Here is a 144,179-nt window from a genome sequence, read left to right on the forward strand (position 1 = left end):
TCAAATAAGTCCCTGGTACAAGGGAGAACATTATTCAATCACGTTATCATATGTTATAAATTAAATCTGATAAACAAGCATTAACAGAATAGACATAATCAGGATTTATAAGTAATCATCGATAAACAACAACTTGTTAGTAAACTTGGAAGCATATTTCTTACATAAAATGGATACAATATTATACATAATGTACACGTAGTAATCCAAACACATACTATTTGTTACATTGAATAAATATCTTGTCTATGATGCAGTTTATGATAAGATGTTGATAAATAAAAAGAATTTGAAAAATCACATACACTTTGCATATGTTAGTGCTTGTATGAAGTTTGACAATGTGCAAGGAATGATGTATAACAGCTTGATACAGAGAGGACAGCCATTGTGGTAGCTTTACTGGATTGCACACTGCTATGATTACAACCCTACACAAACTGGGAGATAGAGACGAGACAGAGACTACACTTCTGTATATAGATCTGAAGCGTACGGCGGATTCCAGTGCTAAACATACAGAGGACCAGGACACATACGATTAGTATAAAACTTACTACTACTAAATTCATCTTCAACAAAATAAAATGTGAATACTGTTATTGTCACTACTATAAATACAGTATATACTACAAGAGGTCATTGGGCCACATCGCTCACCTGAGTTATCATATATTTACACATATGAAATACGGTTTCCCTTATTGTGGCAAAACCTGACACCCCAGGGGCCATGATTTCAACAAACTTGAATTTGAACTATGTCATAAAGCTTCAAACTTGAATCTAAACTATGTCAGGAAACTTCGATGTAAATTTGAACTCTTCCGGCTCAATGGTTCTTGAGAAGAAGATTTTTCCTATATAAATACATATAAAATGTGGTTTCCCCTAATGTGGCCCCACCCGACCCCTGGGGGCTATGATATGAACAAACTTGAATCTGCATTATGTCAGAAAGCTTCCATGTAAATTTGAACTCTTCTGGCTCAATGGTTCTTGAGAAGAAGATTTTTAAAGATTTTTCCTATATAAATACATATAAAATATGGTTTCCCCTATTGTGGCCCCACCCGACCCCTGGGGGCTATGATATGAACAAACTTGAATCTGCATTATGTCAGAAAGCTTCCATGTAAATTTGAACTCTTCTGGCTCAATGGTTCTTGAGAAGAAGATTTTTTAAAGATTTTTCCTATATACACACATATAAAATATGGTTTCCCCTAGTGTGGCCCCACCCGACCCCTGGGGGCCATGATATGAACAAACTTGAATCTGCATTATGTCAGGAAGCTTCCATGTAAATTTGAACTCTTCTGGCTCAATGGTTCTTGAGAAGATTTTAAAAGATTTTTCCTATATAAATACATATAAAATATGGTTTCCCCTAGTGTGGCGCCATCCGACCCCTGGGGGCCATGATATGAACAAACTTGAATCTCCATTATGTCAGCAAACTTCCACATAAATTTCAACTATACTGGTACAGTGGTTCATGAGAAGATTTTTAAATGACCCCACCCTATTTTTACACTTTTGTGATTATCTCCCCTTTGAAGAGAACCTGGCCCTTAATTTGAACAATTTTGAATTCCCTTCAACTAAGGATGATTTGCATTAAGTTTGAATGAAATTGGCTTACTGGTTCTGGAGAAGAAGATTTTTAAAAAATTTCAGTGTATTTTTACTGATTTGCTATTATCTCCCCTTGGATAAGGGGGTTGGCCCTCATTTGAAGAATTTTGAATCCCCTTCACCCAAGGATGATTTGTGCCAACATTGGTTAAAATTGGCCCAATGGTTTTGGAAAAGAAGTTGAAAATGTAAATGTTTAACAGACAGACGGACAGACGACGGACAAAAAGCGATCAGGAAAGCTCACTTGAGCTTTCAGCTCAGGTGAGCTAATAACAAAATAAAATGTGAATACTGTTATTGTCACTATACTATAAACACAGTATACAGACTATTTCCTAATTACATTGTACTTGTAACGTGTTAAAACTACATCTACTATGTTATATGTTGTTAATAATAGCTATTATGAATACAGTATAATGTTTCTTGATATCATGAGTTATATTGATTTTGTTAACTACAATGTCATGTACCTATACATATAGTGATACAATAAATGCAGTAACTTTTTGATAACATTAATCAACAAATTAAGGATCACTCCATAACCCCTGAATACTAAAGGATCACTCCAGAACCCCTGAATACTAACCCTGTGTTTTATATCTCCTATAAGGGTGTTAGCCTCCTCAAGTTTGCGAGTTGTGTCGACTAGCTTCTGCTTTGTGGTGGAGAGGTTGTTCTTTAAGGCGTATGTTTCCTCAGCCTCCTGAGCCCTGGTCACCTGGTACTGAATCAGCCTATCAGCTAACGACGCAGACTCCTATCAAAATCACCATAATTCTTTTAATATGATAAATTTAGTACATGTCAGTTATGGCCTGCATTCAAAAATACAGTGCATATTTTTTGTGGAACTTAAATCCTTGTTGAATAAAATAAGTGAAGGATATAATTTCAATTAAAATTCTGTTTGTTGTTTCATTTTATGACACAATAGTGCGCATAACTTTATAATTGCACTATACGGCACAGTTCCCTGTGTAGAAGGCATGATAATTTAAACTGTGATAGTCCTTAAACATTTTAGATTTGATGTGGCTGCTTGGTAATGAAAATGAGGCATCCCCTCCAGATATCAAAAGTGAGTATCCTATCCATGCTTCACAATTTGAAGGTCCTGGGTTCAATTCCCAGCATCTGCATCAAAGCCAAGATGTTTCAAATTTGTACTGACTGTTCCTTGCTAAGCACCCAGCATTAAAAGTGAAAGTCACAAGTCTTTCAGATGAGATCTTAAAATTAAAGTAAAATAGGAATGTTGTCAAAGGCTTACCTTTTCAAGGGCCTCAATTCGTTGTCTCAGTAGTCTGTTTTCTGTTCGAAGTCTCTGAAATTGGACAAAAATATAAGTGAACATATCTCATGGGAGTAACTCTTGCTTTGATCAAAGGAGAGATATCGTATACAGTAGATTTCCAATATACATGAGGAAATTTATTATCGCACCACTTGCAAAATAAAATTACTCACTTATATTTTTATACTGCTGAAATACATTTAAAACACCACTTGCAAATTCATGTTCTTGCGATCTGACATCTACAAGTAATTTTGCAATACTTTAAAAGTACTCGTGTAAAGCAAGGAATCTATAATCATCTTAGATTCAACCATCTTGTACTTATTGTTTTAAGTCCACTGGTTATAAGTTCCTCTGAGCCCAGGGAACTTCCTTTTATATCCAATGTTTATCTGTCTGTCAAGTTTGTGTGTCTGGCATAGCCTATCATATTTCTGACTTCTCACAAATCACTAATGAATCCTATCTACATAAAACTAGGAATCTTTAGGTGACAGAGAAACAAAGTTATCTCATCAGAAAGTAGCTAGATGCCCCCGAATCTTTGATTCTGAGGGCCTAAAAATGCAAATATGACATACTTATTCAAAACCAAGTCTTAAATATAGAAATATATATAGAGTGAAATCATCAAATTCACAGGGGAACTAATCTTGTGGTCAGTTAAGACTTCAAAGTTTTGGTCAGATGTTATTTTGTGCATATGGATTCTGTATATTGAAACATCACATACACTGTAATTTGTATAATGCATTGGGGTTTTACCACAATATATCGAGATTATCAATACTGGGATTCAGGTACCCAAAAACTGCACTAGAGCTCTGCAAGTTGGGGCATATCCCTCTCGCAATGTCTTTTTTCTATAAAGTCCCATAGCAACCTTGACCCTTTCCCCCAAATCAATATGGTTTCTCCTCTTTTGATGACAAAGGTACACGCAAAGTATGAAATCAATCAAGCAAAGAAATGTGGCCTGTAGTAACCTTGACCTTTGATCGTTTGACCCCAAAAATCGATAGGGTTCTTCCCCTCTTAATAACAAAGATACACATGAAGTATTGTATCAATTGAGAAAAAAATGTGGTCTGTAGAGTGTCTACAAGTTTTTTCTATGAAGTCCTCTAGTGATCTTGACGTTTGACCTATTGACCCCAAAATCCATAAGTTTCTTTCTCTCTTGATAAAAAAGCTACTTGTGAAGTATCAAATCAATCAAGCAAAAAATGTGGCAGGCAGAGTGTCTACAAGCTCAGCATTACAAACACACCCACACAAGAAGGGTCCCATTACTATACCCCTCAATCTCAGCATTAAAAACACATGCTCACCCACACAAGAAAGGCCCTGTTACTATACCCCCTCTTGTAATGAATTGTGTGGGGATAAAAATAATGATTTCATAGTATATAGAAAATATCTCCCAATTTCTTTTCATGAGCAAAAATGCTTCAATTATGCTTCAATTAAGTCACATTTGGAATGGAATCGTGAATTTTAAGAGTCTGTCTGAACTTATGATGGTACCTAAAGGGTTAATCCAAACCAAGAAGTTAAAAGTTTAAGAAAGGTCATCTAACAAGTTTAAGGAGAGATCTGAATTTGTTACAATAAGAGCCCCCATGACTAGGCAAGATGTAGAAAGTCCAGATATATTCCTACCTTGTTATCAGTGTGATGAACTGATCCCGATAGTAAGGGGTCATTGAAACGTTTATAAGACTGGTTTCTCAACAAAAACAAGACAACTAATGAAAACACCGTGATCCGAGACCAAGTCTCATCATGCATTCAAAATTTTACATAATGAATTTACCCGTAATTCTATCTGCTCCTCATTCTCTTTGCTTTTCAGGGCAGTGTATTCCTTCTCTATTCTGAAAAGATCAAATTTTCCCAGTTTTAGGTACATGAAAAATATGTACATGATTGTTAGTACTATATATTACAAGTACATTATATACCATAGTAAAATTCTGGAATACATGTTTTGTTTAACTTAAATATCAGTCAGATATAGATGTAATTGAATATTTGGAAGTTAGAAAACTTGGATTTCTGTGCATAGTTTCACTTTTTGCTGAATTTCTTTATTTCAGAGTTCAGCCAGTGTGACCTGCATCATGTCAGATGGAAACTATATCTGACAGCTTGCTTAACCCACTTACTTCATTTTTTATGAGGTTGGAATTGTGACATGAACAAACTATCTTTCACCTCCAGGCATAACAAGTATGTAAAACACATTTATGAAATGTGTGTGCCTCTACTTATTGGGAACATAAAGCAAAAAAGTCAACTTGTTCCCCTCCCATCTCTTCATTTATATAACTAGGAGTGAACCACGGACATTCCTCACTCCATTTAAATGTACAAGTTTAAGTTCCATCACCTGAACCTGGTCTTTGTTACACACACATTTCAGCATGTAGAAATGTTCTGTTCACTTGTACTCCCAGAGTTGTCAGTTTAACCAAAATTTGTTACCATGGAAACCAGCATCATTAGTTATAGTAATATCAAGTCTTTATTCATTTACATATTTTTCAACTACCTAGTTACAAATTCAATTGTGCTGATTGATGTAACTACCTCAGTGCCACTAACTGAGAAAATTCAATTGGTATGATCTAAATATCAGCTCACATTACCCAAAGGCTGTCACAGGTATGTAAAGATTACCAAGATAAAATGTTTTCTGTTACAAAATGCAGAGACACCCCAAAAACTTATGACATGTCAGGTAAATGGTGTAACATGAGCTTGACAAATGGGAATACAGTACGTATTCCATTTCATCTCTATATGGTATTAACACACACACACAACATATATATATATATATATATATATATATAGAGAGAGAGAGAGAGAGAGAGAGAGAGAGAGAGAGAGAGATCAGTCTCTTTTTTTCAGGAGTAAATTTTTAAAAAACAACTGGAAACACTTTCTAGAAATATTTTGACCGTACACGTTACCAGTCTTCCTCTGTAGTGTTTTCTTGAAAGTGTTTAGAGTTTTTATATACATATATATATATTTCAATACTGTTTTCTTATTTTTCACAACCTTCTTTCTCTTTATACTCCTTCAATCACAACAGTAAATAACAGATTTTTCCCTTGGAATTAGGAACAATCGATTATTAGGGAAAATCTTCAGGAACAGACGAACCATTTTATATTAATGGTTAACATGCATATCATCTAGTATTTGCTAGACTGATGATACAGTTAATCTGATTGGTTGAAACATTTCTTGAAACAACAGATTGTACTGACATCAATGACCATGCTATAAAAAGCAATTTTAACAGGGACTCCAATGATAAGAAATGACTCCATTTTTTTTTTTATCAAATGACACATACACCTGAATTTCCACTTTGAAACTGACCACTAAATTATCTAAATACTAAGACAGATTGTATTTTACAGATCAAGGTGTACATTGAAAAAAAACCCCAACTTGACAGTAAATGTTAATTAGCATCAACATGTGTTTTACTTTACTCCTTCAAGAGCCTGGTTAACATCCCCACACTCATTTAATATACCTTGTTTATGCAGTAATAAAAAAAATAAATAAATGAAATGAAATACATAAAAATAAAATGATAGTAATGAAAATAAATAAGGAAAATATATATACATGATCACATAGAATAAGAGTGTCGTTCCTGAATCTCCAGCTGGCTGGAGTAGTTTTACTTTGAAATGTGATATCTCTCTTAAAGAAACAGTTTTCCATATGCTTTACATAAAAAAAACATTAGAAATTTATCAAAGACTAAACATATGGGTAAAAACTATTGGGGTCTAAAGGAAATGCTAGACCTTCAAGATGCCAAATACAACACCACTTCAGGGCTCAAGGACTATGGCAGGCAAAAATATATCTTTGGAAGATTAGTCTTTATTTTATAATGTCCATGTTTAAGGATCTGATCATCACAACAAACCCAGAGGTATTATAGAGAAATCATTAAAAATCTCCATAGTAAATAAATCTTTATTAGGCTACTCTCCCTCCAGTCATAGAGCACAGAAAACATACACAGGGAGAATGGAAACTGAAAGATGAGATCTCCCATTAAAGACAGCTTTAATGGGTGATTAATTCACAACACAGATCCTTGTCCAATCCACTGACAATGTATGGCGAGGAACTGCTCAAAAGGTCATTTCCCCATAATGCCCTGTTAAGATGGCGATACTACCCCTTTGAATACGATTTCACCAACAGACCTGCATTATAATGTCTCAAATCATCCTCGAACTTATTTACTTAAGAATAAAATCTAATTTTTGAAGCATTTAAATTTTTTGCTATACATCGTATATGAAAACTGCAGTAAATATAACAGCAGACTTAAGAATGGACATTATATGACTGTGAATTTAAAACTGTGAAACAAACTCTGACAAATTAACAGTCCAGTCAATTGTCCATTCTGTACGTGGTTAAACTGTTTTCATACTTGTTCAGAATAAGCTATCATCATTGTAGTAGGATTCAATTTAACGCTGACAAATGTAAACATGATTAAAAACTTCTCAAGAGGAAAGACATATGGTCAAAGTAGGTTCTAAATCAGAACCTCTCATTTCTAATAAAGTGAGAGAGTTGTCCTTATATTTCCATCCTTTTAATCAATGTACCTACCCTGATTCTGAGAAACAGCTTTCTCCATAATCATCATCTCCATAGTCCACAAAATCCATTTGTAAGTGTTACATAGTGCAGACACTGCAGCCATTGGCTGTGTCAAGCCACTGGTGCAATTCTACACATCTCAAGTCAATATCCAAAATAAAAATTTAATAAGCTGCTGCATGTACACATGTATAACATAATCCCCACACCATTACACTGTTCACACTGCTCTGCTACGCACTTATATTGACATTTTGTGTCATAGTCAACAAAATATTATCAAGTTTCCTTGAAGTTTGCTCTGAAACAAGAAAGACTGCATTAAAAATCTGTCCTATAAACTCCAAATTCCACAGAAACATGTCCTCCCCCTAACAGGTGTTAATTGGGATTTTACACTTTACACTTCCTCAACATTGAGACTGAATATGAGACCTTTAACACTGCATAACCACCCATCTATGACCTTCACGGTGACAAAGTAAGATGCTCCATTATCATCTGGTATCATACAATCTGCTCAAATTACACACCATTCAATCGCATCACACAAAGATCCCTTGAAATATGTATGAAACTTTTTCTGCAGGTAAAATTGACTTATTTCCCAGCTAACACAATGAGTTATTCAATCTTGTGTCACCTCCAACACCCCTGTAACTAAGCCCATACTAAGACTCTGTTTTTTAATGTCAAGAGTTTCACTAACCTCTCATAAAATCTTGACATTATTTTTTTCATCTAGCTGATACCAATATTTCATCCATTTTAACATATTTGCTTCAAGGTAGTAATATCTCTCGTTTCATCTTTTTTTTCCAAACAAAATTTTCATTACAAAGCAATTGGGCAATATATACACAAACTTAGAGCCCTTTTTTTCCTTTTACCTGTAAACCGACTAGTATACATGTACAATACACAGATTACAAACATAAGTAAAATTCCAACAGCCCTTAAAGATAAATTGTTTACCTGAACTTTCTATGTCATGTATTCAAAAGGATGTTGTTCATCTAACAAATCTTTGTGAAAAATCTACCTGAATTATATATCACTTTTTACAATCATTCCATCTGTCACAATTTTTAAAACTTTTAAACTATGTCTCCCCAAACCTCACAGTTTAGATCACTTGCAATCCAACATTTTCAAAAATCCTTCAATGAAGCATTTAACAAGAAAATCAGACACCACCCTGTAGATTTCACATTGTTAGTTACCAAGGCATCAAAGGCACACAAAAATTGAGTGACTTAAATGAGGTCACAAAAGGTCAGGCCAAAGCCAGCTACGGTACTCATTTGTAATTCTATTCACTGTACCTTTTCCTGAGGGGTAAAACAAAACATGAATCATTAATTCAGGTGTGTATTTGTATGCACTGGGTCTATACAGTTGCAGAGGCTATATTTTCTTTTTCAATTACAGAATACATGAATTTAACCTGCAAACATTTCAAACTGTGGGGGTAATCTTCAAAGAGTTTTTCTCTGTTAATCAAATTTCTGAATTGATCCAGACAAAAAAAAAAAAAACCCTTTCACTGCTGACCTGCGTCCCTAGGCATAAGCCATAGCAAAAGGGAGTTTAAGACTTTACAAAAATACAATGGTGTAAAATAAATAACAAGACAAATATATATTATTTGAACATGTATAATAGGTTAAACTTGAAACACAAATTAACTCTGCAAGGTTTCTTCTATTTTAAAGTTACATTGTACAGATCAATTCTATAGTGCATTAAAATCTTCCAGAAAGGATACCATGATTATAAAATTCATTATAATTGTGAGGTTCGATTTCCATGGACCAAAAAAGATTTCATAGTTTCATTAGGATGTACTGAAATTCACTAGGACTGTAGTTTCTGATTTTCATGGACAGAAAAGATTTCATAGTTTCAGTAGGATGTACTTTCATGAGTACAGTTTCTGCTCATTGAAGCATTATATGAATTGTGTGCTTTGTAAAAAATTTACACTCATGGGATAAAGGCACCTATGAAATCCATGAAAAATGACCCCCCCCCCCCTCCCAATAGAATGATTTAAGAGTATGTTGTGCTGAAAGGAAATTCAACTCAAAGCTGTAGATGATATGAAGAATAGGAGCAAATGCATGCTGAAGTCACACAAAATCTAAGTTTTGTCAGAAGACATTATGGAACTGCTTTTAATTGCTTTGAGCCGCGGGTCCTATTGAATTAGCTACCAGTAAGCAACAACACACATTGCTCTTTAGAATATGACCACTAGCCTATGATAATACTTGTAGAAACCAACAAATAGTCCATCTGTACCCCTAACAACAGCTTAGCTGGCAATCTCTTGATAGTGTGACAGTTGTTAAATATAAAATCAGTCTGTTGCCTTAGGCATTCAACTACAGCAGCTCTTCAACTGAAAACCCCACAAAATGAGTAGATTTGCACAATGAGATCAATATCATTCATTGAATACATCTGACCATAAAACCATCTTAGAAACATAATAATTACACGAAATCAAAAGAATTAAGGAACATGACTCATTCATTCACAAAAATGTAATTTTTTTAAAAACATGAAACAATCACTAAAAGATAAAGTAGTTTCTCAAAATGAAGATTACAACTGTTCTTAGACTATACTGAGTAAAGCTTCACAACAATCGGACAATTCTTGTAAAAAATGAATGAAGATTTCATCCATTAACAGAGATTGAGTCACAATCTGCAAACACATTCTCTTCATGCCAAATATCGATCCTGACACACAACCATGAAGATGATCTCAATTGCAAATTCCACCAGACAGAAAAAATTCACCCAACAAGCCACACAGGATGGGACACATTCCTTCAAAGAATCAATAGCTTTTTTTAAATTAGCACAAATTTAGTTTCATTCTACTTCCATTTTTGAGTTCAAATTATCTTTATAACATCTGCTTTAATGACAAAAGAACAAACACATAAATCTAAAATTCTCCAACACAGCAGAAATTTGATTGAATATTTCATAAGTCTTATAGTAATTAATTTATCCCAAATTTTCATTGGAGTAATTTTGAATCCTTATATTTTCACCAGTTAAAAGAATCACATTGAAAGCACGCAATACAAAGTTTAAAACGACACCATCTTCTGTATCAGACACTTGAGCCATTGAAATGGACGTGTCACCTAGCACAGACCACCTGTCTCATTGTCTGACCCACAGGAGGAGTAGGTCTAGGTGAACTTTATGGTAAATAAATAAAACATAATCCCAGAAAACAAACAAGTCACTGTTGAATCCTATCAGGCCCATTGTCTGCTTAATGGACCTAAAACTAAGGGAGATAACTTTCACAGTTAACACTGAGGCCCAAGTGGGACACCTTATTTAAATAAAATCTAATTTCAAATTCCTTACAGATGCATGCTTGATTTCTGTGTAAAATGCTAGGTGTATCCTTTGAAATGGTATCTTTAAAGTCCCTGAAGATAATTTTCTCTACAATTCTACCTGAGGATGACTTTGGGAGAGTTCGGGAGGAATAAATTACATGCTTACAAGGTGTCAAATTCCCCATCTTTTGATTAAATTTTATGTCATCCTTCTGTAAACATTGAAAACACATAATTGCATATCTGAAATAACAGTCACACAGAGATTAAATAGCTAAAGAAACTTTAATAATCTAAACTTTTCTACATCTCAATTTCACTGAGTTATGATATATTTTGCAGTATTATTATCTTTCATTGCCATTTACATAGTTGTACTAATGTATATACATGTATGTGTGTCAAAAAAAAAAGAAGCAACATTGCTTTGGCATACAGTTGTGTCTTTTCTGGAACATTTAATGTAAACCTTAAAGTATTACATGTATTGCTACCAAACTTATGACTTGGTTATAATAAAAGTTGTCATAACATTTCATTGCTTACAGTGCAGGTAGATCAACTGCCAACAGTTTTAGAATTAAATCGATATGAGGGAGGAGGGGGGGGGGGGGCAGATAATTTCAGTCATTTAACAGCAAAAGGATATTTAGTAAAATCAATTCAAAGAATGAAAAAAAGAAATACCTTGGCTGAATTTTCATTATCACACCAAGCAGTTCATCTAAAGACTCCACTAATGTCATCGTTTTTCTTGGGTAAAGTTCCTCTCTCTCTTAATCAACAAGATCCAAGCAATTTTTCACAGTCACATGGATTTTATTGCAGCTCTTTACATATCCTAATACACAGTGAATACCCTTTTATGAACCCTGTTAATCCCCTAAATCTACTGGAAACGACAATAGTTCATCCAGATTACGTGACTGTCCATTAATTATTACATAACATCAGTAATCTACAGCATCACACCCAGTTCCCCTCGATGACTACCCCAGAGTCAACAAAGTGGCCGGGGACATACTGTACAGAGTTTTAAAGTAGACATGCTAGTCGCCAACCAGCACAGCAATCTTTTGATCTTTTAATCAAGATCCAAGAATTAAATAGCGAAACAGAACCTTAATTTTCTGTCAATAAAAATGTTTAAAAGGTGGAGAGGAAGGGTACAGGTGGATTAAAAGGACGTTATCCAACATAGGATTATTTCTTGTTGAAATATGAAAGACTTGAGACCTCATGTAGGTCACTCTGACAGAGATAATCCTATGTGGTGTTAATCTACTAACTAATCATTGATTAATGAGATTTTGGATCTGCATCTTTTAAAAGAGTTAAATTCTAAAGTTTTCTTAATTTTTTTCTGGTCAAATTTTAAAGGATAAAACTTATTCCTGTGAAGTTAACACCAAATCTAGACAGTCGTTGCCCATCTGCTAGTACCAAGGAGAATTCTTGATTCATTATCAATACATTATCTATATGTAATTACAGTCTGCAAAATGCATGACTAATCTGAATGAAATCTGGATAAGCTTGCTCATTATGAAAATACATAATTTCAAAGCCTACTGGATAATTATGATATTGAACATGTCACAAGAAAGAAAAACTATCGTTTCATTTGTAACCTGTACCGGGGGAGGGTGGGGTGTTTTAATTTGGACTCACTTTTTCATCTTTTTGGCACTGTATTTCACAGCAAAAGCAGTGTTAAACAGCCTATCTGGATTGCCCTCATACTGACTGAACATGGTCTTTGGGAAATGCTGGAAATAATAATAAAACTTGTCATAAAACCCTTCCCATGGATCAACAAAGCAACTTTCTGCTTTGTATTTGATGGTTCTATAATCGCTCCAATAAAAGCATCAGAAGGTAATTATTGTGACGATCCTGCATTGTAAAATTTACAGTAAAACACTGTAGTCGAGATGTATCGATTAATAGTGCTCTTGATCAAATCTCTCAATAAATGTTAATCTTGAGTATTTTTTGCTATTTTCAATATTTTTCTGGAGTTTCTCTGAGAATGGCATCGACTGAAATTCACCTTACAAGAAACTCTTCCAAGCGTTAGTCTCTCAATATATGTTAATCTTGAGTATTTTTTGCTATTTTCAATATTTTTCTGGAGTACCTCTGTGAATGGCATTGACTGAAATTCACCTTACAAGAAACTCTTCCATGGGTTACACCCACTGAAATTAACACTTCCATGGGTTTATACTTTTGCACACAGAATTTTAGGACCAGGGATTTCTGTAAATGACCTGTTTTGTATTTAATATACGAAGTAAGAAATGTGTTAGAAACAATTATATATATTCCTCCCATGTAGCAATATTTAAAAGGATCAACTTTAAATTTAAAAGATCTGTAATGACAGTGAAAAATGTGGGTTATGTACTAGTCTGGAACAACCACAATGCTAAGTTTAATCTCTCAAGATACTGAGCAGACTGAGACATTTCTAGATAACCAGTCAACTGAGTCATGACCTTGTGTCTTGAAACCAATGGGGTCATCAACTCTTTATAGGGTACCAGTGTACCAAATTTGATTTCATCAAAGGTTCAGTAAATATTGAGAAGACAAAATTCTTTTTTGTCCAGAGTAGTTTGACCCTTAGCCTTGTAACCTCAATATCAATAGGGGTCATATACTCCTTAGGATGTACCAGTGTCCCAAGTTTGATGTCTGTCAAGCAAAGAGTTCTCGAGGTATTTTAAAAGCAGATAATATATTGCAATGTCCAGTTTGATCCTTGACCTTTGAACTTGTGACTTCAAAATTAATAAGGGATATTTACTTCTTAAGATGTGTAAGCCTACCACTTTTGATGTCTGTTTAGAAAAAGATTCTCCAGATATTGTGCAGACATTATCTTACTATGTCCAGAGTAGTTTAACCCTTGACCTACTCCTTATGTAAAAGTAGTGCACCAAGTTTAATGTCTTTCATCAAATGGTTCTCAACATATTGAGCATACAACATCTTCTATGTCCAGTTTGACACTTGACCTTGTGACCTCAAAATCAATAGGGGTATCAGTGTACAAAGTTTGATGTCTGTCAATCAAAGGGTTCTCAAGATATTGATTAGGTGTTAGCTTTCTATGTCAAGTTTGGCCCTTGACCTTGAACCCTCAAAATCAATAGTGGACATTTATTTCTTAGGAAAAGCCAGAGTACCAAGTCTGATATCTGTCAAGCAAAAGGTTCTCTTGATATTGAGTAGACAACTTGTGTACATTGACCCTTGACCTTGAGACCTTAAAATCAATCATAGTCATCTACTCTTTAGTTTCATGTATGGCAAGCAAAGGTTTCTTATGATATTGTGCAGACAGTACTTGGTCTATAGACCAACCAACAAGTGCAAACCAATATAATAGGGGGAGGGGGGCATTACAAACATCGAACTATGTGAATTTTTGTCTGATTTTACCTGTAGCATCCCCTCCATATCCATAGACAGAATCTCCTCTTGACTAGTTTGTAATATTGCAATTCCCAAACGAAATATCACATCCATACCCTATAAAATAATTCATCAAGTTTCATATAACTATCTGCTGCTTTAGAATGACCTACAAAAGATTATTTACTTACACCAAATATTTCAGTATAATACAACAATTTTTACCTCTTGAAGCAAATCACGTGCAGTAATGTAATTTTCTTCTGAATTCAAATTTTTTTGTTTGGCCAAATATGAAATTGTGCAAACACCTAGAAGCAATGTCATAAGAGTTATTTCCCTTTAAAGAGCAAATCTTGGTCTTGGCTTACCTCAGATATAAATAAATCCATCACACGACATGAAAGAGACAGTGAAAACGAGGTGGCAAACAGAGTTAAGAACCATGATGAGGCATACATAGAGGTGTGAAAGCCCTGGGACTGGAAGTGAAGATACATGTCCGGCAACAGCTCCTGTGGAAGGGGAAATACTTCAACATTAATTTTCATGGAGGCATCATTTTTGTTGTTTTCAATATACACACATATCAACGAATTTAAATCTTGCATGAACACAAGAGATGCTGAACTTACAAAGAATAACAACATTGTTAAGAACTGTTGATTCAATTAAATTTGTGGGGGTCAATTTACGTGGATTTTCGAGATTTTACAGTTTCCCTGGAATGTAATTTACGTAGGTTGTGGAGATTCTACAGTTTCGCTGGAATGCAATTTACGTGGATTGTTGAGATTTTACAGTTTTGCTGGGATGTAATTTCGTGGGTTGTGGAGATTTTACAGATTCGCTGGGATGAAATTTCATGGGTTGTGGAGATTTTACAGTTTCGCTGGGATGTAATCTCATGGGTTGTGGAGATTTTACAGTTTCCCTGGGATGTAATTTACATGGGTTGTGGAGATTTTACAGTTTCGCTGGGATGTAATTTCGTGGATTGTTGAGATGTTACAGTTTTGCTGGGAAGTAATTTCGTGGATTGTTGAGATTTAAAGTTTCGCTGGGATGTAATTTCGTGGGTTGTGGAGATTTTACAGTTTCGATGGGATGTAATTTCGTGGGTTGTGGAGATTTTACAGTTTCCCTGGGATTTCGTGGATTGTTGAGATTTTACAGTTTCACTGGGATGCAATTTTGTGGGTTGTGGAGATTTTACAGTTTCCCTGGGATGTAATTTTGAGGGTTGTTGAGATTTTACAGTTTCCCTGGGATGTAATTTCGTGGGTTGTGGAGATTTTACAGTTTCCCTGGGATGTAATTTCGAGGGTTGTTGAGATTTTACAGTTTCACTGGGATGTAATTTATGTGGATTGTCAAGATTTGACAGTTTCCCTGGGATGTAATTTCGAGGGTTGTGGAGATTTTACAGTTTCATTGGGATGTAATTTCGAGGGTTGTTGAGATTTTACAGTTTCACTGGGATGTAATTTATGTGGATTGTCAAGATTTGACAGTTTCCCTGGGATGTAATTTCGAGGGTTGTGGAGATTTGACAGTTTCACTGAGATGTAATTTCGTGGGTTATCGAGATTATACAGTTTCGCTGGGATGTAATTTCATTGATATGGTTTCTGTATATCAAAATATTTTATAAATTACTTTTATGTATTTCATTATGGTTTGAAATTTGTAGGATAGGAGTATCAATGAAATAAATGAAAATTGATCTAGGCCCCAAAGAAAATCTAATGATGCCACAGTATGAAAGTGAGCCCCCTGAACACGACTTTTTCCCCTCAAACTACGAAGACTTGACCCCACAAAAAATATGTGATTATACAGTACCCGGTCAGCATTCTCTGCAGAAAATGAATGTGAATGTATTTGAGACAATTTTTTTGTTCACAAAGACTCTGACCTACATAGTTAATCACATCAAAATCTTAAAACCTTGTTGAAAATTTTTTCTTGTAAACAGTTTATTTCTCTATTTCAATTTAAACTATTACTAAAAAGGAAAGGCAAGACCTGTAATGAGTAGCATAAAACTTTCAAGCACCTAAAAAAAATTTATTAGTGCATGAATACATTAACTTACAATTTTCAATTCTACACAATCAACAAGAGTCTAATTTAGATAACTGTTTTCATGGCTAACTTTAGGAGCTATTTGAACCTAAACAAATTTCACTGTGAAACTTTCATGCAACTCTGATAATGATGAAGGCAATGTATAAATCTTCAATAGCTCCCCCCCCCCCCCCCCCATAAATCTCTAAATGATTTCTGCAGTACTTTTCTCTTATGATTACCTGAATGAGACACTCCAGTTTATACATGCACAAGCCTAGCTCAGCCATACTGGGTTTAAATAGTTCTCGGAGACGATAGTCCTGCATCAGCTTAACAAGGACAGCAAAAGCTTCTTCTTCAGGCATCTGGAAATCAAAAATGAATACATATGTGAAATATGAAAGCCATATTACCATCAAATTTTATTCAAAAGTTATGGTCAAGGTTAAAGTTTTTGCAGATAAACAGAGAGACCAAACACTATATGCACCCGAATCTTTGATAATGGGGCATAAAAATCATATATAAGAAAACACTTCAGGTAAACATCCATACCATGTAAAATAATGTAAGAGACACTCTTCAAGCCCACAACAAAATGTACATTTCTTGTGTGATACATGCACTGACAGTAACACTTTTGTTTTATTTTCCTATCAATTCATTTATGCAGGAAAAAGAAATGATTTTGCCATGACCTTGAATTATACACACAATCTAAACATCCTAGAGGGGGAATTTGGAAAGATACACAGACCCACATACATACACCATTGACAAGGCAATATAATGACATTTTTCTATTTAACCGAAAACATATACACAGTGATACCCCTTTATAACACCAATATTTGTATTGTAAGGGGAGTGGCATTATATCTGGAAGGGGTATGTGTATGGCTGTAAAATGGAATATTAAAATATCTTATTTACATTGTACTATTTCCAAGACTTTAATCAAATGATTTTTGATGAAACAAGATGTACTGTGAGCAATGCTCACTAAGAATACCTCCTGCTTACCCCAATCTCCCAAAGGGTGTTGTTAATAGGTAAAACTTCAGTATTATGATCCAAAAGGTATCTAGGAACACGGCATCTCCATGCGATGAAAAAAGCTGTTAAAGAATTTAAATGGAAACCATATTGCTACTTCGATGTCCAGTGCACGTGATCTTTGACCTTTTGACCCCAAAATCGATAGGGAACATTTTCATCCCATGGGTAGTCCATATATATGATATGGTGACTGTAGGTGGAAAGGATAACGCTTTAAAGCCCGGAAACCATATTGCTACTTCAATGTCCAGTGCGCTTGACCTTTGACCCCAAAATCGATAGGGAACATCTTCATTCCATGGGTAGTCCATACGTATGATATGGTAACGGTAGGTGGAAAGGATAACGCTTTAAAGCCCGGAAACCATATTGCTACTTCAATGTCCAGTGCGCTTGACCTTTGAACTTTTGACCCCAAAATCGATAGGGAACATCTTCATCCCATGGGTAGTCCATATGTATGATATGGTGACTGTAGGTGGAAAGGATAACGCTTTAAAGCCCGGAAACCATATTGCTACTTCAATGTCCAGTGCACTTGACCTTTGGACCCCAAAATCGATAGGGAACATCTTCATCCCATGGGTAGTCCATATATATGATATGGTGACGGTAGGTGGAAAGGATAAACCCGATTCCAGTATACCCCCCCCCCCCCCCCCCCCCCCCCCCCCCCCCACACACACAACTTGTTGCGGGGGATATAATAAACAAATGTTACTGACATCATCATACTCATTTTCGATTATCAAGCTCACAATCAGTTATTAGCATAGTTTTACTTGAAATAATTGCTAATTGATATTCAGACACAACTGTAGCATCACAATGAAAGAAAAAGAAAAAAAAAGATTCTGAATGCTATTATATTTACATTTATTGAATCTTTTCTCATATCTTTCTTTTGAAATTGACATTGCTTTCATCAACGACAATGAATGCATTTTTGTTGCAAACTAGATCGGTCCAGTTATTTAGTACCACCTGTCCGCGTAATCATGACCAAATATGGAGCGTCATCAAGGTCAAAGGGAACATTGACTGTTCCGTTTGAAGTGACATAGTAGTCTACGATATTGTATTTCAGTCCTTCAATGTAATTTTTTTTAAAAATGCACAATATAAATATAAACAATAAAATGTCACTCTTTGTTGTTTTATTGGAGGTGAAGGTAGCAATCGTTGCAAAAATAAATTTCATAACCTGCTTATGGGGGATATGAATTTTTTCTGCAATGCTAACTACCTTCATTGCCCAATAAAACAACAACAACAAAAAAAGCATTTTATGGTTTAAATAAAGACACATAACAACTTCCTGATAAGTCTTTTTGCGATATATGTGTTTATATGGTGACTATTTTACTGACCTGCATGAGTACAGATACATGTATTTATATGGTGACTATTTACTGACCTGCATGAGTACAGATACATGTATTTATATGATGACTATTTTACTGACCTGCATGAGTACAGATACATGTATTTATATGATGACTATTTTACTGACGTGCATGAGTACAGATACATGTATTTATATGATGACTATTTTACTGACCTGCATGAGTACAGATACATGTATTTATATGGTGACTATTTTACTGACCTGCATGAGTACAGATACATGTATTTATATGACTATTTACTGACCTGCATGAGTACAGATACATGTGTTTATATGATGACTATTTTACTGACCTGCATGTATTTATATGGTGACTATTTTACTGACCTGCATGTATTTATATGATGACTATTTTACTGACCTGCATGTATTTATATGGTGACTATTTTACTGACCTGCATGAGTACAGATACATGTATTTATATGGTGACTATTTACTGACCTGCATGAGTACAGATACATGTGTTTATATGATGACTATTTTACTGACCTGTATGTATTTATATGATGACTATTTACTGACCTGCATGAGTACAGATACATGTATTTATATGGTGACTATTTTACTGACCTGTATGAGTACAGATACATGTATTTATATGACTATTTACTGACCTGCATGAGTACAGATACATGTATTTATATGGTGACTATTTTACTGACCTGCATGAGTACAGATACATGTGTTTATATGACTATTTACTGACCTGCATGAGTACAGATACATGTATTTATATGATGACTATTTTACTGACCTGCATGAGTACAGATACATGTATTTATATGGTGACTATTTTACTGACCTGCATGAGTAGATACATGTATTTATATGATGACTATTTTACTGACCTGCATGAGTACAGATACATGTGTTTATATGATGACTATTTTACTGACCTGCATGTATTTATATGGTGACTATTTTACTGACCTGCATGAGTACAGATACATGTATTTATATGATGACTATTTTACTGACCTGTATGTATTTATATGGTGACTATTTTACTGACCTGCATGAGTACAGATACATGTATTTATATGATGACTATTTTACTGACCTGCATGAGTACAGATACATGTGTTTATATGGTGACTATTTTACTGACCTGTATGTATTTATATGGTGACTATTTTACTGACCTGCATGAGTACAGATACATGTATTTATATGATGACTATTTTACTGACCTGCATGAGTACAGATACATGTGTTTATATGATGACTATTTTACTGACCTGCATGAGTACAGATACATGTGTCTATATGACTATTTTACTGACCTGCATGAGTACAGATACATGTGTTTATATGATGACTATTTTACTGACCTGCATGAGTACAGATACATGTGTCTATATGACTATTTTACTGACCTGCATGAGTACAGATACATGTGTTTATATGATGACTATTTTACTAACCTGTATGTATTTATATGGTGACTATTTTACTGACCTGCATGAGTACAGATACATGTATTTATATGATGACTATTTTACTGACCTGTATGAGTACAGATACATGTATTTATATGACTATTTACTGACCTGCATGAGTACAGATACATGTATTTATATGGTGACTATTTTACTGACCTGCATGAGTACAGATACATGTATTTATATGATGACTATTTTACTGACCTGCATGAGTACAGATACATGTATTTATATGATGACTATTTTACTGACCTGCATGAGTACAGATACATGTGTTTATATGATGACTATTTTACTGACCTGTATGTATTTATATGGTGACTATTTTACTGACCTGCATGAGTACAGATACATGTATTTATATGATGACTATTTTACTGACCTGCATGAATACAGATACATGTGTTTATATGGTGACTATTTTACTGACCTGCATGAGTAGAAGACCGACAATGAATCCACTTCCCTGGCAATAACCAACTTCTCTGTCATGGAGGGAATATGCCTAAAATTTACATAGAGGAGCATGCACTAAATCAAAAAATAAAAACAATCTCTTTAATAATTATTGATATGAATTGCACCAACGGTATGAAAAGGTCACTAATCAAAAGGTAATTATGGAAGAAATATTTGAGTTTACATGTATCATTTTTCATTCAGACATCTGCATATAGTAATTGACCTGTGCAATCATTGTATAAATTATAAGTACAAAGTAATATTTTAACTATCATCATTAATCATAGTAGGTGACATACAATTTATGGGCCATTATTTAGATAAAACAGATGAAACTTTAGTTGGATTTGTGGATCCATATTTACACCTGCATGTGCATCATTAGATCTGCATCCAAAATCATACAAAATGGCAAAATTGTCATCTCAAATTTTTCTACATTTAGCAGACTTCATAATATTTCTAACTCTTTTGGTGACCTTGACATTGGCCAAATGACCTTGGTTCAGATTCATCTAACTTTTTCTTGTCACAGGCAGCCTTTGTGCCAAGTATTAGTTTCTAATATGCCTCTCCATTGCTGATTTGTAGATTTGCCTGGAGAGAGAGTAAGATGAGAGGACAGAATATGGGCGGTGAGATATACAGACATGATGATTCCAGAATACCAAATCAACTTTTGTCTGCAGTACTTTTCAAAGAAATAAAGTATTTTCATTATATGAATCAAAGAATCCCATCTTAGACAAGAAACCCTGACCCACAGGCCATGAATTTCAAGATTCAGGTAAAAGCTTCTCTCCTCAATCTCTGCTAGAAGGAAGGACAAACATTCTTAAACATGGCATCATAATTTTTTGAAGATTTGGTCTACATGTGGTTAGAGGTCAATGAAATTACAATTCTTGCCCCTTACTCATTGATGCTACATAAAATTTTTAGATAAAAATTTGCCAAGGAGAATCTCAGAAGTTGAAAAATTCATGACGACGGACAAAAATGGACTGCAATAAGTCACCTGAGTGACCTAAAAATTCAGTGTAATACGCAAATAGATGGACACTGCCATACCAACATCTTATGAGAAAAAGGAAATTAAAATGATCAGCATCTATTGTGAAATGGAAATAAAACTTTCATGTGAAGATATGCTGAAATGGTTGATGTTGATCCATGATCTAGCCAAATTGAGCTCACCTTCATAACATTAAATAAACTTTCTTGTCCTAGTCCGTCCTTCTCTTTGAAGAAGTCATGGTCAGGGAAGGTGCGCGCTATGTCCCTTCGAATCAGCTTCTCACTTGGAGAAGTCTGTTTTAAGTACTCTACATACAGCTGTTTATGGGGGGAGTCATGAACTCCGAGTAACAACTGCCAGGCCAGGCCTCGAAAATGATGCGGAATCCCCCTCCTCACCAGCTCCTGGGAACGGAAAGAACGAGGTCCCAATAAATGTACCACTCAGACAGGTCACTTTCAACTTTAAATGTGACCTTATAGATTTAAAGAAGTTGAATTATAAAGTTTTCTTGAATCTTTTTAACATTTCTATGGAAATTATCACTAAATCTGTAAAACAATTTTTAAAAATTCATATGACACTATATTGTATAAAGGACACATATTTTAACTTTTTTAGTTTTGTCAGATTAATGACAGGAAAAAATCTGTTTCCCATTGTTCCAGGAAAAATTTGTCTTTCATCTATATATAGTAATAATTCTAAGTGAAATACCACAACGTAGAGCGATAGGATTCACTGACATTCATTTTCAGAAAGATATTTTTTCCAATGATATTTTTCATGGAATTTTCAGTACATCAAGTGGACAAAAATGTCATAACAGTAGTAGAAACATAATTTGTCAATGTGTGTTATCCTCTCTACTAAATAAATGATCATGTGTTGTCCGTGTTCTACAGCTGGGGGCACTGCATGACCATTATCATTTGCTGAGGCGTTCCGTCAACTATGATCTACTTGTACAGTTTGCGGTAATCATCCCCACCACATTTGGCATAATGAATTGTATGTGCACAAGTTTTGTAGTTTTTAGTTCCGTCCATCATGCTCAATTTGCACAACAAAAATTGCAGTTCTAAATTTGTTAACACTATCATCTGTTTTGAATTGCTTGCACTTTATGTCAGGATTTTCTATAGTGTCCTGGTGTTGTGTTTTTAGCAAATGTATCAATGTTCTAAAATGTAGAGCTTGCTCAATGATTTCAAGTACAGCCACAATACCTGCCCCGTCATTCTGACAAATGGACTTCAATCGGGCTGTGACAAATTAATTAACATACAGAGTTCTCTGTCCTATATACCTTGATGAGCGACGTTTTCTTCTTGGCATTATCCCAGTCGTTGACCAGTTTTCCCCAAATTTCCCAAACATTTCCTGTCGCTGTGTCTACAAAACATTATAGAAAGAAGTGTGAAGTAAATATCTAACAACGATAAGATAGACACAATCATTTCCTCATGATTATATATAAGTTGTATACATTGCTATGCTGAGGGGAAAATGTGTTGTATGCTGTGAGTATACATGTGTATTTTGGTGGATGCTGTGAGTATACATGTGTATTTTGGTGGATGCATTTGGGAGGTCACATCCTGTACATTTAGGGTTGGTGGTTGGGTGGAGATTACATGGGCCACGGGCAAATATAACATACGCTGAATTACCTGGAGAAGATTTTCGTAACCTTTCTGGTCCATCTGCTTGAACCACTGTGAGAGAATTTGAAACAGGTATAAAAGAAGCTAACTCGCATATACAAGTAGCAATTGCAAATCACCACATGAGAGATGCTCTTTAGCACCTAAAACGTCTTAGACACATGTACATCCACCTGTAACTATTGAATTTTTTCACCTATGCCAGATTTCTGCCATTTTAACACATAGGGTTTATAACAGAGATGTATAGCATCCACATAGTCACATAGTTGACTAAGCTTGCAAGATGTTCATGGAAGTTTTCCCATCCATTGCTGTACGTAGACCACGATGCTACCTAGTAACGAAAATGCATTGGATCCTTGCGGTCTCTGTGTAATTCAATATGAACCACAACACAGTCAGATGGATGAGATGAACCTATGGTTTTGTTAACATCACATAGGGTTGGTGTGGGATTTGCATATTGTAAAATACCCATACTTTAGTCTTGCAAAATACCATGGATGTCCTAAAATTTGAGAAGTCTGAAATTCTCTTCCAAAATTGTACAGCATCCCTATATGTATGCTACAGGGGGTTGCACTGAGCCTGTGTTGTCTATGATGTGGCCTGTAAAATCTAAACGACACAACAGGAGATCTTTTTCTTCTTGCCGAAACCTCCTGATCCACAGCAAGGAAAGAATACCAAGATGTCACCCACTATAGGTGAATGTAACAATAATTGTCCTATTGGACACCCCTACTCACAATGTAAACCTGGGTTTACGAAAATGTTACATGGACACCATCCTTCAGTTCATGATACACATATTTTTTATCCAGTGCATACAGTGTTGTGTGCAATCCAATAATATGAAACATCCAATGGGCAAATAGAGCAAACCAACTGATTGGCTCTGCGAACATTTGACCTACAAAAGCAACATTCTTTTCGTCTTACCTATTCCAGAACACTCCCCGTTTTCTTCAGGAATAATGCCTGTAGGTGCCAAGTTATTGAACAGTTTCTCAAGTGAAATTTTGCGTTTTGCTTTAAATCTATGCATAATCCAAACAATAGTGTTTTTCCCAAAAGTCACATTACAAAAGGGTCAATTTTTGCCTTTTTAAGGTTACATAATGAAAAATCTGAACCTGACAAAAATTCTTCCTGCAGATCGATAGGTTATCATATACTTCCCTCTCTAACTTCCTGAGCACGGGATATAAAATGTATGTAAATAAAGCCACACAAAAACTTTTAAATGTTTCATCAATTAAATCTGAAGGAAATATCCACTTCAGGAATAGGACATTATTTGCATAAATTTGATCTTTACACATCACTTCTATATATCAAGCAATTTTACTTATATTTCATTGGCCAAATCCATACTTTGCTAAACCATAAGCCAGTGACTGCAGCTGCACATGTCCAACTAAGTTTTATGAAGTCAATTTCATGTTCTTATAATCTTTTGTTACACTTAATCTTTAATTACACTTACTTTTTATTTCTATCACTAATTCACAAGTTCTTTAATCCTAAATTTGATAATGCACTTGTCTTCCGCATAAACTGCACACCAGTCTATCCCAAGTAAACATGGATTAATTCACAGAACATTCCACTTGTGACCTTGATCTTGGATGTGACCTTGAAATTCTGTAGTTAATATTTCAATGAAGATTGACCTAAATCTGACATGCCATGAGAGAGTTTTCATTTCGTATTTGTAAGAGTATGATACCATTTATTAAATGAAGTGCGACTACATCCAGATGGAGAGATTTTTATGCCCATGATGCATTGCAAATGACGAACACAAACTTCCACTTGCATTTTATGCAACAATTATCATCATCATCATACATACAACATATCTTTTCTCAAATCCACTCTATGACTTAAACACTTGTTATCTTAATATTCTCCAGAATTCAAGTCCCTAAAGATGGATTCTGATAGCATGCAGCAGTATATCATATCTATGAATCTTTAACTATCCCCTTGTATGCCATATATATTTGAATAGGTATGTTTGTGTGCTATATACCATCAATATTCAGAACCTCTACCCCCAGGATCATGAAATTGACATTTTTGACAGATGTGCGGTTATAGAGAACAAGGTTTTTGAAAATTGAGTAGATTTTTGGCAGTTTTTGTCCCACCAGTAAGGACCCAGGGATGGAGAAGTCCTGAAATTTCCAAATTATGTCCTCCTTGCCCCAAAAATGCTTCATACCAACTCTGAAAATAATTGGAAGTAAAGCTATCAAGAAGTTAAAAATGTTCAATTGTTAACGCACGACAGGCAACAAACGACGAGGGAAACAGGCCAATAGCAATACGTCACCTGAGTGACTCGGGCGACTAAAACTGTCAATCTTTCTTCCAAGATGTCATCTGTCTACTGTAAACTGTTTAAATGTTTAGTTTCTTGAAACCTTGAGAAACATCTCATTGGTATGGTACAGTTATATAATAATCCAGTAAGAACACACTAGTGAGTGTAATAATGTGAAAATACTCATGTGACCAAATATGGAGGATGGACAAACATAATAACTTTATAAGTTTCTTGGGCAGCTTCAGTAACAATCTTCTCTGTCTTGACATATCATTGGGCTTTCTCTGGACAAAAACACACTTCATTAAAATACTGGTTGAATGAAGTCCATACATGCATCTCACCATTTACCAGCTTAACCTACCTGATACACTTCTAAAGATGATACAAGATGGTTAGTTAAAAACATTCTTTGCATTTTGATTTGCATAGTATGAATATAATTTGTTTTTGTTGAAAACGAATAGTCTCCCCACCTCCCAAAATTGAAAGTGATTCAAATTGCACCCCCCTCCCCTTAATGTACTGCATGAGGAGGAGAAAGCATGAGCAGGTATATAGACATTATGAACTGCACTTTGTTCAACATCAATGTGACCAATGCCATTGTTGTATATGATACATGTACAAATTAAAATGATGACTGCTATGCTAAAGTACCGGTAGGAAAGTGAACATACCCTTGTACATGAAAAAAAACTATAAAACACTCCTCTTTGATCCACTGTAAATTGTAGGGAAATATTAGATCCCTGGGTCAGAACAATGTGAACATCATTAAATGATAATATCATAAATAAATTTCAAGACTATCCGATAAGCCATATAGGAGAAGTGTACACAAGCTATTTTACATCCTTTGCCCCTCTTAGATCCACTATAACTTTAAGGATAACAATTGGATCCTCCTGTAGCAACAATATGCACATTTGCAAATGTCAATACAGTATTGTACAAAGTCTATCAAATAAGCAATATAGGAGAAGTGTTCACAAGCTATTTTACATCCCCCACCCCTCTTAGATCCACTAAACATTTAGAAAAATAATTGGATTCTCACGTCCCGACAATATACACATATATAAATGGCAATAGTTTCTAGTCTATCCAATAATCCGTACAGGAGGAGATGTGTTCACAAGATTTTGTGACAGACAGACAGACTGACAGACTTGACAGAAAGTACAAAAACAATGTTTCCCCCTGGAAGAGGGGAAACCTAACTATCCCAGTTTGATGCAGTGTGTACTATTTCTGTAATGACTAAGTACAGTGTATGTACATACTACTGTCTGCTTCCTCTGTAGACTGCTGGTTACTGTAATGGCTGTTAGAGGAGGTGGTGGACACCACGCTGGACCCTGACCCCTTCCTGGAGTGACTAGGAGTCGGGGAGGGGGCCACATTGAGGCTAACCAAGGACTTCTCATCTGCCTCCAACAATCTGAAACAGACAATAAGATACACATCATTTCATGTATTTAGTGCGTAGACTAGAAGGATTATCTTCTCTTGAATTGTGTCCTGCAAGTCATTTATATGTTAATTATGTTTGCCTAGGAGGTTATGTTTCAAGTGCTGCATGCATATTTACCTGTTTGTACAAGATTACATAACCTCTGTGGCTTGGATTTCTCAAAATCTTAACTAAAGCAAAGTTTGATAATTGGTAAGAAGTTTGGGAGCAATTTATGGATGAGATTTGTGTTAATTAGATGTTTTCCCTTAGTTGTTGATAAGCCAGTCTATAAAACAGTGGCAGGCAAAAAGAGATAATTCTTACAGAGCAATGAAAAACTTGGGAGTGATGGATTTATAAACCTGTGTTGGTGGAAGGAAGTCTGATCACTCTTGTGGTTTTAGTTACATTAGGTATTCTAGGATTCATCATGAAATATCAATAAATCACAAATGCATCTACACAAAATGCATGTTAAATGTAAATATGAGCTTCCCCTAATTGCTTGTACCACTATTAATTGCTGCACTGTTTTATTACCATTAACAATCTACAAAACATGAATAGAATGACTCTCCATTCCATATTTCACTCATTAAGATCTTCATATTGGCTAAAATTATTACACTGAGACAAAGAGACCACATCTATAAGCAGTGGATGACTTATGGGTTGATGACAGCTTAACAATCTATATGGCTTACCTGTTCCTCAATAAAACCCACAATTCATTTCCCACATGCAAAAACCAATATCTTTTGCCTTAACGACAATCCCCCATGTTTACATGAATGAAAGCAAACTGATTGATAATCAAGGCTTCTCTATAACCACAAACTGTTCTGCACGGAATTCAATTTGCATTCAAAGAAAAAATATGACAATAAACATCCGAGATGGTTGGAAAAATAATGGTATGATATATGAGAACGAAAGAAAAGGTTTACATGCAGTAAACTGAAGTACAGATTTGTGCTGAAACCCATTCCAACTTCTAGTTCTAACTCTACATCTTCTGAAAAGTGTTCCCCATTCTGTTTAGTACTAAAGATTAATTATAAAAATATTACAAGACCACGAAAGAAATACAGTAACTGTCCCTGTCAGTAACTGTTCCTGTCAGTCACTGTCCCTGTCAGTCACTGTCCCTGTCAGTAACTGTCCCTTCCCTGTCAGTAACTGTCCCTGTCTTATACTGTCCAAATATTCATCATTCTTCCATATTGGGCCATTGGGTAGGTTTCTAGAATGAATTCTGCACTTTTGGTAAACCATGCATGTAAGCTTTTCGAAAATTGGCCAGTTCACATATTCTGTGTATAGATCTTTGACTACTCCTCCCTTTAAAAGTTTTGGTTAGTACTGACAAAGCTCATAACATGTCTTTTCATTATTCATATGAATGGTAGTTGGATACACACTAAAGAGATATTTCATCTAGTTAGTTTTAAAATCACTTATTTGTTTTTTCTCTCCCTTTTTATGCAACTGTGTTTTACTGCATATATATATTTTACATCTAACATAAAACGTAGAAATAAGGCCAATTCAACTTAATTGATAGATTATCATCCCTGCTTGTCCCTAAAAAATTGGCCCGCCCTGAATTTTTTTATTTTGCGAAAACTTGCAATTTCTGGAAAATTTTCATGACTGACTCCGGTATTTACACTTGTTTAAATTTCCAGTATAGCAACGTGAAAAGTCACGTGAAGAAAATAGATATGGTTTTCCTAATTTCTCATGTTCTTACAGGCGTAAATCTTGAAGAAGTTTGGTATCTTTCTGTGTTTGAATTTAATGCTTAACCTGGAATTTGTCTGTGAAATAAGCATAGATTGATATCCATCTGGCATTTAAATGATGCACTTCTGTTGACAAAATTTCTCAGAAAATAGAATTAAAAAATAAATCCTCCCACCCGCCCCATACTTTTTGGTGACCCTGGATGATAATCTACTAATTAAGTTGAATTGGCCTAATAACAGTTGGCCTAGTCATGTTCATTGTTTTGCTGTATCTGTTCACTTGTAAATAGTATGTCAGCATGTTAAGACAACACATCAAAGCAACTCTAAATTTTGCTGTAGGACATGGACTTTTCTGGAAAAAACAACTTTGGGTAGAAACCCCGTAATAACTTCTTCCAAAAATTAAAAAATAAAAATTCAACACCACATCATGTCCACTGTATACACTTTAAATGAAAAAAAATCAGACATAGCTATAGCATACCTCACGACCAGAAGTTAAAATTTGTACCTTGTACCAAACACATTGCGACTTCCTCTGACAACATCGTCCAGAAACTTGTTCACATTCTCATTCCATTGCCACTTGTTCTGCAATTTGTTCACAACTTTGGGGAACATGACAAGAGATAATTGCCAACCCAAAGAAGCTCTGATAGGAAATGCAACAGGAACTAAGATAAGCTGTTAACATCCGGGAAAATGGGGCTGGTCTACTACTGAATGAATACTCATTATATCAGTGATTTTCAAGTGTTTACACCTCTTATTTTACAAGTTGTCGCATAAATGCATAAATAAGCATTTTAATGAGTAGAGGTTTCTAACTTGAGAGACAATGAACGGAGTTTTCTCACCAAAGCTTGCTTAGTTTGTACATAGTCATAGCAAATAAATTATGTCCCACCTCTACACCCACTGCTTTCAAACTGTTTTGAATCAGTGTTTAGCTCAGTGGGTGAATGGCAAAAGCTCTCTATTCAAAGAGTGGGCGGTTCTAATCTGTTGTTGTCTCATTTTAGTCTCAAAGTTATGTTTTTGTAAATGACTTGAAAAGAGTACAATGTACTGATTGTGCATGGGTTAAGTCACGTTTGACCAGTCAATTGAAACAACATATCAAATCACAAATCATTCATGATAAAATATGACCATAACCTTGAACTATATAATCATACTAGAAATGGCTGCAGAGATGATATAGATGTAAATGAGTCATAAAGAGACCTTCCAATTTCTCTTGTCTCTTTCATTTGCATACATCAAGGTCTCCGCACAGAAAAAATACTCTAGACTTGTTATATTCTGGCCAAATCAAAGGTCTTTATATATTAAAAATGAATAACTCTTAGTCTCTTATACCCCCCACACCCACCCACCGCCAACCCCAGAAAAGTAGTAACTACGATAAATGGGTCAAGTTTTCTTTTTTTGCCAATAAATCTTCACATATATGTACGTATTGCAGAATAATACAACTCATCACTATATTCAGAGTCCTAATGTTAACAAATTGAAGGCCTTTGATAAGTAAACATACTCCTGACTTTTCTAAAGTTTCAATGTTAAAGCTCAGATTGATGGCTTGACATCCAGACCCCATTCACCTATTAGGTTCCACTTCATCGCCATTTAGCTAAAAACAAATGTAACCATCTCTTTTTCCAAAAATCAATAGTATGTCACTTATACCCTTACTTATTTGCCTCCTCTAGTCTGGCCAGCAGTTCAGCGGTCTCATCCTTGTTCTGGTTATCCTCCCTCTCCAGCTTTGGGGGCACCTGCTGAGTTTCAGGGGAATCAGTCTGGGAAGGAACTGGTGCATCAGGAACCTCAGATATTGAGGACACCGGGACCTCAGTATTGGACATTGAGAAAAATGCTAGCCTCTGTGTCTTCTCATTCTGTGATCACTACTCCTGCAATCTGCAAAAACAAGAAGGACATTTCATGTGGGATAATGTCCCTTGCACATGTAAACATTACATTCCCACATTTAATTAATGGTGATCAATAATCAAACTATGAAACTGTCATCTAGCAATAGTGTAACAGCTCATGCTTCAGTGCAGAACTTAATGGAAATTGGACAGAGAATAAGGACTGAATTCCTGAGAGTGTGAACTTTTAAATAATATATATTGTGGATTGTCAGGCAAAGCTCACATGGATGTCTGGACATCCGGACGATATATGCACCAGTTGTGGTAATTCAACACATCCTATATCTAGGTATAGTCTTCACCAAATAAAAAATCCACTTAAAATCATGTACCCTCAAACTGCATATTTAATGCAAAATGCAAAACATAAGATAGAATTCCACACGTGCACAAAAATTCAATTAACTTCCAACCTACCAAAATTATTGGCCATAATCACAGTGCATGTACTTATACGCAATTCATGAATAATTTGTTTCTGGACATATTGGGTCAAACTGTTGTCCAAGGTTTTGTGTGTGAACATACTGGAGGGCAGTTGGACTCTGTTACTGGTACTGCCACGAAAACTACTCATAAAAACGCAGCCTTATCTCCAGTGACATTTCTTCATCCTTATCATGTCTGCTTTATCCATGAATCATCAGACACCAAAACATTATTTTGTTTGTGCTGTAGCTAGAAACTCCACATAATTACAGCGTAATGTGGGCAGTCTGTCCCTCTTTAGAGATGAACTTATAAGTTTACATAATGTACGAATACCCATCAATTAAATACAAAATAACGATCAATGAAAGTAGAACACACAGCGCTACCTACCTATTAATGCACATGCATCTTTCTAACTGACTTAATATGCTGTGACTTCCGTCATTATCAACCTCAAACTGCACTTCACACACCTCCAGCATATAGTGCTCTGTGCCTATCAAATCATTTCTGAATCACTAGGCTTATTTATTCTTAATAATAGTAATAACCATAACTTACACTTCTCTCAAATCCGACAAGTTGCACATCTGTACCGAACACAACACAAGATCTTGCAGAAAATGAAATAAATCCTTTGAAATTTAAAAAAACACTTGCACTGCCCATTCAGTTTGAGTCAGTTGGCACTTTTTCAGTATTTTTTCTAAATTTCTCATTCATCTACATGAGATCACACCAGGATGAGGTAAGTAATCTTAGTGCGACTTGTCAATTTCTCATGGCCCCTAGCTAGTTATCACAACAGCCACTCATGCATTGGTTTCACCTATAGAGTGTCATAGGTTTTTTCTTTCTCTCTGTGTGTATATATCTCATAAATGTTCCTTTTCTTTCATTGAATATTGTTGGAAAACAATTAATCTATTTAAGGAAGTATTACCTTTCAGTGACAACATTTTCTTTTCTTATTTCAATTTATTCTCTTCACGATAAGCATAACAAGGACATATGTGACGTTTCTCGACATTTTACAATTTTTTGTGACATTTCGCGTACAATTTACCTACATGTTACCTTGTTTTTACAATTTTTTTTTTTTGAAAATGGGTATTTTACCATGTCTATTATAGAGATAGCATCGTTTCGTGACATTCGGGTACAATTCACTTGCAATTCCTATCTCAATGTACCCACAAAAAAAAAAGGGGGGGGGGTATTTTACCATGTTTGGTTTAGATTTAGCATCTTCTGATTGTAGCAAGTAAAAATTTGAAGTCAGTTTTTATGTATTACAAAAGGTTGTATATAAGGACATTACTAAGTTATTGTAGTGAAGAAGGGGAGAAAAATCTTTGGATCAATCAGGGATCAAACCCGGGACCCTATAGCATCACTAGTTAGGTGATCTAACCAGGCCGACATACGAAGTCTGGTAATATCACTACACTATAAAATTTAAACCCATTTCAGAAATCATACAAGAACTCTTCATACTGAGGAGATGAAAATATGATTTTAGAAAAAAAGCTTGTGACTGACTTTTAGATTCAGAGACTTGGGATATTTAACTGAGAATCTGAAGATTTTGACAGATATGATTAAAACTGATTCAACTTCATCATAATAACAAGGCTTTGTGTTTCTCTTTCCTTCCTCTATCATTATTACTGTTCAAATCCTGCAACGGTTATTCTAATACAGAACTAAATGCAAATTAGCCACTGGCTATAACTGCTCTGATCTATCAAAACAGATCCACATTTTTTAACTTCCCTAGACCATTCATCATTTCCTTTTTTGAAAATATTCTTAATATTGACAATATTTTCAATGTTTGCTAGCATGGTTAATAACAATTAGCTGCAGAACTGTAGCTCTCTGAGAAATTATTGGGACAGATCTTTGTCCCAATATTTTCTTAGAGAGCTACAGCGAGCATAAAATATTCAAGAAAACAGGTTGTTAATCACTGACCCAAACTTCACAATTGACCTATCTCACCTTAGACTAACAACAATAAAAATTCTTGATATCCCATTAATTATGTACTATTTACACAGTGTATGATCCTTCCCTGTACAATAAACACTCTTTTTTACATGGAAAAAATTTGAAAAGACTAGCAAAAACATGAATAATGTTGTAATTAACTAATGACACATATCTCAAATGAAGTAATTAAAAGGTCAACAAAAAATGATGTAATGAAGGTAGTAATTATGGTACATAGGAAGTGAACATCCTTTACTGATGTGATAACAATCATATTTAATATTAATATAATATTTATATCTATATTAAGGGACCATAAGCACAATAATCACCTAGTGACATTTCACATGTTCGTGTCACTTCATAAACTTCAGGTTAAATACAGTACCTACCATCAATAGGTTTAAAATATTAAAAATCTAGATCTATATTATGTAACCCTACGTCTCCAGATCATAATTCTGAAATCTATATTTTCTGCATTCATAACAAATGAAATATTGACATATGATGAACAACAGATTTAATAAAAATCTATATGTTATATCCATACAGCTAGCACAGAAACCTACTAGTATATTAGGGAGGGAGAAAATGGATTGGATCAGTCTGGGATTCGAACCCAGGCCCCAGGATTCTCTAGTCATTTACCAACCGGGCTATCTGGCACTGGTGATTGAACCTGTCTGACCGTCTCACTATTTGTAAACAAAATGTTTGTCAAGTACATAACAAATAAACAATATCAAATATTACAAATTAAAATCTCTTTATCTACATTTGTTGTTTCTTCCACCCCCACCCCCCTCCCATGATTGGTAACCACAGAGTTCAGAAATGGTAGAGCATCTGAGCAAAGACCTGGGGTTCTCGAGATTCAAATCCTGGGTCTGGACCATTGCATTGTCTCCCTTCCCATTACATATGGTGCCCTGAAATGCCCCTGGAACTGACAGGGGAAACTGCTAGGAGAAAGCCTGGTTGTTTTCGGGAGTGAAAACATTTAGAGGAGAGAAATGTAAAAGTTCGACCACTTTGATTGCCAATGACCAGGTAGATCAACTGGTAGAGTACCTTACCTTTTGAATTAGAAAACAAGCATTCTGTGAGTATTGTATGGCAATACATGTACATAGTCCCCTACAGGTCGCAAAAGTTACCGGACTGCAATTCCTTCTGTATAAGTTATGGTAAAGGGGAAAATTGGGGAACAAGGATAGGAATGGTTGGAAATCAACTTCTACTCAGGTACAAAGACTAGACCAGGAAAAAAGACAAATTTATAATTAGGTTTAGGTCTTTAATCAAGTCAATGAACTGTGAAATGTAGGTGATAATGAATAATTTAGCTATAATGTTGTATTACTATTCTAAAAGTTTAAATGAGTGTAGTACTCTTATCTACAGAAATAAGAAACTTGGATGTGAACTAAGCTGGTGTGGATATGACTCCACTAGTTCTTATCAACTTAGTAGGGGCAAACGAAAAATGTACCAATTATCAAATGAGTATCTGCAAGCACAAGAAAACAAAAAGTCAGAAAAACTTATTAATTCACACTAGTTTTTGAAGTCCAAGGGCCGTAACTCAACGAAAAATCACAATTGTAACATGTTATGGCAAAGCAATGTATCAAATATCAAACCTACAAACACAACAAAACAAGTCCGGAATCTGATCATTGACGCTATTTTTCTAAGTCCAAGGGCCATAACTTATTGAAAAATCAATGGACCAAAACCAAATTTGAACTTGATCTGTAACTTTTTATGGCAAAGCAAAGTACCAAATATCAAATGAATATCTGCAAGCATAGCAAAAACAGTGTAAAAAACTGATAATTCATGCAATTTTTGTAAGTCCAAGGGCCATAACTTAGAGAAAAATCAACAGACCAAAACTAAATTCGAACATGATGTGTAACTTGTTATGGCAAAGCAATGTACCAAATATCAAATAAATATCTGCAAGCAACAACAACAAAAAAAAGGTGCAGAAAACAGATAATTCATGTAATTTTTCCAAGTACTTAATTAAAAAAATCAATGGACTGAAACCAAATTTGAACCCAATATGAAATATATATCTGCAAGAACAGAGAAAAAAAAGTGTGGAAAACTGACTTGCAGGACTGACGGACAGACAGACAGACGGACAAAGCACAAACCTAAAGTACCCTTCGACTTCGTCGGTAGGGGAATATAATAACTTTCATTCTGTCTACAATAAGGCCAATTCAACTTAATTGATAGATTATCATCCCCGCCCACCCCTAAAAAATTGGCCCTCCCCGAATTTTTTTATTTTGAGAAACTTGCGATTTCCGGAATATTTTCATGTCCGACTCCGGTATTTACACTTCTTGTTTACATTTCCGGAATAGGAACGTAAAAAGTCACATGAAGAAAATAGATTTATATGGTTTTCTTAATTTCTCCCGTTCTTACAGACGTAAATCTTGAAGAAGTTGGGTATATTTCTATTATATTCTTATATTAAAGCTTAACCTGGAATTAGTGTATGAAAATAGCATAGATTGATATCCATCTGCCATTAAATGATGCGGATCTGTTGGGAAAAAAACTGGTTTGTCTTTAATATTTTTCTCAGAAAATAAAAATTAAAAAATAAAATCCTCCCACCCGCCCCATACTTTTTGTTGACCCTAGATGATAATCTACCAATTAAGTTGAATTGGCCTAATGTAGTGATGCTTAACCTTTCAGCTGAACATGTTAAAAAAGAATTTCAATTACTTGGTCTGATTAAAATGCTGGTAGAAAAAATAGAAATACAGTGGAACCCCGTTATTACGTTCCCCCTTTAATACGTTAGTCCGCATATTACGTTGGAATTTCAAAGCACAAAACCATTTCTTAACAAACCTATATAAAATAGACCTCGTTATTACGTTGTCCTAAGATGCCGGGACTCGGTATTACGTTGTAAAAATTCCGACGAAAACGTAATAAACCCCTAATTATTCAATAGTGATTCTCAAAATAATAAGCCATTCACACCTTGACTGCCTGAGGCAGTCACCACGTAAATTTCCTGGTCTGTTTGGGGATTAGAGACGCTTGACTGATCACGCTTCGATAGATCTAGCGACATCAATACAGGTGAATACCCCGTATCGAAGCCAGTGATAAACAATTAAATAATGTTTATTTAGAAATTGTACTCTATGAAAGTTACTTCATTTTTCATATTTTGATAATCAAAGAAATAATTTCTCAACTACCTGCGTGTTCAGCATTGTGTGATTACCTTCGCTATTAAAACTCTATTTACGGACAGCTTTGGTACCAAACATGAAAGACAAGATTTATCGTAGCAATGTTAAAACCGCTTGGGTAACTTCTTGGACATAGGTGACTAAAGGAAGTGTTCAATTAAAAAATTGTCCGTAGTTTGGACATGCAGCTTAGGTGTTCGTAAATCTCGTCCATACATACACCGACCAAACTGTCTTATGTTATCGGCCGATTCGTGCACGGCATTTACCTCTGTGAATATTCTAAAATCCCCTGATGCGTACGTGATTTTAGTGCCATCATTTAGCGTTGTAAATGAAATCTTCGTGCATCATTATATTTTTTTTATGTGGATTGCGCTTAAATTGTTCTCCGTGTTTATCATTGGTGAGAAAAGTGTGTAAGTGTTGGGTATCGTGTGCGTTTTGTGTCTATAGTTTTGTTGTTTTTTGGATGGGATTTTTTTTTATTGCGTTGTGTATTGTGTAATTCGCGAACTTAATAAAAACAATGTTTTGTTATTTTTTTTAATACGAATGTTGAATACGAACCGGAACGAGTTATTGAGAGAAAGTTACATGAACGCATTGTTTTAAAGTTGAACAAAATGGCGGTCCAAACGAATGCAGAAAAGCAACGTTTATCAAAACATCCTTATGAATCCTACACCAGAAATAAAGAAAAGGGATAAGAACATGAAGAATTACGGACATTAAAGATAAGATGTAAATAAAACAAAGTATCATAGTCTTTTAAACAAAGAAACAGTAAACATATATTCACACACCCCTTCACGGAGCACCAACGGACGATATACAATTTCCAAATGATATTTTTAATGGATTTCACTGGGAACGTTTATTACGTTGCCCCCGTTATTACGTTATTTTATCGTGACAAAATGGAAAACGTAATAACGGGGTTCCACTGTAGAACTTTACACTTTACTCTCATTCCTTGACTTAAAGAGAACATATATATCAGACATTTACCATCTGCTGAAACATTGATTTTTTAAATTGATGTGTGCAGTATATATATAGAAATTTAAAAGATCAATCAAATAAATTGTTACTTTTAACACTAGTACACCAATAGGTTGAGACTGAAAGCTTGGAAAGACATCATATGCTCCAAAGAGCATGCTAGTTAAAACAAGAGGTACTGTGAGCAATGCTCACTAAGAATACCCCCTGCTTACCCCAATCTCCCAAAGGGTGTTGGTAGTAAGAAAAACTTCAGTATTATGATCCAAAAGGTATCTAGGAACACAGTATCTCCATGCGATGAAGAAAGCCATTAAAGAATTTAAATGGAAACCATATTGCTACTTCGATGTCCAGTGCGCGTGACCTTTGACCTTTTGACCCCAAAATCGATAGGGAACATCTTCATCCCATGGGTAGTCCATATGTATGATATGGTGACTGTAGGTGGAAAGAATAACGCTTTAGAGCCCGAAAACCATATTGCTACTTCAATGTCCAGTGCGCTTGACCTTTGACCTTTTGACCCCAAAATCGATAGGGAACATCTTCATCCCATGGGTAGTCCATATATATGATATGGTGACGGTAGGTGGAAAGAATAATGCTTTAGAGCCTGGAAACCATTGCGTCTACAGACGGACGGACAGACAGACGGACAACCCGATTCCAGTAATCCCCCCCCCCCCCACAACTTGTTGCGGGGGGTATAAAAAGAAAAACTAAAGGTGCTGCAAAGATTTCCAAAAATGTTATGATCTTTATTCCAGATTAATCAAAATGTAATTCTGTCCTCAATCCCTTCTGGTAAAAATGTGTCCCAAAAGAAGAAGTATAAGTCTGAATATTTACATGGGGAATACTTATTTATCATATAATACAGTGCTCCCTCGATATATTGCCCCCCCCCCCCCCCCTCCCCTGTTATAATGCCACCCAGCCCTATTGCCTGAAAATCATATAAAAGAACAGATTTCTCCCCCATGTTAACAACCCTGTTATAATGACAACCCAGCATAATGCCATATGCCACTGATTTTCACACACAATTGGTCAAATTTTATAGGGTTTACCCTGGATAACAATGCCAATTACCCAACACCCCTCAGTATCACCTGTACTTTGAGAGCAGTGCAGTGAAGTGTGACCGGTTGAACAAGATATTCAGGTGGTAGGGTCATTAATTGCTGATTATCTAGAACACTGATGTCCCTGGATAACAATAAAGTGGAACCACATCAAAGGTCAATGTTAAGGTAACAAGGTCAAAGATTTTGGTGTCAATGGAAAGGTCTTACCACAAGAAATACAAATACCAAATATGAAAGCTCTACCACTTATGGTGTAAAAGATATGACCAAGGTTCAAGTTTTTTGCCACAGACAGACAGACACATAGATAGGCCAAAAACTATATGCCTATATATATATCTTCGATTCCGGGGGCATAAATATCACAGGTGTCTGGTCATAGTGCTTGACCATATTTCCAAAGTATCGTTTTGATTATTCATTGAAATAAATCATATCAAGATTTCATTGCTATATTTGGTCTCAAATACAGAAAAATTCAAGTAATTTGGACACTTTTTTCCTACCTTCATATTTTAACTGCATAACTGTAGAAGGGCAACATTGAAAAGTAGTCATAAGAATGTTTTGTTTGGAGTAAAAGAGAGCACAGATTGTGTCAATCAGTTCTGATCTATTTTCTGTATTGTATTTTTTTTATGAATGACTACAAAGTCTCTCACTATCTGTTACATAAATAGTTTTCTAAAGTCTGGACAGCAGAGGAAGCCTTTACTTTAGCATGTTGAATGTCTGGTCATTTAGCGTGTGAAGATTATCGTGTCTGGTGAACACTGCCGGGGAATTAATGTGACGAGTGTAACCAGCCAATGGACGGTGAGTTAGCAACTGTTACAATGGACTCTGCGTACTTACAGTTGGCACCCTAAAATGGCTTTCAATTTTTTAAAAGCAAAGTTGACCTTATTTACACAATAGGTGTATGCAGTTTTCTGATAGACACCTGATGCTATACCATACTGTATTATGCTGCCTGTAGCTGAATACAACATCTCGTATTTCCTACCTGGGGGTGTAATTTCTACAAAAGGGCATGTTTTAGCAAGACTCACAATCTATCCAAAATAAATATTAAATATTCAATGTCTTGAGTTTATGGGCAAAATATTTCACATTTAAGCATAAACGAAAAAGTGAAGATGATGAACAGTGATCAATCTCATAACTCGTATAAAAAATACAACATTAAGAGTAGGGCAAACATGGACTCCTGGACATACCAGAGGTGGGGTCAGGTGCCTAGGAGGAGTAAGTATTCCCTTTTCACCAGTCACACCTGCCATGAGCCCTATATTTTGATCAGGTAAATGGAATAATCTGTAACCAAAATCAGTGTGTAAAGAATGGTCTAACAATTGGTATGAAACACGTCAGACAGCATTTGTCCCAATGACAGGTTGTATTGGTAAAATAGATGGTTAAATTTGCAAAATGCTGACTTTAAAAATGACTGTTGAAACCCCATCAACTTATTTGTCAGTAGCCTGCCTCCATTTAAAAACTGATCATACGCAGAACAAGCTCTTGTGTATCGAATCAGTTGAAAGACATAAACACCATATGCAGGTGATAATGGAATATTGCTACAGAAGTATGGGGAGTTGAAGATGGAGAAGTTTATCATACAGTGACTGCATTCAATGAAAGTGAATTTCAACAAGAGGCCCATGGGCCACATTGCTCACCAGAGTCACCATGGCCCATATTAAAAAATTTCCCCTGTATATTCGCATGTAAAACTTTGATCTCTATTGTGGCCCCAACCTTCCCCCGGAGGCCATGATTTTTACAAACTTAAATGTGCAGTATGACAAGAATTTTCATGTAAATTTGTACTTTCCTGGCCCAGTGGATCTTGTTGAGAAGATTTTAAAAGATTTTCCCTATAAATTTGTATGTAACACTTTGATCCCCTGTTGTGGCCCCACCCTACCCCCGGGGGTCATGCTTTCATCTCAGGCGAGCTAAAAAGTGTAGATTAATGTAGTTGTAGCATAAAATTATACATTGTGGAGACTATTATTAGACAGCCTGCAGATAAAATTCTACATTGTGGAGACTATTATTAGACAGCCTGCAGATAATATTCTACATCATGGAGACTATTATTAGACAGCCTGCAGATTGAGGATATGATGAACTTCAAGTTTGCTTGTGGGAAATTGGATTCTAGGAAAGTGAGACATAAGAAGCAGGTCATTTACAGAAATAGTTACTTGAAACTACACCTGTAATTAAGTGTCTTAAGAAGTTCATTCATGCAGACCTTTAAAGTAAATTATGATTTAAGAAAATCAATAAGAATCTGTGCACCAAAACCTTTGGATAGATTGGTTACCGATTCTTGGGATTAGAGTGTCTTTGCGCTGTAACCTTCACACAGCGGTTAGAGGTCAAGAAAATCAATAAGAATCTTTGCATACATGTAGATTGTTTGACAAGTGGTGCATTCTATAATTAGAAGTCATGTCATCAAGCTATGCACTGGAAGCATGTGGACTGGACACATGGTGATTGGAAAAGCGCTGTTTATGACAGATTTTAAATGCAATAGTTTTGCAATATTCATAACATGTTGAAAATGGAACATTATTTTATTGAGAGTCATAAAACGTTTTTCAAAATTTAATCTTGAAATTGAAAAGGGTGGTTGTGTATTTCGATATAAGAAAATTGTTGAAAAGTGTGTTTTTTGCAAGTAAATCAAAGCCGATTTCCCCTGCGTAAACAAATTCACCTATGTGTGTATTTGGATGGGGTTTATTAGAACATCATTTAGGCTAGTCTTTACTTTTATCCCTTTTTCTTTCTTTATTATGTTTAACTCTCTCTCCTTTGGGGAAATGGATTTGAAATAAAGATTAAAATCTTTTTTGAACGGATAGGAGGGGTCGGATGTGAGATAGAACATGCCGTTATCACAGATACTGTATACGTAGAATTTTTTGCGAGACACAAATTCAGTCCAATAAAAATTAGTATACAATATTTAGAGAGAGCTTATTTTAGCGAATTTATACTTCAAAGAAAAATAACTATTACCTATGATATGGAATAAATTGTTAGCGATATTCAATTTTAGCGATCTTGGCACCCTCACTAATAATGCCAAAATTAAATCCTCACTAAAAATTCTGCTTATAAATAAATAAAAGTATTGCTATCATCAAAGGAAAAACATAATAATAATAATAATAAAATTTATATAGCGCCTTATATAAAACAAATTACTATAAGGCGCTTTGCAGGGTAAGAACTAAGAAGAGGAATGCAACAATAATTATACACAATTAAATGAAATTAAATGACAGAGGAGTATGAAATAAGATCTTATATCTGTTAAATCATCAAAATAAAACACTGTAATTAAGATTGATAGCTAAATTAAAGTAATTAAGATCGATAGCTAAAGGTTTTTTGTTTTTGTTCTAACTTGTTGATTCCAAACAGAAGAGAGTTCGCATAATCAAGTTTTGATGTAACAAGTGCATTGACAAGCATCTTGCATGCTTCTGTATTATGAAATGGCAAATTCGACCAATATTGCTTATATGAAAGTGGCATGCTTTCACAACAGATGTCACATGCAGACCTGTTTACCCAGTCTGACTGATGTCAGTATTCTAGAACCAAGTTGTCAGTATTTTGAGCACTTTTGTCAGCATGAAAGCTGAATATAACAAAAAGTGCTATGCGGGTTGTTAAACCCTTATTTATTTGAATAACTTCTTGTTGTCATGTGACATGGTTATCAAAAGTGAGATAGGGATTGAAGTGCACACCAAGATTTTTGACACACAATGCAGTAGATATGTTGTTTTCTCCAACTTTAAGGTGTTGTAATGGAATTTTTGCTGCATTATGATTTAAAAATAAAATGACCAGCTCCATTTTGTCCTGGTTCAGTTTCAACAAGTTTGTAGCCATCCATGAACTAATATCTGCTATAAAAGCTTCTAATCATTCCATCCTTGCATTGGTCGTATTACAAGGTAAATTTGAGATTCGTCCGCATAACTGTGGTAGTTCATTCCGGATTTCTAGTCAACTCGTACCCTGACCGACTCCTACCCAGGTCAACTCGTACCCCATAGGTCAACTCGTACCCAAAAGGCAAAAGTCATCTCGTACCCAAGAATCTGCCCATAATGCAAAATATGTATGCGCATATAAGTGATATATCGCTTAGGTACGAGTTGTCATCAATTGAAGAGGAGGAGTCAACTCGTAACCAGATTCTTGGGTATGAGTTGACTTTTACTTTTTGGGTACGAGTTGACCTATTTGGTACGAGTTGACCTATTTGGTACGAGTTGACCTGGGTACGAGTCGGTCAGGGTACGAGTTGACTTGACTCCTCATTCCGTGTTGTTGACAGATTGTTCTGATTGGTTTGGAAAACAGGCAGTAAAGTTTAGGCCAAAGAACAGACCCTTGAGGGATGCCAAAAGAAAGAACTCGCTCAGTGGATTTGAAAGAGTTAATAGATACAGATTGACGTCACTCTTTCAAGTAAGAATGGATCCATTTTAAGGGACCACTTGTTATTCCATAAGCTGTATTGAGTCTATCAAGTAAAATGTGATGGTCATGAATGACATCAAATGCAGCAGACAGATCCAGAAGCACGAGGACAACTGATGACCCGTTATTTAATGCCTGTGTAAGGTCATGATGGACTTTAAGCCTTCAGGCGGTTTCTGTAGAATGCTGCTTTTTGTATGCTAACTTTATTGTGTCACAGAGACAATTCAAATCAAGATGACCGTTCAATCTCTTGGCCATCACCTTTTCAAGAATTTTAGAGATGAATGGTAGAATGCTGACAGGTCTGTAATTTGAAAGATTTATCCTATTTAGTCCTGATTTTTAAAGCAGCGGTGTTATAACTGCCTTCTTGAAGCTGGAAGGAACTGAATTTTCTGATAGGGATGTGTTAATTATAGATGTTATTCCAGGAAGAAGAGAGTCTAAGCATCGTTTTATCAGATAGGTGCATGAGGAGCGAATCCAGCTCACAAGACTAGTCTGCCGACGTTTTGATGACTGACTCAACTTCGTCTACAGTCGTAAAATAAAAGGAAGTTAAATGTTCCACAGTGAATTTCCCATCCATTATAAGAGGGCTGACTGATCAGTTTGGCTTTATTGAAGACAAACTTGGATCAAAATTCCATAGATTATCCTTGCTATGGTGATGTTTCGAATGATTTTCTTCCAGATTTTCTTCACACATCACAACAATAATACAAATTGTCATTGTCTTTCTTTCAAGCATGAACGTAAAATGGTTTGCAGACTACAAGATGCAATGAAGAATCTTCTGTGTTTTCAATCTATTTTTACTTAACAATTAACAATGACAGGTAGGGGATATGTCAACACTGTTTGCAAAAAATAATCAATGAAAAACTGAATAATAATTTTAAAAAAATACTTTCCATTTGACGTCAAAATCCCATAGATTATCCTTGCTATGACGATGTTTCGAATAATTTTCTTCCAGATTTTATTCACATATTATCAATGAGATTGGGTAAATTCCAGACAGAGAGCGGTAAATTCCAGACAGGTCATATTTTACACAATTTCTGGTCAATCATACATGGTAAATTCATGCTATTTTCAGCATGTATTTTAAAATTGTTTGAACAATCAAGGAAATTGTTTCTACAATTCCATAAATAATTTTTTAAAAATATAATCGTGTGTACGATTTACTAAATCATTTTAAACATTACACGAAACATATTTAGAACAGCGTACAAATGATTTCCTTAATCGTACAAAACATATAAAGATACCCTGATATCCCCTAAGACTATGTTATATATTGCCAAGAGTACTAAGGATAAACTGGGGTGGGGACTTGGTTTGTTTCACTACCTGTGGAGTTCCCCGTCCCCACTTTTTCCTGTGAATGCTCTTTTCATATAAAAAAAATGTAGTTTTCTTATGAGATGCCTCTTCACTTCACTTTTTCTAACAGGAGCAAGATTTTTGTTAGTGGAAAAGTTTATGGAGACCGATACTGTACCCTCTCCCCACTTGGAATATGATACCAAATAAATATATCTATTATAGGCCTAATCTAAATGTGATTTTACAGAATATATGCAAGTGAACTTTAAACTTTGTTTTTAATAATGGAAATACCAATGACTATATCTCTAAGCTTTTTTCAAAAGAAAATGTGTAGAATTATTTTGCCTGTGAAACGAAATGTAGTCTATTGTTAAAAAGTCTGACACCAAGAAGTAGACGATATATTTCAAACCCTCTGAATAAACCAAACAAAAAACAAAAACAAAACTCACACACAAACAACTTACAACATTTGCAGTATGATGAGTAGATCTATCTCCTCTGGCTGTGGCTACTGTCATGATCTCATTTCACAGGAAGTCAACTAAACGCCCTTTGACCCTAACCGCAAGTGTAAACAAAAATAAACAATTTCCAACAACGAATTTTTTTTGCATACAATAGTTAAAGAAATGGAATAATTACTTTATTTAAAAGTTTTCCTGTGTTTTCTTATATTTTTTTTAAAAAAGCTAAATATGTGTTTTTACTCTCCCTCATCAAAACGATTTAATTTTTTCTCTGACTCTTCAAAGTTTTGTAAGCTTCAGATTGACGCAGATTGTAAGTGGAAAAAGCATGGCGGACGATCTACCAGAAGGGTGGGAAAAGAGAATGAGCCGGTCTGCCGGTAACCAGTTTTATCAGTTTACCCATTCAGAAATAGAAATAAGATTATTTTGAAATGATTGATCACTTTCTTCTCTGGTTGTCAGTAAATATCTCGCCCCTGAATTGCACGTCTTGTTTCTCTCATTATCATAATTCTACACTCGGTGACTGATTTTAGACTTAGTGTTAATGTATACTATTTAGACGTGGTAATGAGCATGTGGCGGTAATTTTGAAAATATAGTGTTGATTTAATGCAACCTGGCCTCTTATTTTAGTATTTCTGAATCATTTACTTAAAGATGGAATAATTAACAGGTAGGGAACACTTCCCCATTAGCGAGATATTCTCGCTAAAACACGATTATCCCTCTTTAGCGAGAAATAAACATTACCATAAACAGGTGTTTTCAGTGTCTTTATTGAAAATAATGGCAAATTCTGTGCATTGCTGAATGAGTGCGACACACACTCAACATGTCAGACGCAAATTGTTTCTATGAAATTGACAACATAGTCAAGAAATTGCATACCAAAGTTGCTGCGTAAAAGGGAAGCAGTCTGAAATCCAATACACATCGTGAGTGTTTTTGTTTTGATTAATATATTTGCAGAAGTATCAGACATTTCAGCACTTTTTCTTTTCACGTGAAACACGAAGCGATGTACTCCACATGTGTTTTTCTCGGTTGTACGGGGTATATTTACTCTCGCTAGAGAGGGATAATCGCATTTTAGCGAGAATATCTCACTATAGGGGAAGTGTTCCCAACCTGATTAATTTACATGTATAATAATAAATCTTGTTTGAAAAGGAGTTGTAGAAGAAAGATTTTTGTTTTTAAGTAAGTCCCTATTACCACCACAAATATATTCTTGTTGCACATGACACAATGCACTAAGCACGAGCAAAAAATGATTTGGCTACTGCAAAGTAGTTCTGGGAACCAGGATGTTTTTGTTTTGTTGAAAAAAAAAATTTTAAACACCCATTTGGCCTCCTTAATGAAAAACATTGATGAAAAATGTTGTACATCTACAAGACGCCACCAATCATGATTCAGATACTGTGTAAATTGTAAACATTGTTTTTCGACCCTCATTTGGGCCCCACGATGAAAACGAAAATTCTGAAACCTTCTTGCATATCCCCTGAAGTGACAGGACACCACAAATCATCTTCCCAAAAGATGATTTGGCTACTGCGTAAAATGTGAGGAGTTTTGTGAACCATGTTTTGTAGAAAAACATTTTCTACCTCCATTTTGCCCCCAGAGTGAAAATTCCGAAACGTTATAAATTGCACCTCTACAGGACACCACCAATCATTTTTCAGAGGATAATTTGGCTATTGTATAAAATGTATGCAGAGTTCTGGGAAGCAGATTTTTATCTTTTACCCCCAGGGTAAAATTGAAAATTCTGATACCTTTTTGCACATCTATTCTACAGGACATCATCTATTATACTCCAAAAGATTAATACGGGACTTTCGAGATACGGATCCACTGTGACTTTTATTGCGCGTGGAACGTAATTTGTATGGCATGTCACTTCCTGATTAAAATAACTAAGTAAACAAGTATGGAATTCTTCTATCTTGCTATCAAATTCCTGCATTTGAATGCTATCTTTGAAAGAAAGGAATCACCACAGCCATTATGATAGGAAAATGCATTTTATTAAAATATGCGAGTTGGCGAGGGAAATAAATTTAGGGAATATCTTGCTGATATCGGTAAAACTTCACGCCTTGCACCCAATGATATGTATCTAAATGCACCTTTTCCCTTCCATCCAATTTACACCCAGGTACTAAACACCAACAGCGACTTGGATAGTCATCGTGAGACTGCGCATAGCTCTTTACGAACCGTCTGCTAGCAAACCACCATTTGTATCGATGTCAACTTTGCCCTACAATTGGTTATTATCACATGACCGTGGTGTATAAACGTCAAATATAATCGGTTGTTCCGGCACATCCCGAAAGTTTCGTATTGAAACATATTTCATTGATAACTCAAAAGGATCGGGTAGGCCCTCTGCCAATTAGAAAGGATTAATGATAATAATAATAAATTTATTTTGTAAAGCGTAAAATCCATATTGCTCTAAACGCTATTTAAATAACAATAAAATAAGTTGTTTAAGAACAAATGACTAATAGGTAAAGATAAGGAGTCCGTTATGATTGCACAACAGAGATTTATAGGTTACTGCTTAGAAAAAAGGAGTTTTAGGAAGAAGAAAATGTGACAGGCATAGGGAAAGACCAGGGTAACAACAATATGCCCAAACTTTCTTCAGCGAAATAGCAGGCTTCGAAATTAGTCGCTGGCCCAGAATGAGGCCAGTAAAACTGGGTTTCAAAAGTATTACATTCACTCAGAAGTGTGTTGGGCCTGTACTTCTCAAATTAAAATGACTCACAGTTAATGTTATCCCAAAATTGAAATGAATTGATGTTTGAAATAAGAATTAATAGTAAAGAAAGAACTTGAATCAAACATGAAAGGAGTTTGAATAAAGCCGTCTTAAGTGGTTTCACTTAATCACTTAACAGATTCTTTAACATCGTTTTTAAACTTGAACACAAGAGTGTAATCTTTTTATTTCATTCGTAAATTGTTCTTCAGTCTAATGCAGAATCCTGCTCGAGATCCAAATGGCCAGTGCTTAAAAACATTTTTCGTAAAGTCTGAAGTAGCATTGAGATTGAGTTTGAAAATATGAGGTCTATGCCAAATAAATAGATCTACATCATTTCTAACCTTTGTTCTCATTAAAACCACTGAGTTACAAAGGAATATGTAGAAGAAGAAAAATGAATAAAAATCATCTTCTAGAACCCTCACTTTGGTACAGTTTACAAATTGCTGTACGAGAATCCTCAAGTAGTGTATATTTTAAAGTTGTTTACACTAGGGATCTACACAATAGGAATTTAAATCTTGCATTGAGATTTTTTTTTCTTTGTAAGAACTATATGTAAAATAATCAAATTACTATGCAATCATGAAGAAATAGATTCCAAAAGGAATGTTAGTACCTATCTCAGTTCCATTCATATTAAATACATGTACATGGAGTACGGTAATTTATAACATTTACAAGCACGTGCATTTTTGACTTGGATGACCTTTTAAGTGTCTACTTTGATAGAAGCTATTCAGCTAACTCTGACATTATAGACAGATTATCAAGTTTAATAAGATGCCATTCTGGTTTTGCTGTAAAAAAAATTTTAGTGCTTTAAAAAAAAATCTTGCTTTCTTTTTATTCAGGCAAAGAATATTACCTAAACATGCATACCAAGGAAAGTCAATGGGTCCGTCCAAGTGCACCAGCAGAAAAAAGTGCTATGGTGCAATGTTCACATCTTTTGGTGAAGCACAGGGATTCACGCAGACCGTCCTCATGGCGGGAAGAGAACATCTCACGAACCAAAGAGGAGGCATTGAACATTTTAAGAGGTAACAGTTCAGCAAGTACAATCTAACTCTACATCCCTGGCTATGTACTCAGCTGCACTGGTCAATGTTAATACCGTATAGCAGGTCTAAGATTTGGCTATTTGCTGGCTCAAAGGTATACTAATAATTTTAACGGAATAAATTTTGGCAGACAAGAGAGAGTTATCTCTCTTGTGACTGAAGTCACATTGGGTGCATATTTGGCGAGTGAAATTTTGGCGGAAAACTATCTTAACCGCTGAAATAAGCCAAATTTATCACCCCACGGAAAAAACCCGCTATACGGTACATGTACTGGGTATATAGAGTTCAGTGTTTTTCACACTTTAAAAAGATTTTTTTAATTAGCTGAAAGATAATATGATTATTATACGTTGTCTGTGAATTTGTCACATTTTTGACATCTCAAGAACTACTAAGCCAAATTCAACCAAACTTACCACTATGCATCCTTGAGTGAAGGAGATTCAGTTTCATCAAATGAAAGGCTGTGTCACATTCCAATGGGAAATAATTAAGAAAATGTGTGTGTAGAAAATCTTCTCAAGAATCAATACTCTAGAAAAGTCAAATATATTAATGAAGATTCAAGTTCATTCTAACCATGACTGAGGACTGGGGCCAGGACTGAGTCAAAATTGAGGTTCAAAGTTTTATTTTGGAATATTTAAGGTTCTGGTTGTTATTAATAACTTATCTTTGCAGGTTATCGGGATCAAATCGTACGTGGAGAGGCTACATTTGAAGAACTGGCTTCCAAATACAGCGATTGTAGCTCGGCCAAACGGGGAGGAGATTTGGGTCCCTTTGGGAGGGGACAGATGCAGAAACCGTTTGAAGATGCCACGTATTCAATGAAAGTAGGGGAGCTCAGTGAGCCAGTGGACACAGATTCAGGAGTACACATTATATTAAGGACAGCTTAATGTTCTCTCTGTTCTCATGACGTTGTAATGCTATTAAAGCATATAGAGTATACCTGTCTACCAGATCTACTAATCTCAGTCAGTCTCGGAGCATCCTCAGTCTTTGTTAAATCACACATCGTATTGAATGAAGAATCGGATTACTGTTTATATTTTCACTCTGTTGACAAATATACATGTAACGATGTACACTGTTGTAATGGTTTTAGATACGATGCATACCTCCGGACACTGCCCGTCAGTCATGTGACCATACTTTGCTTATTGTTGGGTTTGATGTGTTAAAGTTATGTGATACACTTTTTGCTATATAAAGCTTCTAAATGAATTAATTCAAATTAATCGTCAGTGAAACTTTCATTTTACATGTACTGTTTATATCAGTTCCAAGTAATGAATTAAATTACTTCGTTTTTTACTCAAATTTTGTTACTTTTGATTTGTGGTGTGTGGGGTGGGTTTTTTTTTCGGAACCATAGGTTACCCACTTAAATGATAATACATGTGTATTTGGATCTTTTTTTCCCCCTTTTATCATGTCTTTTCCACTTCTCAAATATCACCTTGCCAATTTTTACCAAATTTGGCATTAGCATCTGTGGGGTTGGGCACCATAAGGGGAACAAAATTTTTAAATTTTGTGGTCCCTGGTGGCTGAGGGATGTGTCTAAAACTTTTAAAAAAAAATATGCTATCTTTAAAAATCTTCTGTACTTTTGGACATCAGCAAACCGTATGCATAGTCATGAGATGCAAGAAGGCCTCTGCGTAAATTGCACGTTCAGAGTGAAATTGCATGGGGGGGGGGGGGGGGGGGGACCTTTTTGACTCTTGGACATCAAACTGAGTACAAGTGATGATGAGGCAAGAAACCTTTGCTAAAATTGTGAATTTGATAACCTCTCCTGAACATCTAGCAGACTGGCTGCATAGTTTCATTTAGTTGGAGGTTTTCACCAATATTATTGAATTTCTCACCCCTGGGTCAAATATCAGGCCACATGTGATCATTCATCAATTTGATTTTATGCTTGCCTTTTCATCCAGCTTGCAATGCAAACAAGAATTAAGTCTCTGCAAATTTGAATGAGTCAAAATGCCTTGAATATGTCAGACAATCCAGCAAGTTTCAATCATTGATTTACTATAAGAACAGGTTCAATCATTTGTGGTAAAGAGTGAGATGACCCATGAAGTTCAACTCCACCATACACAGATTTTGGACAATTTGGTCAGTGTGTTGATCCTGACTGCAGGTTACATGTACACAATTTTCATGTGAACTAGAAATATACAGTGTGTTCTTAGCATTTATGTGCTTATTTTGTAGAAACAGCTGCACAGTAGGATATCTGAAGTTACAGTAACGCACATATACACTGAAGAAGAAACAAAATTAATATCTATTTCAATAATAATTTATGAATAGATAAAAGATGGATTTCAACAGCAACTTATTGTGCATACATGAAGTATTGGAAATATGTCGAGGTCATTGCAGCTTTCCAAAGTTTTCATAATCATATTTCATCAATTAAACCACAATATTATTGCATATCATCAAATCTATAAAATATAGAACAGTGTTAAAGGAGAAGAATGTTTGCACTTTCTATACATCTATCCAATCTTGTATGATCAACTCTAGTATAGAAGGACTTATAGTAGGTAACCTTTTGACAGAATAAAGCTAAATATCTTTTGCACACTTTTAAAAACAACATAGAACATGTATGCAAATCATAACGTAATAAATGTAAAATGGATGGCAATTTCAAAAGACTTACAAAAGTTGTAGGACTGACAACCTCAAATACTGCACACATTTCAGCCCAATGATACTCTAAATTCAATCATTTATAGGAAATTATACACAATGTTAAAACAAAATGGCATCAAAAACAAGCTGTTCCTTTGTCATATAACACACCAATAATCACAGACTGAATTATTGTAAATTAATATAAATGCATAATTTTTATACATATGTATATAAAAATCTTGAATAAAAATTCTATATCTTTCACACTTTGAATTCAAAACCTCAAATCGAACTCATCACAGTTTAAAACTAATATAAATCACCATTCAGCAGTTCAAACTGATCACAGATTTTGAGAAAACATACCTGGTATACTAAAAAGAACAGCATCTTGTCATTTAAACAACGGAGTAAAATATTTCTTAATTCAATACCAGGGTTTGTATACAGAATGTGTATTGAAAATATCAGATCTAATGATCATGCATGTTAAAAATGGTAATACTTTTGACATCAATCAATGAGTTTATCTGGCTGAAGGTTATTTTTTATATTCATGTAAGCACATTATCAGGATTATACATGCACCAAATTTTGTGTGGCCAGTTGTTTTTGAATCTTAGAAAATAACCAATCACATCACGGGCAACGTTTAACCGTCATTACTGAAGTCAAAACTTCAACGCAGAAAAACTCAATTTCCAACAACCAATCACATCACGGGCAACGTTTAACCTTCATTACTGAAGTCAAAACTTCAACACAGAAAAACTCAATTTCAGTGTACATCATAACATTATTGTTACACTACGCCTTTCTGAACAAGTTCAAAACAAAATATGGGCAAATAGAAATCAACTGAGACAGCTGCTGGGGACGGATTGAATATTAATAGGACGGACTAAAATAAGTCTGCTTCTGGTAATACTGATTTATTGATTAAAGGATAATTTGGTGGTTCTACAAAATAAACAACTTCAACATGCTAATTTTCAAATCTAGCCTACAAATATTTATTTTTCTTCTCATACACGCAAGTAATAATTAAAGATAACCAATATGGAATCTGCTATCACTGTAATGTGAAACCTTAAAATTAGCCAACTATGGTATATGTGTGTCACAAAAATGTGCACATTGAAAGGTAGTTATCACACTTATAATCTTGTAAGTACACGGTAGATTTCAGTGTTTGTGGTCTAGTATTAGCTCCAACCAACCAAAGGGCAGCTACTAAATTCACTATACTGTTCCTCTTGTTCAGCTAACATTAAACAATGATTATCAGGTTATACTAGATTTGAACATATAGTCTGATGCAATAATTTTATTCCAGGGTATGTGTGTGTGTTATTCCACAAAAAACACATTTTTCTTTAGCTCACGTATGGTATTACCTCATTCTTCAGTTTACTTGATTCCCTACCCTTTAACAGACATTTTCTTCAGTTTTGAAACAAGGACAATACAGTTATTTTCTGATGATTTGAAACTGATTATGAATTATCACATACATGATTCAACACAACACTTCACATAATCTGGTTTGATTGACTTCAGTAGCTTGTAAAGTAAAACTTGTGAGAATACTTTTGGTTATTGCATTTATCAAAGACTTCACGACATAAAGTTTTTGTTTGTGAATAAGAAAACCGTCTTCTGAAAAATATAATCACAATATACAGTTGTTTTTTAAAAAATCGAAAGTGTAGAGTACATATTGCATCAAACTGTACACCCTACATCCCACTTTTATTATGGAAATGACGTCTTATTTCTTACACACATATTTCTATTTGTCTTATTAATATTCTAAAAGATGAGAAATTCAGGAAGTGTTATTGAATCGTGTCGTTTGATTATAAGTCACAATTAAATCCTGTTACTTCAACATGCAGCCACAAGGAAATCACTGCTGTTCACTTAAAATTGGAGTATCATTTCCAGTGTAACTACATCATGAAAATCATTTACAAATGTAGGTAGTCCACGATGATTGCTTATCTTGTGTGACATCACAACGCCACGATGTCTGTCTAAGTATTGCTGTCTTTATCTGAACTAGATTAAGGTGATCATTTCTAGTTCATCTGTGTAATTTGATTATGACCTGCTGAAACACCCTCCTCCACTTACACTGAGAATTGCCCATTTGAAAAATGTCTCCAAGACGACAGTAATTTTTTAAGTAAAGCTGTCTCTGAGGGTATGATTCCATAGATTTTATTATTCATAGAGATAATAATGGTAATTTTTCTTCATCAAAAAGGTATTTTTACCAGTACAGAGGCCAGGCTGGATTTTTAAGTTACTGCTTGTTGGGTTGTGTTTAATAGACCGCCATTATTTATGAACTCTTGTGTAGATTTTCAATAAATACATGAGATGAGATACCATGGTAAGATGAGAAACATGTTACCACGGTAACATGAAAAACATTTTACAACAAGTTAATATTGCTGAACAAAATGCAATCAGAAAATGTTCCATAAACTACCAGTATTCCACACATGAGGTTTGCTATCACTGAACACCAGCATATCTTTGGCACAAGTTTTTTTTTTGTAATAAGAGTCAATGCAAAAATTACCACAAGTACAAGCCTCGGTTACACTCATCATATTCATAAGTTACACGGTATAAAAAAAACATACGTGATAGTGAGAGTATCACGGAGAACCACTGGCTTGCTGGAGTACAGATGAATATTGTAATTAAATACCTAAAGATAAATTCTTAATGAACCTTGAAGTTCTTGTACAATGCCTCTAACTATGAGTTCATGATGAGTTTCACAGTAGAATTTGTGTCACTGCTGGAACACCTCCTTGACAAGACCTTAACCCCATATGAGTTATCACCATCCTTGATTTCTGTGGCTCTTTTGTACAGTTTGGCTGCAGTTTCAAAATCCCTCTGAAAGAAAAGGAACATGATGAGTACGTCTTTTACATTTTCTTATCTTCTGCACCCAGTACAAGTCATTATTTTGAGTATGTAAAATTGCAGTGGCAGATCCAGAGTGGGGTTCTGGGGGTCGAAACCCCCTTTAGTCAGAAAAGTTTGCTAAAAAGGTTTAAAATAGGAAGAATTGTTATAGCACACTAAAACTGAGGTCTGTAAGGTACTGGCTAGTTTTAACCAGCAATGTATCTATAGCAAAATTAAAAACATTGATAGTATGTATGGAAACAGTAAGAAAGCAGTTTTGCCTAATAAACATTCTTAGTCTGATGAATGGTGATGTAGTCTGATCTTAACAACGTATCAATCTTTAAAAATCTTAATAAAATCAAAGTTCAATAAAAACAACATGACATTGTGAATATATGTATAACAATAGATTGATTGTTGGTCATAATCATTTTAAAATGAGGAAAATTTATGCCATTTATGGAGGATAAAATTGGTCAAACAACTAAACCAGAATTAATGGGAGATATAGCTATTATATATGAAAAGCAGCAGATGTTGAAAATTCCATTTCTTTGCTTTGCATTCAACCACATTTAATTGTCAACATTCTATGCACAAATTGAGAAAATCAGAGAATAATGATGCAATTTGTGACATCTCAATTAAGCAGACAAACTTACAATGGTATTGAATTAATTCGAGAAATATCAAAATTGTACACCTCACATATTTTACCCTGCTACACAGTATGACAATTTACCATTTCATATTTCATGACAGCTAAATTCCTGAGTGTTTCCGCAACCCTGGGATGGTGTGGACCCATGCTTTCCTCATAAATCTGAAGGGCTCTTTTATAAAGAGGTTCGGCATCAGTATATTTGTTCTACAAAAACATTTCTGAGCATTCTAAATTATGCAAGAACCAACAAGATTATTACACATCAAAGTTCTAAAGATAAATGTCCAACAAGATTATTACACATCAAAGTTCTGAAGATAAATGTCCAGAAAATTTCATTGCAATCTTTTCTATATGAATTAATTTCTTCATACATGTACATGTACAGTATATCACAAACTCCGGTATGACTTTATATAAACACATTGATTAACAAGAATTCAAATAGTGCATAAGTGGAATTTTTAGCGAGACACAAATTTAGCAGTTTTCCCATGAAAATGGATATATATTTAGCGAAAGCTAATTTTAACGGCATAAATCCAAGAATGATTACTATTACCTCTAATATGGAATAAATTATTAGCGATATTCAATTTTAGCGATTTCATCACTCTTACTAATAATGCCAAAATTAAATCCTCGCTAAAAATTCTTCTGATACGGTATGTGTGCGGAATATTTTTTGTGGAATAAGATTACTGAACGTGAAGGGCTGTACCATTTCTATGTGGCTCTGACATTATTAGTGTACCTGTTGGGAGTATAACACAGCTAAATTAACACAGGCTGTGGCCACAGAAGGGTGTTCAGAACCAAAGGACTTCTCACGAATCTCTATAGCTCGCTTATACAGCGGTTCCGCCAACTCAAATTTACCCTACAAAGAATGTGTACGACATATAATTCCTATGCTCCAAGTGATTAAAAACACACTGATTTTTCCAACAACAAAGGTTCTAAAAAATGACCTCAGAAGTACAGTGAAAACAAAAATGTTGCTTCCAATGTATTAGCTAACCAATTAAGGCATCTGATTTGTAATAATGCTATTTTACATATCTAAGACAATGACATTGCAGTAAATTGATGGTAAAAATAAACATTTAACAGTATCCAGAGACTTCTAATCTTGTAAGATTTCTGATTTACCTGTTTCCTGTAGAGAAGCGCCAGGTGTTTTATAACTGAGGCCACACTGTCATGGTTTACACTGAAATGCTACAAACAACGATTTCTGTCACAGCCTTGTTAACACACAAGTTAATCAATTTCAGTTGAAAACTTTAATACACAAAAGCATTCACTGTGTTCACATTATTAACCTGGGAAAGATGTCCTAGTAAAACTGGATACATAACTTAATATTGTTCGTGGGATACTCCTACACGTTATCCTATCTGATTCTCTCTGTTACAACACAGCACAACTACACGTAAATCTGCTTAAAATTCCCTGTATTTACCTTTAACCTTATTTGTAGAGCTCTCTCATACAGAGGTTCTGCTTTGTCATACTGTTTTCTATCGTTGTACAGAGCAGCCAGATTGTTCAGAGATTGGGCAATATCAGGATGATCAGAGCCTAGGGTAGCTTCTCTCATCTCCAGCGATCTCTTCAGCAGAGACTCTGAGGCTCTGAAATTTTTAAAACAAATATATTTTTCACCCTTTCTTTTAATGGCAAGTGACTCATGAGCCTTAATGGTCATCCACGTAATAGACAGCATTATTAATTAATGTGTTACTGTAATTATTCTTATCATCTTTTTTAAATGTAAATTGTGCTTTGCTTTCCACCTTCAGATTTTTCAATGTCCAGAAGTAAAAAAGTATTTTAAGGAATTCAGATCCTGGACTTGCAGTACTACACGATTACTGCTCCCTGAAGCCTCGTAAACTAAACCAAGTCATAAAATTTCACAATCTCTTTCGAAGAAAAATATAGTCAACAAGTAATTGACTATGAACGTCTCTTTGATTACGTTTTAATACGTGTACAGTATTACTTACTCAAAGTCATTTTGTAAGTAGTGTAGAACTCCTAGCTCATTAAGGGTTCTTGCAAGGTCTGATGAATCTGGGCCTATTGCTAACTCCTCCAGCTGAAGAGCTCTCCTCTGTACAACTGATTTCATCTGGCCCTGTTATTAAAGCAATCCAGACATTCCAAATAAAATGTACAATACAGGCAGTATGAGATTGATACAGATCTACAAATGTGCATTCATATTGTATATAGGGAAACTTTTTTGCCCTATGTTGCATTAACAATGAATGTATGATATCAGCTTATTTTAAACATTCCCATGAGCTATTTTTGGTACATAGAATAATAAGTAAATCAAATTTTGCCCAGTTTTGAATTCACTCATTTAGGATAAGAATAAAACTGGCAAAACTAAAATGGGGGCAGAGATTTCACTACACATGTATACAGTATAATACGAAAACAAAACACATACAGAATTAGATCGAGGTGTTTTCACTTTCTTCCTTATAGACACAGCTCTCTTCTTAAGAGGTTCTGCAAGATCATGTCTGTAAGATAACAGTAAGAATATTCAAATCTTCCAACCCCAGTAACAGATACACAATCAATACTTATCAACAGTAATAGACATGTTACTTTAATCTCCACATACGGCTGTGTTATCGTTTTCACTTACTTGTCCTGTTTTTGATAGAGAACAGCAAGAGCATCTAGCTCCTTGGCAACCAGGTAGTGGTCAGATCCATATCTGTCCACATAAATGTCCAGCGCCTGCTTGTAGAAAGCCTCTGCTGTGGAGAACTTCCCCCACTGAGCATGAAGTCCAGCTAGCTGGTGGTGGGATCTCGCTACAACTGGATGGTCTGGATCAAGAGCTATCTCTCTGATCTCCAAGGCTCTTTGCAAAGCTGGAACAGCCTGAAAGTTGGAGAGAATATAAATTTGTAAGAATGAAAGGTTCTCATTGCAATGGGGGAGAAGAAGGTTGATGAAAACTTAACAAAATTATCATAAATTCTATTTGATATGCTTTAAGTTGCTGCTCAAACATTAAAAAGCATAGCAACTTTGTTACTGGTTTTTATGACATCAAAGGATTCATACACACTGCATAAATAGCACTGATATAATAAAATAAACTAGAACTGTCCTAGTGGGACTAATGCTCCCCGCAGGGCACACTGGATGGAGGGAAATAGTGAATATGTGCTCATTAAAGAATAAAAGAAAAGGTTAGCAAGCTCACTTACTCCATACACCCACAATGAATGACAATGCTACACACAATGAATGACAATGCTACATACAATGAATGACAATGCTACACACAATCAACAGCAATGCTATGCATAAAATAAAACAAATTACCTTTACATCTTTAATAATGTTTATTTGAATGGCAGTATGTTGGGAATATGGAACTGGCATTACTCTATTAAACATCGTATATTTTTTTCTTTTTGAATATATACATGCGTATGTGGTCAACACAGGGGCCCCGATGTTTATGTTGAAAAGGGGCATAACTCCCAGAAAAAAAAATCAAACTGGAAATTTCCTGTGAACATCCACATCTACATATATGTCTATACTAAATAGACAAGAACTGGAATGACAGAGACCAAACCTCTAAGTTCAAAAGGGGCATAACTCCCCCAAAAAATTGCATCAGATGTATATCTACACAGCATGTCCATTTAACTACAATGTTTCATGAAATTCTGTTGAGCGGTTTCAGAGGATTTGTGCTGACAAGAACAGGACTAACTGACTGATGGACAAGTCAAAAACATTATAATCTCATCAACTCGCTGTATAGGGTATAATATGCAATTATTTCATGCCTATTTGGGAAACAGTCAAAACTATTGTCCCTAGGTAATAGCAAAGACCCAGGAAACTGTTGTCAGAGGCTGTAGGCCGAGGACAACAGTCTCCCAGGTCTTCGTCACTACTGATGGGCATTAGGTTTGACTGTTTCCCTAGTAGGCATGAAATAATTGTTTTATTACCTAATCTGCTAATCAGGAATAGTTTCTCAAGTGACCGGGAAACAGTTCATCACATGACATGGGAAACAGTTCGTCATGTGACCGGGAAACAGTTCGTCATGTGATTGGGTAATAGTAAGTTACGTGACAAACTTTTTCACCCAGATCATTTTGTGTACCTTCTCTGCTGATTAAAGTTGGAAAACAGAAAAAAATATGTAATGTCAATTCATATAGTAGATCAGGTAATAATAATGCTTCTTAAGATATACTCTTGACAATGACAACATACAAAAATGTAATATCCCACCTCAAAATGGAAAAAAAAAATCTCCAACTTCTTTGAATGTTAAAAAAATCTCAATCAAAATAGCAGGTGTACAACTTCATTATTCACAAAAATTATACACAAAGTTATCAAATCTGTTCATCAGTGTTAAACATACTCTTGACAAATTAAACCTACGGACGGGACAGACGTACAAGGTGACACCAGTATACCCCCTAAACTTCGTTTGCAGGAGATATAATTATCTGATATTGATGATATACAATGGCTAAATTGCACTACAGAACACACCTGATTCAGGAGTCCCAAGTCTTTGAGGAATCGTCCAAGAGATTCATACATGTCGGCAATACGAGGGAGAGTGATCAGTCCTCCATGTTGTCCTACAACTACAATCAATATCACGATTGATAATTGTATTATCTCTTCAGTCTTCAGCTTACCCAGTCCAGTTAACAAAATGTTATCAAATTCTACACATATATATGGCTTAAATTGCATTCTACACTCTTTTTTACTTTTTCATGACTTTGAAAACAATCACAATGTGCAAATACATTACAAAATTCTTACCTTCCTCCATCTTCCTGGTAGCGGTGAAGTAAGCCTGAGCCATGCTGTTTTTGTCGGTGGTGATAAACTGCCAGTGGCTAATTAACTCTGCACATCTCCCCCTGTTAAAAATGGCCACAAGCTGTCTTTCATTTAAACTTAACGATATGTATAGTGTTACCTACACTGAACTGTAAAAGAAATGTCACGCTACAAACAAGCTAAAAAAAAATTGGATACAAAATTGCTTATTCATAATGTGCTTTTGTGGAATTTATGGAATATTGAATGTATACTAGTATATTAAAATTATATTATATACTAATCTGATTTCCTAATAAAGCTTTTTTAAACACTTGTATAAACTTGTGTGACATTTCTTTTGCAGTTCAATATATCATGACCGACAAATTTTTGAGAATGATTAAATGAACAAGATTTTCCCAACTCTAATAATTAAATTGAAAGTTTACGAAGTTAAAATCTTCTATAAAAGAATGACACTGTCTGGATTCCAATCTGATGAAGATTTCACCTTGCATACAGTCTCTGGAATATACAGAGGTTCAGTATACACTTTTCCAGACTCTCCTTGTCGCCTTCGATCTTCAGTAGCCATGGTAACTCGTCTGCAACACGGCACGTAACCTGCCCCGGGCTGTAAAAGGAACATTAGACTATGTATAACTCCATCTGAAACACGCAATCACCAGTGACTAACTTGAAATTACAGTGACTTTGTATTTACAAATATATCAGATGTATCTTATATACAATAAGAATAGACAATCTGCATATTATATCACTCATGTATCTTGCCTCGTGAATGACATTCGCCTCACCTCATAAACTGAGAGAAATATTTAGTCAGATCTTTCCTATGTTGGTCCACCAATCTAGTCTCATCTTTTCCAAAACAGTAATCCTGCACGGCACTTCTAATCTGTAAACAACAACAATCCCAAAACAGTAATCCTGTACTGTCACTTCTAATCTGTAAACAACAACAATCCCAAAACAGTAATCCTACACTGTACTTCTAATCTGTAAACAACAACAATCCCAAAACAGTAATCCTACACTGCATTTCTAATCTGTAAACAACAACAATCCCAAAACAGTAATCCTATACTGCACTTCTAATATGTAAACAACAACAATCCCAAAACAGTAATCCTGCACTGCATTTCTAATCTGTAAACAACAACAATCCCAAAACAGTAATCCTGTTCTGTACTTCTAATCTCTAAACAACAACAATCCCAAAACAGTAATCCTGTACTGCACTTCTAATCTGTAAACAACAACAATCCCAAAACAGTAACCCTTTACTGTCACTTCTAATCTGTAAACAATAACAATCCCAAAACAGTAATCCTGTACTGCACTTCTAATCTGTAAACAACAACAATCCCAAAACAGTAATCCTGTACTGTCACTTCTAATCTGTAAACAACAACAATCCCAAAACAGTAATCCTGTACTGTACTTCTAATCTGTAAACAACAACAATCCCAAAACAGTAATCCTACACTGCATTTCTAATCTGTAAACAACAACAATCCCAAAACAGTAATCCTGTACTGCACTTCTAATATGTAAACAACAACAATCCCAAAACAGTAATCCTGCACTGCATTTCTAATCTGTAAACAACAACAATCCCAAAACAGTAATCCTGTACTGTACTTCTAATCTGTAAACAACAACAATCCCAAAACAGTAATCCTGTACTGCACTTCTAATCTGTAAACAACAATCCCAAAACAGTAATCCTGTACTGTACTTCTAATCTGTAAACAACAACAATCCCAAAACAGTAACCCTGTACTGTCACTTCTTATCTGTAAACAACAACAATCCCAAAACAGTAATCCTGTACTGCACTTCTAATCTGTAAACAACAACAATCCCAAAACAGTAATCCTGCACTGCATTTCTAATCTGTAAACAATAACAATCCCAAAACAGTAATCCTGTACTGCACTTCTAATCTGTAAACAACAACAACCCAAAACAGTAATCCTACACTGCACTTCTAATCTGTAAACAACAACAATCCCAAAACAGTAATCCTGTGCTGTACTTCTAATCTGTAAACAACAATCCCAAAACAGTAATCCTGTACTGCACTTCTAATCTGTAAACAACAACAATCCCAAAACAGTAATCCTGTACTGCACTTCTAATCTGTAAACAACAACAACCCAAAACAGTAATCCTACACTGCACTTCTAATCTGTAAACAACAACAATCCCAAAACAGTAATCCTGTGCTGTACTTCTAATCTGTAAACAACAATCCCAAAACAGTAATCCTGTACTGCACTTCTAATCTGTAAACAACAACAATCCCAAAACAGTAATCCTGTACTGCACTTCTAATCTGTAAACAACAACAATCCCAAAACAGTAATCCTGTGCTGTACTTCTAATCTGTAAACAACAATCCCAAAACAGTAATCCTACACTGCACTTCTAATCTTTAGTTAATAACATGCAGAAATACTAAAAATCTGATTAAATTTTTCATATCTAATCACAAATCCATACTCACAAATAGCTTATAAAAATAAAACTTACTGTAATTTGTAATTATCTTAGCGTATCTAAAATTATGTGTAAATGTAGGTCATGAACAACTGTCAGAGCGCAATCTCGACTTAGGACTAACTCGTATAAAAAGTCTCTTTATATCTCAAAGTCACAGATTTATATTTTGATGCAGATCATTAATTAATTGGAGCTGGTGCCAAAGCCACCAAAGTAGGTACATATACAGTATTCTGTGCACAGAAAGCTCAAATTCTTTTCTGATTGTGTTACTTTCCCACAATATTAAACTTTTTTGTCTGATGCTCAGTATTGTGGCTCACCTGTTCGTGGGCAAATGAGAGTAGTCCCCCCTGGTACTTCAGCACCAAGTGGTCGGTTAGGACCTCTGTGAATATGGCCAGAAAATTCCAAGACAGATTGGGAATCAAGGCCATCAACTCAACCTCACTGAGTCCACTCCGACTGGCGTACAAGTATCGTAATATCTAAAAATTGTTACAATAAAAGTGTAGGTAAAAAGCAGACCTCATTAACTATGAAATTCATTAAAAACATAAATTTTATAACAAACCTTCCCAATTTTAAAAATTGCCTAAGAAATGTTCTTGAATTTGATTTAAAGATCAAATTTTTCATTTGCATATTTAACACTTCTGATTTCCATGATGAATATCCATGTATATTATTAATTCAGTAACTTGATCCCAAGAGTCGGATCATGTTGAGTTGACAGGTACAAATCATCAGATCAAACGAAACAAGAAGCATCAAGTTTGATCTGATGATCCGCACCTGTCATTGAGACGTGATCCAACATCTTTGGAACAAGGTACTGTAGTAATGATGAAATCATTGTGTACACCTTTAATATGTATATTCGAAAAAAAAATTATTGAATCAATTCCTAATTAGCTGTATTTTTGTGTATGTAGTCTTATCAGTGATACTGTTAATCACCTTCCACATAATCGTGCATTGATACACTTTGACATCATCAATTGCAGAGGATGTTGAAATAGATTAAGAAAACCAGTGTAGGGATCTAGAAAGTCGGATCACACACTATGAAATCAATGGTATCAAAACAAGGAAAAACAATGGGATTGTTATAAAAAGTCTTACTTATCTTCTTTTGAAGTTGTTTATGAAAATTATAATTAGTACATGTATTGACAAGTGATAGTTATCAAACAAGTCATTAAAACACTCACACATTTCAGAGAGCCCCTTGTTTCCTGAGATTCCAGACTAATCCGCAGAAGATCCAGAATTTTGGCATACAGACTGACACAATCCTGACAGGTTAACAACACATCCAGCTGTGATCCAACCTGACCATCATGTTTTAAATACCTAATAAAGAGTCAAATATTGAAGTAATACTGAATTCCCCAACACAGAGTTCTATAACCTCTTGTCTCAAGGAATGGATGCCTTTCTACAATTGAAATATCTTATTCAGGACCATCTGTTGAAGTAAATCAGGTTCTTTAATATTTTACTTATGTTAAAATTCATTTTAAATAGTTAATACAAAATTGAAGATTTGAAAAATGGCACTACAATGATCATTGAAGTAAATAAGTCTCCTTTAAATTATCGTTTCTCATACCCTGCAATGTGCCTGGCCAGCACCATGACATAGAGAGGGCTACAGGTCGCCGGCGTTCGACAGTGAGTCAAGATCAAGCTGTCCTCTGAACCAATCTGGGCATCCATTGTGGCAAGCTCAGCATGGATCAACTCCTTCACGTTCTTATTGCTGAGTGGTTCCACATGCAGTGTTGGCCATGATCTAATGAAGACAACAAATGCTTTAAACAAAGGGAGATAAATCATAAAATGTAGTTGTTGAAAGGAAAGAAACAATCCTTTTTCAACTGCAAACAAACAATTTTCTGACAGGGTTTAATTTTCATTGTTTTTGAAGTAAACACTCACAAATTCTGATCCTCCACAAACAGGATAAACTGAACTCCCTAACAGAACGACAATTCTCCACAAACAGGAGAAACTGAACCTAACAGAATGACAATTCTCCACAAACAGGAAGAACTGAACTCCCTAACAGAATGACAATTCTCCACAAACAGGAGAAACTGAACTCCCTAACAGAACCACAATTCTCCACAAACAGGAGAATCTGAACTCCCTAACAGAATGACAATTCTCCACAAACAGGAGAAACTGAACTCCCTAACAGAACCACAATTCTCCACAAACAGGAGAAACTGAACCCCCTAACAGAATAACAATTCTCCACAAATAGGAGAAACCAAACTCCCTAACAGAATGACAATTCTCCACAAACAGGAGAAACTGAACTCCCTAACAGAACAACAATTCTCCACAAACAGAAAGAACTGATCTCCCTAACAGAATGACAATTCTTCAACCACAGAATCAAAAACCAAAGAACATCCCAACGATTTTAAAGAATTATTTCCCATGATTCTTGAAGATTTCGTTTATTCCTGCTTTATCTCATAAATAAGAACTGTTGCCTTTCTAAAGGACCTTGACCTACCTCCAGGCCTGAGGACAGGTTTCCTCGTCTGCTGTCACGATGACCCTAACATCCACAGGTAACGGATCCAACAGCCATTTTAGGTGAATTTCTGCTTGCTATTAGAAAACAAAATCTTTTATTTCAAAATATACCAGGTAAAATTCTAAAGGTATTACTCTGGGTTAATGAGTAAATATCAGTATTTCTAAATACATGCACATATGCAGTATTTATCCATTCCAAATGTCAGAAAAGTCTGTTAATTATATCAAAGCAATAAGGTTGTAAAGTTTGAGATGTTTTAAAATTGACACAAAAATCTACACATCTGAAACTCTTTAATGGAAAACAATTTGATATATAAATAAAATACCTGTATATGTGTACAAAATTGAACATGCTAATGTTTATCGGGAATGATTTTTATTGTGCATCCCATGTTGATTAAACAAAACTAACTGAAAATTTATGTACTCCCTGTATATACTCTGACTTTACCTGAAATCTGTCAATTGAATCTAGAACTAGTATGACTCCACCAGGAGTCTTCTCGGAAACCTTTTCCAGCCATCGTGGAAATTCCTCCACTAATCTGATTGGATCAGCAGTCAAAGCTGGTGGCGAGTTCACCTTCTGCATCAGCTGTTACAAAAGTAATCACGATACAAGTACACTCATATTTCTGTTATCCTCTTTCGATCCACTATTCAAATTGCTCATCTTTAGTAATATATAAAACTACGTGTATATCTATGTAGATTAATGTTTATCTGCAGGTTTTTGAGATTGTATAACTTTATCTACTGAGGAATTACTTGTGAGGTCAGTCTCCTGATCATGAAGACGGGATCAGCACTGACTGACGATTCTGAACCCACAAAGTGGTACAAGACCAGACCAGAGGGGGTCTTCTCGTGCTGTAGATTCATCCTGAAATATACAAGTACAACATAACCTGTGTATTTCATTTAAAGATTGCAGAAAGTGGTATGTAAGGAAAAAATAATGTGTGTTTGTTAACACTTTACCCCTGAGCTGTGAGCTGTAAGACCAAAAAACCCACTAAAAGTTAGCACTACATGTATGTCTCTGAGTGTAACCACATTCACACTTTGCAAATCTGATCTTAATGAATACTTCGACTTTTGTTGGTTGCATAGCTTTGACTTTCAATTTACCATGTACAAAATCTCTAACTTGAATAGGTCAAATGTCACAACAATTACAAACAAAGAGACAAATTAAATTAATATCAGCGTTTTTCAGGTTATTCTTGACTGCACACATCTCTAGACTTCAGCTTTATAAACAATGTAATTCACATTTTCCACTTCAAGCTGCCACATTAAATTTCACTTTTCATACAGAGAGAACCTTTACCATTGAGCCAACAGCAATGACCGTCCAGATCCTGGAGCACCACTGATTAGTAATGGAGGAAGAAGTCCGGCTGAGGAAATGTGAGCATTTAGTCTCTCATAATGCTAAAAACAGGAAATTGCTACATTAAGTTTGTATAAAATCTAAAATTATAGTGAAAATCTTCTGAACATTCTAGAATTATAGTGAATTTTTCATTCACTTCCAAGATTTCATATCATTGCTGTTATTTCTACAAACAACAAAAACTCAAACCTTCTCAAACCCAAGTTCACAGCTGGATTTTATGGCAAAATGAAATGCCTCCATCTGTTCATAGTCTCCATGTGTGTCCCAGACTTGTCCTCCACATATTTTGTCAGGTCCTTCAATTTCCCCAGCCACATTTTCTTCATCCTCAATTCTTTCATGTCCAGTGTCCATACCCACCTCCTATAAATGACAACAACCGGCAACTGGAGATTGTTCACTATTTATCAAATAATCAGCATTCGCGAAATTACACATGCACATATAGGCTTGGATTTCTCGAAAAAAGCTCAAATTTAAGGTTTCTTTTATTTGAACAGTCAAAATTTGAGTAAAATCTCAGACTTAAGTCCAAGTTTCAACTTGAATTTTTTTTCCAAACATCCTTGTCAGATTTGTAAGTGAGAAATCTCATGACACTGCATTAAAATCTAGTACATATATAACTCTATGGTAAACATAACAGCAGATATAACCATGATACAGAGAGGCAATTATTGAAAATACACAAAGATGTTAGAAAAGAAAAATCCAACACTGCATTATCAAAGAGTGAAAACTTAAATGCATGTAAATTAATGTCTTTAATATGAAAAGAGGGAGGACGACAACCAGGGAGACCAAAGATGGCCTGGAAAGCACAGCTAGAAAAAGACCAGCGTAAGTGGGGACTTCGTGATGTCAACCCATTGGACAGAGATGCCTGAAAGTCAAATGTTAGGTCTGCCATGCGTGCAGCAAGCCAGTTACCTGGAAGGGAGTCCACTGCTGTGGAAGATGCACCTAATCCTGCACGTTAATCAAAATGCCGATGATGATGATGATTAATAATGTATGAATATATTATAAATGCCACGGATAAAGAAGTGACTAAACCCACCGTTTTGATCATTTTTTCAATTTCTGCCACTGCTTGCTCTACTCCACGTGAAGGTGCAGTGTAACCATCCATTATTTTGGCGTTTCCTTTCTGTCTGACTTGGTTTTTCAGTTCACTTGCTTCTGTGTGACTGGCTCTGCCACTGGAAAATGTCAAACGGAGATGATCAGATACATTCACTCTAAAGGAACTCTACCGATTCTATAAATATCTGCATGAAAAATGACAGTTTATGGTATACATTTGTATATCTAGAATTGAATATTGTTAATCCATGTTCTAATTCATTCTTGACAACTTTGAATGTACGGACACTTGTATCACTGAGATTTTCATACTGTAAAGAATAAAGGTCTTAAATTCTTTGCTGCAATATGATTCAAATTTTGTACACTTTCATAAATGAATTCATCCCTTGCCATGCCTGTCTATGTTTGTTTTAAATGTCCGTGGTACCCACTGGATGACATAGTCACAGAAATCCACGATTAGGATGCTGTATCCTTAGATACTCACAACAAGAGGCCCATGGGTAACATCGCTCACCTGAGTCACCTTGGCTCATATCTAAAGATTTTTCCTATATATTTGCATGTGAAACTTTGATCCCTATTGTGGCCCCAACCTACTCCCAGGGGCCATGATTTTTTCAAAATTGAATTTGGACTATGTCAGGAAGCTTTCATGTGAATGTAAACTTTTCTGGCCCAGTGATTTTTCAGAAGAAGATTTTTAATGATTTTCCCTATATATTTATATGTAAAACTTTGATCCCCTATTGTCGCCTCATCTTACCCCTGGGGGCCATGATTTTAATAAACTTAAATCTTATGTCAGGAAGCTTTGATGTAAATTTCAGCATTTCTGGCCCAGTGGTTCTTGAGAAGAAGATTTTTAAATGACCCCACCCTATTTTTGCATTTTTGTGATTATCTCCCCTTTCAAAGGGACATGGCCCTTCATTTGAACAAACTTGAAAGCCCTTCACCCAAGGATGCTGTTGGCCAAGTTTGGTTGAAATTGGCCCAGTGGTTCTGGAGAAGTCTAAAATGTAAAAAGTTTACAGACAGACGGACAACAGGCGATCAGTATAGCTCACTTGAGCTTACAGCTCAGGTGAGCTAAAAATCACTGCCAAAGTCAGCGAGCAATTATCAATTGCTGAACTTAAAAAATGAAATAAAGTGTCCAATCCACAGATTCATTAAATGACCACAGTGGGATCATTGAAACTGGGACTGGACACTTAGCCCAGTACTGGGCCACACCCAGTTTTACCCCTTTCCATCTCTGAAGGAAAATACAGCTGACACATTGCTACTGTTTTCTAAATAACCAAACTTGTACTCCCAGCTAGTGAACCTGCAATTACAGAAAAACAGTTTCATTTTATGTGAATAAATTATTTCATTACTCAATTCACATTTATATACATTTTTTAACATCTCGTAGGACAAAGAGACATAGAAGTTCTTAATTTACAAACCTGTCTGTGGCATCTCCTAGAAAACCAACAAAAATGGACGCCTTTTCTATCTGCCTCTTTCTGGTCAGCTGCTGTCTTTCGATAGCCTTAAAAAATTACAAAAAGTTATAAAACATCTTATCAGCATAACTACAAAAACAAATCAAGATTAATTAAAAATTACAAAAAGTTATAAAACATCTTATCAGCATAATGCAAATCCAAATTCATGTTATATATACAATTGTACATTTTATAAAAACAAGAGGCCCATGGACCACATCGCTCACCTGAGTCACCTTGGTCCATATCAGAAGATTTTCCATATCTATTTGCATGTAAAACCGTAGTCCCTATTATGGCCCCAAACCTACCCCTGGAGGCCATGGTTTTTGCAAACTTGAATCTACACTATGTCAGAAAGCTTTCATGTAAATGTGAACTTCTTTGGCCCAATGGTTCTTGAGAAGAAGATTTTTAAAGATTTTCCCTGTATATTTGTATGTAAAACTTTGATCCCCTATTGTGGCCCCATCCTACCCCAGGGGGGCATGATTTTAACAAACCTGAATCTGCTCTATATCAGAAAGCTTTCATATAAATCTCAGCTTTTCTGGCTTAGTGGTTCTGGGAAGAAGATTTTTTAAAGATTTTTCCTATATATTTGTATGTAAAACTTTGACCCCCTATTGTGGCCCCATCCAACCCCCGGGGGCCATGATCTTAACAATTTATAATCTGCACTATATCAGGAAGCTTTCATATAAACCTCAGCTTTTTTGGCTCAGTGGTTCTTGAGAAGAAGATTTTAAAAGATTTTTCCTATAAATTTGTATGTAAAACTTTGATGCCCCCCTTGAGGCCCCATCCAATCCCCGGGGTCCATGATTTTAACAAACTTGAATCTGCACTATATAAAAAAAAACAAAAAAAACGAGAAAAAACAAACAACAAAAAAAAAACTTTGATCCCCTATTGTGGCCCCATCCGATCCCTGGGGGCCATGATTTTAACAATTTAGAATCTGTACTATATCAGGTAGCTTTCATATAAATCTCAGCTTTTCTGGCTCAGTGGTTCTTGGGAAGAAGATTTTTAAAGAATTTTCCTATATATTTGTATGTAAAACTTTGACCCCCTATTGTGGCCCCATCCGACTCCCGGGGGCCATGATTTTAACAATTTATAATCTGCATTATATAAGGAAGCTTTCATATAAATCTCAGCTTTTTTGGCTCAGTGGTTCTTGAGAAGAAGATTTTTAGAGATTTTCCCTATATATTTGTATGTAAAACTTTGATCCCCTATTATGGCCCCATCCGACCCCCGGGGGCCATGATTTTAACAATTTAGAATCTGCACTACCTAATAAAGCTTATCTATAAATTTCATCTTTTCTGGCCCAGTGGTTCTTGAGAAGAAGATTTTTTAATGACCCTACCCTATTTTTACCTTTTCTTGATTATCTCCCCTTGGAAGGTGGCCTGGCCCTTTATTTTAACAATTTAGAATTCCCTTTACCTAAGGATGTTTTGTGCCAACTTTGGTTGAAATTGGCCCAGTGGTTGTTGAGAAGAAGTTGAAAAAGTGAAAAGTTTACAGACGGACGGACAGACGGACGGACGCCGGAATACAGGTGATCAGAAAAGCTCACTTGAGCTTTCAGCTCAGGTGAGCTAAAAAAAACTACTGAGGTATTGTCCAATACATTTTCATGCAAGTAATGAACATGAAGTAAAATATGATTATATTTGCAAATCACCATCGACAACTGCAAGTACGATTTTTATATCAAATTGTTTTTTCTCTCTCTATATTTTGCTGAACCACAGGTCACATCACTCACCTAAGCAGTTACATTTTCATATTTAAAACAAAACTGCACTCTGAATCCCCTGGTCATGTTATTCAAATTTTCCTATACATGTGTATATCTATGAAACTTTAATCAAGTGTGAATCTATGCTACAATGTATATGAGGGTGCTTACATATTTTTTTTACGGGAGATTGCACAGTTAAAGTTTGTCAGAAGATTTTTAAAAGAATTTGCTTATACATTTCAGTCTTTATAAAAATTTGAAAACTTTATTGCAGAGCTGTCCTGGCCTTGGACAAGGTTTAAGGTGTAACTGAATTAGAATCTACACTATATGAGGATGCCTGTTCATTAATTTAATAAATCATTACCCTGAGGTTCTTAAAATTGTTCCTATACATGTACATTCCTTTGTAAAACATTGATGATCTTCTATTGTGACCCTGAGTCATGGTACACATATCAACAATTTGAATCTACATTCTATCACAATGCATGCCCAGTAATTCAACATATTTCACTCTTGTTCTTGAGAAGAATTTTAACGAATTTTCTTGTATATTCTAATAAAGTAATACTTCATATCCCCATTGTGAACTCAAGGTCATGGTTTTGACAAACTTAAATATTCATTATACAAGGAATCTTTCATTCATGTACTGATGTCATTTATCGCACAATTTGTACCTGTCCTGTAAGGTTAATAGTGTCGTCCAGTGTCAAATGTATCACGATTAACTCCCTTCCTCCTCCATTACAAAGCGAAGCCAGGTGAGGGAAATACTCCTTCTGAAATATCTCCACCTCTACCTGAGTATCGCGGGGAGCCGATACGTAGATTCGGATGACAGGACTGAGGGCATGCTCCGGGAGACTAGGAATGATCTTAGTCATGCTGGTCATTACTGAACTCCAGTCCTCTGCAAAGTCACATACAAAAACTCACAACTTTTATAGTGTTTCCTACACACCAAAGAATCCACTCTCCGATTCCAAACAGAGCTTAACCATTTATTCCCGTATCTTATTTTTAATATCACTTGTTTATTCAGGAACACATTAGTTCTAAATTCATTATAGGTAATCAGATGAGAGTTTTATGATACTGGTATTCTGATTTCACATGAGTTGAAATTAAAGTCTTAAAATGTTTCATCAATAATGCTACCTCTGTTAATGTTGTTAAAATGTTTCATCAATAATGCTACTTCTGTTAATGTTGTTAAGATGTTTCATCAATAATGCTACCTCTGTTAATATTGTTAACAATAATGCTACCTCTGTTAATGTTGTTAACAATAATGCTACCTCTGTTAATGTTGTTAACAATAATGCTACCTCTGTTAATGTTGTTATCAATAATGCTACCTCTGTTAATGTTGTTATCAATAATGCTACCTCTGTTAATATTGTTAACAATAATGCTACCTCTGTTAATGTTGTTAACAATAATGCTACCTCTGTTAATGTTGTTAACAATAATGCTACCTCTGTTAATATTGTTAACAATAATGCTACCTCTGTTAATGTTGTTATCAATAATGCTACCTCTGTTAATATTGTTTACAATAATGCTACCTCTGTTAATGTTGTTAACAATAATGCTACCTCTGTTAATGTTGTTATCAATAATGCTACCTCTGTTAATATTGTTAACAATAATGCTACCTCTGTTAATGTTGTTAACAATAATGTTACCTCTGTTAATGTTGTTAACAATAATGCTACCTCTGTTAATGTTGTTATCAATAATGCTACCTCTGTTAATATTGTTAACAATAATGCTACCTCTGTTAATGTTGTTAACAATAATGCTACCTCTGTTAATGTTGTCATCAATAATGCTACCTCTGTTAATATTGTTAACAATAATGCTACCTCTGTTAATGTTGTTAACAATAATGCTACCTCTGTTAATGTTGTTAACAATAATGCTACCTCTGTTAATGTTGTTAACAATAATGCTACCTCTGTTAATGTTGTTAAAAGGTCCCTCAGTCTCCATCATGCACTGGGCAAATTCTGGTCCCCTCAGTGTTGTCTGGTGCCCCTGGCTGATGTTACTTAGCGAAGGTTCACTTTCCAGGGCAGTCCACCAGTCTCCTGGGTTTGGACTTCCTGTAAAAATTATTCATAAATCATATCATAACATAAGCTTAAAATTCCCTACACTCAGCAGGGCTCTTATTATATAATTTGGAATTTGGGTCATCAACATTTCCTTATATTTGGGAATGAAAATAAGAGCTTTACTCATGAAAGAAAAAGTGAGCAAGCTCACGTACCCCACACTGAATGAGAATGCTACTGTTTTGGGGAAAATAGTGCCATTTTGGCACAAAGAACAGAGCAATTATCAGCCCCAGTTTCTGAAATTTGAGAGCCCTGTACTGATAACATTTATATCATATTTATACGTCCATAATTAATTCTTTTCCTTTGCGACACAAGTTTACATGTGTAATTTCTGGTACTGCATTCATGTAACTATACTGGAGAACCGAGAATTAGCCAAGAGAGATAACTAATTAGTTAATAGAATTTTTGTGATCCCAACTCCTACATCGCCAATAATTCTAAATGTAGATGGGCGCTAAAACTTTCAGTTTCTGTTATACAGCATTTGTTACCTACCCAGTGAAGCATCAAAGTCGGGTCTGTTGGAAGTTTCTGAGTCCTCTAAGCTATACCCTGATGCCACTTTGAACATTTTATTTTCTAAAGCTCTTTTGTCCCTTAGCAATGTCTGTAGTTGTAATTCCATATTTTCCCTGAAAATCTGAAAGACAAGAAGAACTTAAGCTTTAAATGATGACCTTTTAACACATCTTTTGTGCTGAGGATGTGAAATGGGGCACAGATATATTGAATAATGCATTACAGTTTGTTATGAAAATTGATATTACACCATTGTGTGTTATAAGCGCACTAAACGTCAAAAAATAAACATTCAGTGTTTATATTGTCATTGTAATATCCCATTTTCTTGAATTCTTAGTCAACACGGTGGAACAGCCATGGAAGAGACATGGCTGTTGCGTCTGTTATTGGTTGGATTAGCATTGTGACGTAAACATTATTGTTTTGTGTGGTTTTGTGATGTCTTTGTGAATTGTTGTCAAGTAAACCACAACTTATTTCTAACTTTTCATACCAAATTCATGTTGGAATATAAATTGTTAAACTGTTACTTACTGTTTAAGAAAAACACTGATATTTGAATAAAAATGACCAGTAAGCATTTTACATGTTTAAACAAAATACGGTTCAAAGGACTGTACAGGATGAAATTGAACAAATTGAATCCCAAAACATACAGGTGATAATTAATCTCCTTATCATGTACGATGGAGATTTTACAAAATGTTCATGTTTTGAGCATGTGAGCCTGTTTTATTATGCATGATAATATGTTTGAACATATCTACTTCTCACTTTGAAATTTCTTTGGACTTTGTCTCTGTCACTTTGAAATGCTGCTGCTCTGACTTGTGCTGCCTGCTCCGCGTCTATTGCCCGGTCTCTTTCCGCCCTTAGATTGGTACATGTTTTCTGCAGGACTAGGAGCTCAGCTCGAAGTCTTTTGTTTTCTATTTGTAACCTTGTCTCCTTTTTCTTTATGTCAGCTATATCATTTTCTTTGTTCAGTCTACAACATTTTGAATACAGGGATGTATCAGTAATATACATGAAATATCAGTTTTAGCCCAATTTTTTAACTATAATTAAAATTTCAATGGCAGTTAAAACTACAGAACTTCAACAAAAAGAATTATATGACACTCTGATGTCCATCAGAACTGATAAATACATGCCTCCAACAATAAACCCATATCAATTAGATACCATGCCTAATCCAATTTAAAAGTAAAAAATGTAGGAAAATTAGACAATATATACCAGGTGCTTAGAATCACCAAAATTACTCCTAATCATTGAAATGACCAAAGAAATGACAAAAATTACCAATAAAGGGGCTGAAATGACCTCAGTATATGTTCATCTATATGTCATCTAGTCACATATCATGAAGATTGGTCATGATTTAAAGGAGTTGTAGCCATAAAACCAACTGTTACGAAGTGTAAATCTGAGTTATTTCCCTTTACAAAACCCTGTATATCTGTAGGTGGTTAGCTGAATTCTAACTGAATAATTGTTGTTGTAATCAGTGGTAATATTCTAAAGTTTGGCTTACTTTTCATTCCAAAAATACTCCTTTGACCCCCCTTTTCATTCACGAAGATCAAGGATTGTATTGATGAATCATTGATTATTTCACAAAGGGTACACAATATTTACGCTTTGCAATAGTCAGTTTTACGGCCACAACTCTTTTAAATCGTTACTATTGTCCAATCTTCATGAAATTTGATGTGCGACCAGATGACATATAGATGAACATATACTAAGGTAATTTTGACCCTTTTATTGGTAATTTTGATCATTTCTTGGGTAATTTTGGTGATAGGCAGTAATTTCAGTGATTCTATGTACCAACATGTATCATAGGCCATATTCCTTGACATGTCCCCAAGAGAGTCATATCCTAAAGTAGACTTTGGAACAGAATCTAAGTACTTAACTTCAGTTGTGTTAAATGTTACTAATAATGGTGAGTCACTCAGAGTCAGTATACTTGTATGTAATTTACACAATTAAAAATATACATGTGATTTAATTAGTGAATGCGAATGAAAAATAAAATCTATTTTCTTATCTTATAAAGTAACATGATATATAGCCATCACCGGTGTCACTACCGTTGCGTCACGCACAGGGCTGATGACGTTGCAAGGAAAACGTAAATACAACGGAAAATAGAGGTAGGTTTAAATGAGTTGTTACATCGCAGGGCTAGGGGGAAGACATATTATTGGTAAATGTATCAGGGTTCCAGATTACCGCTCGCCCACTCGCATTGGCGACTTTGCTTTGCGTGTGGGCACCCAAAATTTCTGTTCTCGTCGCCCACTTGGTGACCGTAATTGTCCGATCAACATTTTTCTTTCCGACCGATCCGAGTTCTAATGTAAACGAAGTTCAATTTTCAGTTGAGATTTTACCACTTTCGAGACATTCCTGGGGTATCAAACCTTCCAAAACGTAAACCAGAAGAAGTTGAAGAACGCAAGGGTTACTTGAAACGAAAGGAAAGCGTCTATTTTTACCAAAGTGGAAAGAAGGGGAGAATATGGTTCAATGACGGTGTAATGGGGATGGTATGTGCTGTGGGTACAAAACATGACAGGAGAGGTCCAGTCGTTATGACAGCTTTCCCGAGTTATAAACTTGACAGCATTGTGAAGCTGAGAACTTTCGAAATTGCATAAAAAGTTTGAAGAAGCGCGTGTTGAAATCAGACACTGCGAAGATCATAAGTCCATGAACTCTAATATTTTTGCTAGGTTAACAAAATGAGAGTGGAAATGAGAGAGAGAGAGAGAGAGAGAGAGAGAGAGAGAGAGAGAGAGAGAGAGAGAGAGAGAGAGAGAGAGAGAGGGAGGGAGGGAGGGAGGGAGGGAGGGAGGGAGGGAGGGAGGGGGTGTTTGAAACAATTACGGAAATGGAAACAGAATTTGAATATTGATATTTTAAATGTGAGTGACCTGATGTTTCTTTTTTCTTGTTAAAAAAATCATGTTTTCAATTTTATATGTGTGGGCTACTAAAATTTCATGTGGGCTAAATTGATTTTTTATTTAGGGGCCCACTTAACCCCTAAGATATTTAGTCGAAGTTGGAACCCTGTGTATGATTATTTAATGTTAACTTAGAAAATAAATTGTTTATATTTATATTCAAATTGCTGAGACTGCTTGGTTTAACATTGATATTCGGGACAAAAGGAAATATATTTTCATAATTTACAGGGACTGATGTTCTCATAAGAAGAATTTGAAATCCTCATTCTACATCCATTCTAGTTACAGTATATATGGCGGTAATCCGAGATTCCTCTTACTCTTACCCCTGCTTTTATATCGTGACATACATGTGCGGGGGAGAGTCAGAGTGGACTCCATATTGAAAAATGGGAATTCAGCGACATCAGCTGGTGTTGCTGCTTTACCTACCTCTTGCAACTTTATTTCGCAGATAACAGGGCTCGAAATTAACATATGTCCGTCAGTCTGTGACTGGCTAAAAGTCTGGCGGACTGACTGACATTTGTTTTAGTCAGTCCGATGGGACTGGTTAATTTTCTAAAGCATCATTTTGGAAAATATACTTAATATGAAATTTCATACACATTTGGCATGCTTTGATCTGTTTAATCAATCGGACGAATCTGATTCGTAAATATAAATCCCACATTTAAGTGTTACAATATTGTCTAAGGCATAATGAGTTAAATTTCATTTTAATGATATCAACAAAATATATTTGATTATTTCTGGAAAACTCTGTTGGACTAGTAATTTTTTCTGCAGACTGGTTAAAATTATACCCCATCAGTCCGGCGGACTGGTGACATAAAAAGTTAGCTTCAAGCCCTGAGATAACACGATGCTATCGCCGTTTAAACATCCCAAACACCGACAAATGAAGCATCAATTGAATTAGGTTGCTGCCTCGACATTCGATTTCTTTGCGCATGACGTCAGCACATAAACACACAAAATTTCATCGTTTAAATGGCAAAAACATCGTATTAATTATGATCTCTTTGTAGAATAATCTTCCGATAACTGAATCCTCGCGTCTTGGAAGATAAGAGGTAGGTAAACAGCGACACCAGATGGTGTCGCTGAATTCCCACTTTTCAATATGGAGTCCACTCTGATTCTCCCCCGCACATGTCACAATATAAAAGCGGGGGTAAGAGTCAGAGGTATCTCGGATTAATATAGTGGTTACATATTTTCCCTCACATAAATGCCCCCTGAGGGCCCTTGATTGGTGAATAAATAAATATACATAATCCCTCATTTAGGCAGGATATGGAAATATACCTTGTTGTGGCAAGTTCTATGTATGGCATGTACCAATTAATATTTATTTTCACCAGCAATATAATGTTTACACATGTATAGCCAAGTTCAAGTGGAGTCAAGTCAACTCGTACCCTGACCGACTCGTACCCAGGTCAACTCGTACCCAATAGGTCAACTCGTACCCAAAAGGCAAAAGTCAACTCGTACCCAAGAATCTGGTTACGAGTTGACTCCTCCTCTTCAATATGATGATAACTCGTACCTAAGCGATATGTCACTTATATGCGCATATATATATTGCATTATGTCCAGATTCTTAGGTACGAGTTGACTTTTGCTTTTTGGGTACGAGTTGACCTATTGGGTACGAGTTGACCTGGGTACGAGTCGGTCAGGGTACGAGTTGACTAGAAATCGTTCAAGTCACAAGAACTGGAAACTTGTACAATAAAGGAGTTCATATTTACCTGTACATCTCAAATTCCTTCTTGATTTTCTCCGCCTCCGGATTTTCCAGATCCACCGACAGTGCTGACTGTAAACTACCCCCAATCCTCTTATTTCTGCTGGAGCCATGACTAAATATCGACAGCTTTCCTCTGGGTTTTATTTCCACAGGGATTCTCTTTATCACACCATGACTGCTTCCATTTAGGTCGTTGCCAAAAATATCGTCATCTTCTGGGTTATGCAGAAACGATCCACCTGTGCCCATTTCGTAACAAATCAAAATATACACATTCTTCAACCATTACTTAAATCTTTTTGTAATGAATTCAGAGTATTGGAAGTGATTCCATCGTCAACAAAAACTGCAAGTTCCTGAATATTTTGAATGTCGATCCCGACTTTGCAAATAATTTAACTTACCGGTAATATTTGAATACTTTTCCCCGTAATATTTAACAACAGAAATGGTTATTGGTGGATTGGACAGTCTTATGAGGAACTGACTTCACAATTGTCCATAATTCTTGAGAACCAAAAAAATAATAATAATAATAAATAAATAAAAAAAAAATTCAAAATCCCAGAGAGGGGTCAAGCAAAAGCACACGCACAAAAACTATGAGACTCCCCCCCCCCCCCCCCCCCCCCCCCCCCCCCACTCCAACTTCACATAAAGGGTGAGATGGAGTGGGGTGGGGTGGGATAGCAAGTGTGTGCGTCCCTCTCTACATGGATTCAATTCATTGGGTCAAAAGCTGTCTGACGCGTTACATGCCCATTGTAATAGGAAGTTCTTTACATGCTACTTTTGACTACAGATTACTCCGTTTACATGATAAGGTGGGGTGTGACTGTCAACGCTCGTTACCTTCACTTGTTCAAGCTTACATCCTTAACACTCGATAATACTTGGGGGGGGGGGGGGGGAGCGGAGATAGCCCAATATATCTTACTTTGGATTGCAAAGATAGTTTTTGATTGTAAAAAATAATGGGAAATGTACGCTGTCAAAAAAGGGAGAAGCCCTCTAGTTTTGCTTGCTCTTGCCTGCATCAGTAGTATAAATATATTTATATTCTCGATAAATTCAACTGCATCCAGGCTGGTGGATTTGTTGCTCAGATATCGAGTTAGCTCGGAAAATTTGTCAAACCATTGTGGTATATTAAGACGATCAAATTTAAATTCATTCTTGACAATGGAAAATCAGTATTTTTGTTGAGTGGAAGAAAATATATCATCACCTATTCATTTGTTCGGAGCTAGAAGTTAACATTTTCTTCTCATCTTTACGACGAATAAAATTTTTACATAATAGCCATCATAAAATAATCGTGTGTAAGACAGAGATTTTATCAACTTCATTTGTGGGATTTGAATAATTTCTAATCGTTATATTAGACTTTGGAAAGAACAAGTCCTTAGTATTTCAATAGATACTAACTCGTTATATAGCGAGATCATTAACTTCTTATGACGAGATAACTAACTCGTTATAACGAGATAATGAACTTGTCGTAACGAGACACGAACTCGTCATATAGCGAGATAACTAACTCGTTATAACGAGATAATGAACTTGTCGTAACGAGATACGAACTCGTCATATAGCGAGATAATTAACTTGTTATAACGAGATAACGAACTTGTCGTAACGAGATACTAACTCGTTATAACGAGGTGATTTTGTCTTCTGTTTTTCATTAGGGATTGGTATGGTATAGACCCCCCCCCCCCCCTACTATTATCATTACAGACAGAATTGCCGATTCCTGTGATATACCACGGAGACAGTTAATTGGGTATGCATGGTTATGAAGTTTTAAAACAAAGCACGGTAGGTATAGTTCTTTAACTGTACATCATACTGGTTAGTCTAGGATGCTCATTGCAACCTAGAAAAGAACAAGGAAAGCTATCCCATACTAAATCTCCAAAATATGTAACCTCTGTCAATTTGTCAACGATTCGGAGTTCTGGTATTTGTCCACTACGCTAGTTAAGCCCCTGTCACACTATAGCGTTTTGTTACGTTTTTAAAAATTGGAGAAACGTTGACATTCTACAAATTGAGTTTCTAGGTCAAAGTTGTTATAACGTTCTTGTAAAGCTTGGATAACGCTCAGCCAACGCTCGTGCAGTGTCAGGCGACGTTTGTGGTAAAAAATAACAGCAAAACCTAGCGTTATCAGCGCTTTGATAGCGTTTGGGTCGCGTCTGCCTAGCGTCCAGGTAGCGTTTCATTGTATATTCCAGCGTCTAGCCGACGTTCTCGACGTTTCCACAGCGTCTGCTTAACGTCCCAGTAACGCGTGGAGCGTTTGTGTAATGTTCATGTAACGTTTTACCAACCTCCGGCTGGACAAGAATTACAAAAGGGGACTTTTGGCAAGAGTGCATAACTTCCATTTCAAGCATTGCGCAGTCAACATCGCAAAAATATGCCTCCCAAGAGCAAGAGGGCCAGCAACAGAGGTCGGGACAGCAGCAGGGTCCAACGAGCATCATCATCTCCCAGCCAGGAGGTAGTTACCATCACCGCGGAGGTCCACCCCCTCGTGTCGAAAGCGAAGCCGACAGCCAGCCAGTAGCAGCCGAAGAAGAGGGCAACATTCACCCCCTCCAAGTCCCAGTCGCCATCTCCATGCAGCTCCTCCTCCTCACAGGAGAGAGGCAATAGGAAGAGCGACATGATAAACTGCAGCCTCTCTGGATCTGATGAGGCTATCATGGTCGAGTGGTTACAAGAGAACAGGGTATTGTGAGACTCTATGCTCCAGGATTACCACAAGATTATCAACAAGGAGAAGTCGTGGGAGGTCCTGCCAGTCCAGTGCCCCAGTTGAGGAGTTTACCCAATGCTTGATAAGGTTCCTCTGCTTCTTGGCTTCCTTGGTCGCAGTGTTGGGGCCTGCAACAACTTGTGTGTCTTCCAGATTCAAGCCATCTCTCCAGGCACCAGGCACAAAGTCTTCTTCTGGACTTTCTGGCAGCTCCAGCTGTTTGTTCTGCAGCGTTGGATACCTGACCCTCATCAGGTTGTGAAGGACCAAGCAGGTCTTCACTATCAGCCTCGCAGTCTCTGGCTTGTGTTGCATAGTGTCCAGAGTCACATGAAATATGTTGCTAAGGATCCGAAAGGCGTTCTTCACCCTTCTGGCTCTCTATAGCCTGTAGTTGAAGATGCGCTCCTCCTGTGATAGACCACGGAGATTATAGGGCTTCACCATGTAGGCTCTCAGGGCAAAGGCGTCATCTCCAATGAAGAGGTATGGAACATCTCTAGTGTCTTGTGGGAGAGGTGTATGCTGTGGAAACCCAAGCAGATCTTCTTCAGCTCACTGGAGTTGTAGATCTGGGAATCGGATGCTGATCCCATGCCTCCAAGACCTGCCCACAGGAACTTGTAGTAAGCATCTACAAGGACCAGCAACACGATGGAATAGAACCCCTTGTAGTTGTAGTACAAGGAACCACTGTGTACAGGACACCTAATGGTCACATGCTTGCCATCTAGTGCTCCCAGGACATGGGGGAAGTTCCACCTCTGATAGAATCTGTCAACAACTTCCTTTCACTCTTCTGGCGTAATGGGGCAGGTCAGCATCTCATCCAGGTACTCGTCCAGTATGGCATGGCAAACCTCTCTGACCACCAGTGACTGTGTGTTGTGAGGTACTCTCCAGCCAAACTTCTGCGAGGCATAGCTGTCACAAGAGGCAAGGTGTCGCAAAGTCAGGGCCAACTTCATACCAGGGTCGAGGGCCGGTCTAAAGCGAGTGTCCTTCTTGGTGATCCTGGGTCCAACTCTCTGTCTCAGTTCATTAAACATCTCTGGTGGCATGCGGAGGAAGTTGTGGAAGGAGGCTTGGTCTTCAGCTCTGAGTTCAGCCATCAGCCTGTCATAAACACCAAACTGGGGTCGCCTTCCTATCCAGGGTCTCGCCCAGCTCTTTATCCCTCTCCTTCTCCTCTTCCTCTTCTACTCTGCCTTGGACATCTTGATCTGGTGCAATGCCAACTGCAGGAGGTTGCTGTGTTGCATGAGAACAGCAACAGCATACTGGTGTTTCTCTTGGTCTGTCATTCTTCTGAGGTCTTCACTCTGTGAAAGTTCCAACAGGGTGGTGGCCTCTGCAAGCCCCTTTATATGGCTTCCAAACCCTTCTAAACGCTACCAGTAGGTTACAGGCGCGTTACAAGGACGTTAAATGGACGTTACACAGACGCTGCAAAAATTTAGAACCCTGACAGACGTTGAAAGAGCATTACATGAGTGTTAAGAACGCTGCGAAACGTTGGCGACACGCTGGATAGACGTTCGACGGACGTTACGCAAGCGTTACCCAAGCGCCAGACACTCGAACCTGATGGGTGGCGTCCGCCTAGCGTCTAGGGAACGTCCTGACTCTCGAGTAACGCCCGCCAACTTTCGTGTAATGTTCCTCTAACGCGTAAGTAGCGTTTTGATAGAGCGTCGTTAAGTTTTGTGCACACCTAACATATTTTTCACCCTCAGCGTTTGCCGACGTCCCTCGACGTTCCCCAAAGTTTGCCGACGCTCGTCTCACTTTCTTGTATCTTGTTTCTAACGTTCTCGACGTTCCTCTGCGTTTCGCAACACGTTACTCGATCGCTGGTGAGAACGTCATAGTGTGACAGGGCCTCTAGTGGGGCATTGAACCATGAATCGTTTGCGTGACTGTCGATTTCCTTTAAGCGTAGAAAGGGGGATTTATGGCCGGACCGGGAATCGAACCCTCGACCTATGTATTACTATAGTCAGGTGCTCTGGCCACTGACTAGGTACCCAGGTCGATATCCACAAATTCGTATAGCCCAAATCACTGCAGTTCACCACAGCCCAGATTCTTCAGCCTCTGGCAAGACTTTCCTCGGCAAGTCCAGGGGTTGTAAATGGCACGAAATGTAACAGGAAGGGAGGATTTTTTTCTTGACTGGACTGGGAATTGAACCAGGAAGCCATGTATGACCAGTCAGGTGCACGTGTTCTAACCACCGAACGTCCAATACCCACGGTCCATAGAGATACTCCCATGATTCCTGGGTTGTGATCAATTCTAGACTCACGGAGGGAGAGGGTGTCTTGTCTCCTCGTTCCTATGCCTGTTAGATCTATATTCAGGAGTGAAACCAATAATCCTCCACATATAGTCAGGAATCAACATAACCTCGCGTGATCTAGATAAAATGCCTAGGTGGATTCCATTCACATTATCGTCCATGTAATATATATAACCCCCCCCCTCCCCAACTTCATCTAGCGTTATTTCCTAATAGTATCACACGTACTAGATAAGTAAGGCCTATGGAGCGCCTAATTAACATAAACTCAAAAAATTGAAGATATCTTCAATTATTTGAAGATATCACCAATTCAATTGCTCTCTTTAATTGAATTAATGCACGCATTAAATCAATTATTACTCTCATCAAATAAATTAATGCGTGCTTACACAATTCAATCACTGCTCTCATCAATTGAATTAATGCGCGCATCAGTTGAATTAATGAGAACAATAATAGATTTGATGCGCGCATTCATTCTTTAAAGAGAGCAACAATTCGATTAAAGAGATCATTAATTCAATTGTGGATACGTTGAGTTGAAGTTATCTCTAATTATATAGTTGCTCTCTCTAAAAGAATTAATGAATCAATGCTCGCATTACATCAATTATTGCTCACTTCAATTAAATTGTAGCGCGCATCAATTCAGTTGTTGATAGCATTAATTCATTTGAAGAGATCATTAATTCAATTAAAGCGCGCATCAATTCAGCTGAAGAATTAATGCGAATTCAGAATTGAAGATATCATTAATTATTTGAAGAGATCTTTAATCAGATTGTTGCGTGCATCAAATGAATTGATGATATCTTCAAATAATTGAAGATATCTTCAATTATTTGAGTTATGTGAATTTGGCGCTCCATAAAGGCCTAGGTTGGATTATTTCCTGATAGTAACACACGCACTAGATAGGTAAGGCCTGGGTTGGAATATTTCCTGATAGTAACACACGTACTAGATAGGTAAGGCCTGGGTTAGAATTCGTATGAGGAGAATTTGCCTGGTTCCTTCTTCGTTTCACGAAAAGAAAATACAAAGACGTTTACAAACATATTTTCATAAACAACATTTTTTACTCCTAGTACTGTTTTTATTCAAACTTGTCCAATAAATTTCTAAAGTACTAATGACTATTTTAAAGTAAGTCAAGCGATTTCAAAATCACCTATTTCGTCGTTAAGAAGCGCGCGTTATTTTGTTTAATTATTTGAAGATACCACCAATTCATTTGATGTGCACAGATCACAATGATATCTTCGATTCTGAATTATTGCACTCATGAATTGTTGATATCGCTCAATTGATGCGCGCTATAATTTGATTGTTGCTCTCTTCAAATGAATTGATCACATCAACAATTGAATAGATGCGCGCTACAACGCAAGACTGAAGAGAGGAGTATATTCAACTAACGTGCGCATTTGTATTATCAAAATCAATCATTCAATTTCATGATGCGCGCAATGATTCTCTAAAGGGACTGACTCACCCCCCCCCCCTTTATATTTTGATGTTGTTTTTTCACTTTTAGTAATCAAAATCTAATGTCTAATGCGTTTAAAAGGTCTCACAAAAATTAAGGTGAAGCTCGTGTTAGAGAGTTCATTATTTGTTTTGTAAACAAAGATTGCAGTATATCATTGCCTACAAAGTTTTCAAGAGAAATGGATTAAGATATAGAGTTCACGATGGGTGTGACCGGTCGACAGGGGATGCTTACTCCTCCTAGGCACCTGATCCCACCTCTGGTATATCCAAGGGTCCGTGTTTGCCCAACTATCTAGCTTGTTTTAATTGCTCGCAGGAGTTATGAGATTGATCGCTATTCGTTATCTTCGTCTTTCATATCGATCTAAGTTTATTGTATTAAACACATATTTCAAGCATTCTTTACTGAGGTAAAATGTGTCATCTAAAAGTTAAATTGCGCCATGGTGATCACAAAATTAGGATATGCTCTAAATTAGAAAACTAACACTGCACTGGTTTGTTTCTAAACATAAAAAGATTCGAGTCTTAACACAGAGTTAAAGCTATAATATTGCTTTTATACTTGCATTCAGAAGTCCAGATTTTGGCTAAGTTATATTTATTTTAATGTTTAACATCAGAAATGAAAAATATTTCTCTCTCCAAAAAAACGTGAACCAGTCCCTTTAAGAAGGAGCAACTACCTAATTAGAGATATCTTCAGTTATATTAACATGCATTGTAAATAAATGAATAATAAAAGGGATCATCCAATCATTTATACCGAGCAACAAAGTAAATCTTGCGAGCAATAAATCCAGCCTGTTTTTGCACATTACGTCCATTAAGACACATACTGTTTTAGTAAAACGAGTAATTAAATGCAAATTAATTGCTCTCTCTCTCTCTCTCTCTCTCTCTCTCTCTCTCTCTCTCTCTCTCTCTCTCACAGAGCTGTGTAAACTAAATGAGAAGGGGGGGGGGCTTTCATTTTCGTGTCCACAGACGCAAGCAGATGCCCATGGAGGAAACATTCTGAACTTAAATCGAATCATTCGAATCATCCAAAATAATTCAAACTCAGTATTTTTTTTTTTTTTGGAGCAAAAAGCAACTAGTGTAAGATTAAGAACAAACTAACGTGGGTTTGTCGGATATTTTCGTTACCGTTTGATTTATAGTTCTTTTTGGGTAAGCCAATCAAAATCAACCGGAAGTGTCTGTTACTAGACCAAACAACCAACTGCAACAGAACTTCAGAAGAAGTACACGAGAAAACGGTTTCGACGAGTAGGTAATGAACATCATCATCTTTATTTTGTACATGCAATTGTTGAATTTTAGCATCTGTTGTCGGTTTTTATAAAAATATAAGCCCACTGTTATCACAGTGCGAATCAGTGATGTCTCATAACTACAACTGCACTGGACAGGTACCTGTTCACATGTACATACCCTATACGACCATGATACCGAAATAACCTAATACATGTTTCATGAATAGTATAGTTTAGCAATTCTTTTTAGATAACATCGACGATACGTTATATAACATTAAAGATTCGTTATCATGGCGAGGCGTAAGCAGGAGGCACAACTGCAGCAAGAAATTGAAACACAGGAGGAATGGGAAGACATGTTGTCAAAGGAGGGTCTTTATGGTAAAGATAGTGAACCCTAATAGTCTTATTAAGCAAAATTCAGGATTGAGCATTGTTATTTCAAAGATTAAAGTTATTTACGATATTTAGAAAATAATATCATATTGTGATATATTCAATGTCCTGCTACTTGTATCATCTGCATAACCATGCATCATGCATAAACCCAAAGAATATTAAGTACATGTATATATATTCCTAATCACATGTTAGATAAGTTTTAATGACTATATTGTAGGGGAATATCTGTGGCTTGTGTGCAAATGTCTATACTTATTTATACAAAGTGAATTGAATAGCCTAGCTGTTGTAGGGACTACACGAAGAAGCTGAGATTGACCAAATTATAAATTTACTGGACTCCTTGCCTTATTTAAATGGAGTCATTACACTAAAAAAGTCTAAAGGAAAGATAACATCACTAACTAACTATATGTATTACAAAATGGTTAAATTGAATATTCATGACAACAAATCACTGACATAATTAGTATCATACGTAATATAAAGGCAGGCATCAAATTAGTACTGATTGTACACTATGTACAGTAAAAAGTGCAATGTCAACTGCTATCTGCCATTATTGTATTCTTATAAACTTTTTTTGTTTGGTTTGTATTTTCACCTTAAAAACAGACTAGGGACTGTTTTCTAAAATAATTTTTTTTTAAAAAATCTATGCAAACACTTTAGAAATATTAGATTAAACTCTTCGAGCTTTCTATCAATTGATACCAGTATATGGACAATGTACCTATACTGATTAATGATTAATTGTGATAAATCTTATACAAATTTAGGATTGATAATTGTTATGGTTCAGAGATTATCGTAAACTTGCGTGATATCTTGCTGCTTTTTGAAACAAATATTTCAGATATAACACTTCACTTTTTGGAATAATATACAAATTTTGCAACTTTTGTTATATTCTTTTACCTAAATTTCATGAATCTCATATTTTGAAAATTCACATTTAAATACACTGTCAAAGTCAACATAAAATGATGGCCAAGTTTTATGATAAAAGTTGTAGATGTTTATCAGCAGTGGAGTGGGAGATGTTCTTGCCTTATACCTATCCTAAAGAGGATAAAATTAGATTTGGGTGATCCTCTTCTTCAATTTGGAGTAGTAAGTGACATGTCATGTTGTCAGAAGTGTAACACTGGTCGGAAAATGAACTACACTGCTTAATGCACAACGCTTTCATGAATCGTCAGTTATGGTGTAGGTTGATCTGGACAGTTTGAGGAATTATTATTCATTTACACAGACACAATGGGTTTATGTAGCCAGGTAGCTCTTTTGAGATAGATATTTTATAACATCACTGGTTTGGAATATAGGTATAAACATTTGAAAATGTACATCATTTTATGCTTAGTGAGGAAAGAGATAGAGAGAAAGAGAGATAGACAGAAAGGCCCTTCTGGTAAATGTTAGAGGGTATCAGATGACAAGTATTTATTGATCACACTGAGTCTCAATAGATGAGATTTAGAAGTAGTTCTGCATGCTGTAGAGGAAATGAAGACTGACAATGTAGTGTATTGCAAGTAAATATATATGAATTTGTGTTTATGGTCATATTAATTGTAAAGTCAATTATAGATTATTTGATATTTTCTAGACATGGGACTGTTGTTACATATTCTCATATCATGTATACAATGAATATTTGAATTAATGGTAATGCAATGTTTGTTTTTCAGCAAATCAAACTTCAGACTGTATATGAAAACAATATTATGAGTCTTTAAAGGCTTTAAATCTGAAAATGATAATCAAACCATACTTATAAAAGAAAAGTTGACATTGTTATTTTGATAAATAGTTGTAGACGTGTTCTTGAGTTGGTGCGGCCCATGTTCATCAATGACAGGATCATTTAAAAAAATAAAACTAGATCTTGGTGACGCCCTGTTGCACTTTGTGATCGTAAGTTTCTGACTCCTAAATGGTTGCATTGGCTGTTGAGTCTCGTTTTGGCTATAACAGATACCGAGCGCAGTGCTTTCTATTTGCTTTCATAACATCTTTTAATGATAATTACATGTATGTTTTAATCTGTTACTCTTACTGAATATACAGTTCCTACTACCCTGTGTAACACAGTGCATTCTAATAGTGAAATATGACCCATCTATTCCTATTTGCTCTGTCCATTGCACTGAAAAAATTCATGGTATGGTACTACAATGTAAATAATCAAAACTGAGTCTTTGGTATACCTAGCATGTTTGATATCTTTTGTTACAAATTTTGCTTTTTGTAGACACATACAGTGTAGTAATGCAATTTCCCCCACCAACATATTTAAATAGGAAAATCCTGCATAAGTGTAGGGCATATGTTACAGGAAGATGGCCATGAGATTTCTAGTGTTGCAGGACCAATGAGACGAGTAGAGATCTTAAATTCGAGCTAGCGTCAAACAAAATTGGAATAAACTTATCTTATCTTATCTATATATACCATGCCATAATTAATTGATGGTAATTAATACTTGAATTAAAAAGGGTGTGTGCATTTCTGAAACCAAAGTTAGTTTACTTAAGGTTCAAACAATTGCCTGTGATTTTCTCATATCAACAGTAATCGATGTGTACCAGCAATGGAGTGGCCCTTGTAAAGGAATGGTCAGCATTTTCAAAAAAGCCAAAATTGACCTGGGTGATAAACTTTTTAAACTGGCCATAGTAAGTTGTACACTTGATGTGCAAAAACTGGAATCACTTCTGTCAGAATGATCTATAAGCACTATGTGAGTTAACAAAACCACTGATAACTTCAGCAGTGAATGAATGTTGTTTACTAGTATCCCCCCCCCCCCAAAAAAAAATAATATTGAGACAATACTATGAGAGAAAATTTACAAAACACAAATTATATGCCTTGGTTTTGACTTGCAGCAATGTTGTATATCTTGGTAATAACTGTAATGACGCATTTGGAAGATAAATGAATATTTCACTTCTCGTGACAAGTCATTTAAAAAAGATTTTGAGGTTTATTGTATTTGCTTTTGAACTGACAATACCAGCTTATTTTGAGCAGCTTCCCATTGATCCATTCTTTATCAAGTCTTAAGTATCCAAACTTTCAGCATGGAAGGAAGTACGAATAATTCATTTTGTAAGCACTAAGAATTTTGGATAAGTTTTACTTTCAAGAGCACCATACTGTAACGTTACCTGCTGTTCACAAAGTACTTTGGTGTTATAGTGGTAGATATTTACCAGCAGTGGTGTGGGCCCTGTAAAGGAATGGTGGGCAACCTTAAGAAAATTCTAAATGATATCGGAGACAACCTTCTTAAACTCGCAGTTGTAAGTCACATGTTACGAGACATTCGTAATTGGACGTGTTCTCGTTCGTTATGTCAGTTACGTAAATATGTTCTAGATGTGCACACCATGCATTTTGGCATGCCAAGAATTTCAGTATTTAGTATATTTATTTTCATGTGTATTTCAAAGTTTAATGTTAGGGGTGTTCCAAAATTATATTGCATGTCTCAACGATTTACCCTTCTGTTCACATTTTGAATTGTTTTCAGCAGACTTATATCCAAACTGTTTTGAAGCTTTACATTTGAGACAGAAAATTGTCCACTCAGATTATTCAACAACTTTATTTCCACAGTTTTCCCAATATCCCATGTGTGCAGTGCTGGTTTTGCATTCTGTAGATTTCTTATTTTATATGAGTAATTAATAATTGCATTCATTCATGAGAAGTGAGATTGACAGTCGTGATTTGATTTATATTTGTCACTAAACTTATTATGAATCCTTTGAAGTACATTTATCTTTGAGATTTGGCATAGGGATTTGGTATGGCAGCTTCATGAAATTAGATACTCACATTATAGGGAATCTACAGTAAAATGTGCACTAATACACTTCTAAAATAGCTGATGATCAACAAGAGAATATATTAGAAATATTCAGGTACATGTACATGTACAGGTGGTAAACTGATGACCCCAACTTCTTGTATTACATCTTCAGGCTTTCCAGATTATTTATTATTTCCACAAAAAAACCAAGCTTAACAAATTGAAATTGTTTAAATGTTTTCCCATGGAGTGGATTCTCATGTTGACTATTTGCGCATTGAATTAATTAGCCAATAACAAAGCCAACATCAAGATTTATTTTCAAAGAATTGTACAGTAGAACACAGTTATAGCAAAGAGTGTTTCATCATAAGCGTGGTCCACTGTATCCAATTATTTCCTTATATCGAAATTAAAAATGTCTCCTTGAAAAGTAATCATTTATTATAGCTTTGTTTTACTGTACAACAGATTACATGTACCTTTGTTATTTGCAAAAAATAAGTCTATTCACACTACAATATTTGATCCAGATTGTCTCATTTTGCTACCATGTGGTATTTGTTTTTTAAACTAACATTTTTGAGGTTTGGGATTATTGAAGAGGATAGGGCTTAACTTAATTAAGTTAACTGAAAGATAATCTGGAGGAAGAATTGTCTGGAGTGTGAATAGATTTAAATGTGTTTTGCTTGTTGCCGATTTTGTTTAATTTGGTTTGTTGTTGACAGTTGTTGATATCTTCCAAGAATGGAGTGGACCTAGTGCTTGTCTAATAGCAAATCTTCGACGATTAAAAAATGAACTGGGAGATGACCTCCTTCATTTTGCTGTTGTAAGTGAAATTGGGAATGGGAAATTAGAGCCAAGTTTCTTTAGTGATGTAAATTTAAGATTTTATTTAGTCAGATACTCTCAACCATTTCTTCTTCTTGACTTGAATTTAGCTTTTTCATAATACATATTAGATAGATGCTTGTAATATGTAAGATGAAATGCATTGTAATAGTTTTGATGCTCTGTTTTGTAAATAATTGCGATTCTGAATCTTTTTCTTGGAATTTCAGTATTTTGGCACAAAACAGAATTTGTCATTATACAGAACTTGAATTCTGCTTTTTATGGAGCTTTCTACCATGAATTTTAAGTGTAATGAAAAGAAAAAAGCTCATAGACCTCTAGATGAATTGTTTTTTTCCCCGATGACATTTAGGATAGATAACAACTGTTGACTCGCTGTGTGTGTATTCACTGCTTTGGAGTGTTTCTTTCTGGATTATACCCAGTTTTAATTTCTGCATTCTTAATACAGTATTTAATCCATGTTATACAAATGTCTTATTCTTTTAATATATAACCATATAAAAGATTTATAATGTGTAGAAAAAAAATTCAAATTGTATAATATTTCTACCAAAAATGATGAGTGCATTAATTTATAAATGAAATATTATGATAATTAGAATTTTAAAATCATGCATATAGCTAAAATTATGTAAATACCATTAAAATCAAATTGTTATTTTTCAGTTACAATTTTCAGCATTAATTCAAGTTTTTGTTATATAATAAACTTAGGCCAAAGCCGATACCATTGATGCCTTGGAGAAGTACAGGGGGCATTGTGAACCTTGCTTCCTCTTTTTTGCTGTAAGTTCAGAAATTCTGTTCATATACTTCTAGTGTAAGATATAATTCTAGTAAAATGTGTCTAATTCAAAATGACCTGAGAGATAAACTTCTTGACAGATTAGTCAGGATGTCAAACTGCAAAGTGGAAAATGACACAATAAAATATATTAGGGTCAATATATAAACTGAGACAGATTACATAGGCAATGAATTAGTCAGTTTTAACTGTAATTTGAAATGTTTTACAAGATAAATTGAATTCTTTTCAATTTTTATGCATTAAAAGAATGGTTTATTGCACTGAAAATGTGCATGATTTAAGTTTGATTTTTATCCAATATCATATTTTCTTGAAATTCTTCCAGATTTTAAGTAGTTGGTCATTTGTAGACAGATATATTTTGAATGTGACCTTGAATGTACATTGGTATTTTGATTTTAACTTAAATTCATTCTAGGGAGGTGTCTTAGTAGCAGTTGTCAGGGGAGCAAACTCTCCTAAAATTCTTAGAACTATCACAGAGCAACTGCAACATGAGCATAAAGTGCTGGAAGGACAGGGTGAAAGGAAGGAGGTAGGCTTTGTATTTCATATCAGATTAAATTTAATGGATTGGGGATATTCAGGTTCAAGCATTTAAGTCAGAATGAAATTGAAACATGTTTGAAATTACCAGGGCAATGTTTATAGTGAAATTTTTGTTTGACAGATTAAGGATCCTTACATTGCTCAGCTGGAATCTCAAGAAAAGTTAACAGAGGAAGAGGAGAAAGAGGAAGAAGACGGTAAGTATCACGGTCATAAAAACGTTTGTAAACATTGGATTTCCGACTTTGAAGGTCAACTGTTCTTAGGTTTTATATATAAATACAAAGCATTTATGATTATACATTTGTACTTACAACGTTCAAACTCTCTAAGATAATCTTAGAGAGTTTGAACGTTGTAAGTACAAATGTATAATCATAAATACTTTGTACAAGTGCAAATGTTATGTTAGAAGAAGAAATTATGTCATTGGTGACATGAATAATTCACAGTTATAAATAAGATCTATTCTATCTAAGAATTTTTTTTCTTACCATTTTGATAAAAGAATTACTCTCTAAGACTTATTCATTTTGTTATCAATGTTTATACGAATTGTTCATTATGATAAATCATTTATTAACAAAAATTATACTGAATAAATTGAAATGGCTTTTCTCTACTTTAATAGATGTAACATATATAAGATTAATTCATCTTTCTGGCAAATTTTGAAGTCAATCGATCTTTTAAATGAAAAAAAAATTAACACATTTCACAAATTTAGATAATCTCTAACATGAGTTTTCATTCACACCTCATATACATATACACCTTTGTCAAAGTCTCAATTCCATGCACAGGTGGCAGTTTTTTTCTGCTGCAGTCTTCTAAAAACTTCATTTGGTCGTGTTTACGCTTCACAACATTCATTCTCAATAACTTTTTGTGTAATATATTTCAGTCGGAGCGAAATAATCCGGCTCCTAAATATAATTATGTACCATTTACAATTCAGCATACTGCCAGGTAATTCAACATGTAACCGTCAACATTAATGATTTCATAACCATTCTCTTTGTATGTATGTATTTGTTTATAAACAAGCCTTTAGGTGGTGTTTTCAAGAATATTTGAAAAACAGCTGAAATGTTGACAGAGGTGTAAGTGAGAGTAAGGAACAATAACTCTGGATAGAGCTTGTAATGCATGGAATATTCAAAGTGCTGTCAATGAGATAGATATTTATTTTATGTAGAGATTAGTTTGTCTAATTTATGAGAATTCTGAAAGACTCTTATTGTTGATTATTAACTATTTAGATGCAGCTGAAGGTAACCCATTTCCCTGTTTTGGTTTGTACCAATTGGATCGAGTTAAATTTTTTTTCCTCCCCATGATCCACAATTCTGTGTTGAATTAATTATATTGCCTTAAAAAAAGACACCTCATCCAGTTACCTTACATGCATGGAATTTTCCTCATTTCCTTCCTTGAATTCTCAAAACCCCTAGATTATTTTCATGTAGTTTAATGGATCAATGTTTCTCCGAAATTTTTGCTAGAATTTATGAGTGATATCCAATTCTTCAAATGCTCAAATTGTAAAGTTGATGTTTTATTTGAGAATTTTCAGTGACCAGATAAACTTCATTGTCCATTTATTTCTAATAATTATCTTCTAAATACAACTAAAATGACTACAAAAAATATATTGATTTTGAGAATTCTTTTTTACATAGGGTGCCATCTTTTATGCATATTTCATTTTGGTAACTTCTGAAATTTCTTTTGTTTTTAGTATTCATAATTCTTATTTTTTGGGGTCTTCTGTATCTGTTGTAATTTCCCTGTTTTACTGATTGTACTAACTGTTTGGAAGCAAATTGATAGAAGTTTTCTTTCAGTGAAAGTAAAATATCTTGATTTCTCCTAGCTGCAATAATGTAACCCTCTCTGATATATATATAAATTTTTTGAAAATGTCGGGATAAAAAATAAAAATCAGAGAGGGCTATATACGTACATTATTGCAGCTACATTTCTCTATATGTTCTATATATTGTGTCTGATGGATTTTTCTTCCTGTATTTTTGGACACAGGGGGCCGTCCACAATCTAGGTTTGCCAAAGGTATATGAATTGTTGCAAAAAGCTGCAGAACGTTGCCCAGCATTGTTTGCAGATATATATTATGCTTTAGCGGCATGAAGGACAAAACCAGATTTGAAACTTAATTTTCTAGTGTTGTTAGCTATTTACACTCTCATCCCGTCTGTATGTGTATTATTCAATTAGTAGAAATCATTTTAACCCGTGTCTGGGTTGGCAGCTTTATTTTTGTCTGTTCTACTTACATGAACATAACCTTTTTTTTTTTAAATAATACATGTATTAATTAATGAATTTTAGTCTGCATCATGCATACAGTGTTAGTTTTGGTAGATAAGAAATTGACAAGCATGCATACTGAATTTGACCTGTACATTCCTTATTTTTCAATGTCCTCATGGTTACATATGTATATATAGGCTATTATACCCCCAGCAATGAGGGTGGGGAGGGGCCCGGGGGGGGGGGGGGGGGGGGGGGGGGGCTCTGGATAAAGATAAGGTTTAGATTGGTTCTCATTTTCTATTGGCAAATTAAATTAAAATGGAGCTAGATCATGTATCTGGATGCTTCTTTTATTCATGGTGCAGATGCTGCATATGACCTACATTTCATGCTTTGGTGACACTGGAAAAGGAATATATTTTACTTGCCATTCTCACCTTGTGACAAGTGTAGTCGTAACCAAACTTGTTCATATAGTACATCTCTGGATGCTTAATTTTTTTGCTGACCACCATTTTACATGTCAGTGGGTCTGGTCTATGATAGCACGTCTATGAAATAGGTCGGTATGCTGACCAAAATTTTACACTTCAGTGGGTCTGGTCTAAGATGATACTATGAAATAAGTCTGCTCTCACAGTAGCGTGGGTAGAACATAACCCAAACTATAGTTCATATGTCACATCTAGGTAAATTTCATCTAACAAGAGGCTCATGGACAGATCTAGAGTTAAAGTTAAAATAAAGAAGTCGTCAAGATTTTAAAGTCATGCTTATACGTGTGTGTTTTATGTACTTTTCTGCAGGAAAAAGAATGAAGTATAAGGGAGAAATAGTAAATTATGGGGACTCGGATGATTTATTACCAGGTTCAGGTTTCAGTTTAATGCAAATCCCCCATTTACCTTAATTTTTCTCTGTTTATATCAAGTCTTTAACACAAATGAATTTTATTCAGTTTTGTAGAGCATAACTTTACTGTTGGAAATAGTAAATTTATCAATAGAAAAGAGTGTTTCAAAGAAGTTGTAGACAATTGATTTTTTTTTTCATAAGAATTTTTTATTAGAGAGGTAACGTGAGCAATTTAGTACTGGTACCTTCCGAGAAAAACTTTTCCACAGTGCTTTTATGTTTTGAATACAATCATTTCTTAGTAGAGTAATTTATTAGCTGATGTGTTTGTATGTAGATTGAGAGATTCAGTCTGGAGATTAATTTTCTTATTTTATTGCTTGATAAATATAGGCATAAAATTTTTCTTTATGATTATTCAAAAATTCTATTTCTTTTCCATCTACTTTATCTAAATGCGTGCCGAGTTATTCTAATTTCTCTCCAAAAGATGAATCAGATTCGGACATTTCTTACAGTAAAGTTATCAGTAATTTGACAGCTTGGTAATCTTCTTTGGAGAACTAGTATTTTCTGAGTTTATATTATGCCCTTTAAGAATTTATGTACATCTTTACTGAAATAATGGCTTTACAATCTATATATGCATGTTGCTGATCTGGATTGTGTTTATATTAAAAACCATTGAATATTAATTAATTAACAATTAATATAGCCTTTTTTCCAGCCATTAATGCATGTACGGGGGTTGTACGTAAAGTTTGTTAGGAAGTCTTTTTTTCCCAAAACTGAAAATTTTAAGACATGAGTTCTCAGAAACAGAAAAAGTAAAATGTCCACAAACTTTAAGGACAACCCTCGTAGCTCTATTCTTTTGATTGTTTATTATTGCATTGTATGCTTTTACATTTTGTTTTTGCATGATGAAATTGTACAGCCTGCCTCAATATTTTTTTTTCCAAAAGTGCACATACATTTTTTGTCAACAAAATGCAAAAAATACTCTCTCTAATTACTCTCTATATGCCCTTTTTGTTAAATTAACTCTTAATTCTTACTTCTCAATACATGCAGTTTCTCTTGGTATTACCAAACTTTGTTTTTTGTAGAAAAAACTTCTTGATATTGACAAAAGTGTCTGGTTCCCAGACCTATCAATATTTATCAATATAAAATGACTACTGTCATCCTTCTCTCTCTTTATAATATCTATTCGTAATACTCTAATCATCAGCTGATTCTTTATAAATTTGTAATGATATTGGTCACAAGGTGTTACAACTTGCTATTTTCATGCAATTTCAGAGGGTAAGAAGGAGATCACAGTGTGTCTTATCAAGCCTGATGCAGTCGCTGCCGGCAAAGTACCGGAGATTATTGCTGATGTGAGTAAAAAAAAACACGTTGATGTCCATTGTCTTGTTATAAATGGGAAAAAATCTCACAATCTCACTCCCCTTTACCATGCAGCAACCTTAGGCAGGCATATTCCCCGATATTCTGTCAGTAATATATATATAATAGTGCATGCAGTTAAGGGTAGCATGGGAAATTTTTACCTCATTTTGTATGAATGAAATGAGCTTGCAAGGATTTAAAACAACATTAGATTGATTATACTTTTTATGATGCAGATTGAAGCTCACGGTATTGAGATTCTTAAGAATGAGGAACGTCACTTGACAGAAGAGGAGGTTAAACAATTCTACAGCCATCTTCAGGAAGAGTCATTCTTTGATGACTTAGTCAAATTCATGACCAGTGGAAATTCTCACGTCCTTGTTCTCACCAAGGGAAGAACGGGAGATAACGTCATCAGTGAATTTAGAGATCTGATTGGTCCAACGGCTGTCGAGGAAGCCAAGGAAGCTCAACCTGAGAGGTGAGAGGGTTCTACAACATGTGTTCTGTAGATACATAGCAATTCATGAGTACTTTTAAATTTGACGCGATATCCATTCTCTGTCATATCACAAGAATGTAAAATCATATTATTGCTATATTCCAAAGATTTATATGAATTTATGAGGGATATATCAATAAAAGCAGGACTTAAGATTTTATAAACTTCTTGCAAATTGATGCAAATATCAATTAATCATGTATTATAAGAATTGTATAACAAGCAAGAAGTGTCATTGGTTGGTTTTTTAGAAATTTTAGCTGTGCAGATCTGCCAAATTCTAAGTCTTCAATTCAATGATTTTGTTCATGTTCATATTTATACCCCCCGAACGAAGTTCAGGGGGGTATATAGGAATCACTCTGTCCGTCTGTCTGTCTGTGCAGATTCGTGTCCGGGTCATAACTTTTTGTTCTTTGACTTAGGCATACCATATTTGGCACACAGGTGGATCACCATGAGACGATGTGTTGAGTACCTTCATGACCTCTATATGACCTTGACCCTTAACCTCAAGGTCAGGGCCATGACTTCTTTGTTCTTTGACATAGGCATACCATATTTGACACATGAGTGTATCACCATGAGACGATGTGTCGGGTACCTTCATGACCTCTAAGATATGACCTTGAACTTTGACCTCAATGTCAAAATTGATTATAGGGTTTTGACATAGTCATACCATAAGACATGGGTGTATCACCATGAGACTATGTGTCATGTACATTCATGACCTCTTTATGACCTTGACCTTTGATCTCAAGGTCAAAATTATAGGTTTATGCCATGGATTTGTGTTCGGACTATATCTTCCATTTTCTTCTACTAAGGCATACCATATTTTTACACCCAGGAAAGAGGTAATTCATACCTATTAACAACACCCTTTGGGAGATTTGGGTAAGCGGGGGGTATTCTTAGTGAGCATTGCTCACAGTACCTCTTGTTTAAATCTATTATTATACGAGGGCTGTTCGATATGTAATGTATATTGTACCACAGCACAATAACACTTTGCACGATTTCGTAGATGATGATACTATTGAATAGCTCTATTTAATACCTTTCCATGGTATAAACATGAGCCTTCAGCTCCACATAGTTTTAAACTTATAGTCATTTTAATAAAGACAGTTGTTGACCACTATTGTAAAAATGGTTGGAAAACGGGTTGAGAATATTGAAGAAATTAGAGCTTAAAATATGAAACTTTGCACAAAACTTGGTCATTCGGTGATGTAGATTTTTACTGAATTGGGGGAAGTTTATGGGTCTGATAAGGTATCTTATGAAACAGTTCGTAGGTGGAGAAAGAAATTTCTGACTGGCACAGAGTCTGTCAAAGATGCAGCAAAATCTGGCTGACCTGTGACTGTAACAGGCAAGGCAAATGTCTCAAAAGTCAGAGAAATAATTGAAAGTGATGGCAGCTACACAATTCGTGATATTGCCAAAGCTGTTGGCATATCGCTATCGCAGGTGCATTTCATTTTTAGCTCACCTGGCACAAAACATACTTAGGTAAAGGGAATTCTAAATTGTTAAAATGAAGGGCCAGGCCACCTTCCAAGGGGAGATAATCAAGAAAAGGTAAAAATAGGGTAGGGTCATTAAAAAATCTTCTTCTCAAGAACCACTGGGCCAGAAAAGATGAAATTTATAGATAAGCTTTATTAGGTAGTGCAGATTCTAAATTGTTAAAATCATGGCCCCCGGGGGTCGGATGGGGCCACAATAGGGGATCAAAGTTTTAGATACAAATATATAGGAAAAATCTTTAAAAATCTTGTTCTCAAGAACCACTGAGCCAGAAAAGCTGAGATTTATATGAAAGCTTCCTTATATAATGCAGATTCTAAATTGTTAAAATCATAGCCCCCGGGGGTCGGATGGGGCCACAATAGGGGATCAAAGTTTTACATACAAATATATAGGAAAAATCTTTAAAAATCTTCTTCTCAAGAACCACTGAGCCAGAAAAGCTGAGATTTATATGAAAGCTTCCTGATATAGTGCAAATTCTAAATTGTCAAAATCATGGCCCCCGGGGGTCGGATGGGGCCACAATAGGGGGTCAAAGTTTTACATACAAATATATAGGAAAAATCTTTAAAAATCTTCTTCCCAGAACCACTAAGCCAGAAAAGCTGAGATTTATATGAAAGCTTCCTGATATAGTGCAGATTATAAATTGTTAAGATCATGGCCCCCAGGGGTCGGATGGGTCCACAATAGGGCATCAAAGTTTTACATACAAACTTATAGGAAAAATCTTTTAAAATCTTCTCAAGAATCACTGAGCCAGAAAAGCTGAGGTTTATATGAAAGCTTCCTGATATAGTGCAGATTATAAATTGTTAAGATCATGGCCCCCGGGGGTCGGATGGGGCCACAATAGGGGGTCAAAGTTTTAGATACAAATATATAGGAAAAATATTTAAAAATCTTCTTCCCAGAACCACTAAGCCAGAAAAGCTGAAATTTATATGAAAGCTTTCTGATATAGTGCAGATTCAGGTTTGTTAAAATCATGTCCCCCCTGGGGTAGGATGGGTCCACAATAGGGGGTCAAAGTTTTACATACAAATATATAGGAAAAATCTTTAAAAATGTTCTTCCCAAGAACCACTAAGCCAGAAAAGCTGAGATTTATATGAAAGCTTCCTGATATAGTACAGATTCTAAATTGTTAAAATCATGGCCCCCGGGGGTCGGATGGGGCCACAATAGGGGGTCAAAGTTTTACATACAAATATATAGGAAAAATCTTTAAAAATCCACTGAGCCAGAAAAGCTGAGATTTATATGAAAGCTTCTTGATATAGTACAGATTCTAAATTGTTAAAATCATGGCCCCCGGGGGTCGGATGGGTCCACAATAGGGGGTCAAAGTTTTACATACAAATATATAGGAAAAATCTTTAAAACTCTTCTTCCCAAGAACCACTGAGCCAGAAAAGCTGAGATTTATATGAAAGCTTCCTGATATAGTACAGATTCTAAATTGTTAAAATCATGGCCCCTGGGGATCGGATGGGGCCACAATAGGGGGTCAAAGTTTTACATACAAATATATAGGAAAAATCTTTAAAACTCTTCTTCCCAAGAACCACTGAGCCAGAAAAGCTGAGATTTATATGAAAGCTTCCTGATATAGTACAGATTCTAAATTGTTAAAATCATGGCCCCTGGGGATCGGATGGGGCCACAATAGGGGGTCAAAGTTTTACATACAAATATATAGGAAAAATCTTTAAAAATCTTCTTCCCAGAACCACTAAGCCAGAAAAGCTGAGATTTATATGAAAGTTTTCTGATATAGTGCAGATTCAGGTTTGTTAAAATCATGCCCCCCTGGGGTAGGATGGGGCCACAATTATAAGGGGATCAAAGTTTTACATACAAATATATAGGGAAAATCTTTAAAAATCTTCTTCCCAAGAACCATTGGGCCAAAGAAGTTCACATTTACATGAAAGCTTTCTGACATAGTGTAGATTCAAGTTTGCAAAAACCATGGCCTCCAGGGGTAGGTTTGGGGCCATAATAGGGACTACGGTTTTACATGCAAATAGATATGGAAAATCTTCTGATATGGACCAAGGTGACTCAGGTGAGCGATGTGGCCCATGGGCCTCTTGTTAAGCATATTTTGAAAGTACGAAAGATTTCTGCCAGATGGATACTGCATATATTGACAGACGACCAAAATGGGTACGAGTACAATCCGCTAAGCAATTGCTCAAAATGTTTCCCAAATTCAATCAAAGGCAATTTGCAAACATTGTTACTGTTGACAAAACATGGGTTCACTATTTCGAACCAGTAAGGAAAACTGGAAACAAAATATGGCTAACTAAACACGGTAGAAGGCCTGTATAGTTGCCAAAGGAACCATAAGCACAAAGAAGGTTCTTTATTGCATATTCTTCTCATGTGATGGTATAGCCGTACAAATTCCGGTGTCGAAGGGCAAAAGTGTTACAGGTCGGTATTACTGAAATGTTATACTAAAAAAGCTCAAGAAATATTATCATAAACGACGCCCTGTGTCAGGATTTAGGCATGTTCATCTACTTCATGATAATGTTCCATCACATACATCTAAGCCTGTGAAGCAATTTTTGAAGTTAGAGAAGGTTACCGTCTTGCCACACCCACCATACTCTCCAGATCTAGCCCCATGCGACTTTTTTTTTTCCCCAAAACTTAAAAAGTTCTTATCTTGTCGTCGTTACAAGTCCCGAAAAGCCCTTGGCTAAGCCATCAGTCAGTGCCTCAGAGGTCTACCTAAATCAGCGTACCGTGACGCATTTCAGAAATGGATTCAGAGATTGAAATTATGTAGTTCAAACCGCGGAGAATACTTTGATGGGATGTAATGTTCATTTCACTATTTGAGTCAAATGCTTTTGAGATATCGTAGAATACATATTACATATCGAACAGCCCTCGTATTCTAGCAGGATTCGATTAGCTGTTGATCAGTCTTCCTGTACATCCATTAAATGCAGGAGGATATTGGTTAGATTTGTAATAGTAAAACATTTTGCTAAGATCATTGTCTACATTGTTAAATTTCTTGTGATATAAGATTTTATGATATTTTGTGTTTGTAGCTTGAGAGCCAAATATGGTGATAAGACCTTCATGAATGCTCTCCATGGCAGTAGCTCAGAGGATATGGCAATGAGGTAGGTCCACTCAAAGTGATTTTCTACTTTTCTTCGAAGTCTAGTAGAAATTCAGGTTTTCTTTACCTAAATATAGTTGCCAAGGTTAAATCTACATTTTGTGGTGTTGAATATTTCAGTTATTAAATCTACATTTTGTGGTGTTGATTATTTCAGTTGTTTAATCTAAATTTTGTGGTGTTGAATATTTCAGGGAGCTGGCTTTCTTCTTCCCAGACTATGTTGTTCCTGCCTCAGAAGGAAAACCCAAAATGCAGAGAACTTTGGCACTTATTAGACCAGATGCCTTCAGAAACCATAAAGGTATATACTAGATCATATTACACACAGGCACAAAACACACACACAGATATATTATAGAATTAAGCTCTTTTATCTTAAGTTAGTCAGGAGTTTACACATCAATGAATTCTTTAAAAAGAATGTTTGATTCTTATAATTCCAATTCATTCACTGTATTAACAATTTCAAACATTTTTTTGAATAGTTACCTCGATGACTCTCCCTACATTACATTTTGTTTTCGGCCTTGTATGGATTAATACATAACATTTTTGGATTTATTGATGTGACCATTCTCATTTCAGAAACACAGCTGATTACATAAGCTTACATTTCTACATTTCTAGAGAGTGACCAATGTTTTTTGGTCACCTGAGTGACTCAGGTGACCTATTGCTATTGGTCTGCATCCGTCGTTGTGCGTCTTCCATCATTGTGCTTAATCATAATGTGCTTCATTTGTCTGCACCCCCGCATCCTTAGACTTAGGTAGAACAAAAACTGCCAGTTTTCAAATGTCTTCTCTGCAACAGCAACTGTTTAAGAAAAACTAAATTTATTAGCATGTAGAGCAGGAAGGCGTTTAATTACCAAAATAGTACATTTAAAGATCCATGGGGTAGAGGTTCTGACTTCAGGGTGGGGCCAAACTTGGTGTATATAATGTTTATGTGTAAAACATTTAAATAACATCTTTAATTCTATTGATATTAAGTGTATATAGTGTTTATGTGTAAAACATTTAAATAACATCTTTAATTCTATTGATATTAAGTGGATATTTAGAAGGAGCAAGTAGTTCTTTACCAAAATTGTAAATTTTATTGGTAGGGGTTTTGGTTCCAGGGTTGGAGCAAAATTATCTTAGTGCATGATTATTATTTGTCTCTATCATTTGAAAGACTTCTTCTTTAATTTTGCTGATACTGTATAAAAACTAAATGTATAGTTAGGAAAAACAGATAGGGATTGGTGTATGAAAATTGTGAATTTTGCAATCCCAGGGTTCTGACTCTAGGACGGGTCTATTTAAATAGTCATATAGAATTGTATTCTTAATATAACATATATTATATCATGTAAAGTCTTTCATCAGTATGGGCACTTTTGGGGGCATTTGTGTTTTAAGAACACATCTTGTTTTATACTTCTGCTGAATATTAGAATTTATCTTGGATATATGGAGAGCAGGAAAATTGTCATAGATTTGGTAACCCTTGAGGCTAGTGATACTTTTAACACATACTCAGGTGACTGATCAGGCCTGTGTGCCTCTTCTGTATTTCATTGCTGGGAGAAATTGTCCTACTTGGCCAAATTTGATCTGATTTATTGTAAATGTGTACATGTATGATGTTCTACAGAGGAAATCCTAGCCAATGTCAGTGAAGCAGGGTTCAAAGTGGCAATGCAGAAAGAGATGCAACTTACAAAGGAAATGGCAGAAGACTTCTACAAAGACCACAAGGGCCAAGAATACTTTGATGAACTTGTTACAAGGATGACAAGGTGAAATAAGCTGGGATTACTTTCTTTTATATACAATGTAGTCACTACATCATAATGATTATATACAGTACTTAATTACTGTGGTGTACTTAGTTTAGCTTATTCATATTGTAGTGCCTTGAATTGGCAGTAAAACAAGAAAACTAATTTATGGCTTCACAATAAAAGTCTCTATCTATTCACTAATCATACATAGATGAAATGCTAAATCATTATATTAATGCCTAATGATACATTAGTTCTGATTACACCAAATTCTGAATACACTAAAATAAGTAGATATATGTGTAGTAATAGTTTACAGCATTGCTCTGGTTATTTACATGTTTTCCATACAGGATCTGTTTTGACTCAATTTATGACCTTATTGCAATATCTATTTTTGACTGTCATAAAAAATTAACATCTAATCTTTTTCCAACTTTTTTTCAAATACCACATGTATTTTGGGATTTATTGGGATAAGGTTTATATGTACACTACTGCCTTGATTTGTGTGTGTTTCCAGAAATTAACAGATATCCTATCTTTAATTTATGCAGTGGTCCTGTCCTTGCACTTGGTCTGGCCAGAGAGGATGCCATTACAGGGTGGAGAAATATGTTGGGGCCCACTGAGGTTGAAAAAGCCAAAACAGAGGCACCGGAGAGGTGAATTTATGTCACATTATTCTGAACATGTAGTATATGCTAATACTGTACATCAGGTTTTTTCCACGAATCAGACCCTTAAAGAGTGCTGTAGCTTCCTTATTTTACACGAGTACTTAGTATGGCAAAATGACTTGTATACGTCAAATTGTGTAAACATGAAGTCACGTGTCGTCTGTTAATCAAGAAATCTTGCGTGTATTTCTAGCTGCAGAAATTTAAAAGGGAGTAATTTTATTTGGCAAGTAATACCTCTCACGAAATTACTTGATAATAAATTCCTCGCATATATTTAGGAATCCGGAATCCACAGTATACTAAATTTATGCAAATTAGAATTTTTGCTTTTTTTAAAATGATCATGAAAAAACAATTCACTCTATTTTTTTCTCGTGTATGAATTACATGTCGTAAAAAGTAAAGACATTTATGTACATGTATATATAGCCCTTTTAATGACAAATGTGAAATCCGTCTTGGAACTTGATTTTTGGGTGACATACATGTATTGTGTTGTTTTCCTCTGATAAATCATTTGAAAAAAAGGAATGATCCATCCAATTTGCTCCAATGAATATACATGTATTTGTTAAAGCAATTAAAATATTTTTTGTAAGGTCTATCATTATTTAAGGTATTCAGAGACAACAGTCATAAAATCATCTACCGTTATGTGTATGAAAATTCTGGGTATAATGGTGTGTTGATTAACGCAAGGAAAATTACACATTTAATTAAGTGATCTACAGGATTAACATACCAGTGAACATTTCTATTTCAAAAACCATGCTTAGTGTTATGAAATTTACACTATTTTATTTTCTGTGATTTAAAAATGCTCGCAAACAAAGCAGATATTGGATAAATGGGGGGAAAATCTGATATAAGATATCTGATAGACAGTTAGATTACTGCTCCAAGACTGCAATAAATGACAGCTTGTGTGTGGTTTGCTTTGTTTAAAGATATAAAATGCTTAAAAATCATTATCATTTTGTTTGTATAATTCATCTAATTTTCAACATGAACTAATTTTCAGTTTACGAGCAAAGTTTGCGTTGGATGACACCAAAATCAATATGTTACACGGTTCTGACTCGGAGGATGCAGCCAAACGGGAACTCGAATTCTTCTTCCCAGTGGAACAAACAATCGCAGTTATTAAACCTGATGCAGTAGGAACTAAAGGTACATTCTAGGAACAAATTTCATAATATTGAGTATTTTCAGTTCTTTCCTAAGTCATTATGGGTAATGTCTGTTAACTCATCCCTTGTTATAATAGTGTGAAGCAAATGCAAATTATAGCTCCATCAAAATAGACATTTAAAACAAAACTGAATGGCCTCCTATGATATATATATCTGTAACAGAAGGGGAGAAAATGCAACAGACCAGACTTGGATTCATACCTGGGCCCCCTAAATCTCTAGTCAGGTGCTCTACCAACTGAGCTATCTTGACACTGGTGGTAGAACCCATCTGACTGCCACGTCATTTTACCTTAGGGTGGATCGAGACAAAGCAGAGAAATTCTTAGAGTTTTAACTCTCAACTTAAGAGACTCATGGACTGATTAGATGAAATCTTAAATAGATTTTTGAGCAGGGGCATTGTGAGCTCAGATCTTAGTGAATTTTGATCCAAGACATAAAAGATTAGGTAGTATAAAATGTCAGATTTAAAACACAGCGCCATAGGATGCTCTCAAGTGACTACGGTATCCTAAATGTTATTCCCTTTTGTTTTCACAGATGAGATTATTGACAGAATTAATGAATCTGGATTCAAAATAGCAGCAACCAAAGAACAACAATTAACGAGAGAACTTGCTGAAGAGTTCTATGCAGATCACAAAGATAAGGACTACTACAATGACTTAGTGGATCACATGACCAGGTTTGTTTGTTATGCCCTTGAGATCAAAGATCATATTGTTTCTTATCTGTCTGTCTGTTATTTTACGCGTGGGGGAAGTTTACACTAATTATGCGGTCACACAATAAGCGCATAAATTCCCATTCCCATTCCCATTCCCCCCCCCCGCGTATAGCGATGAATATTTGATTGATACAATATATATCATATTCAGTTACCGTGTATTTTTCCCCTTGTGTAATGTTGCACGTGGAAAAACGTGTACTTCACCCCCAACTTGAAGAAAACACTTTTACAGTACTTTCTGTATTCTCTACTTTAATCTGGATGATAACTTTTGAACTATTAAAGGCACGGTGAACTGATCAGGGGTCAAAATCATTGTTATATGACTAAAGATCAAGGTCATTCACCAAGGCCAAGATTAAATTTTCCACAATTGAATATGACCATTCTCATAGGCATTGTGTTTCAGAAACACAGCTTATGTGTTCAATATTAGTGATGTAAAAATTCCTAGAGTGTGAATTCTTTTAGGATGAAGTGCTTTTCTGTACAGGGTAGAATTCATAAAAAACATAAATGTGCAATGGTTTTCCAGTGGACCTACTTACATAATGGTGCTATCACGAGAAGATGCCGTCCGAGGATGGCGCGACATGATTGGTCCAACAGATCCAGAGAAAGCAAAGGAAGAAAATCCCGACTCGTATGTGTTTAATTATATCAGTGAAGAATTATAAAAGAATTACAGTATATTAAAAATTTATCTTAATTGTAAGATTTTTTGTGAAAAGAGCTTCAGATGCAGTACACACTGAGACGTGTTGCTATTTTGTGGTTACAATGCTATTTCCATGCACTTTAGTTAATAGTAAAATATCATGGAAGTATGTATTGTGATTATAGATATTAGAGGTGTATTTTAAGACCTGAAATTTTTTAATCTTTTTCATATTGAGTGTTGGCTTGGTCACACAGGTCCACAATTTGAGATGGTTTTGCTGTTTAAAGGATGCTTTAAAAGTAAATGGTTTCGATGAAATATTTTTCAGATTACGTGCAGCATATGGCAAAAATATTCTCCAAAATGCTGTTCATGGCAGCTCAACGTCGGAACATGCTAGTGTTTCAGTGAAGAAGATCTTTGGTGATTTAAAATTTGCACCAGATGGTACTGTTTTAGGTAGTCCATTTTTTACCTACCTTCAGATGGGCTGGCATGTGCATGGAGACCTAATTTGTCAAAGACGAAAATCAATTGCAATTTTTTTTTTCATCCCTTAAATCAATCTAGCTAGAAATTACATTGCACTTTAAAAAATCCAAGAATAACTAAAAACTGCCAGGACCGTTCCCTCTCATAATTATCAATGGTGATATAAAGATCTGGACTCTGGACTGGATAATGGAGGATGCATTATGTTGCCCGTCTCTTTTTTATTTTGTTTCTTTTATTTTAATCTTTGTCTTTTCTTTCCTGGTCATACCTTTCGAGCAGGAAGGTCACGTGAAAAATTAGATCACGCTTCTAGGAATTATATTTTGATAGTCAGCCTTCTTAAAATTTCTTCAGATGTAAAGCATATTATTTGCAATTGTAACTTCAATAAATCACAGCTCTTAATTTACGATGACATTTCACAACACTACATGTACCCTGCTTAAATATTCCTGGACTCCAGCTGCTTATATATGTGAAATTACTGAAATAGGCTAGCTTATTTTTTGTTACTTGAGATGCAGGTTCCGTTTTGTTAAGTAAATTTACACAGTGCATCTATCCCCTCTACCTCACCCTTTTATAAAATGCTTCAATTTTAGTTTTAGTTACCATTATACACTATATGCATGCATAATACTGAGATTTCATTCCAGCTGTGCAATAAATGTAGGAGGGGTAAGATGTGTTATTTAAATAGCAAATTGTACCAAGGATCATAGACTTGTAAGAATTTATCATGACTGTGAGGTAAGGTGTTCCCTGACCTAGATTGTACTACATTGAACCGTCAGCATTATGCAGTAGGATTTCCCCCTGAGCCAGACCCACCCCAACCATAGAAATCTTTCTCAGACCCCCCCCCTCCCCCTTTCGATTTTTCAATGATATCCTAGAGTAGGATTTCTTCTCTTAGGAAACATTTAGTCAATGTTTTCATGATAAAGAACCTTTTTATGTTCACATAGAATAAAGTTTTACTTTTATGCCCCATAATCGAAGGTTCAGGGACATTTAGTCTTGGGTTTGTCAGTTTGTCTGTCCAGCCATTCATATGTTCACCTGTCCGTCTGTCTGTTTGTCCATGAAATCTTGAGAACTTTGGCCTTGACTTGAATACTGGTAGATGGTGATAGGACTTTCATATTTCACCTGTGCATTCTTTGTGACCTCTATTCCCTGTTGCAGTTTATTCATTTTGAGTGTATGAAAACAATTTGGAGATAAAAATGTTCCGTGATTCTGTCTACCGATACATGTTTGCCACTGAGGGTAGCGTTAAGTCAGTTCACGAATTTGTGCTTTGACGTCACAATTCCTGGATTGTGAGTGGATTTACCCAGCTAACTAAGTATTCACTGCACATTTTGTCCACATTTGAAATGTTCAAATTCACAAAATTATATTGTAGTTTTTCATGATTATGGAACCTTTTTTATAGACTTTCTTTCATTATGGAATTTTCAGGGTTGTTTTCATGCATACCAAAATTATACAATTTGGATAAAAATCTGTTTCTAACTTTAAAATTAAAATTTTATGCGTGATAAATCAGGTAATCATTAAAGTGCTGAATTTAATCCTGAAAGTTTTCTAAAAAAACTGGAAAATAACAAGCAGCAATTCAAAATTTACTTTGAATAAAAAACTAATCATTGATATCGTGATAAATTTTGTTAATTAATTTTATGATGCATGTATTTGATTATTGGACATTTCTGAGAGTGAACAAATTTCTACCTTCTGTTTTTGTGTTATAGCTATTCACATTTGTATGATTGCATTGCACCCTTTGACTGGTAGTTTGACTCTCTCTCTCTTTCTCTCTCTCTCTCTCTCCCTCCATATATATTCAATCTCCTTTGATCTGCCCATGTAGATCCTACATAAGGATCTGAAGAAACCCCATTGAGGGTCATCTCCTAATGACCTTTCTGTTTTCAATATTCGTGAAAATTTTGACCTTTTTATCAGGCAGCTTGTACCTTTTGGCCATTCGGCATCAAAGTGAAAGTGGCTGTTGAAATGATCCTGCCGTTCTTTAATATCAAAGAGTTAAAAACCGCTAATAACAGATTTCAAATACATTGTTACAAAGAAAAGACTGCACTAAGCTGTACTCGGACGGGCTATAGAAAGTGTGATTACCTTACCAAATCTTAATTTCTGTGAGAAAAATTTTACAGCATGCTGAATTGTGGGAGAGAAAGTTAACGCGTTTTCCGCTTGTTGCATGAATGAAAGATCACTGGTGATGCGTATCTTCAGTGTCCCAGTTATGGGTGTACACACGATAAACGGGTGCCACCATGTTGTTATGTGCCAACTTGGTGTTTATCGCTGAAATATGTAAAGCACCAAAAATACCCAAAGTCTCTGTCAGCTTTCAAGATAATGCAAGTGTCATTCCGATTGGCTAATTTAATCACATGACAAAGGTTACCAGGAGATGATCCTCCATGGAATTTCTTCACATCCTTGTGTAGCCATCTACATTTGTACGTGAGCAGGTCAAAGGATTTGATCTTAATCAGATTGCATATATATTTCTATGGAGAGTCTTTTTCAAAAAGCACTTTCTTGCATTTTGCAGTATTTAATTCCCCATGATATGAACTGAATTCTAACTTGTATAGTCTGTTTTAATTAAATGCACCATTTGATATTGAGTGAATTTTTCTCTTAAGAATTTTGTAAATTTGAAAGGACATGCATACTCTGCACTCCAAAAAATTGTTTAGGACAACATCCAGATTATATAGGATACAGGAGAATTATAGGTTTAATGCAAAAATGATAAATAAATATAATCTGAATAGACTGCACTACTTTAGATTGTACAATATTGGATTGAGACAAATTTACGGATTTAGATAGGTTTCAATGCAACATTGAAGAAAGAACTCCATCTCTTAACTCTCAGTTTGTTTTGATATTATTTATCTGCATTAATTGTTTGATTATTTTGACTTTGGTTTTTAATATAATTTTTATTTACATCAATACACTTACATTATATAATGTAATTATGTAGAACTGTAAACAATGAAATATATAGAATGAAATGTAAAATTATTTATATAAGTGTTCTTAATGCATAATGACGGAAGATAAAAGCAAAAAACTTGTATCTAAATAGCTATACTAATGAATATGATTTTTTTTTTACAGATGAACAAGCAGAGCAAGTTGAAAAGAAAGGTAACTAGAGTTTGATTGTTTGAAAAATTCTATTTTTGCAGTGACTTGTGTTTTCTTTTAATGGAGTCTCATCTTGATAATCACTGCCTGAGAAAAGTTGAACAAGGGAAGATCTTTGAATTATTGAACATCACTTGAAGTACAACAGAATAGGCCATTTTCTATCCTCCTAAATCCACTTATTGTCAAAAGGCATCAGGCACTCAACCATGTTCTGTCCATCCATCTGCATTTCAGATTTTATGTCACCTATATGTGAAGCCATTATTGCAATTTGTCTTTATCCATTGTTGTCCATAAACATTTGAACATCATATCAACTTCTCTGAAAGTGTGTGGTCATTTTTCATCCTAGTTGGGATGGAACTTTAATTATGAAGTTCATGGTCACTGTACCCTTGGGTATGAGGGATGGGGTCGGAACCTTAAAAGATGCAATATCTAAAAATCTTCTTTACGTGGCAACATTGTACTAAATAGACATTAGAAACTCATATTTGGTGCAAAAGTTGTGTAGTAATTAATCTTAAGATTGGAAGCCCATTTAAGGCACATTCATTTGACCATCAACATCCAACACTAACTATATAGTACATGTAAGGACTCAAGTGATTTTTAAGGCCCATAAGCCTGCTGGTGATAACAAAAGATATTAAATTTATACCCTACATTTTAATAGCGATGGAGATCCTGTATTTTATTTGATAGATTAAACACTGTAGTGAAAAAATGGATTTACCAGAATTTAGCTCATGCACTCCCACATTGTCAGTTAACCATTAGTGCTTCACAAGTCTGTCCTTCATTTGAGGGAACAATGAACTCAGAACTGAGATTATGAAATCCCAATAGATAATATTAAAAAATTCACTCAAAATATTGGGAGGGGGGGGGGATGTATTTTGAAACGAATTCTCATAGCAAAAATATTATTCAAGGGAGGTAAATGAGTATATATCAGAAGGATAATGTTATTATTTATACCTAAATCAGAGGGTGAAGAGGAGTCAGATGAACAACAGAGTGAACAAATAGCATCAGAGGAACCCACTGAAAAAACAGAACAAGGTTTTATATGTTTAGCTTAGTTCTATTGCATGCCACAGAATTATCTTGGTAGTGTCTGTCCAATAGTCAGTTTATATAATTTTCCTCTCTACAGTATATATTTTATTTTTCTGTATTTTATTATTTCTTACTTTATTCCTTCATTTGTTGATATCATCTTATACTAATATTGCATGTCCTGACTATGTATGATAATGCATTGTATATATTCCCAAGTTATATAGATTAAAAATATGCATGTAGTGGGAATTCTATATAGTGGTACAATACTTGTTCACAATGGGAAAAACTTTGTTGTGCTCTTCTTATAATAGGAGACAACACGATATCATTCATAAGGCCAAATAACATAAGTTGTGTATGGCATGTCAAACATTTTGATATTTGATCTTTGTATTGAACATTTTCCATTTGCATTGAAGGCTCAAGTGAGCTTTTCTGATCAAAATTTGTCTGTTGTCTGTCATCGGCGTAGACTTCACATTTTCATCTTTTTCTTCAGAACCATGGGGTCAATTTCAACCAAACTTGGCACAAAGCATCCTTGGGTAAAGTACTTTCAAGTTTTTTTTTCAAATGAAGGGCCATGCCCCCTTCAAAGGGGAGATAATCACAAAAATAATAAAATAGGGTGGGGTCATTTAAAAATCTTCTTCTCAAGAACCACTGGGCCAGAGGAGCTGAAATTTACATGAAAGCTTCCTGATATAGTGCAGATTCAAGTTTATTAAAAACTTGGCCCCCAGGGGTAGGCTGGAGCCACAATAGGGGATCAAATTTTTACATGGGAATAAATAGGGAAAATCTTTAAAAATCTTCTTTTCAAGAACCACTTGGCCAGAAGAGCTGAGATTTACATGAAAGCTTCCTGACATAGTGCAGATTCAAGTTTGTTAAAAAGAAACTGGGGGTAGGTTGGAGCCTCAATAGGGGATCAAAGTTTTAAATGCAAGTATATAGGGAAAATCTTTAAAAATCTTCTTCTCATGAACCACTGGTCCAGGAATGTAGAAATTTACAAGAAAGCGTCCTGATATTGTGCAGATTCAAGATTGTTCAAATCATGACCCCCCTCTCCCCAGGGTAGGATGGGGCCACAATATGGGATCAAAGTTTTACATACAAATATATATTAGGGAGAAAATATTTAAAAAACTACTCAAGAGCCACTGGACTAGGAAAGTATAAATTTACCTGAAAGCTTCCTGACATAGTGCAGATTTAAGTTTGTTTAAATCATGGCCCCTGGGGGTAGGATGGGGCCACAATAGGGGATCAAAGTTTTACATACAAATATATAGGGAAAATCTTTAAAAATATTCTGAAGAATCATTTGGCCAGAACAGTTAACATTTACATGAAAGCTTCCTGACATAGTGCAGATTCAAGTTTGTTTAAATCTTGGCCCCTGGGGGTAGGATGGGGCCACAATAGGGGATCAAACTTTTACATGGGAATAAATAGGGAAAATCTTTAAAAATCTTCTTCTCATGCAAGAACCATTGGGCCAAAGAAGTTTACATTTACATGAAAGCTTCCTGACGTAGTGCAGATTCAAGTTTGTAAAAATCATGACCCCTCCCCCAGGGGTAGGTTGGGGCCACAATAGGGACCAAATTTTTGCATTCGAATATATATGGAAAATCTTTAGATATGGACCAAGGTGACTTAGGTGAGCGATGTGGCCCATGGGCCCCTTGTTCATTTGTATTGTATTTGAAGGGTTGTTAATTTTGATTTGTTTTAATCTAAAGAATTTCATTGATTTAATCCATGGTTCTATTTTCAAGCCATAGGCTATAATCTTTTCATAACTACTGTTTACCTACATGTAGATTCTGGTGAACTTTTCCCCACTGACTGAACTCGTGTTTAACTAGTCCTGCACGGAAATAGGGTACCAGTTTATCTTGTGCTTGAGCATACGGAACATCTCTTGCTCGTTTTCAACATGATACAGCCTAAAACTTGACCAATGAAATCCATCATAACAAATCAAAATAAACAATCCCTCAAATACAACAGGATTGATAAAATTTTACAATACAAATGAAAATTTTTACAATAGAAATAGAAAATATGCAATATAAATGAAAAATCATATAATAAAAATGCAAAATATAAAATACAAATGGAAAATTATACATAACAAATGGAAAATATACACGAATGCAAAATTATGCAATGTAAATGGAGATCATACAACAAAGATAGAAATGAAAAATTATACTGTACAAATGTTAAAGATCAAATATTGCAATGTTTGACATATGCCGTAGTGAAACATACATCTTTGTCAGTGTGTTACTTGTCTGATGTTGAGCAATTTAATTTCACAGGCATAAAGTCTTGGAAGTTTTCAGGATTTACACTGAAAAAAAATAAGCTGATGACTGTTAACCAATGTTTTTTTGCCTTATGATGCATGCACCGACATGTATAGATAACAGAATCAGTATAATCTCAAAACTATATATTCACTTATTTATTATCAAAACTTTCATATGCACTATTTTTTAATGAGTTTTGAAAATCTTTTATCACGAACCAGATTGAATCTCGGTCCATGTACAACACTATTATAAATGTTTTAAAATCTTCATATCTATAAACGTAGCATCTTATTTAAATGAACATTATCTCAAATGATACATGGTATACAAATGTCTTATTATGTATACTTACTGCAGTCTGAGACAAAAAAATTTTCTTCAGTATTTCCTACTAAACTTCACTTTGTGATTCACAGAACCTGTTTCAACTTCAAAGCCTGAGGCAGAACAGACCGCACCTGAGTATAAAGAAGGTCATTACTAATTTTATAATTCATCACTGCAGAACAAGTCCAGTTCAGTCAATCTGGCAAAATATTAATCAAACTAACTGCAGGAAGAAGGTGGACTTGTTAATTGTCGCCATCAAAATTATTGCCTTCATTATGCTTTTCAAATGCAAACTTAGTCTAGAACTTTGTCATATGAATATCTATCTTCTGTTTAATATCAATTAAGATATGAAAATAGATATCCTGTCGTTTGACAAAATAAAATGTTTTCCATAAATCAAAGAAATGAAGCTTGTTTTATTACAGAAGTAGTACAAATTATTACAACTCTGTCAAAATGAAAACATTAACATTTTAAGTATGACCTGACACTGTTCATTGGAACAACAATGACAGACACACCATCAAATTCCAGTGAAGGGGAATAATTGGAGAAATTGATGCCACTGGGCATTTACAGTACAAACTTTCACTCAGAATTTGTCCACTAAATTTGTCTTTTGAGTGTCCATGACTTTGCTCCATCCCATTTGAAATTACTTCCTATGGCCTTGATAATACGTAATTGTGTAAAAGTTCTTCAGTAGGCCCTAATGGAAATGTTCACTTTTCCCATGCACAGGTATCATATTATTTTTTATGCAAACATTCTTCCATTTTGCATAGATATCAACACCATTTATTGCCATAGTCTATTTCAATAATCATAGCATTGTACTCTAATTTTTATACGCCCGTCGAAGACGGGACGTATTATGGTATGGCGTCGTCCGTCTGTCTGTCTGTCCGTCTGTCCGGACCTTGTGGGCAGGATACAGACTGAACCATAAGCCCTAGGACTTTACAACTCGGTACATTTGATCACCATGATGAGAGGAAGATGCCTATTGTTTTTCAAGGTCAGAGGTCAAGGTCGTAGTATCACTTATTAGGAAAACCTTGTGGGCAGGATACAAACCGAACCGTAAGCTCCAGGATATTATAACTTGGTATATTTGATCATCATGATGAGAGGAAGGTGCCTATTGTTTTTCAAGGTCAAGGTCGTAGTATCACTTATTAGGAAAACCTTGTGGGCAGGATACAAACCGAACCGTAAGCTCCAGGATATTATAACTTGGTATATTTGATCATCATGATGAGAGGAAGGTGCCTATTGTTTTTCAAGGTCAGGGGTAAAAGGTCAAGGTCTTAGTATCACTTATTAGGAAAACCTTGTGGGCAGGATACAAACCGAACCGTAAGCTCCAGGATATTATAACTTGGTATATTTGATCACCATGATGAGAGGAAGATGCCTACTGTTTTTCAAGGTCAAAGGTCAAGGTCGTAGTATCACTTTTTAGGAAAACCTTGTGGGCAGGATACAAACCGAACCATAAGCTCCAGGATATTATAACTTGGTATATTTGATCATCATGATGAGAGGAAGGTGCCTATTGTTTTTCAAAGTCAAAGGTCAAGGTCGTAGTATCACTTATTAGGAAAACCTTGTGGGCAGGATACAAACCGAACCGTTAGCCTATTTATGAAGTAGCGCATTCTAAGGCTATCCCTCTTTATATCTTGATATCCATTTCTACAAGCATAATAATGAATTAGCTCACAGAGGACAGTGCTAACTTCACTAAAATATGAATCCCACTAAAATATGTTTTCCTTGAGTAAAATCTACGGGCGTATTATGCCACATTGGCGTTGCTCTTGTTCTTTATGTGTAATAACTAATAATAACTTTATATACTTGTATCCATTTGAATTATTTTCATGTGGCAATGAATTCAGCCTTAAAACAGGGCTGAATGTTTAAATGAATGTTGACTAAGTAGTTCTCAATTGTAATGGGTACTTCAAATTCAGAAATTTAAACAGTTGGAAGTTTAATTTTGTATTAAAGAATACTTCACTGATTTAAACTTATAGAGTGACAGTTAATAATCTTGATATCTTTTGACAAATTACAGAAGAGAAAAAAGAAGAGGAGACACCTAAAGAAGATTCAGAAAAACCAGTGGAAGAATCGAAACCAGCGGAAGAATCAAAGCCTGCTGAAGAATCGAAGCCTGCTGAAGAATCGAAGCCAGCTGAAGAATCAAAGCCTGCTGAAGAATCGAAGCCAGCTGAAGAATCAAAGCCAGCAGAGGAGGACAAACCAGTGGAAGAGTCCAAACCGACAGAGGAAGAAAAACCAGCCGAGGAGTCCAAACCGGCCGAGGAGGCTAAACCAGAGGGTAGGATTTAATGGCCTCTCCAAGAGGATGTTAGTGCTGTTCATCAGGAACTGTCACTGACTGTACACTAGCATTAAATGTATTTGGAAGTCATTCCTGTTTAGAAATTTGAATTTTAAGTAGCGAAAGTAATCTCTACTCGTTTTATACACGAAATTGGGACACTGCTTTGCAGTGTGTAAAGTGTCTTAATTTTGAGAATATGTAGAGATTACTTACATTCCTTAAATAGATTTTTTTGTCATTTGTAACACAGTTTGATTGGCTGAGGTACAGTCACATGTACATGTACTTTATTTTTCAATATTTCCGTCTGTTTTCTCTTTGATAACCCTTTGAAGCTCCAATGTGTTAATTTCCCCACAACCTACAACTGGATGTAAATTTCTTAGTTCATACAATTGCAAAATATGCCAACTGTTTTAAAATTGCTCAAAATTACAGTCATTGTTCTAGTGATGAAGTTTACAATATTAAAGTGATTTTGTAGAATCAAAGCCAGCTGATGAAGCACCCAAAGAAGAAGAAAAGTCAGGTACTGATGGAGAGGGTGTCAATAATTATTGTAAACTAGAATACTAGTGTAGATAAAAGCATGATTTGTTTGTTTGAGGCATGTGAATGGGCAGCAAATGAAAATTGATTTGAATTTATTTATTTTCTCCGTGTAGGAAAAATTTGCTTGGTGTAGATCGAGTGATGCACTATCATATATAAGGCTATGATTTTTTGAATTGCAAGATGCATATGCATTGTATGAAGGGTTGAAGTGCTGCTTAGAGAACAGAACTCTATAAAGCTAGGGTATTGTTTGTGTCATTAATCATCTGCACTGCACTTTTGTGTCTGTAAAAGGTGAAGAGGCTAAATCTGAGGAAAGTGAGCAAAAAACTGAACAAACTGAGTCCATGGAGGAACAAAAGCCAGGTATCAAACTCTCAAAGAACTAAGTTATTCATACACTACAAACAACAAAATCCAGGTATCAAACTCTCAAAGAACTAAGTTATTCATACACTACAAACAACCAAAGCCAGGTATCAAACTCTCAAAGAACTAGGCTATTCCTATAAACTTCCTTAATATTTTGCATTATCACTCTTTCCAATTGTATGGCCTGTATCTAGTAGGTAGTGCAGAGAGCCATAGTTTGTGGGTAGTGGCTAGCTTGTACAAGGGTATACACATATTGCTATATAAAAGTAGGTCTGTAAAGTTCTTCATTTTTGTGAATGTGATAGCCTTGTAGTAATGCATTGATTAAGTCATCTCAAAAACAAAAATGCTTTTCAATTTGTACAGATATTGTGGTTTCATAAATTGTTGTTAAATACCATGTTTTGTTGCTTTCATAATTCCGTTCAGATTGTAAAATGAGATGATCAGCTAAGTACAATTCTTATTAAATAATGATCAGATAGGTCCGATCGCTGATGGCCAAATTGCTCAATTGGTAGAGTACCTGACCAGAGATTCAGGAGGTTTAAATCCTGGTTTGTTCCATTGCATTTTATCCCTGTTTGTAAGGAGGAACACGGAGCAGCTCTCCACAGAATTATATGAAGAAAACTCCACAAAATTTGAAGCCTGTTAAAATTGATGAAACCACAATAAATAAAATTTTCTGTTAACATTGTACTAATTGTCTGATGTCCAACAGCTGAAGAAGAGAAGAAAGAGGAGGAAAAGAAAGAGGAGGAAAAGAAAGAGGACGATAAGAAAGAGGAAGAGAAGAAAGAGGAAGCACCAGCAGAACAAGGTCAGTACTGGTACACTTAGGACTATATTAGTACAGTACTGGTACACTTAGGACTATATTAGTACAGTACTGGTACACTTAGGACTATATTAGTACAGTACTGGTACACTTAGGACTATATTAGTACAGTACTGGTACACTAGTACTTAGGACTATATTAGTACAATACTGGTACACTAGTACTTAGGACTATATTAGTACAGTACTGGTACACTAGCACTTAGGACTATATTAGTACAGTACACTAGCACTTAGGACTATATTAGTACAGTACTGGTACACTTAGGACTATATTAGTACAGTATGTACTGGTACACTTAGGACTATATTAGTACAGTACTGGTACACTAGTACTTAGGACTATATTAGTACAGTACTGGTACACTAGCACTTAGGACTATATTAGTACAGTACTGGTACACTTAGGACTATATTAGTACAGTACTGGTACACTTAGGACTAAATTAGTACAGTACTGGTACACTTAGGACTATATTAGTACAGTACTGGTACACTTAGGACTATATTAGTAGTCTGTAGGCCTAATTAGCAGTTTAATGATTCAAATGAAATACATTTATATTCCATTCATTCAGTACTATTGATAATAGATGTTTACATCTGTAATTATATGGAGCTGTCAGACAGAATTAATCTCTGATGGTCAGGTAGCTCTACTGGTAGAGCATCAAATCAGAGATTCGGGGATCCCAGATTCAAATCTAGATCTAGTCTGTTGCATTTTCTCTCTTCCTATTACTAAGCACAAAGGATAAAAGAAAAGGTATCCCAATTCACTTAAAAGTGGAGTTCAGATCCCGTGTAAGACATTTTTTCCTAATTAACTACTTGTAACATATTACATTGTATGATACACTGGCTTTAAATGAAGACCTGGTAGCAAGTCTTAGGCTATGTCCAACAATTTTCAATTCAAATTCACAACAGGAAAGAGATGTTTTAAATGGGAAAAAAAATGCATTTTAAACTCATATTTGAGCATTATCTTATTCTTTGTAGGATGATTGGATAAAAAAGTTTAAGGACAGATATCTAAATTTGAGGTAAGTGAGGACAGATGTTTAATTCCAACTCATTCTTTATAAAGTTTAATCATGATTGTTGTCTAAAGGGCTTGTATTATTGGTTTTACAGCAATTTGAAAATGATTCCACCTACGAAACGTTTCAACATGATTGGAGACCACGGACAAGTGAACTGTAATGGACAATAATAGAAAGTGACCTATTGCCATTGTATGTTTGTGCACAAGTGCTTATACGGTGTATTGTGATTTCATTCCGTCCCAGAAGTCTTTATGTGATGAAAACAGCCAGTGTACCAGACTTTTGTCTTTCTCTCTGACATTCTATACAATGACAGAATCTATCAGCCTTCTATATTATTATTGTTACTAATTTTGTGATATGATTTTGCATATTTATTAGAAATTATTGTTTTGATTATATGTATTGCAATTGAAGAAACATTTGATAAAGAGCATATTCTTGTTTTGATATCTTGGAGAGTTCACGTTGCATTACCAGTACACACTCGTAAATATTACAGAACACAACACCCAGATGGCATAGTGAAAGGTCTTTTAAAATTATTTGATTTTTAACATTTAGGGTTCATGCAGCAGGAAGTATACAACCAATTCAAACACTGTGTTAAAACACCCAAGTTATGATTGAAATACTACTAGTTAGAATTAATTACTTTTCAAATAGTTCATCTGCAGGCTGAGGACAAGTAAACTCGTCTAATGTGAAACATGTTCACTAGCATCAGAGTGATGCTCGAAGGTTAGAGTACAAGAGATGCTTATCTATAATTGATGCTTGCTCACTATAGGACGTAATGGAGTAAGGATATATATACTGTACGTTCTGTTATTACAAGAAATGCTTGCCTATAATTGATGCTTGCTCACTAGGACGTAATGGAGTAAGGATATATATACTGTACACTCTGTTATTACAAGAGATGCTTACCTATAACTGATGCTTGCTCACTAGGACATAATGGAGTAAGGATATATATACTGTACACTCTGTTATTACAAGAGATGCTTACCTATAACTGATGCTTGCTCACTAGGACATAATGGAGTAAGGATATATATACTGTACACTCTGTTATTACAAGAGATGCTTACCTATAACTGATGCTTGCTCACTAGGACATAATGGAGTAAGGATATATATACTGTACACTCTGTTATTACAAGAGATGCTTACCTATAACTGATGCTTGCTCACTAGGACATAATGGAGTAAGGATATATATACTGTACACTCTGTTATTACAAGAGATGCTTACCTATAACTGATGCTTACTCACTAGGACATAATGGAGTAAGGATATATATACTGTACGTTCTGTTATTACAAGAGATGCTTACCTATAACTGATGCTTGATCACTAGGACGTAATGGAGTAAGGATATATATACTGTACACTCTGTTATTACAAGAGATGCTTACCTATAACTGATGCTTGCTCACTAGGACATAATGGAGTAAGGATATATATACTGTACACTCTGTTATTACAAGAGATGCTTACCTATAACTGATGCTTACTCACTAGGACATAATGGAGTAAGGATATATATACTGTATGCTCTGTTATTACAAGAGATGCTTACCTAGTATCAGCTTGATACTGTAGTCTAGAAGAGAATAGCTGGACTGGGAATTGAACCCGGGACCCCTGCATTACTAGTCAGGTGCTCTAACCACTGAGCTATCCAGACTGATATCTATGGTCCGCATAGCCCTAACTACTACATTCCTCCCTCCTTTTAATTTGTCTTTGCCCTCGAAGACATACAATCCAAATGTCTAGAAGAAATTATGTATGGAACGAAAGAATCTGGGTTGTGTCTTCAATAGCGAAGTTTTGAAAGGAAAAACTTTTAGTGACTACTGAAGAAAATAGAAATAATATCGAAGACATGAAATCCTCAGTGGTTGCTAAGAAACAAACCCACCATAAAATCCAGCAATATGAAGTCAAGGTCATATGTCTTCTTCAACACATTATTAAGTTCTTACAAGATATATATATATATATATATATATTTATGTCTGAAATTTGATGAAAGCATCCTCAGTAAGTTGTTCAGAAAGAAGCTAGAATTGTGAGGTCATGGTTATATGCAAGATTAAGGTGAGAAAACTGAGACATAGTTGTCATACTTCCACCATGATCTGTTGATGAAGGTTGATGAATCATTGGGTTAATATAAAATCCAGAGATGCAAGGTTGAGGACATGTGGAAAATCAAAGTAAAATATTTGTGTATAATTAAAATGCTCTCACCAAGTGTAGCAAGTTTGAAGAAGACGTCTCTAAAGAAACGAGGAGAGACTAACAGGCACATCCACCATTAAATGAATTAACTGTATATGTAGCAGGGAATCGGAGTAAATGAATTGACCATATATGTAGCAGGGAATCGGAGTAAATGAATTGACCATATATGTAGCAGGGAATCGGAGTAAATGGGTTCAGTAGTTGATCAAGAACAGAATGTCGGGTTAGCAGGAACACCACATTTTCTGTCTGATGTTGTTCGTTTCTCATCACCAGTAAAATGAAAGTGGAAATGAGTAGGTATCACAGAAATTGGCAGATATATACATGTACTACAGCTGGTGACATTTTGATGGTGTTGAAATATTTTTCACTGGACTGTAAATATTCATATATTCTATCAATCCTGTATGGTTTCCCACTGAGAACATGTGCAAAGTTTCACATTTAACTAAAATAATTTTTTCATCTCCTCAGTATGAAGAGTTTTTATACGATTTCTGAAATAGGTTATAAACTTTCATATTGTAGTAATATTACAATACTTTGTATATTGGCTTGGGTAGCTCAGTGGTTAGATCACATAACTAGTAATGTGTAGTATAGGAGAGAGAAAATCTTTGGCTGGACCGGGAATTGAACCCGGGACCCCTGCATTACTAGTCAGGTGCTCTAACCACTGAGCTATCCAGGCCGATATCCACAGTTCGTATAGCCCTAACTACTACATTCCTCCCTCCTTAAATTGTCTTCATGGTTACACTCAAAGGTCCTGGGTACAATACCTGATTGTTCCAAAGATTTTTCTGTCCATTTCTGCTACAGTATAAATATCCATTTATACAACTTACTGCAATACATAAGAGCTGCATGACTTGTCATTTTCACATGCAACAACCAGGAACTATCAAAATATGCTAACACTTAAACAGATATATACATGTATAGCCCAATATTTTTTTTGTAGAAACGAGATAGGATGCATGTGAATTTTGCGCGAAATGGTACAAAAAAATTATATATCCACGAGAAATGTCGCGATGTCCTTACTTAGTCCTGATTGAAACTGAAGGGACCATGCCGACTATGGGTTTCTTGTATCTGTCAGTCAACCAGTCTCTCCCACTTTGTTTCTGCATTAGCTTCGAGGCACTGAATTTACAGTAACAGTAGTCCTTATGAAAAGCTTCCGATCAAGTTCAACCTTCATCACCCTTGCCTCAATTCCAGTTATAACTCTTTCCAAAAAATTAGATTTCCTTACTTTTTTTCTTTGATGTGAAACTTTATACTGAGGAACTACAAATGACGTTTTAACATTCATCATGGTTAGCTTTAATCAGTTGAAACGATGATTTATAAATCAAGTACGAGTTTCTACACAACCGGCTTTGTACAAGAGTTATGGTCCTTTTTGTAGGTTACACATTGAAGATATTGATATAAACTTCAGTGTAGCTTTTTAGTGTAGAGTAAACATTGAACTCACATTACAATTGATTCACTTTTTAGTGTGCAAGTAGAGTAAACATTGAACTCACATTACAATTGATTCACTTTTTAGTGTGCAAGTAGAGTAAACATTGAACTCACATTACAATTGATTCACTTTTTAGTGTGAAAGTAGAGTAAACATTGAACTCACATTACAATTGATTCACTTTTTAGTGTGCAAGTAGAGTAAACATTGAACTCACATTACAATTGATTCACTTTTACACGAGTTTTAACCCTGAATAAACTTTATTTTCAGATATTGGAGAGCTGGTAGGGGACATAATATCAATTGTTACATCATTAACAATTACTACCATTATCGACGACATAATTACATGAAAGATTTGATTACATTTGTCTCGTTGAATATAAGTATAACACTAGAAGTATAAACAATATGCATTTATTGGAACACATACATGTGTATATGATAATTCACAAATTTTCATTTTGATCCGAGTCACTCGGAGATTTCATGAGGAGTATTCTGTAAGGCTTTTGTGTGAAGAATATGTAGCCTTGATTTCATTCTGTCGTTAATGGTGTAACTTGCAAAACTCTGCTTGCGTTCCTTCTGTGTCAATTCAATCACCGACTTATTACAGTGACAAAAGAGCAACTTTAGCTGGAAGCGACACTCTGTGAAACGGAACACATACAAGAAGGGATTAACAAAGCTGTTCAGGATCGAGACAAGCGCAGATAATGCCTTGATTGTATATTCACTCCGAATCTCAATGTGAGAGGACACAAATAACTGGCAAATCATGTACGGTGTGTACAGTGTAATAAAAACAATCGTGATAACCAGGATCTTCTTCACAGAATTCGCGGCTTGATAGTCCCAGTATCTTAGTTTGTGATGGGACAAAGAAGGATAGGACATCCGTTTCATATTGTTTTTCAGGTACACACATAACACTATCATGATGATGATATTTATTAAAATTATGACAAGACGGATTAGATGACCAATTATATTGGTTGTTCTGAGATTCCCTTCAAATGCCTCCTCACAGGAGAATCCTAGTGTTTCCATTTCTTCATTTGAATACAACAAATATACATTACACAAACTAAAAATCCAAACAATGGTGCACAAGATGAAAATTTTGGACTTTGTGATAAACAATGCATATTGAATGGCATAGAAGATTGCCAGGCATCTGTCTACGTTGAAAGCAGTAATGGTGAGAAATGTTGATGTTCCAAAAAGCTCCAACAAGTATTTGCGAATATTGCACTCCTTATACAACCATTCACGTGGAAAGAGCATAAAAAACCCAATCCCTCCATCTGAATATGCCAGATTTAAAGTTAATAACCGAATCTGGAATGGCAACTTGGTACTTTGCCACACAACTATAACTCCTAGGAGGTTGGCTAAGAAGATGGGGATGCCGAATACCAGGAGGACAGTATCTACTACGACAGGTTTGGGTTGGAAAAGTATTTTATCAGTAGTATTGGAGTACGAGTGCATTGTTCATAGAGTCTTCGGACAGTATTCAAGCTAGCACTTTTGCAGCATCTTTCAGGTAGAACTGTCTTTGTCATAGTGGCTATTCAACTGCATTTTTTCTCATTCAGCTGAAAATGAAAATACACCATATCTATTCTATTATGAAATTCAACAGGGTATAAATCTTGCAAACTTAAAATTTTTCTACTCATGGGTCACATTGCTCACCTGAGCTATGGCATTTTTATATATATCTTAAAGCAATATTAGCTCTCATTTTGGTGTCGAAAATTTTTGTTGCAAAATTGTGATTTACTATATTTCAATGGCAGAAAAAATAAGGTTTATAAACTTTTGTTATTAATATTTGTGTTAGAAAACCTATCCAGAGGCTCTGAATGAAGCAAAATTACATTATTGTCTTCTGTACAAAATTTGATTTCTATATAATGCAATATATTCAATAGAACCAAATTCTTTATTTTGATAAAATCTTAATTTTAATTTGATCAATGACTATGGTTAAAGTTACATACCAAACTATCATAATAGCACATTTTAACTACAAAATAAAATTTCCAGATTTAGAGCTAATGTAATTTTAAATACGTACCTCCACTCTCAAGTGACTTTATATCAATATTAATGGTTCAAAGTAGAAATACTGTATTTAATTCCACTTAATTTAGTTTAATCTAATCAGTAACCAGATAATGTTAACACCATTTCAAAGATGTCAGAAATAAATAAATAGAAGTATTATAAATCAATATCAGAACATCACACATTTTAATTAAACAGTATCATAAAAATTAAAGGACAATGTGTGAAATGTTATAAATATGCACTCCAGTTGCTATAAAATCTAGGCCATAATGGCCGGACCTTTAATTTCTGGATTTGACTCAAATTTCGATCTCTCGAAGTTTTATCAAGGTCCCTTGAACTTCGAGTTATCGAGAGTCACCTGTATACAACTTCCTGTAATATATAAGAGCTGATTTAATATTTTTACTTACAACAATCAGAAACTATCAATATACTAAAATTTGCTAATACTAAAATAGACATGGTAATATACTGCAACATTTTTTTGTAGAAATGAGATAGAATGCAAGTGAATTGTGCGTAAAATGTCATGATAAATTATTGAGAAACATTGCATACATCTCTAAAATTATACATAAGTGGCCTCTTGAGCTTGAACCATGTTTGCATTCGATGTATTAATTCATCTAGCCCTGTAATTCTTCAGAAATTTGTTTCCTTTCAACCCTTGTCATCCTTATTGTTGCCTTAAGCCCTGTCATATGTCATGGTTTTAACAAATTTAAATTTACACTATATTAGATGTTTTGCAATGAATTACTTCAAAGACAATTCATTGTTAAAATATGTAAAACCTTTAACTTTCAATTGCAAAATAAAAATATCTTTAGCAATGCAAGTCAGGGAGAAGGCATATAATTGAACTACAGAATGTCAACAAATGCTCTCTATCTGGGAAAATCAAATGATAATGATAAAATTGTTTTAAAAAATGCATTCTTGGAAGATACATGCTGGTCGATAAAAATAAACAAGAGGCCAATGGGTCACATTGCTCACCTGAGCCACCATGGCCCTGTCATTGTACAAGGTCAACACCAAAGTATATCAAGGTCTTGCCATAAAGAATCTATCTACAAAATATGAAAGCCTTACCTTAATAGTTTAGGAGATTTCAAATAATCCAGGGATTATTTTAAAAGTAGGTCAAACTCCAAGGTCAAAAGATCAAACACCATTGTGTCACAATGTCTTGCCATAATCTCTAAACAAAATATGAAAGCCCTACCTTAAATAGTTCAGGAGATATTAAATAGGTCAATTTTTTTTGGTAGGTCAAATTCTAAGGTCAAAAGATCAAACACCACTGTGTCACAATGGCTTGCCACAATCTCTATACAAAATATGAACGCCCTACCGAAAATAGTGTATAAAGTCAGATATATTACACTTAATAGATTATGTTTTCTTAAAGGTAGGTCAAACTTGAAGTTTAAAGTAACAAGGTCAAAGAACATGATATGAAATGAAAGGTCTTTCAATAAGAAATTAATATGCAAGATAAGAAAGATCTGCCTTAGATAGTTCAGGGCATATTGAATTATAAGTAGGATTTTTATCAAAAGTAGGTCAAATTTCCAGGTCAGGTAACAAAATCACACACCATTGGATCACATGAAAGGTTTTGCCATAAGAAATGTATATACAAAATATGAAAGCCCTAGCTTAATCAAATAGTTCAAGAGATATTTTTAAAGATATTCTTACATTAGCATATAAAACTTTGATCCCCTATTGTCATTCCACTCTTCCTCTGGGTGCGATGATTTTTACAAACTAGAATCTGCACTAAGTTAGAAAGCTTTCATGTAAATTTGAACTTTTCTGGCCCAGTGGTTCTTGAGAAGAAATTTGCTATATATTCACATGTAAAACTTTGATCCCTATTGAGGCCCCACTCTACCCTTGGGGACTGTGCTTTTTTTTTTTTTTAACAAACTTGAATCTGCATTATGTCAGGAAGCTGCCCTGTAATCTTGAACTTTTCTGGCTCAGTGGTTCTTTAGAATATTTTTTAATGATTCCACCCTCTTTTTGCATTTTCATGATTATATCTCCTTTGAAGGAAGCAATGGCCCTTCATTTGAACAAACTTGAATCCCCTGAAAGGCCTTTACCTAGGGATGTTTTAATTGTGCAAAGTTTTGTCTTGCTAGCCTAGTTCTGAAGAAGATTTTAAAAACTGTCAGTGTATTTTTGAGATTATCTCCCCTTGGAGAAGAGGGTTGACATTCACACTTGAATCCTCTTCACCAAAGAATGATTTTTGCCAATTTTGGTTGAAATTGGCCCAATAGATCTGGAAAAGAAGTTGAAAGTGTGAGAAGTTTACAGACAGATGTACAACGGACAACAGGTGATCAGAAAAGTTAAGCTCAGGTGAGCTACAAATATGTTGGCAGAGTTTTCTCAAACAATTACACAAAGTATTAAAAAATATCTTATAATCCTGTCCACAGCAGAGACTGACTAGATCTAGTTAACAACACTTATGAGTATTGCTCTGTCGTTAATTTTGCACACTGAGATGCGGCAGAGGCAAACACAGTTTTAAAGGCATGTTACGTCATTGAATCAATATAATGATGACGCCATTAAATTATGAAAACACTAATTAGTGGCTATGCCTTGCTTCTATGAGTCTGAATTAACTAGCGTATCAGCGTTATTATCAGTGAAAACTTAACTATTAACTCCAGCAAATCTCTAGACTACTTAGTACCTTCGTTGGGATATGAATTTTTCGCGCGTTAATAAAATTATTGACACAAGTTTGCATCCCAAGATCAATTTTGGAGGATATGATTGTCAGGGAAAAGTTGATTGGTAATAAATATCAATTAAATAACGATTTTTCATCTATAGTAATCTTTTAAAAATTTCAATTTACCAAAATATACTAATGTTGGAAGTTTAGATCATGCAGGGTTGAATTATCTCGGATACAGAATTCAGGAACACTTTCAACAAGTTCAGAATTTCGATCCCGAGCTGGAAAATGTCAACAGTGTTTCTGCATGTTGGTCAATGCGGTAACCAAGTCGGTTTACCGTTTTGGAAAAGAGCTGTCAAAGATGAAAATGTTACAGTCAAGTAAACACTTTATCTATCTAGTATCTAGAAATAATTTTATGGAGAGTCCGCTTTGTTCTAATTATTGGATTAACGCTTGCCTCACAGTGTCGTGTACGCTGACGGTAACAGCGCACAGTCCAGTCAGACTGACAATTTTGTTACGTTTGTCATTGTAGTCGGACATTTCTCCACGCTGATGGAATGCAGCGTTCTGTCCACATTGACAGTGAGACGAAAGTCATCGCCAAGATAGCCAAGACAAACACTGTTAGGTAATATTATTATTTGGAAGTGGATAAAAGTGGATTCTTTAAGGAATTTATGAACAACATGCAGCCGGTTCAGGAACCATGATATATGCTTGATATATCGTTTGTACTGTACATATTTGTAGCATATTGCCATCAGTTTTCTACAATTGCAACTATTCAAATTTTTAATATAGTTAGAATAGTGGACGTAAGCAATAAACTTACAGGCTTTTACCACTTAACCGAACAATCTGTTTCCCTGAGTAGGCATGAAATAATTGTTTTATTACCTAATCCGGCAATAATTTTTCATGTGACCGGGAAACAGTTCATTTTGTGATTGGGTAATAGTAGGTTACGTGATGAACTGTTTCACCCCTGCTCATTTTGTGTACCTTTCTCTGCTGATTAAAGTTGGAAAACAGAAAAAAAATATGTAATATCAATTTATATTAGTAGATTAGGTAATAACAAGAAATAGTAACAGTGAAGTCATGCGAATTCCATCATGTAGATCCACCGGCAGGAAAGAATCTTTTTATCCTCATACCATCAAAGAATGGTATATCCTGCCCACCTCAACTTAATCCGAGATTCCTCTGACTCTTACCCCCGCTTTTATATTTGACATGTGCGGGGGAGAGTCAGAGCGGACTCCATATTGAAAAGTGGGAATTCAGCGACACCAGCTGGTGTCGCTGCTTTACCTACCTCTTACAACTTTATTTCGCGGACCCATCTTCCAAGACGCGATTATACATTTATCGGAAGATTATTCTACAAATACATCATGATTAATACGATGCTATCACCGTTTAAAGGATGGAATTTTGTGTTTATATGTGCTGACGTCATGCGCAAAGAAATCAAATGGCGAGGCGGCGACCTAATTCAAGTGATGCTCCATTTGTCGGTGTTAGGGCCGTTTAAACGGCGATAGCATCGTATTAATCATGATCTATTTATAGATTTATCTTCCGATAACTGAATTCTCACGTCTTGGAAGATAGATCCGCGAAATAAAGTTGTAAGAGGTAGGTAAAGCAGTGACACCAGCTGGTGTCGCTGAATTCCCACTTTTCAATATGGAGTCCGCTCTGACTCTCCCCCGCATATGTCAAATATAAAAGCGGGGGTAAGAGTCAGAGGAATCTCGGATTAACCTCAACTGTGCTCCTGGCGCCAAGTCTTGACTCCTTCAAGGCTCAGTTACAAAATCATTAAGCAAATATCAGACTGTTCTTTTTACTGTAAATACTATTTTAAAAAAAAAATCACAAAATTTTGAACTGTGCACACCCTATCGTGAAAGAATAGTTATCTTGATGGTGAAGGCCACTGATTGGTAGATCTGAAGTAGAAGCCAATCAATAATCTCTGTTTTGATGCTTTTAAATTCAAAGTTTGATCCGACTTTCTGGATCACCTCACTTGATCATGTCTCTCTGAAACTGATGATGTCAAAATGCATCAGTGCATGTTTATTTTTGTGGAAAATGATTGACATAAAATAACTTCCCTGTATGTTTGTCTTTTTGCCTATAGGAATACATTCATTATCATGTAAACGTGTATTTACATGTAAGAATACATAATTATAATAGATTTAACATTGCTACAGTAACTTGATTCGCAGAATTTGATCATGTCTCACAAGAGAAGCCTGTAACCTTCATAACTCTTGTAACCTTGTCTCAGATGAGAGGTGATGGATGTTTATGGATAGTATACTTCTGCTTTCTAGGACTCTTCATATATACTATGAAAGCAAAAACATTTTCCATTTCTACATTTATTCAAATTACATTAGTTTTGAGAAAGTATACATATAGCCTAGTACAGACATATTTGTTTTCCCAGTCTCACCAGGAGTCTCGGTCTCACCAGGAGTCTCGGTCTCACCAGGAGTCTCAGTCTCACCAGGAGTCTCGGTCTCACCAGGAGTCTCAGTCACACCAGGAGTCTCGGTCTCACTAGGAGTCTCAGTCTCACCAGGAGTCTCGGTCTCACCAGGAGTCTCGGTCTCACCAGGAGTCTCGGTCTCACCAGGAGTCTCGGTCACACCAGGAGTCTCAGTCTCACCAGGAGTCTCAGTCTCACCAGGAGTCTTGGAGTCTTAGTCTCACCAGGAGTCTCGGTCTCACCAGGAGTCTCAGTCACACCAGGAGTCTCAGTCTCACCAGGAGTCTCGGTCTCACCAGGAGTCTCGATCTCACCAGGAGTCTTTGTCTCACCAGGAGTCTCGATCTCACCAGGAGTCTCAGTCTCACCAGGAGTCTCAGTCTCACCAGGAGTCTCGATCTCACCAGGAGTCTCGGTCTCACCAGGAGTCTCGATCTCACCAGGAGTCTCAGTCTCACCAGGAGTCTTAGTCTCACCAGGAGTCTCGGTCTCACCAGGAGTCTCGGTCTCACCAGGGAAGCTCAATATTTTGAAAGTCATCTCCTGACTACCGTTATTCACCTAAAAATCTCATGCTGTGCTGTTTCTTTTTTCACTTCTTTAACTTTCAGATCCCCCTCCAAAATTTTTATTTTATCTAAAACATTGAATTACGATTATGTCTTTGAATTTTGTGAGCAGTAGAGCATGGATAGGATTATAGTGCTTATTGCACCTAGAGATGTTTTGTGATTGTTAACCTTCCCCCATAAATCCACTTAGGAGAAGGAAAACTCTGATTCCAAACCTAGACTGACGGAGCAGATGGACCTCATGAGGATAGAAATTCTGTCTGGGAGGGGACCCCTACAGAAAACCCTGGTCCTCCTGGTTGGGGGTTTGGTCTGGGTTAACACCCCATTCATGGAAAAACAACATTGTTACAGAAACCGATTGATACTAGAAATTCAAATCAGACTGGGATAACTACTGCTGGGGCCGAGGAGAGTGGAAGTGAAAACGGCAGCATGATGACGTTGGGCCAAAGCCTTCGAGAAGCCGAGCATGTGACCAGATCGTTGTTAGCCCTCAAAGGATACATGAAATGTGGAATGTGGAATGTATGAACAATGTATGCTGCAGGGGTAGCAGTGCAAGCGGTAAATGAGATGAATAGGTATGGGATGGATATTACTGGGATAAGTGAGTGCAGATGGTAGAACAAGGCTGGCAACAGGAGAGATAGTATTGTGTGTAAGAGAAGAAGACCAGCATAAGTAGAGGGGTAGCACTGATGATGTCACAGGACATGCAGATGAGTCTTATGGAATAGAGGCCAATGAGTAGCAGGATCATCAGTGAAAGGTTCTATTTGGCATACAGGAAGGTGACAGTAGTACAGGTGTATACAGGAAGGTGACAGTAGTACAGGTGTATACAGGAAGGTGACAGTAGTACAGGTGTATACAGGAAGGTGATGGTAGTACAGGTGTATACAGGAAGGTGACAGTAGTACAGGTGTATACAGGAAGGTGACAGTAGTACAGGTGTATACAGGAAGGTGATAGTAGTACATGTATATACAGGAAGGTGATAGTAGTACAGGTGTATACAGGAAGGTGATAGTAGTACAGGTGTATACAGGAAGGTGACAGTAGTACAGGTGTATACAGGAAGGTGATAGTAGTACAGGTGTATACAGGAAGGTAACAGTAGTACAGGTGTATACAGGAAGGTGACAGTAGTACAGGTGTATACAGGAAGGTAACAGTAGTACAGGTGTATACAGGAAGGTGACAGTAGTACAGGTGTATACAGGAAGGTGACAGTAGTACAGGTGTATACAGGAAGGTGACAGTAGTACAGGTGTATACAGGAAGGTGACAGTAGTACAGGTGTATACAGGAAGGTGACAGTAGTACAGGTGTACACAGGAAGGTGACAGTAGTACAGGTGTATACAGGAAGGTCACAGTAGTACAGATGTATACAGAAAGGTGATAGTAGTACAGGTGTATACAGGAAGGTGAGAGTAGTACAGGTGTATACAGGAAGATGACAGTAGTACAGGTGTATACAGGAAGGTGACAGTAGTACAGGTGTATACAGGAAGGTGACAGTAGTACAGGTGTAGACAGGAAGGTGACGGTAGTACAGGTGTATACAGGAAGGTAACAGTAGTACAGGTGTATACAGGAAGGTGACAGTAGTACAGGTGTAGACAGGAAGGTCACAGTAGTACAGGTGTATACAGGAAGGTGAGAGTAGTACAGGTGTATACAGGAAGGTGATGGTAGTACAGGATACAGGAAGGTGACAGTAGTACAGGTGTATACAGGAAGGTGACAGTAGTACACCTGTACAGGTTATTTCCATGAAAAATGTTGACCCCATATTGTGGCTCCAACTTAGTCCCAAAGGGTCTCAACATAACCAAACTTGAATTCACACAACGTGGGGATGCTTTTTTTTTTAAAGATTTTCTTTCCTCTATGTATGCATTATGTTAAATTTGATCCACCCTAACCCCAGTATTAATGATTTGAATTGAAAAGTCCACACAACTTAGGAACGCTTGCATTTTGACATGATTAGTGTGGCTCTGCTACTCTTTAAAACAATTTGTTTTATTAATTTCCTGTATATTTCCATCTACAACTTTGATTGCTTGTTGCGGTCCCACATTAATCCCCCGGGACTCTGAATTTCACAAACTTGAATTTGAACTACCTTAAGATTAGGGCTGGGTATCGTTTGGAAAATTTCGATATGATGCGTATTGCAATACAGAGAGACAATATGTGATACGTATTGACAATACAATATAAGAACATTTACACTTAATTTTGAGGATTAAAATGATTAAATAATAACAAAAATAAAGTTTCACCTATTCTTTTATTTCATTTGCATATAGTGTTAGCTTGAATTAATCTGTCATAAAAGACAATTGTGCATGAAATTATTATCTATGATTTCGCTTTTATCAATATTGTTAACATATTTTTCTCTCCACAAACGTTACACTTCAGTTTTTTCAAGCGACAAATATGTAATATTTGAAAACTGAGACCATGGTATCGTCACCACGTGCACACTTTCGACACATGTTTGCGTTGTTTGCAGTCATGGAGCGAATGACATTTAGATAGTTCGTTCTTATATTTTCAATATATTTGTTTAATGAAATCTCGCTGTAAGATAAATTAATAACCACTCTTGATATATTAAACGATACGGGACTCGCTGTATCGGTTATCGTATCAATAAAAAATACCGATGTATATCGCTATATTGATCCAGCCCTACTTAAGATTTTTAAAAATGTTTCCCTATATATTCCCAGGTAAGAGATCCTGTGGCCCCATCATACTCCTAGGGGCCACAATTTGAACAAACTTGAATCTGCATTACCTGGGGATGCTTGCATATAAATATGACTAATCATGGAGCTGCTGTTCTCAAGAAGATTTTCCCTATATATTAATTTGCATGTAAAACTTTTGTGGCCCAACCCTATCCCCAGGAGCCCATCGTCGGATACCCACGGCTGAGCTCGTCTTCTACTCATCAGATGATTTGAACAAACTTGAATCTACATAATATCAAGAAGCTTTCGTGTAAATTTCAATTCTCTGGCCCAGTGGTTCTCAATCAGAAGATTTCTAAATGATCCCACCCTATTTTTGCCTTTTCTTGATGATCTCCCCTTTGAAGGGAGGATGGCCTTATTTAAACAGACTTGAATCCCCTTTACCCAAGGATGATTTGTGCCAAGTTAGAATGAAATTGGCCCAGTGGGTCTGGAGAAGAAGATGAAAATGTGAAAAATTTACCAAGTCATACAGACGGACATACGACTAACAAACGGTGATCAGAAAAGGTCTCGAGCATTCAGCTCAGGTGAGCAAAAAATAAGTTTCCATTAGACTAAGGAAGTTTACAGTTTTTAATGTCAGCATGGTATAAGTATCAAGTACTTGCGATTTGATTTAATGCGAATATTTTACTATGCCTTGATAATTTCTAGCTAAAGATTTTGTGTGACATGCACTTGTCCGACATGTTTACTTAATTAAACAATATTTTTGTAGTTATCAGTGATCATTCATGTTTACAAACAATGTATAAATTTGTTTGACCTAAAGTGTATTGTAGGAAAACAATGTGGCTGCATTTACCCACATTAAGAATTATGCAACTTTTGTCATTACAGTTCGAGTTTTGTATAAGGGTCTATTGCATAATATGCGTTATATTTAATTTTTATATCAGTTTAAAGATTTATCAAGACTGGTTGAAGCTAGATTGTATTTTCTTGTGAAGGATCTCTTAGTAAACTACAGAAATGATTACAAGCATGAGATATAGTCAAAAGTTAAAGCAAGCAGCATGTCTGTATAACTAAATGAATATCGCTTATTACAGGTTTTTTAAAATTTGTATGATACATATTAAGTATTCATAAAATTATGATGATAAATAACTAGAATTAAAAGAAAAGCTACCTGATATCTCAAAGGAACGTAGTGAAAATAATTTTATTCCAGACAAACAAAAAATAGTTTCCTGTTAAGGGACGTGCCAGTGTTTGAATTTTTTAAAGCTGAAATTATGCCTTTGTTATGTGATTCCACAAGGAAACTGTAAAACACATGAAATTCTTACCTGGTACTTATATATACTACAGGAAAAAGAATTTAGTGTGTGGAAAGAGAGGAAGAGGAACGAACTGGGCATTAGGTATAAAACTCAAACTTAGTTCTTTTATGATGTAATACTTGTATTTTTGTTACATGTTTGGCCTCTTAATACTATAAAAGCACAAATTTTTGTTGGAGTTGGATTTTCATTGGAATATTTAAGGGGCATTAGCTGTGAAAGTGATAGCAATCTTTTTTTTTTTCAAAATCTCTCAATGGCAAAGAAATATATATTAATGACAAATAAAAACTTTTTATTTTGTACAAAAACAAGAGAAACCTATTAAAACTATGTTAGTGTAAAGAAATAAATAAATTAGGAAGAATTATTGACTTGCAAGACAATCCATTTAATCACCAAAATTCATGTGCCTATTTTGAGGTTAAAAAGTGTTTGAAGTAATTAAATACTGGTGTTATTACTGAAAAATATGATACAGAGCAATTTTCATTGAATTCAATTTTTGATTAAAAAATGGCAGCTAATGCCCCTTTAAGGTGGATCGATCCTCGTGTGATGTCATTGGTTTTTGCAAAAATCTTTAGAGTAAACTTTGCACATGATAGAAATATATCTTTTAGAGGAATTTTATTCACTGGATAAAATAAAAAATCTGGTAAACTGTTGATATTGAAAAAGTTTCTATTTTCTGTAAATAATCAATTATTTGTAATGAAAAAAATGTTGTCAAGGGCAATAACTCCAGTCCTATGCAGATATTTTCTCTGCTGTATATATCTATTAAATACAACGGTTTCCATAATATCCACAATTAATTTATAAAATTCGTCGTTTTAACAAGTTTTTATCTATTTTTTATTATTCTGGTTTACAAAAATGTTTGATTTTCTGATGTTGACCTATACTTCTCTTTTCATATATCTGACATCTTAAAAAAGATGGCAACATATACATTTCCTTTGGCTGTGAATTAAATTAAGCTACATTGAGTGGAATTTCCATTTTCGACCATTGATATTGATAAGTCACATGAGGGTGATCTACCCTAAAACATTGGGAAGGGCTATGATGTTACAGTTAACCTTATTCTGAGTAGTAGTATTCAATGTAATAAATCATTTGTTGATAGGTTACAATGGATTGTTAAAGAAAGGAGAGGATCACATAGTGGAGGATACAATGGAAATGTTGAGGACGGAAATAGAAAGGTACAGAAATTTAATGATATCAACATTTTCTTGATGATCCTACACCTGAAATTATGGTCAATTAGATACAGTAATTGTAGAATCACTTATTATTGTTAGATAAAATTTTCGTGGTATGAGGAAAATATTCATGTTCGTCAGGACTCAATTTAATGGTTGATGAGTTATTGCCCTTTACTGCTGTTCACGGGGATGTGCCTACTCCCTGAGAAGAATAAGAATTAAACCTCTATGACAATGATTTTTAGTATTTAGTGTTGAATACATTTCACTGTCTTATGCTTGTTTGGTGTATTTGAAATATTAATATAATAAAATTTCTATTTTATATTTGTTGTTTGTAACAGATGCGATTCCTTCAGTGGCTGTATTCTCATGCACAGTTTGTCCGGAGGAACCGGGTCAGGTAGGGAGTGTAGCATCAAGTCTCACCTGTCATTTCCAAATCTGTGTATACTACTGTAGATTCCTAAAGATACGCGAGGAATCTATTATCACGTAATTTCGTGAGAGGCATCACTTGTGAAATGAAATTACTAGCTTTTAATTTTCTGTTGCTAAAATACATGCAAGAACTCTTGATTAACAGACGATTTTACGAATTCATGTTCATATCGCCATATTAAAGTACTTGCATAAAATAAGGGATTTACAGTATATCAAAGGGAACAATAAACCTGCACTGTTTTGTACTGATTTTGTTAGGTTTGGGATCTGAGCTGTGCGAGATGATACGAGATGACTACCCCATGTTTTGTACTGATTTTGTTAGGTTTGGGATCTGAGCTGTGCAAGATGATACGAGATGACTACCCCATATTTTGTACTGATTTTGTTAGGTTTGGGATCTGAGCTGTGCGAGATGATATGAGATGACTACCCCATGTTTTGTACTGATTTTGTTAGGTTTGGGATCGAAGCTGTGCGAGATGATACGAGATGACTACCCCATGAACCACCTTTTATCCTGTTCCTTTGCTCCCTGTCGGAGTGGAGAAAGCCCCCTCCAACATTATAACTCACTTCTCACCACAGCGTTTTTGAATAGGTAAAACATTACACCGTTTGTTAATCCTTGTGTATAGGTAAAACATTACACCGTTTGTTAATCCTTGTGTATTTTTAAAACACTACACCGTGTTAATCCTTGTGTATTGGTAAAACACTTTGTGCTGGTCACTTTGAAAAGATTACAGCATATAATATTTCTAAATTCTTTGTTTTGAAAACCAGAATTGCATATCTGATTTATCAAGTCTATTCTTGAAATACATATACATGTACAGTGTAGTGCATTATTTTGATTGAAGATCTATAACATTCAGGTACACGGACTGTAACATATTGACACATAATGACAACATACTGGACCGTCTGAAAAAGAAGATGGAGACGGTGTCCTTTAATCAGATGAATGAAAACATAGCTGCTGCTCTCTGTGGTGTCCTCCTACCAACTGACACACTAACAACCAAATGGTATGTCTGTCACCCTGTAAAGTGTGGCCATGTATGTAAAAATCAGAGAAAAACACAGGTAAAAATCAGAGAGAGAGAGAGAGAGAGAGAGAGAGAAAGAGACAGACAGACAGACAGAGAAAGACTAACAACCAAACGGTATGACTGTCACCCTGTAAAGTGTGGCATGCAAAAATCAGAGAGAGAGAGAGAGAGAGAGAGACAGGTAAAAATCAGAGAGAGAGAGAGAGAGAGAGAGAGAGAGAGAGAGACTAACAACCAAATGGTATGTCTGTCACCCTGTAAAGTGTGGCCATGTATGTAAAAATCAGAGAGAGAGAGAGAGAGAGAGAGAGAGAGAGAGAGAGAGCACAACTTGAATGCATGTACAGCTGTAGTAATTCACAGAGATATGAATATATGTACTGTGCAATAGTCAATCAATGATTTGAAGGTAACAGTAATAACAGTGCTTTAAGGGACTGATTTACGATTTCCCCCCAAATTTTGTTACTCTATTCAAATGATAAAAATCTAGTCTAACATGTTTACAAGGTTTCATAAAAGAAATTAAGGTTATTTATCATGACAGAAGCTCATTATAGAGAGTTTATTTTTTGTTTTCAAAACAAAGATGGTGTGTTATTGTTTACGAAGTTTTCAAAATAAATGGATGTTTATCCAAGTTTATTATTTATGTCACATCTCAAGTATGCTTTTGGTAAAATGTGTCATTTAAAAAAATTTGTGATTGTACAAAATGGAGATGCTTTAAATTACAAAATTAACGTTTCACTGGTTTGTTTGTTTACATAAAAAGACTCTAGTCTTTATTTACATAACACAAAATTATAGCTAAAATACTGCTCTTATCCTTGCATTCAGAAGGTCAAAATTTTGGTTGTCAACATTAAATGAGTTATATTTCTAATTTTAAACATCAGAAATGAAAAAACATTTCTTTCGAAAAACGTGAACCAGTCCCTTCAAGATATGTATATGTAACCATAAATAATTAGTTTTGAATGTTGATTGTTTATACTTTTAGTGGAGCAAGCATTGGAATGGAACCCTGGGAAATGGTCAGGTCACTATGTCCACATCCTGGAAATAAAATCATACAAATCAACCACATAGCTCGCAGGTGAAATAAAAATTTGCAGTGACTGTTGAAAAACATGTTTAGAATAACTGCAGTGAAACCATGTACAGTATTATATTGTAAATGTATTATATTTGGTGTGTACGATATTTGGCGGAAATCGTTTTTTCAACAAGTTAGCGTAGATTTGATTTAGCGCATTCCTGAATTACTTTAAACATCTAGATTTACGGATGGCATTTAGCGATGTACTTGATTTAGCGGAAGCTGCGTTCCGCCAAATGCGCTAAATAGAATACACAGCCAAATGCAATACATTTACAGTATTATTTATTATCCTTGATATTTTCATCATTGTGATTTCAGCAAATTGAGCTGGGAAGCCATGATGAGTCAGCTTTTGTTAAGTCTCAATAGATACAGCAAGGATGGGAAATCGGTATCCTTTTGTATTGATTCCATGGTTCTAATGGTCAATGAAGTACAGTCTTTTACTCATAAAGGGAGGAGGACGTTATGCATCTATTCATGACATCACATCTCAATATAACTGTACGTTTGGCAAATGTACAAAATTTGATACCCACAAAAATTGGTGAAACTGTAATGATAAGTTGGATTTAAGAAATGAATCTTATAATTCTTTTCTTGATGCAGATATTATTGGGAAAATTGGACTGAAAACTGCATCAATGCACGTAGCAGTTTGATGAAAAAAAATTCTGTCCTATTTTGCCTATGATACTGCTATCAAGAAAAAAATTATAAGATTTATTCCTTATCAATTGATTATCATCTGAATATTTTAAAACATTGAGTTTGAATAACAAAGTATGATTTTGTTTTCAAATTCATATGATGTATCAATACGCAACACAAAATCAAAATCAGGTTTTCTTTGATGCATAAATCAAAGAATTTTTTCAGCCAATCAAAATCACCTTAATTAATTTCAAGACAATTAATATTTAATGATTTTGATTTCCTCTAAGTTTTCCTTGATAGACCTAGTATAAAAGCATTGCCAATTTAATTGTTGCTAGAGGTGACAGTACTGAGAGTTTTCATCCTGCCATGGTAACACTAGAGAAGAAAGTGAAAAATGCCTACAGTTGTGTCCCTTGGAATCCGTTTCCCATGGATATCTGGACAGGTAGCTTTCAAATCTTAGTGCCAACTGTAGACACACAGGAACCACTGCCCAATGCTTGTTCTGAATTAAATCACAGTTTTCCAATAAACCACTTACAAATTATGCTTATTGTACCTCTGTCAATGAAGTTGAGGTATGTTTTCACTCAGTTTTTCTGTACCCACATTTTGTCCAGAGATTTTCTCAGAGAGGCTGTTCATTTACTCCACACCAAATTTTGTTGAAATGTTGAATACTAATACTACATGTGTATGTAAACTTGGTGACCTGGTGTTTTCATATTGATATGTGAGGAAGTGATGACCATTTGTAGATATTTTTTATTGATATTTCTGGATATTCAGCCAGTCTCCTACAAACATTGGCTGTGTATAGGTCTCACATGTCTGTTTATCTGTCTTTCTTTTCATCCGTCCATCTGTTATTAGGAGAATGAATTGGTTTAACCTTGTTAAAAGTGTAAATTCAAGTTGGTAACCAAAGAGCCATACAATGTCACTCAGATTTGCATTTCCGGTCTTTTACACCATGGATATTGATAAAAATCAAGTTGAAAGGAATATAGTGTAGCCTATAGCTGTAACCTGTAATGGGTGAAACTTGAATAATATTGAAACTCTGTCACATGATATTTCTAATATTTCCCAACAAAGAGGAGCCTGGGAGGGTAAGTGTAACATGTAGATAGGTTATGTGTTACTTGGAACACTTTGAATAGTCTGTTCATTATGCAGGACCACAATGGAAACTAGCTATATGCTAATTTGTGTTATCCTGGATAAATAAAGGCTTTATTATTATTGATATCAACAACAGGTATTAGAAAGTAAGAAGATCATTGTTTTCACTACCACAGTAGGTCAGATGTGTATAAAATGAGGATTCAAGAGATAAATTGGGAATTTCATTTTTAAAGAATAATATATGCAAGTTTTTCAGATTTATGACATTATTGTGTTTACTTTTACAGGACATGAAGTCCCTATTTTAATACATACATATACTTCTATTTATTGACAGCCAGGAATAACCTCTCCGGTTCTAAATCTGCCTCCCTGTCGGTGGCCTCTAATCATAGTTCTGTCGTTGACCACCTGGAATTCCTTCTCTCCCGTTCCCAGAAAATGTACAAAGCAGGGGCATACTTACACTGGTACTGGAGATATGGGGCTACAGAGGTAAGTTATACAGGGACATACTTACACTGGTACTGGAGATACAGAGGTAAGTTATACAGGGACATACTTACACTGGTACTGGAGATACAGAGGTAAGTTATACAGGGACATACTTACACTGGTACTGGAGATACAGAGGTAAGTTATACAGGGACATACTTACACTGGTACTGGAGATACAGAGGTAAGTTATACAGGGACATACTTACACTGGTACTAGAGATACAGAGGTAAGTTATACAGGGACATACTTACACTGGTACTGGAGATATGGGGCTACAGAGGTAAGTTATACAGGGACATACTTACACTGGTACTGGAGATACAGAGGTAAGTTATACAGGGGCATACTTATACTGGTACTGGAGATACAGAGGTAAGTTATACAGGGACATACTTACACTGGTACTGGAGATACAGAGGTAAGTTATACAGGGACATACTTACACTGGTACTAGAGATACAGAGGTAAGTTATACAGGGACATACTTACACTGGTACTGGAGATATGGGGCTACAGAGGTAAGTTATACAGGGACATACTTACACTGGTACTGGATATATGGGACTACAGAGGTAAGTTATACAGGGACATACTTACACTGGTACTGGAGATATGGGACTACAGAGGTAAGTTATACAGGGGCATACTTACACTGGTACTGGAGATATGGGGCTACAGAGGTAAGTTATACAGGGACATACTTACACTGGTACTGGAGATACAGAGGTAAGTTATACAGGGACATACTTACACTGGTACTGGAGATATGGGGCTACAGAGGTAAGTTATATAGGGGCATACTTACACTGGTACTGGAGATACAGAGGTAAGTTATACAGGGACATACTTACACTGGTACTGGAGATACAGAGGTAAGTTATATAGGGACATACTTACACTGGTACTGGAGATATGGGGCTACAGAGGTAAGTTATACAGGGGCATACTTACACTGGTACTGGAGATATGGGGCTACAGAGGTAAGTTATACAGGGACATACTTACACTGGTACTGGAGATACAGAGGTAAGTTATACAGGGACATACTTACACTGGTACTGGAGATATGGGGCTACAGAGGTAAGTTATACAGGGACATACTTACACTGGTACTGGAGATACAGAGGTAAGTTATACAGGGACATACTTACACTGGTACTGGAGATACAGAGGTAAGTTATACAGGGACATACTTACACTGGTACTGGAGATATGGGACTACAGAGGTAAGTTATACAGGGACATACTTACACTGGTACTGGAGATATGGGACTACAGAGGTAAGTTATACAGGGGCATACTTACACTGGTACTAGAGATATGGGACTACAGAGGTAAGTTATACAGGGACATACTTACACTGGTACTGGAGATACAGAGGTAAGTTATACAGGGACATACTTATACAGGTACTGGAGATATGGGGCTACAGAGGTAAGTTATACAGGGGCATACTTACACTGGTACTGGAGATATGGGGCTACAGAGGTAAGTTATACAGGGGCATACTTACACTGGTACTGGAGATATGGGGCTACAGAGGTAAGTTATACACAAAGTGAACTAAAAAAATTAACATAATTACACATAACCTAATTAAAGTTAAGGTGACCTATTGCATTGGTGTTTGTCAAGATTCGTCTATATGGCATTCTTTTTGGGTATGGGATATCTTCTCATATAGTTTAGAATGTAGATTCAAGTTGGTTTACACCAAGTTTGTTCACACCATCATGTATTGTTTATTTAGAGTGGTCCTACAAGGTTGGGGGGGGGGGGGGGATATTTGGGATGGGAAAGTGCAAAGGTTCGGGTGAGCGATGTGACCCATGGGCCTCTAGTTATGTGAAGTCTCTACACAATGTATAGTTATGACCGATGTTAATGTTTGTTTACAGACAGGTAAACAGAAAAACCAAAAGGCAATACGCCCCTACATTGTTTGATGAGTATCAATATTTGTTTAATAGATGTATCTGTGACAGATGCAGTTGTAAAATGATTTCTTCTTTTCATTGAAGGATGATTTTAATGAGGCCTTTGAAGAAACGTCTTCCATCATTGACAATTACAAAGAGGCAGTGAGGTGATTGTTAGTCTGCAGAAAATGTTTGTACTGACTCACCATGGCAGCAGCAGGAGCCATATTGTAGATGGTGATATACTCATCAATTTTTGTTATTTTTTGCAAACATAAATTTTTTAGGGGTATGTAGGTATTGCCCTGTTTGTTTATGCAAGTTGTGTCCGAGCCATAGCTTTTCTTTGAAATAAGTTACACTAAGCTTGCTTATGTTATCAGAGTGTTTCATGACTTTGTCTCAAGTTTGAGACAAGGTCAAAAGGGGGGAGGGTCTATTGAAAGTTTGTGTCCAGGAAGAACAATGTAACAAAGAAACAATAG

The 144,179-nt window shown here is 35.5% G+C and overlaps 7 protein-coding genes across 62 annotated transcripts in view; 3 read left to right on the plus strand and 4 right to left on the minus strand.

Annotated features, from left to right (window-relative positions):
* Positions 1-45,216, minus strand: part of LOC125678911 (ecotropic viral integration site 5 ortholog-like) — a 56,323-nt gene extending 11,107 nt beyond the window's left edge. For 2 of the 25 annotated variants that reach the window (XM_048917703.2, XM_048917713.2), the window contains exons 1-15: positions 45,112-45,216; positions 30,773-31,000; positions 27,151-27,308; positions 23,533-23,577; positions 23,169-23,254; positions 22,039-22,263; positions 20,810-20,884; positions 16,709-16,834; positions 14,768-14,911; positions 14,424-14,513; positions 12,645-12,742; positions 4,761-4,821; positions 2,918-2,971; positions 2,234-2,404; positions 558-572 (exon numbers count right to left, since the gene is read on the minus strand). In XM_048917703.2, coding sequence (XP_048773660.2) covers positions 558-572; positions 2,234-2,404; positions 2,918-2,971; positions 4,761-4,821; positions 12,645-12,742; positions 14,424-14,513; positions 14,768-14,911; positions 16,709-16,834; positions 20,810-20,884; positions 22,039-22,263; positions 23,169-23,254; positions 23,533-23,577; positions 27,151-27,308; positions 30,773-30,945 — 1,521 coding nt within the window. In that variant the 5' untranslated portion in view covers positions 30,946-31,000; positions 45,112-45,216. Of the gene's footprint in view, positions 1-557; positions 573-2,233; positions 2,405-2,917; positions 2,972-4,760; positions 4,822-12,644; positions 12,743-14,423; positions 14,514-14,767; positions 14,912-16,708; positions 16,835-20,809; positions 20,885-22,038; positions 22,264-23,168; positions 23,255-23,532; positions 23,578-24,471; positions 24,741-27,150; positions 27,309-29,585; positions 29,785-30,772; positions 31,001-31,434; positions 31,946-32,010; positions 32,288-34,016; positions 34,143-39,999; positions 40,097-45,111 lie in introns of those variants that run through there. The other 23 variants (XM_056156340.1, XM_056156341.1, XM_056156345.1 and 20 more) reach the window with 23 other exon arrangements.
* A 154-nt stretch (positions 45,217-45,370) lies between these two features.
* LOC125681858 (putative peptidyl-prolyl cis-trans isomerase dodo) lies at positions 45,371-50,301 on the plus strand. Its single transcript, XM_048922111.1, has 3 exons — positions 45,371-45,494; positions 48,763-48,951; positions 49,657-50,301. The coding sequence occupies exons 1-3, from the start codon at positions 45,443-45,445 to the stop codon at positions 49,875-49,877; spliced, it is 462 nt and encodes a 153-aa protein (XP_048778068.1). The 5' UTR covers positions 45,371-45,442; the 3' UTR covers positions 49,878-50,301.
* Positions 50,302-51,277: 976 nt separating this feature from the next.
* On the minus strand, positions 51,278-78,935 carry LOC125680761 (nephrocystin-3-like). The gene is made up of 28 exons (XM_048920523.2): positions 78,324-78,935; positions 74,354-74,567; positions 73,553-73,697; positions 72,887-73,036; positions 71,606-71,838; positions 69,122-69,207; positions 68,914-68,997; positions 67,636-67,777; positions 66,762-66,938; positions 66,507-66,610; positions 65,942-66,056; positions 65,625-65,768; positions 65,145-65,242; positions 64,230-64,412; positions 63,829-63,970; positions 62,938-63,102; positions 60,904-61,004; positions 60,597-60,719; positions 60,083-60,183; positions 59,801-59,898; positions 57,906-58,147; positions 57,702-57,777; positions 57,250-57,380; positions 56,703-56,874; positions 56,390-56,458; positions 55,992-56,117; positions 55,316-55,441; positions 51,278-54,555 (listed from the first exon to the last, which is right to left on the minus strand). The coding sequence occupies exons 1-28, from the start codon at positions 78,569-78,571 to the stop codon at positions 54,412-54,414; spliced, it is 3,939 nt and encodes a 1,312-aa protein (XP_048776480.2). The 5' UTR covers positions 78,572-78,935; the 3' UTR covers positions 51,278-54,411.
* A 2,609-nt stretch (positions 78,936-81,544) lies between these two features.
* LOC125679776 (uncharacterized) lies at positions 81,545-82,201 on the minus strand. The gene is made up of 2 exons (XM_056153331.1): positions 81,885-82,201; positions 81,545-81,782 (listed from the first exon to the last, which is right to left on the minus strand). The coding sequence occupies exons 1-2, from the start codon at positions 82,199-82,201 to the stop codon at positions 81,545-81,547; spliced, it is 555 nt and encodes a 184-aa protein (XP_056009306.1).
* Positions 82,202-86,063: 3,862 nt separating this feature from the next.
* On the plus strand, positions 86,064-119,974 carry LOC125679608 (thioredoxin domain-containing protein 3 homolog). 31 transcript variants are annotated; one of them, XM_048918936.2, is made up of 25 exons: positions 86,064-86,164; positions 86,398-86,531; positions 87,562-87,665; positions 91,954-92,025; positions 92,466-92,582; positions 92,718-92,793; positions 95,680-95,748; positions 97,034-97,113; positions 97,363-97,610; positions 102,251-102,325; positions 102,519-102,628; positions 103,972-104,116; positions 104,659-104,766; positions 105,806-105,954; positions 106,521-106,665; positions 107,246-107,353; positions 107,700-107,830; positions 111,038-111,067; positions 112,061-112,135; positions 114,885-114,941; positions 116,885-117,151; positions 117,642-117,686; positions 118,007-118,078; positions 118,812-118,910; positions 119,931-119,974. In XM_048918936.2, exons 2-25 carry the CDS (start codon positions 86,441-86,443, stop codon positions 119,933-119,935), a joined length of 2,478 nt encoding a protein of 825 aa, XP_048774893.2. In that variant the 5' UTR covers positions 86,064-86,164; positions 86,398-86,440; the 3' UTR covers positions 119,936-119,974. The 31 variants fall into 31 exon arrangements, with proteins under 31 accessions (XP_048774893.2, XP_056012338.1, XP_048774892.2 ...); XM_056156363.1 differs by lacking the exons at positions 87,562-87,665; positions 95,680-95,748 and adding exons at positions 88,369-88,472; positions 94,640-94,669; XM_048918935.2 differs by lacking the exon at positions 87,562-87,665 and adding an exon at positions 88,369-88,472.
* Positions 119,975-124,117: 4,143 nt separating this feature from the next.
* LOC125680287 (melanopsin-like) lies at positions 124,118-135,619 on the minus strand. Its single transcript, XM_048919748.2, has 2 exons — positions 135,517-135,619; positions 124,118-125,321 (listed from the first exon to the last, which is right to left on the minus strand). The coding sequence occupies exon 2, from the start codon at positions 125,212-125,214 to the stop codon at positions 124,192-124,194; it is 1,023 nt and encodes a 340-aa protein (XP_048775705.2). The 5' UTR covers positions 125,215-125,321; positions 135,517-135,619; the 3' UTR covers positions 124,118-124,191.
* The window catches only part of LOC125680286 (tubulin gamma-2 chain-like), a 29,779-nt gene continuing 12,988 nt past the window's right edge, over positions 127,389-144,179 (plus strand). Inside the window, exons 1-12 of one of the 2 annotated variants that reach the window (XR_007371927.2) lie at positions 128,761-128,895; positions 129,054-129,149; positions 135,699-135,751; positions 136,803-136,881; positions 137,229-137,287; positions 137,788-137,929; positions 138,207-138,359; positions 139,387-139,482; positions 139,807-139,879; positions 140,452-140,593; positions 141,614-141,771; positions 143,797-143,931. Coding sequence is in view for 1 of the 2 variants with exons in the window: in XM_048919747.2 (XP_048775704.2) it covers positions 128,801-128,895; positions 129,054-129,149; positions 135,699-135,751; positions 136,803-136,881; positions 137,229-137,287; positions 137,788-137,929; positions 138,207-138,359; positions 139,387-139,482; positions 140,460-140,593; positions 141,614-141,771 (1,065 nt within the window). In the remaining variant the exon portion in view is untranslated. Of the gene's footprint in view, positions 128,896-129,053; positions 129,150-135,698; positions 135,752-136,802; positions 136,882-137,228; positions 137,288-137,787; positions 137,930-138,206; positions 138,360-139,386; positions 139,483-139,806; positions 139,880-140,451; positions 140,594-141,613; positions 141,772-143,796; positions 143,932-144,179 lie in introns of both variants that reach the window. The other variant, XM_048919747.2, reaches the window with a different exon arrangement.

Source organism: Ostrea edulis, chromosome 2 (assembly GCF_947568905.1).
Source record: "Ostrea edulis chromosome 2, xbOstEdul1.1, whole genome shotgun sequence".
Taxonomy (NCBI): Eukaryota; Metazoa; Mollusca; class Bivalvia; order Ostreida; family Ostreidae; genus Ostrea; species Ostrea edulis.

Excerpts from the sequence above, each read along its gene's own strand:
- LOC125681858 (XM_048922111.1), top strand. The coding sequence starts at position 45,443 with ATGGCGGACGATCTACCAGAAGGGTGGGAAAAGAGAATGAGCCGGTCT. Across the intron at positions 45,495-48,762 it reads GAGAATGAGCCGGTCTGCCG|GCAAAGAATATTACCTAAAC; the intron begins GTAACCAGTTTT and ends CTTTTTATTCAG. Across the intron at positions 48,952-49,656 it reads GGCATTGAACATTTTAAGAG|GTTATCGGGATCAAATCGTA; the intron begins GTAACAGTTCAG and ends TTATCTTTGCAG.
- LOC125680761 (XM_048920523.2), bottom strand. The coding sequence starts at position 78,571 with ATGGGCACAGGTGGATCGTTTCTGCATAACCCAGAAGATGACGATATT. Across the intron at positions 69,208-71,605 it reads CTATTAACCTTACAGGACAG|GCTATCGAAAGACAGCAGCT; the intron begins GTACAAATTGTG and ends TAATTTTTTAAG. Across the intron at positions 61,005-62,937 it reads TCTCATTTGCCCACGAACAG|ATTAGAAGTGCCGTGCAGGA; the intron begins GTGAGCCACAAT and ends TGTTGTTTACAG.
- LOC125679776 (XM_056153331.1), bottom strand. The coding sequence starts at position 82,201 with ATGGCTGAACTCAGAGCTGAAGACCAAGCCTCCTTCCACAACTTCCTC. Across the intron at positions 81,783-81,884 it reads TGCCCCATTACGCCAGAAGA|TGGTTCCTTGTACTACAACT; the intron begins GTGAAAGGAAGT and ends TCCTGTACACAG.
- LOC125679608 (XM_048918936.2), top strand. The coding sequence starts at position 86,441 with ATGGCGAGGCGTAAGCAGGAGGCACAACTGCAGCAAGAAATTGAAACA. Across the intron at positions 92,794-95,679 it reads GGAGAAAGAGGAAGAAGACG|GAAAAAGAATGAAGTATAAG; the intron begins GTAAGTATCACG and ends ACTTTTCTGCAG. Across the intron at positions 114,942-116,884 it reads CGCACCTGAGTATAAAGAAG|AAGAGAAAAAAGAAGAGGAG; the intron begins GTCATTACTAAT and ends GACAAATTACAG.
- LOC125680287 (XM_048919748.2), bottom strand. The coding sequence starts at position 125,214 with ATGCACTCGTACTCCAATACTACTGATAAAATACTTTTCCAACCCAAA.